General features: G+C 45.5%; 3 protein-coding genes and 1 non-coding gene across 20 annotated transcripts; 1 reads left to right on the top strand and 3 right to left on the bottom strand.

Annotated features, from left to right (window-relative positions):
• Nucleotides 1–3329: 3329 nt before the first annotated feature.
• LOC148090995 (U6 spliceosomal RNA) lies at nucleotides 3330–3431 on the top strand. The gene has a single exon (XR_015716060.1). It is a non-coding gene; the product is annotated as a U6 spliceosomal RNA (small nuclear RNA).
• Nucleotides 3432–15852: 12421 nt separating this feature from the next.
• On the bottom strand, nucleotides 15853–29243 carry LOC148090994 (uncharacterized). Of its 5 annotated transcripts, none has more exons than XM_087827147.1 (5): nucleotides 29228–29243; nucleotides 28746–28790; nucleotides 22492–22615; nucleotides 22098–22193; nucleotides 15853–17976 (listed from the first exon to the last, which is right to left on the bottom strand). In XM_087827147.1, exons 2-5 carry the CDS (start codon nucleotides 28752–28754, stop codon nucleotides 16532–16534), a joined length of 1674 nt encoding a protein of 557 aa, XP_087683273.1. In that variant the 5' UTR covers nucleotides 28755–28790; nucleotides 29228–29243; the 3' UTR covers nucleotides 15853–16531. The 5 variants fall into 5 exon arrangements, with proteins under 5 accessions (XP_087683273.1, XP_087683274.1, XP_087683275.1 ...); XM_087827148.1 differs by lacking the exon at nucleotides 29228–29243 and adding an exon at nucleotides 23649–24051 and having other exon boundaries at nucleotides 22492–23566; nucleotides 28746–28960; XM_087827149.1 differs by lacking the exon at nucleotides 29228–29243 and adding an exon at nucleotides 23649–24051 and having other exon boundaries at nucleotides 28746–28960.
• A 10528-nt stretch (nucleotides 29244–39771) lies between these two features.
• Nucleotides 39772–56914, bottom strand: LOC107543486 (uncharacterized). 3 transcript variants are annotated; one of them, XM_016221035.2, is made up of 6 exons: nucleotides 56203–56914; nucleotides 55537–55605; nucleotides 50647–50702; nucleotides 48786–48912; nucleotides 48425–48520; nucleotides 39772–43019 (listed from the first exon to the last, which is right to left on the bottom strand). In XM_016221035.2, the coding sequence occupies exons 3-6, from the start codon at nucleotides 50659–50661 to the stop codon at nucleotides 41461–41463; spliced, it is 1797 nt and encodes a 598-aa protein (XP_016076521.2). In that variant the 5' UTR covers nucleotides 50662–50702; nucleotides 55537–55605; nucleotides 56203–56914; the 3' UTR covers nucleotides 39772–41460. The 3 variants fall into 3 exon arrangements, with proteins under 3 accessions (XP_016076521.2, XP_087683271.1, XP_087683270.1); XM_087827145.1 differs by lacking the exon at nucleotides 48425–48520; XM_087827144.1 differs by lacking the exons at nucleotides 50647–50702; nucleotides 55537–55605.
• A 10031-nt stretch (nucleotides 56915–66945) lies between these two features.
• Nucleotides 66946–117616, bottom strand: NLRC5 (NLR family CARD domain containing 5). 11 transcript variants are annotated; one of them, XM_087827310.1, is made up of 47 exons: nucleotides 117322–117616; nucleotides 116531–116590; nucleotides 113011–113079; nucleotides 109976–111653; nucleotides 108817–108900; nucleotides 108588–108671; nucleotides 107196–107279; nucleotides 106989–107078; nucleotides 106289–106348; nucleotides 104797–104862; nucleotides 104232–104315; nucleotides 102397–102480; nucleotides 101328–101417; nucleotides 100040–100108; nucleotides 99170–99238; nucleotides 98246–98329; nucleotides 97780–97863; nucleotides 96232–96321; nucleotides 95393–95437; nucleotides 94394–94483; nucleotides 93437–93520; nucleotides 91815–91898; nucleotides 90254–90343; nucleotides 90005–90067; nucleotides 87901–87987; nucleotides 86164–86247; nucleotides 85291–85380; nucleotides 84861–84926; nucleotides 83057–83140; nucleotides 82890–82973; nucleotides 80473–80559; nucleotides 80311–80388; nucleotides 79531–79614; nucleotides 79121–79204; nucleotides 77281–77364; nucleotides 76566–76649; nucleotides 74068–74151; nucleotides 72078–72161; nucleotides 71608–71691; nucleotides 71222–71305; nucleotides 71003–71080; nucleotides 70178–70261; nucleotides 70021–70092; nucleotides 69677–69760; nucleotides 68367–68450; nucleotides 67955–68038; nucleotides 66946–67172 (listed from the first exon to the last, which is right to left on the bottom strand). In XM_087827310.1, exons 1-47 carry the CDS (start codon nucleotides 117614–117616, stop codon nucleotides 67061–67063), a joined length of 5610 nt encoding a protein of 1869 aa, XP_087683436.1. In that variant the 3' UTR covers nucleotides 66946–67060. The 11 variants fall into 11 exon arrangements, with proteins under 11 accessions (XP_087683436.1, XP_016076565.2, XP_087683427.1 ...); XM_016221079.2 differs by having other exon boundaries at nucleotides 109976–111650; XM_087827301.1 differs by having other exon boundaries at nucleotides 87901–87984; nucleotides 109976–111650.
• Between the last annotated feature and the right edge of the window lie 7879 nt (nucleotides 117617–125495).

Genomic DNA, 125495 nt, shown 5'->3' with positions numbered 1-125495 from the left:
AAAAATAGAAATTAAGATACTAGACAATATTAGACTTAATTGAATGTTTTTAAAAGTTTTCTCAATTACAGTTTACATTCAGTATTATATTAGTTTCAGGTGTACAGCGTAGTGGTTAGACATTTATATTAACTTAAGAAGTGATCCCTTGGTAAGTCTTAGCACTCACCTGACACCATACATAAGTGTTACAATATTACTTACTATATTCCCTATGCTGTACTTTAGAGCCCTGTGACTTTTTTTTAAAAAAATTTGTCTTTATCGATTTCAGAGAGAGGAATGGAGAGAGAGAGAGAAACATCAATGATGAGACAGTCATTGATCAGCTGCCTCCTGCACATACTCTACAGGGTATTGAACCTGAAACCCAGGCATGTGCTCTGATTGGGAATTGAACCATGATCTCCTGGATCATAGGTCGATGCTCAACTGCTGAGCTGGCTAGGCACATTGGACTTTTCAGCAGAAAATCTACAAGCCAGAAGACAGTGGAACCATATGTTCAAATTACTGAAAAAGAGAAATTACCAGCCAAGAATAATATGTCCAGCAAAGTTATTCCATAGATATGGAGGAGAAATGATGACTTTTCCAGAGATACAGAAGGTGATCACCAGAAGACCTCCATCGTAGGAAAAATTCAAGGGGGTTATTCTACCTTTACAAAGAACAAAAGGTCACAACACTATGAGTAAGAGCACCAACAAACTTACAGGATAATTTCTAACAACAAAAACATAAAAGGACAGAGGGTACATGTCTGAATTTGAAAAGGAGGATGAAGATAAGTTGCATTTAAAAGAAAAAACTACTATATATATTAAACTTTCTTTTTCATAGACCTAATGGCAACCACACACAAAATCCCCCAAACTGAGACATGTAAGTTTCAAAAAAAAAAGAGAAAACAGAAGAAATATAGAATACCACCAAACAAAAACACAAAAAAGTGCACACATGCGTGCGTGCACACACACAATCAATGGAAGTACAGAGCTACCAGAAAACAAAAGGTAAAATGGCTATAGGAAATCCTCATACATCAATAATTACCCTAAATGTAAATGGACTGAAATCACCAATAAAGAGGCACAGAGTAGCAGATTGGATCAAAAAACCAACCCAACCATACCCTGCCTTCAGAAGATACATCTAAGCCCGGCCAGGCGTGGCTCAGCAGTTGAGCCTTGACCCTAGGATCCAGGCGATCGGGGTTCGATTCCTGGTCAGGGCACATGCCCGGGTTGCGGGCTAGGCAGCCAATCAATGACTCTCTCATCATTGATGTTTCTATCTCTCTCTCTCCCCCTCCTTTCCCCTCTCTGAAATCAATAAAGATATGTTTAAAAACACACACACACACACAAACCATCTAAGCTGCAAAGACAAAGGTAGATTCAAAGTGAAGGGTGAAAATGATTCTCCAAGCAAATGACATCAACAGAAAAGCAGATGTAGCCATATTTATTTCTGACAAAATAGATTTCAAGATAACAAAGGTGACAAGAAACAAAGATGGACATTTTATAATGATAAAGGGGACACTACATCAAGAAGACATAACACTTTCTAATATATATGCAACCAATCAGAGCACCAAAATATGTAAAGAACTCACAGAACTAAAGGGAGGAACAGACCAAAACATAATCATACTTGGGAACTTAATACTCCACTGAGGCCCAAGATAGTGGCAAATTAGGTGGAAGCTACACTTACTTTTCTCCCAGCACCAAACTGGAATTACAACTAAAATATAGAAAAGTCATCCTGAATAACCAACTGAAGACTAACCAAGGACTTAAAGAGGAGGCTACATTGAGACTGATAGGAAGTGTGGAGGCACAAGAAGGCTGGTAGGGCCCCCACAGGCAGTGAAGTCCCAAAGCTGAAGTTCTGGAGGGATAGCTTAGCTGTGAGGGAGTTCCCCTGAGAAGTCTTGGTTCTAAACCCCAAACCTGGCTGCCCAGCCTGGTGCGCCAGAACTGGAAAAGTTGTCCACATAACATCTGGCTGTGAAAATAAGTGGGGCATCTGTATGTCTGGGACAATGCACAAAATTTCATTAGCAGCCACTCACCTTGGGCTCGAGCAGAGGAAGGGCAGAGTGGACTAGAGCTGTGGGAGGTGAGTCCGGGGTTAGTGGCCCAGGGGAGAGAGCTGAGAGGACAGCAGCCTAGATCCCTGTGCTGAATCATTCCCCCATACTGCAGAAGCCATCTTTCTCAGGTAGACCTTTCCCATCCATGCAGCATTAGCCTGGGGGGAAGTAATAGCACCACTCTTTGGATTACCTTTTGCCCCACCCTGTGGAGTTTATGCCCTGACTACAGCCGGAGGCTCATTAAGTGACTGAGACTAACAGAGCCTGCAGGCAGGGGCAGATCTCTGGGTTCTTTGAGTCTTTGCCAGACCTGTTCCTGGGCCCTGGGCTAGGGAAAGCAGATCTTGGTGTGCAGCTTGGACGTTTCCACACACAGCCTGGCCCAGCAGAGGGAGCAACAAGCTGTGGATTGCTGATAGCTACATACAGGTTGCTCAGGGCCAAACACAGTGCCTCACATTGGCCTGCAACAGAGTCCCTCTGAAGAGGCCCAGACCCAGTAGGGAGCTTCAGACAACAACAGAGCAGGATCCAATAAGCTTCACAAGCAGCATATCCACAGGGAGATACTGGTAGGCACAAAACCCTACTGAGGCAAATTACAATTCATGTGATCAGCACATGCACAGCAGCCTACACACTGTGTTGGGGGTTGAGCCTTACTGTCAGCCAGATTGAGGGTCAAGCCCGTGCATGAATGGGCCAATAGCAATCAAGACTCAATTACAGCCGCGCTGGGCTTGGCTCAGCGGTTGAGCATCGACCTAGGATCCAGGAGATTGAGGTTCGATTCCCAGTCAGGGCACATGCCTGGGTTGCGGGCTCAATCCCCAGTCAGGGGCGTGCAGGAGGCAGCTGATCAATGACTCTCTCATCACTAATATTTCTCTCTCTCTCTCTCTCCTTTCCTTTCTCTGAAATCAATAAAGATTTAAAAAAAAAAAGTACATCATGATCAAGTGGGGTTCATTCCAGTGGCACAAACATGGCCCAGCATACCCAGATCAGTGTAATACACCACATTAACAAAACAAAAAATAAAAATCATATGAACTTATCAGTAGATGCAGAAAAAACATTTGATAAGATACAACATCAATTTATGATTAAAACTCTCAATAAAATAGGTATATAAGAAAAGTATCTCAACATAATAAAGGCCATATTGACAAACCCACAGCAAATACTATACTTAATGGTGAAAAATTAAAATATTATTCTCATGCTCGCTTTGGCAGCACATATACTAAAATTGGAATGATACAGAGATTAGTACAGCCCCTGCACATGGATGACACGCAAATTCATAGTGTTCCATATTTTTTTACCTCACACCTGCCAAAATGGCTACTATCAACAAATCAGCAAATAACAAATGCTGGCAAGGACATGGAGAAAGGGGAACCCTAGTACACTGTTGGTGGGAATGCAAACTGGTGCAGCCACTATGGAAAACAGTATGGAGTTTCCTCAAAAAATTAAAAATGAAACTGCCATTTGACCCAGTGATCCCACTTCTATGAATATATCCTAAGAACTCTGAAGCACCAATCACAAAGAATATATGCACCCCTATGTTCATAGCAGTGCTATTTACAATAGCTAAGATCTGGAAACAGCCCAAGTGCCCATCAGTAGATGAGTGGATTAAAAAAATGTGGTACATTTATACCGTGGAATACTATGCAGCTATAAATAAGAAGGATCTCTTACCCTTTGAGACAGCATGGAGGGACCTGGAGATTATTATGCTAAGTGAATTAAGCCAGTCAGAAAAAGACAAGTGTCGCATGATCTCACTTATATGTGGTATATAATGAACAAAATAGACTGATGAACAATATAGATCCAGAGACATGGAAGCATGCAACAGACTGACGAATCTCAGAAGTGGTCAGGTGGGAAGAGATTAACCAAAGAACTTACATGCATATATGTATAACCCATGGACACAGACAATAGTGTGGTGAAGGCCTGGGGAGGGGGCAGGAGCTGGGTGGAGGGGGTCAATGGGAGAAATAAGGGGGACATCTGTAATATTTTCAATAATAAAGATACATTTAAAAAATCTTGTTCTCTAGAATCAGGAACAACACAAGGATGCCCATTCACACCACATTTATTCAACATATTTCTGGAAGTCCTAGCCAGAGCAATCAGACAAGAGAAAAAATTAAAAGGCATGTAAATTCGGAAGGAAGAAGTAAATGTCACATTTTGCAGATGGCATAATTCTATATATAGAAAACCCTAAAGACTCCACCAAAAAGCTATCAGAAACAATAAACAAATATAGTAAAGCTGCAGGATACAAAATCAATGTAAAAAATCCACTGCTTTCTTATATACTAACAATGAAACTTCAGAAAAAGAAATGGAAAAAAAAAAAAAAATTCCTTTTGCATTTGCAACAAAATAATAAAATGCCTAGGAATAAACTTAACAAAGAATGTAAAGGGCCTATATTCTGAAAACTACAAAATATTAAAAGAGATTGAAAATGACAAAACAAAATGGTAAGATATTCCGTGGATTGAAGGAATGAACATAGTTTAAATGGCCATGTTACCCAATGCAACATACAGATTTAATGCAATCCCCATCGAAATCCCAATGTCATTTTTTTAAAGAAACAAAACAAAAAATCAGATTTGTATGGAACCACAAAAGATCTCAAATAGCCAAAGCAACCCTGAGAAAAAAGAATGAAGCTGGAGGTATCACACTACTTGACTTCAAATTGTACTACAGAGCTGCGATAAAACAGCATGGTATTGGCAGAAAAACAGACACACAGATCAATGGAACAGTATTGAGAGCCCAGAAATAAAACCACATGTATATGGACAGATAGTTTCAACAAAGGAGCCAAAAACACACCATGGAGAATAGAAATCCTCTTCAATAAATGGTGCTGGGGAAATTGAAAAGCCACATGCTGAAAATTGAAAGTCAATTGATTACATTTGTCCCCATGTACAGAAATTAATTCAAAATGAATCAAGGAACTAAATGTAAGATCTGAAACAATAAATTGCATAGAAGAAAACATAGATACCTAAACTTACGGACTTGAGTTGTAGAGAACATTTTATGAATTTGACCCCAAAGGCTAGGGAAGTAAAGGCAGAAATAAATGAATGGGACTATCAAACCAAAGAGCTTCTGCACAGCAAAAGAAACCAACATCAAAACAAAATGGCAACCTACTGAATGTGAGATATTTGCAAACAGCCCTGACAAAGGGTTAATATCCAAAATATATAAATAACTCATAAAACTCAACACCAAGCAAACAAACAAATTAAAAAATGGGCAGAGGACCTGAACAGACACCTCTCCAAAGAAGACATACAAATGGCCAACAGATATGTGAAAATATGTTCAATTTCATTGGCTATTAGGGACATGCAAATCAAAACTTCAATGAGATACCACCTCACACCTGTTAGATTATTACCAACAAGATAAGTAATAGCAAGTGTTGGGGAGGTTTTGGAGAAAAGAGAACCTTCATTCACTGCTGGTGGGAATGTAAACTGCTACAGCCACTGTGGGAAACAGTCTGGCTCTTCTTCAAATAATTAAGAATAGAGTTGCCATATGACTGAGCAATTTCTCTCCTAGGTATCTACCTGGAAAACTCAAAAGCATTATATTTGAACAGATACACGCATCCCTGTGCAGCATTTTTCACGGTGGCCAAGACATGGAGACAACCAAAGTGTTTTTTGACAGAGGACTGGATAAAGAAGATATGGTACATATATACAATAGAATAGTACTCAACCATAAGAAAAAATGAAATACTACCATTTAAGACAACATGTATGGACCTTGAGAATATTATGCTAAGTGAAATAAGGCAGAAAAGGCTAAAAAGCATTTGATTTCACTATTATGTGGGATAAAAAACTGAAACTCATGAACACAGACAACAGTGTGGTGGTTACCAGAGGGAAGGGGTTGGCAGAGGTGGAAGGGGCCTAATATATGGTGACCGGAGATGGTTTGAATTTGAGTGATATTGAAATGTATACTTGAAATTTATGTGATTCTATTAACCAATGTCACCCCAATACATTTATTAAAAAATGGGTAGAGGACCTGAATTGACACTTCTCCAAAGAAGACATACAGGTGGCCAATAGACATATGAAAATTCTCAATTAGAAATGCCAATTAAACTACAATGAGATATTACCTTACAGTCGTCAATATGGTCATTATTCTTAAGTCAGCAAACACATTTCGGTGAGGAAAGAAAAGAAATCCTCAGTGCACTGTTGTTGTGAATGATGATTGGTGCAGCCACTATGGAAAACAGTATGAATGTTTCTCAAAATATTAAAAAAGGAACTGCCTTATTACCTAGCACTGTCACTTCTGGGTGTATATCCAAAGAAACGCAAAACACTAATTCTAAAGATATATGCACCCCTATGTTCATTACAGTGTTATTTACGATAGCCAAGATCTGGAAGCGACTGAAGTTTCCCTTAAATGATGAGTAGTTAAAAAAGAAGTGGTACATCAATACAATGGAATCTCACTCAGCCATAAAAAAGAATAAAACCTAGGGCGAGACAAGATGGCGGCGTAGCGACCAGGTCCTGCCGCCTCCCGCAACCACATCAAAATTACAACTAAAATCCAGAACCACCCTCACTCAGAACCTCCTGAAATCTGGCTGAACAGAAGCCCCACAACCAGGGAGCTGAAGAAGCCCCGAGAGGGTAGGAGGGGCGGAGACGCGGGCGGATCGGGGCTGAATTGGGGAGATGGGCTGCGGGCCCACACCCGGTGCCGCGACCCTGGAGGGACATCTCCACAGTGGGGGTTTCCCGGAGGAGGGAGGGGTCCCAGCCCCACAGCAGGCCCCCAGCCCAGGGCTCCAGGGCCGGGAAGAGATGTCCCCACAACCTCGGGCGGTGAAACCAGCGGGGACTGTCGCTGAGGGTCGCAGAGGCCGCAGGAGCCCCAGCAGCTCCTCTAAAGGGCCCGGCACGGACTCACTCGGACGCTCCCTCTGAGCCCAGCGCCGGGCAGCAGCCTGAAAGGACCCGGGACACTCGGGGAGGAACTAACCTGCCTGAAGTCGGGGCGAGAGCTGGAGGGCGGCTTCCTCCCAGGCAGAAGGGCTGGCGGAGGCCCTGGCTCCTGTGGCGAGTCCTCCCCGCACACAGCCAGCAGGTAGGCGCCATGTTTGAATCGCCAGCACCTGACTCACGCCTCTGGCCCCGCCCCAAGACTCCCCCGTGATTTCCGGAGGCCCCGCCCCTCCCCACCTGCAGCTCATCCAGGCCATTTCCAGGGGCTTCTCTGTGCAAGTGGCCTCTGGAGCCTCATACTTAGGACTTTTCTAAAATCTCTCAAACAAGCAGCAGCGGGCCCCATACAGCTTGATAAGCGGCCCCAGGCCTGGCACTAGTGGCAGCTGCATTGGCTCATAGCTTGGCCTCTCCTGGGCACCTCTAAGCCCAGCACAAGTAGCAGCCAACTACAGTTTGCTGTGTAGCTCATGCTGGGTGGCCCTGGGCAAGGCACTGGCACAGGCTGACTTTGCACCTCCAGGGGGCCCCCAGGGAGAGCACACCTGGTGGCAAACTTTGACCACACTGGATTACAACTCTTCCACATCCACGAGTGGCACACTCAAGAGGTGCGATTGGTGAACACAAAGCTCCACTGAAGTAAATCCAGCTCCATAGGGGTGTCTCCAGCACAGCAGCTCTTTGGCTGTAGCTACACCTGGTCTCACAGCCAATTGGCTGGGGGGTTAATTCCTCCCAGGGATGCCAACAGCAACCAAGGCTCAACTACAACAGGACAGTGCACACAGCCCACACAGGGAGCACCTAGAAGGCCCAGCTCAGGTGACTGGGGAGGCTGAGCCACTGGACCCTACAGGACACCTACTACACAAAGCCACTCTACAAATTCCAGGAGATATAGCAGCTCCACCTAATACATAGAAACAAACACCTAGAAGCAGCCAAAATGTGGAGGCAAAGAAACATATCACAAAGGAAAGAATAGAAGAAATCTCTAGAAGAGGAACTAAATGAAATAGATCCAAGCAAGCTAACAGATACAGAGTCCAGAATTATGGTTATATGGATGCTCAAGGATATTAGTAAGACTATTAAGGAAACTAGTGAGATCATCAATGACATAATAAAGAACCAATCAGAAATGAAGGCTACAGGAACTAAAATGAAGAATAATTTACATGGAATCAACAGTAGAGTAGAAGATGCTGAGAATCAAATCAGCAATTTGGAACATGAGGAAACAAAAAACACCCAACCAGAAGAGCAAAAAGAAAAAAGAATTCAGAAATATAAATATAGTGTAAGGAGCCTCTGGGACAACTTCAGGTGGCCCAACATTTGCATTATGGGTGTAACCAGAAGGACAAGAAAGAGACCAAGAAATTGAAAACCTATTTGAAAAAATAATGACAGAAAACTTCCCCTACCTGGGGAAAGAAATAGACTTACAAGTCCAGGAAGCGCTGAGGGTCCCAAACAAGAGGAACCCAAAGAGGCCCACACCAAGACATATCAGAATTAAAATGCCAAAGGTTAAAGACAAAGAGAGAATCTTAAAAGCAGCAAGAGAAAAGCAGTTAGTTACCTACAAGGGAGCACCCATACGACTGTCAGCTGATTTCTCAACAGAAACCTTGCAGGCCAGACAGAGTGGCAAGAAATATTCAAAGTGATGAAAAACATGGAACTACAACCAAGATTGCTCTACCCAGCAAAGCTATCATTTAGAATTGAAGGTCAGATAAAGGGCTTCACAGATAAGAAAAAGCTAAAGGAGTTCATCACCACCAGACCAGCACTATAGGAAATTTTGAAGGGTCTTCTTTAAGAAGAAGCTAATGAACAAAAGAATCTGACAAAAAAATAGACCCAGAGACATTGAAGCTTGCAACAGATGGTCACATCTCAGAGGGAAGAGGGAAGGGGGGGATAGGGAGTGGGAAGAGGTTAACCAAAGAAGTTATATGCATGTATGCATAACCCATGGACACAGACAATAATGGGGTGAAGGTCTGGGGGGTGGGGTGGAAGGGAGGTGGAGGGGGTCAATGGGGGGAAAAATGGGACACTTGTAATACTTTCAACAATAAAGATTTAAAAAATAAAATTTTACCATTTGTGACAGCATACGTGGACCTAGAGAGTATTATGCTAAGTGAAATAAGTCAGTCAGAAAATGACAAATACCATATGATTAACTTATGTGTTGAATCTAAAGAACAAAATAAACAAACAATAAAGCTTAAAACAGATCATAGATACAGAGAACAGACTGATGGTTGCCAGAGGGGATAGAGACTGGGGAACTGAGTAAAAAAGCTGAAGGAATTAAGAATTACAGATTGGTAGTTATAAAATAATCATGCAGATATAAAGTACTGCATAGGGAATATAGCCAATAATGCTGTAATAATTATGTATGGTGGCAGGTGGGTACTGGAAATATTGGGGTGAATACTTTGTAAGTCTATTGTCTAACCACTATGCTGTACACCTGAAATTAATATAACATTGAATGTAAACTGTAATTAAAAATAACAATTGTGGAACTTTGGGACAAAATATATATGTATATATCGTAAAATACTATTCATGAATTTAACAGATCTTGCTAAAGAATACTGTAATGGAGAAAATGTTTGCAATATACTTTCAGGTGAAAAATTATTAAAAACATACAATACCTTTATTCATATGTATATAAAAATGATAGAGAAATACTACACTCTGAAGATAGGTTTCTCAGGTTTGCTATTATTAGAAAAATTTATTTTGGAGCAAGGATTTTTTTATATAAGGTGTCCCCATAAAATGTATACACCCACTTTGAATAACTATAAAGGCAGTGTTTATTAAAATACATTTCATTTTCAAAATTGAGCTATTGCCCGGCCGGGCGTGGCTCAGCGGTTGAGCGCCGACCTAGGATCCAGGCAATCGGGGTTCGGTTCCCGGTCAGGGCACATGCTCAAGTTGTGGGCTCGATCAATGGCTCTCTCATCATTGATGTTTCTCTCTCTCTCTCTCTCCCTCTCCTTTCCTCTCTCTGAAATCAATAAAGATATATTTAAAAAAAAAAAAATTGAGCTATCAGCTGTTAAAGTGTGTATACATTTTTGGGGGACACCTTGTATTTTCCAAAAATATATTGACAGTTATAAAATATATGAAACAATTTGATAAAATAAAAATGTAAATTATTAGAAATAGAAATGGTTATTAAACTTTACATTAGGAAAGACATTTACCCTAATTTTAAAGGCAAGAGATTTTTTGTGTGTAAATGTTAAAAATTACTTTTATAAAGAAGAAAAATCTAAGGACATTATTAAGAAAAAAACCTTGCCCTCAGATAAACTGTTATGCTGTTCTGAATTCATTTAAAACAGTGATAGAAGATTCCAAAATGTTGCTTCATACAAAAACTACTATACAAAATATACATAAAAACATTAAGGCAACTGAAGAATTACACTTTGGGAATGACAAAAGTTTAAACAAACATTCAAAATTACAGATGTTATAATTTGGACATTTAGACAGAACCAACTGTCAATATTCTAGGTCATTCTGACACAAGCTTCCCAGAATCAGTTTATAAAGATAGTCTGTCCTATTTTTCCATCTATACGTGAGCTGAATATCAAATCACATGAAAAATTCTGTGACAACATCCAGAAGACCTTACTTAGTAAATGAAATCAATGTCACCTCTTTGGAGGAAAAGACTCAATACTGTAAAGATGCCACTTCTTTCCAAATTAATACATAAATTTAATGAAAACCTGTACAAAACCTTTGTTTTATTTTTTTGTAGTTGTTTTATAGCTTGACATACTGACTCTGAATTTCATCTCAGAAATTAACTCTGTGAAGTACACGATGAGGAAAAAAGAATGGAAAGTATCCTGCACCGTGAGCCTTTAGTAATGAAAGTGTAGCCGCGCTGGAGGAATAGCAATGGCAAGTGTATCAGTGAAAGCGTATGAACTTGTGGATATGAGAATTTACTGTGTAACAAACGGGACACTTAAAATCAGTGAGGAAAGGTTTGATTACTTACGAAATGACTACCGGTTTGGAAACAAAGAGAAATCGTGTCTCTTGTATTACTTGACACAAAAAATAATTTTCAGTAACATTATATATGGAAAGAAGCTACAAAATACTAAAAGAGTAAAATGGTGAGAGAGATGAAATAATCAAGTTTTCTATTAAGTTATCATAGAACTACCATTTTCTCCCTTACTCCCAGCAACCAGGTGGATAATCATAATTTTACCTCTCAGTTCAGTGGAATAATCGGCGTGCCTCCTGGTGAAAGCAGACCCCTGAGTAAGGTTACAGGGACAGAAAACAAAACATTGCTAGTGGGCCAATGAGGGAAACAGTAAGTGGGGCCACTGCGATTTTCACTCCACTGCAGCTGGGAATTGGCCTGCAGTCTCGGTGAGAGAAGCGATTGTAAGCGGGCAGTGGCTGCCCATGGAGGAATAGGATCTACAGTGTTCGGAGTGATTCTTTTGAGGCAGCTATTGAAGTTTCTAGCATCCAGTCCCCAGGACGCTAAGTGGTAGTAACAGGTTTCCTTAAACGGTACTGTGTTCAAGTCCTGTTCAGGAACAGTTTGTCTGAGCCTTTATCAGCATCCCTGTGGCATATCTGGGCCTTTGTTCTTGCTGCTTTCTTCTGGGTTATGCAGCCTGTAAGCCTGATTCTCTTGAAAATTCTTCAAATTACAAAATATCCTTTATTAAACCCCTTGCTGCTATAATATATAGAATGGATTTTATCTGCATTTTTTTTCTATTTTCCCAAAAAACAGACATAAAAAATAAATTGTATAAAAATACAACGCAGTGGAAGAATGGGCTTCACATATTGTGTGGAAGCACAGTCCCATGTAAACTACCCCACACAAATACATGTATCACCAAAACCGTAACAAGCCTCCTAGTCATGGATATGCTCCTTTAGTATTAAGAAAAGTCTGGAAGGCTTTTGATACTGGCACTTCAGATGAGTGTGGACTTTTTCTTTTCTTTTAAAACCTTTACAGTATACTCCTGGTTTTTGGTAAAATACATTATATAAATTTGGAAGAAAGCTTTCAAGACTTGCAAAGAGGAATATGAATACATGGGCAAAAAATGAAAAAGAATCATGTCTTAACATTTATTATAACTCAAAAAATATTATAAGTTGCAATGAAACCAGTACTGTGATCATAACTGGTTTTTTAAATTTTATTTTTCAATTACAGTTTACATTCAATATTATTTTGTATTGGTTTCAGGTGTATAGCATAGTGGTTAGACAATCATATACTTTACAAAGTGTTCCCCCCGATATTTCCAGTACCCACCTGGCATCATACAGTTATTACACTATTATTGACTATATTTCTTGTGATGTACTTCACATTTCCATGACTGTTTTGTAACTACCAATTGTACTTCTTAATCCCTTCACCTTTTTCAGCCATTCTCCAAACCCCCTCCCCTCTGGCAACCATCAATCTGTTCTGTGTCCGAGTTTGTTTCAATTTTGTTTATGTTTATTTTGTTCTTTAGATTCCACATGTAAGTGAAATCATATTCTCTGACTGACTTACTTTACTTAGCATAATACCTGCTAGGTCCATCCATGCTGTCACAAATGGTAAGATTTTTCATGGCCCAGTAATATTCCATTGTATGTATATGTTACAGCTTTTTTAATCCACTCATTTATTGATGGCACTTGGGTTCTTCTGTATCTTAGCTATTGTAAATAATATGACAGAATTTAGTAATCATTTCTCCCTTTTAAAAAAAGATTGAGCCCAGCTAGGCGTGGCTCAGCAGTTGAGCATCCACCTAGGATCCAGGAGATCGCAGTTTGATTCCTGGTCAGGGCACATGCCCGGGTGGCGGGCTCCATCCCCAGTGTGGGGTGTCAGGAGGCAGCGGGTCAATGACTCTCATCATTGATGTTTCTCCCTCTCTCTCTCCCTCTCTCTGAAATCAATAAAGACATATTTTTTAAAAAGATTGAAATTTTGTTATAAATTGTTCACTAATGAGCCTGATATTTAACTATGACTCACTTAATACATGTTTACATTAAACTTAATTAAAATACGTATTATTTTCTGAGGTGTAGTGCAAAAGTGGAATCTGCTAGATGTTTATTCCATATGTTGAGGATGTCTAATGATCATGGGGTATAAGTGGGCAACTGCAGTGATTTCACAGTAGTTGAGTATGTATATGCTGTAAGTTTCTTGTTTACTACTTTTAGTGGTAAGTTATTTTAGTGTCAAGTTTTCAGTGTGTAAACACCATATTCACATATTACATTTTCAAATAATCGGAAAAGTCAAGTCACTTTATTCTGGATTTTAAAAATCCTATAATTTTTCTAAGAGGCTGCTAGATTTGCTTGGTATTTTAATTGGACTGGTCATATACCAGGAGTACAACAGGTTATTTTTTATAGCTGATTTGGATGCTGTCCATATCCACATTTGGTCACAGGGTTATGCTAGCCTCATAACTGTGACTCTTTATATATTGAAGACTTAGAAGATTTTGTCTGTAAGATACTCTGGTACAAGAGGAATAAAATAGCAATGGTGTAGTTCTTTAATCGGTTTTTTCTTGGTTCTTTATTCAGGAAAATAATACTTTTCTAGGATTTCACACAACTGTAAAAAGCTGAATATAAACAGACACACTGCAAAAAACTGAAATAAAATATACTCTATAAACACACATTTCCTACATCTTAACAAATCACAGTTGAATATGTATATATAGAGAGAGGCATATTGTGGTTTGCTTTATTGCACGTCACAGATGTTGCGTTTTTTACAAATTGAAGGCAAGACTCTCCAAAAGCAAAAAGATTATGACTCACTTTAATGCCATTCTCACTATATTGTGGTGGTCTGAAACCAAACCTGTAATGTGTCTGAGGTATGCATTTATATGTTTAAAAAATATTTAAGAAAATAGTGCTTTTCCACAATTTGTTATACTATAAAAAGATGAATATAAACAGTTTCATCTTACTAAATAAAGTTGAATAAATACATGTGTGTATATATTTATAAAAATATTTTTCCCAGGACTCAGGTATATTATAAAAAGTTGAGTATAAACTTATAACAGATAAGCACAGTGTTTCTTATTTCACACAAGTCCAGGAACAAGGCAGTTCTGAATTGTTTCAAGGACACAGGTAATTCCGATGTATCCCCTGTGCCAGTCTCAGTCTTTCGCCCCTCTGGTTGCAAAATGGCCACCATTCCAGGTAACACAGAGACATATAGACATGCATCCTATATACAAGACGACCATTTCCTCCTCTTTTGTTAGGAAAGAAAATTTAACTGAAACTCACTCACAGATTTTGCTCAGCTCTTCTATGGCCAGGGGTGTTCCCTACATGCCTAGATGCAAAGCAAGTTGGTGAGCAAGCGTCTGGCACCTAGACCTAAGTGGTGGCAGGTAATCTTGGCAAAGGGGGTAGTTAATGCCAATGAGCAGGCAACCAACGTCAGCCACAGTAATACTGCCTTATTTCTTTCCATCTCTACTTTTGTGGTTACATATCCTCTCTCATTCATGAGTTTTTTTCTTTTTAGGGTACAATGTTTTTCATTTCAAAAAATGTTTTCAAGGATTTTTCTTTTTTTAGGCTCTACATTTATTTTGTTAGGACTTTTCAACATACTAGAGTCAAATGCTTATTCATTCTCTCTCGCATTCCTTTGGCCAACAATGGTTACTGGGAACCTCCTAGGAGCAGGGAGTTCACCAAAGTACAGTTAAGTGAGAATGAATCCTGGCCTTAATTTCCCGTTTTCTACACATATTGAAAGTTAATTTTCCTCAAATATAGCTTTGGTATATCCTACAAATTTCAGCATGTAATCTTCTCTTGGTCATTCAATACTAATGATAATTTGCCTTGATTTTCTTCTTAATATAAACATTTATACAGGTATCTTTTCAATTTCCTTATAGAAAAAATGGATTTTGACTAAGGCTTTGTTATTTTCTAATTCACCAGAACAGAAGTCAGAGGGTATACCCTATGTCATTTTTTTTGAAAGGTTTTAATACATCATCCAGGTCTTCACCCTGACCTCGCAGCTACCCACCTTTATTCTATTAAGGCTCTTTACATTAGGAATCCCCTGATAGGACAAAAAGGCAGGCTATGATAAAAGTTTCCATTTTAAATTTTCCTACAGAAGGAATTATCTAACATTCAATAAAGACATGATGTGCCCGGACAGCACGGCTCAGTGGTTGAGCGTCAACCTTTGATCCAGGAGATCGAGGTTCGATTCCCAGTCAGGGCACATGCCCAGGTTTCGGGCTCGATCCCCAGCAGGAGGTGTACAGGAGGCAGCCGATCAATGACTTATCATTGATGTTTCTCTCTCTCTCTCTCCCTCTCCCTTCCTTTCTGAAATCAATAAAAATATATATTTTTTAAAAAAAGACAGACATGACATAAGATGTTCATATAGTCACTGAACCCAAGAGTTCCTCTAGTATAATCTCTAATAATACATAATTATGAAAATTTTAAAAATTAATAATAAAGGCAGCTCTTATCTAACAGACTTTCAAAACAATCCAGACACTATTCTATAGGATATAACATTTAATCTTCACAATGCTACTAAGAACTGCTGTGCTAATATTACTAATTTATAAATGAGAAAATTTAGACAAAATAACTTGCCCTATAGGAAACGAGTTATGGTGGTGAAGGCAAATAAAGGCTAAATATTGGCTAACTCTTCCATTCCTGTTCAGTTCAAGTTACCTTTGGAGAATGACTTTGCAAATATGAACAAGATTTGGGCAGGATAAACTAACTTGCTATAATTTTAATATTAATATAGCCTTCCTTAAGTATGACTTATCAGATGAATAACTTGTTAGCCAAAGCAAATTGGTGTCCCATATATATGCCATTTCCCCTAAGGGCTAATGAAGCCGATGTTGAGAAAGGTTTGAATGACTAATAATGTCTCTAACACATTTGCCGCCATTCTAAGCCTTCCCACTTTCCTTATATTCATGGAGTTTTTCACTTTTTCACCAACTGAACTCTGATATCAAATGAATTTTGAAACACAAATAAACCCTCCCAATTCCTAACATTAATAAGGTCTCTCATCACTAACAAATGCTCAATAAATTCCGGCCTTTAAATAAAGACTTTACATCCACAGTATAAACTCTGATATCAAGTTATTATCCTCAAATGCTTTCCCACATTCCTTATAACCACAGGGGTTTTGTTTGTTTCTGTTACTAGTATGAACTGCAGATGTCAATTAAATTCTGAACCTTCCCATGTGTCTTCATTCATTCCTCTGTCGTGTATGAATTTTTTGATGTTTACTAAGGTGTGAGCCACGAATAAAGGCCTTCCCACATTGCTTACATTCATAAGGTTTCTCACCAGTGTGAATTTTCTGGTGTCGACTGAGTTCTGAGCCACGACCAAAGGCCTTCCCACACTCCTTACACTCATAGGGCTTTTCACCATTATGACTTCTCTCGTGGTAAGTTAGTTCTGACCTTCGAATAAAAGCCTTCCCACATTCCTTACATTTATGGGGTCTCTCACCAGTGTGAATTTTTTGATGTCGAATAAGTTCTGTGCTACAAGTAAAGGCCATTCCACAGTCCCTACATTTATAGGGCTTCTCACCAGCGTGAGCTCTCTGGTGTCGAGTAAGCTCTGCGCCACGCCGAAAGGCCTTCCCACATTCCTTACATTTATAGGGCTTCTCACCAGTGTGAACACTCTGATGTCGAATAAGATGTGAGTCAGAGATAAAACCTTTCCCACACTCCTTACACTTATGAGGTTTCTCACCAGTATGAATCCTCTGATGAAGACTCAGTTGTGAGGCACAACTATATGCCTTTCCACATTCCTTACACTCATAGCGCCTTTCACCAGTATGAATTAATTGATGAAGACTAAGTTGTGTGTCATAACGAAAAGCTTTCCCACATTCCTTACATTTATGGGGTTTCTCACCAGTATGGATTCTCTGATGTCGTAAAAGGTGTGAGGGACGGGTGAAGGCTTTTCCACATTCCTTACATTCATAGTATTTCTCATCTGTATGAATTCTCTGATGTAAATTAAGTTGTGCGGTAGATGGAAAGGCCTTCTCACACTCCTTACATTTATAGGGTTTCTCACCAATATGAATCCTTTGATGTTTCATAAGCTGTGAGCTAGAATGAAAGGCTTTCCCACATTCCTTACATTTATGAGCTTTCTCACCAGCATTAGTGCTCTGAGGTTTAGTACTTTCAGAGCCATGAGTGAAGGCACATTTCTCATTTTCATTACTTTTCTTTCTTTCATGAATTCTCTGATGCTTAATCAAGTCTGATTTACTATTACAGGCTTTCTCACATTCTCCACATGTAGAGCTTTTTTCCTTATTATGGCTACTTTCATGTTGAAGGTGGTATGATTGGTACCTGTAAGGTTCCTTACATTCCTTGTACTCACATGATTTCACTCCACTATGAATATTCTGAGGTACTCTGTTAACTGTGCACTGAATAGAAGCAGATATTTCTTCAGAGGTTATTATCACTGGTCTGAAATGTCCATCCTGTTGTTTCTCCACGTAGCATTTGATTTCACTATTATCTCCAACCCTAGTGCACTCAAGGTTAGAGTTCATAAGTCTTTTTGTTATCTCTGGTTGCAATGATTTAATTTCATAACTGCTTTCCTTTGGAGATAAATTCCTGGTTTCTCTTCTGGACTCCCAATCTGTAAGATTACAAGAAAGAAAACAGAGGTGTTTTATTTCATGTTGCAGGAAAAAGGAAAGTTCTAAGGTAGAAATGACAAATTAAAAATAGCAAATAAATAGCTATTAACATTGCATTGCAATTTTAAAAAAACGGTGGGGGAAAGGAGTTATGCTTTGGAGAAGTATCAATTTAGGTCCTTTGCCCATTTTTTAATTGGGTTGTCTTTCGTTACGTTGTATGAGTTCTTTATATATTTTAGAAATTAACCCCTTATCAGATGTATCATTGGCAAATATGTTCTCCCACAAAGTGAGATCCCTTTTCATTTTATTGATGGTTTTTTTGCTATCCAGAAGCTTTTTATTTTGATGTAGTCCCATTTAACTTTTCCTTTATTTCTCTTGCCTTAGGAGATGTATCAGCAAACATATTGCTACAAGAGATGTCTGAGATTTTGCTGCCTATGGTTTCTTCTAGGATTTTTATGGTTTCATGACTCACATTTAAGTCTTTTTTGATGTTGAGTTTATTCTTTTGTATGGTGTAAGCTTGTGATCTAGTTTCATTTTTTTTGCATGTCCAATTATCCCAATACCATTTACCGAAGAGACTATCTTTACTCCATTGTACGCTTGTGCCTCCTTTGTCAAAAATGAAGATAGGCAAATAGAGAGACTATCTAGTCAGTGGTACAGAAAGGAACATAAAACAAAAAATAAAACAAAAACAGAGCCTCTGAGACCTGAGGAATACTGTCGTGTAGAAATATATGTGCAAAGAGAGTACTTGAATGAGAACAGGAAAGGGGTAAAAATACATTTGAAGAAATAATTTCCAACAATTTCCCAAATCTTGATTAAAAAAACATTAATATACATATCTAAGAGGTTGAACAAACTCCAAGTTGAATAAACTTTGCTGTAAACTTGGAATAAACTTGATCAAGACCTACACACATCATAGTCAACTGATGAAAGTCAAAGACAAAATCTTGAAAGCATCAAGAGAGAAGTAACTTATCCTACATACAGGACCCTCAGTAAGACTGGCAGCTGCTTTATCAACAGAAACCATGAGAACATAAAGCAGTTAAGTGACATGTCTGGTATTAGGAAAAAGGGCTGTCAGTCAAGAATTTTATATCCAGCAAACTATCCTTTATAAATAAAAGAGAAATTAAGATATTCTCAGAATATTTTTAAAACAAAGCAATTTTATCACTAGCAGATCTGCCCTACAAGAAATACTAAAGGGAGTTGTTTAGACTGAAATAAAAAGACAAAAGAAAATTTGAATCCACAGAGAAATAAAGAGCACTATTACAAGTAACTATGTAGGAAAATATAAGACTATATAAAAGTATTTTTTGTTTGTAACTCTGCTTCTTCTATTTGATTTAAGAGATAACTACATAAAACAATAATTATAAAAATGTGTTGATGGTATACTAGTTTCCTATTTCTGATATAACATATTACCATAAACATAGTGGCTTAAAATAACCCAAATTTATTATCTTACAGCTCTGAAGGTCAGAAGTCTGAAGGTTTAATAGGTTAAAATAAATGTGTTTGCAGCAAGACTGTGTTCCCTTCTGTAGGCTCTAAGGAAGAATCTATTTTCTTGCCTTTTCCAACTCCTAAACACTGCTCATTCCTTAGCACATCATGGCCCTGCCTTCCACCAACTTCAAAGTCAGCATATTGCATCTCTCTATGCATTTCTTATCATACCTCTGATTCTTTCAAGGACTCTTGTGATTGCCTTGAGCCCACATGAATAATCTAAGATAATCTCCCTAATTTAAGGCCAGCTGATTCACAACCTTAATTCCTCTTTGCCTTATAAGGGCAACATATTCACAGGTTCCAGGGATTAGGATGTGGGTATCTTTAGGGGAGTCATTATTCTGCTTACCAATATTTACTTATAATGTATTAAAGTGTAATTTGTATGATGACAATCGTACAAAGAAGAAAAGGAGGGAACAGGAGTATATTAGAACATAGTTTTTTAAATAAGATTAAAGTTAAATTAGTATTAATCCAAACTAAATTGTTTTAAGATAAGATATAATTGAAATTTTCAGGGCAACTACTAAGAAAATAACTCTAAAAACAGTAGTAAAAGAAACAATCTTAAAACTAAAATGGGACTCTAGAAAATGTCTATTTGACATAAGTTATAGTAATGGAAGAATAAAGTGTAAAACAAAAATAACATATGTAGAAAACAAATACCATGTCAGACACAAATCCCACTCTATCAATAATTACATTAGCCCGGCTGGGCGTGGCTCAGCGGTTGAGCGTCGACCTAGGATCCAGGCGATCGGGGTTTGATTCCCGGTCAGGGCACATGCCCGGGTTGTGGGCTCGATCAATGATTCTCATCATTGATGTTTCTATCTCTCTCTCTCCCACTCCTTTCCTCTCTCTGTAATCAATAAAGATATATTAAAAAAATAAATAAATAAATAAAATAATTACATTAAATGTAAAAATATTAAATATTCAAACAGATGGCAGATATAGACAGGATGTATTAAAAAGCATGATCCAAGTACATGCTATCTACAAGAGACATACTAAATTCAGGATACAAAAAGATTAAAAGAAAAGAATGGAAAAAGATATACCATGCAAAGACTAACCAAAAGTGAGCTTCAATAGCTATACTATTATCAGACAAAAATTGTAATAGAGACAAAAAAGGACATTTTATAATAAGAGGGGCAATCTCAGGAAATTATAAGTCACAAGCATACATGCACCTAATTACAGAGCCCCAAAATCCATGAAGCAAACACTAACAGAAATGAAGAGAAAAACAGGCAATTCGACAATTCAATGCTCTACTTTCAATGACGTATAGATCAACTAGCCAGAACATCAACAAGGAAAGAGAAAACAGCATACTCTTAAATAACTAAAGGGTCAAAGGAGAAATCACAAAAGAAATTGGAAAATACTTTTGAGTTGGACGAAAGGAAAACTCAACATACCAAAACATGGAATACAGTTAAAGCAGGTCTTAAAGGGAAATTAACAGCTTAAAATGTCTATATTTAAAAACGAAACAAAACAAGAAAGATCTCAAATCAATAAACTAATTTCACCCTTTAAGGAACTAGATAAAAGAGAGAAAACTAAAACCAAAGATACCAGAAGGAAATAATAAAGAATAGAGGAGAAATGATCAAAATAGATAAAGAAAAACAGAAAAAAATCAATGTAACTGTAAGTTGATTCTTTGAAAAAATCAACAAAACCAACAAACCTTTAGCTAGCTTGACCAAGAAAAAAAGAGAGAAGACCCATACTAAAACCAGGAAAGAAAGGGGAGATATCACTACCAACCTTACTGAAATAAAGAGGATTATAAGTAGATTGGTGGTTACCTAGGTCTGGGTGTGGGGAGTGACTACTAACAGGTATGAGGTTTCATTTGGGTGACAGAAATGTTCTACAGTTATATTGTGCCAGTTTCAGAACTCTGTGAATAAACTAAAAATCAATGAACTGTACTTTAAATAAATGAATTTTACAGTAAGTGAATTATATCTCAATAGAGCTGCTTTAAAATGTCAGGTTAACCTTGGCCAGTGTGGCTTAGTGGATTGCCGTGTGGTGCACGGCACTGGAGGGTCGAGGGTTTGATTCCCGGTCAGGGCGCATACCCAGGTTGCAGGTTCGATCCCCAGTCTGGGTGCGTAGGGGAGGCAACCAATCAATGTTGCTCTCTCACACTGATGTTTCTGTCTCTCTCCCTTTCCCTTTCTCTCTCTCTCAAATCAACAATAAAAAGAATCCTTGGGTGGGGATTAAAAAAATAATAAAATAAAATTTAATAAGTAAAGACAAAACTGGTCCCAAAGCATAGGGAAAATGATTGTCTCCTGGGAAGGAGGAAGGCACCTCCCTCTTGAAATCAGAGGGAAATATGAGGAAAGACAGCAAGAGAGTATGAAGTGAAGTAAAACCCTGAGGCCTCATGCTGAAACATCCTTACTTTCTTTTCCAGACCTCAGGCCTTTCATGGAGCTTTCCTCCCAACATCTCAGAATGCTGCCTTCTCATAGCCCAGCTGGATGTCCCAGCTGCCATGGCCTTCGCCACACGAGTCACCATCACTCACCTGGGCACCACTCTTTTGTCTCCTCACTTTCAACAATCCAGGGCTCCTTCCCCTGCTCCAATAAGGAGATCACATCTGGCTTAGAATCAGAAAGTCCTGCGCGGGTTAAAAAAAAAAGGGCCGAAGTTATGTTGTGGGTGTCCCAGAATTAAAGTCAACTCATGACTATCGAGAAAGAGTAAGTCGTTTAAGGGTGAAGATCAGAGGAATGAAAAAGATAAAATTGCAAAAAGGGGTGGCCAATTTTTAACTTCACAAGAAACAACTGTTCTTTGGTAGACAAGAATCATTAATTCAGCCAGGCACTTGAAAAAGCATTCACAAGAAATTGATAACAAAGAACATACAAATTCCAGAAGGCCTCTTCTGGATTTTGAGGGGCAGGTAAACTCACCCAGTGAGATCAGGTTGTTATAATTCTCCAACATTGTATCTCGGTACAAATCCTTCTGAGCAGGGTGCAAGCATTCCCACTCGTTTTGACAGAAGAAAATGGCCACATCTTTGAACGTCAAGTCCTGAAACCGCAAGTAAATATAATATTTGTGAAATTAATGGACAAAATCTTTATAGCAGAATAAAAGAAAATGCAGAAAGCAGTTCAGAAAGGGAAGACTGTTGGGAAAACGGGCTATGCTGGACCCTTCAACATGGATGGGTTGGTGTGGGAGCAAAAGTGACCAGAGCACATATAACTCTCGGTACAAACATCATTTTTGAACATGCCTGCATGTTTAATATGTCTTGGCATGATCCTCTCCCATTATCCACGCAGGTCTGGGGATGAACAAAGGCCATATAATTGGTGTTGCCCAATTTAAAAAAAACTCTACACTGAAGTACACAGCACGCTCTCTGTTCAGCACATAACACTTGTGATCATCTCCTTCCCTTTCTCCCAACGAAGTTTTTAAAGTCTGAATCATTCAAAAATATCTTATGAAATTTCTACTTCTGAAAATAGAATTTAAATATAACTTAGTGACTTAATAATATCTTAAACACTTGGGCTCATAAATATCCCAGAATATTAAATCCTAATCATTTTTCCACGTCACCAAAAATTCTAAAACAGACATCAGTTTTACCGGCGGTATGCCACCCCATCTTGTGTATTCTGTGTTATTACTTCGGGGAACTAGGCTGGACAAGTTCTCTAAGGTTCTTCTGCAGTTATGAGAGTCATTACTCCTCAACAATTTACATATCTGGCTATATTGTTCCTATTACCATAAATGATCCCTAACTATACTCCCCTTGTTTCTGAGCTACCAGAACTGATGGAGGGAGATCCAGACTCACATTGATGTGACCCAAGAAGAACAGACACTACGTAAGTTCAAAATGGACTCACTTATTGGTGTCTCCGGGCATCAATTCCTTGGAATATAACTCCATACACTCAATCTGACATATGTCCCCGAGTCCTAAAAAGCTCGGAGAGCTTGAGATATGGACAAATACCGAGACTGCAACAAATCAACATCAATTACCTTCTTGTCTAATTGGAAAACTCAAGTCTGCAACATGGGACCCCACTTGACCGCTCACCTCCACTTCAGTAAATCAGAGCTCTAACAAACGAGGTACATAGTCTCCAGCAGGGGTTGGTTTTCCCACTCCATCAGTACTCCTGGTGGAAGGATATGCACTTAGGGAATGCTAAGTAGTTTGCAAAATGAATATCTTAACACTTGTCAAAGAACAGAGGGATGCTATAAGACAGCGGCCTTTGGTAGCATCATTCACTGGAATGGGAAGAACTGGGGAGCAAGTTCCTTGTGGGGCTCAGGGAAGCAGGAGTTTTCAGGAAAAAGAAACCCACTGTCCAAATCTTCCAAAACAAAGCATGCGTTCAATGAAGGGCAGAAGAGATATTAATTCACATACATAATGGCTTGTAGGGTTGAAAAGCAGATCACTTATGTCCTGGGTTCATCCGAGAGATGCAGAACTTGAGAAGACAAAGGAGAGAGAAGCGAAAGTAGCCCTGAGTCACCAGACTGACCTCAGAGTCCCCAGAGGACTGAGAATGATTTTTCCCTCCCCTGTTCCAACCTTTCTCTCTCTTTACACCCCCACACACACTCACAGACACAGACACACACACACAGTCTCTTTCTTTCCCAATTCGAGGGAGAATAACAAACCTTTGCCTTCCCGCACACCAGGGAATACATAATGTATTTAGAAGGAGCAACTTCCTCGCCACCAGGAGCTCACCCGAGCCCAGAGGGCCTGTGCCAACCTGCCCTGGGCGGACCCTGGTTCTCCGATCCCTTAGACGCTGCCCTCCTCAGCCATCAGAGGCTCCCCAAAGACATGGTGCATGTACAGCAACATAACTGACAAAGGATGACAAGCCCCAATATTTAAGAAGTGCCTTGAAAGCATTAAAGGGAATGAAAAACTGGAAATATAAAACTCAACAGAAGAATTAGAAAATGACATGAAATAATATTTCAGAGAAGAGAAAGTGAGACGGGCTGAGCCTCTCTTAAATGGATGGGAATACTCTACATCTTAATTTTAATCCTCTCCTAAGTAAGTTTAAAGTTTCTCTTCAGGCACTGCCCCGAAAGCTCCGCTCTATGCCTGTGGATGCCAGCCCACGGCAGGAGCCCGGAAAGCAAAGAGCCCCCTCTGGGCCTTCGCGTGAAAGAGCGCTCGACCTCATTTAGTACTGAAATATGCAAATTTAAAACCAGAATAATGTATCAATTCATACCCACCAAATGGGTGAAAATGTAAAAGCCTGACAACACCAAGTGTTAACAAGGAGACGAAGTAAAAGGATTTCTAAATGGGTATAAACACTGCAGAACAACTGGGCAGGACCGGAAAGACTGACGATGCATATGGCCTATGACCCAACAACTCCATTTCTAGTTATAGACCTAGAGAAATCCTTGCAGATGATACCAAAAGACCAGTTCAAGAACGTCCACATGAATATATAAGAAAGAAGATATATTTACACCATAAATGGCTATACAGTAGGATAAATTCACGATGTAAATGAATCTCAATATACATTGAGAGACAAGTAATAAAGTAGCAGAGGATTTCAAACAGTATGATTTTATTCACATCAAATTTTAAAATAAAAATAAACGCATATAGTTAAGACTGTAAACAAAAGCAAGGGAATGAAAACATGAAACTCAGAACAGTCACCTCTGAGGGATGAAGAAGGGGGTTGTTTGGACAGGGAGAACTCCTGGTACATGTTTTAGTTTGTTTATTTGTTTTTTAACAATAATTAATGTTCTACCTCTTAAATATGAGTGCTCAGTCATTCATCAGACCTTACACATTTTCTAATAGTCAATATTTAATAAAAGTAGTTTTAAAAACACAGTTACAATACAGTGTGTGAGAACTGTGACAGATGCAGAACACAGGAATGTAGTTGGAGTCACTGAGGATAATTAGGAGACTGATGCAGGCTTCACAGAACCCAGAGCAAACGGTGCTGTGGCATAAGTACCCCTCTCGTATTTCTTGTGCAACAAAGGCAAGAGAGAGCACTGTGTATTCTAGAAACTACCAGCGAGTGAGAGGGAGCAGAGAGAGATGAGGTTGAAAAGAAGGCTCAGATCCTGAGACGTTTAGACTTGTTTTCACAAGGGAAGGGTTTTAAGCAGGATAAATTAGTTCCTATTACAAATAGAAGAATCTTGCCATGGGAACTGAGTGACTTACTTGGGTTAAGGGGCATGTAAAAGCTTCATGTCACACGCAGAAGATTAGCTGGGGTCCAGAAAAGGATTCCTATAAACAAAAACATCTCAACAGCATTCCCAAGTCCAGTGAACGGAGTAAGCTGGAGGCAGAGACTGACTGCATCCTGCATGTCTGAGAAGCAGGCAGTTAACTGGGGTAACTGGTGAGGGGTTCTGGGAGAGGAATCTGTCTAGAAGTGATGCTAGAGAAGCCCAAAGGGGCCAGACAGGAGGGTCTTAAATGACAGGTCATCCTGGCAGGAATAAAAATATTCTCACTCACCGCTTTACTCCAATACTAACTAGGATCGGTGCTTTAGTAAATACACTGTGCTTTTTAGTATATATACGCGATGGATACAAATACATATGCAGAGAAATATATAATGAATGGGAAACAGCACATTACCCTGAAAGTCACGGGTTCACTGAGTAAAAGAAGTCACACGACTAGACTATTTTATTGGTGAGAAGTAAAAGCAGAGCCAGTACAAGGTCAATGTGTTATCCACTCCCAGGAAGGTCTGATCTGGCACAACAGACAACGAGGGAGGCCGTAGGGCGCAAAGGAGGCAGAAACAATGACATCTGGCACCTCACTGACTGCTGGGAAGATCGGGAGGTAGGAGTTGGGGGACCTCCAGGTTGCCAATTGAAAGTTCACACTGAGGTGAGTTTCCGTTTCCATCCTGGTCCACAAACCTTGTAGGACACATTATGCAGAGGATGTTACAAGGAAGCCCATGGTCACAGAACTAATAAGCTGTAAAAATGGGGTAAGACTCTACCCTTTCCTAACAGTATATAGCCTCACATTTATACAGAGAAAGAACATAACCAACTGAGGGGAGGAGGAGGGGGGCGGAATGGACAGTCAAGGAATGGGAACAGGAATTCAACAAGTTCTCACGGAATTCAGAAGACAAGTCAAGGAGAAAGGAAGAAACAGACAAATCCAGAATACAAAGACTATTGCTTAGTCTTTAGAGAGAGGGGAATTCTTGAAAACTGACTGGCCAGCATTAATGAAGAGCCACACTCAGACACGTCTAAGAAAAAAAAACCCGAGCACACTATGAATAGTATGTCATTCTTTAAAATAGTTTATGCGAAAGTCACAGGAAAAAGCCTAAATAAACACCCCAAGTTAGGAATTTGACAGCGCTCATTCTTTGATCATATCTCACACCAGATACCTTAAAGATTAAATTGTATGGACAAAAGAAAACAGTACTTTAGGAAAATATGGATGACTTTCCTATTGTTATAGTAGGGAAGACCTTTTGCAACGGCATAAAGGGAAGAGAACATTTTTTGAAAACTCTGAATCTAAAAACATGCACAAAATAGATTGTGAAAAAATATTCCTAAAACAACTTATAAATGACAAAGAGGAAAATATGCTTGACGTGTAAACTTGTTCAAAATAAACCAAGAAAGATAGTGCTCTTTGACAACCGGGGAAAGGAAATCAGTAAGCAATTCAGAAATCCCAGTTGTATCATTAATTTATAATTTTGGGACAAGTGACTTAACAGAATCTATTTCCTCATCTGTCAACTTCAAATATTAGCATATTTCATCAATTCTGAGATGCCATTGATTGTAAAGCCACCATTACTTTATAAACCAGGAAAGAAAGAAAAAATGCCATCAATGAAAGTGTAACTTGCCAGACCTTGTAAAACCTATCATGATGTCAAAAAGTACATCATAGAATTAATGAAATATAGTCAGACCTGTCTCATGGTTATTATATGGATTCAATAAGATAACACATATAAAGAATGTCAATCTACAAGTGGCTTAAAGCAAACACAAAAGTTAGTTGCTTCTATGAGTAATCCCATTCTGAAAACAAAATGACATACTTGAACATATGTGCAGACAAAACAATTTGAAAATATCCCTGGCCAGTGTGGCTCAGTGGTTAGAGTATTGGCCTGTGCACTGAAGGGTTGCAAGTTCAATTCCCAATTAGAGCGCCCTGGGGGAGTCAACCGGGATGTATGTATATATGTATGTATGTATGTATGTATGTATGTATGTATGTATGTATCTATCTATCTATCTATCATCTATCATCATCTCCCTCCCTCCCACTCTTAAAAAAAAAAAAAAATCAATGGAAAAAAATACCCCCTGCCTGGCCTCCTATGATCCAGTAGATCTCAGTTCAATTCCCGGTCAGGGCACATGCCTGGGTTGCGGACTCAGTCCCCGGTGGCAGCGTGCGGGAGACAGCCAGCCAATTGATGGCTCTCTCATCATTGATGTTTCCATCTCTCTCTCTCTCCCTTCCTCTCTCTGAAATCAACAGAAAAGTATATATATATATTTTAAAAATATATATCCTCTGGTGAGGATTAAAATAATAATAATTTGAAAATATTAATAGTGGCTATCTGTAGATGACTGGACCATGAATGACAAACTTTCTTAATAAGCTTCTCAAGTTTTGAAATGTTTCCGAGAATCCTATATTACCATAATCATTAGTTAGAGAACAATTAGGTTATTTCCATCTTGCAGAACAAAATATCTAGAATTGAAGAGGGCAGGCAGGCATCCCAGGCTATTAAAAATTTGGAAGATAGGTTGACCCTGGAGGGGACAACAAAGAGTGAGATGGAAGTAAGTAAGGTTATCCTGCTGGTCAGCTTCCCTGCCCAATCCCTGAGGCACATTCTGTCAAGGCCGTTTATGGGAATGAACAAAATCCAGGGAAGTGAAAAGTCTAGATCAGAGTCCTGGTTTAGGCTCCTGCCTGGTTTAGGAAAACTCTCCATAAATGTGGTTTCCTCCTCTCTTCTCTTTTTTCCAAATCACTACAGTAAATCTTTTCGATAGACTCCTGAAATAGGATAGTGTTCTGAAAACCAAGAAGCCCTTTCCAAGAAGAAAAGTGCCACATACAACTTACCTCCGCCATGACTTCTGACGCACCGCTGCTCTTCGGTCCTGGATTCTTAAGAGCAGGAAAAAATGTGGAAAGAGATTAAGAAACTAGGAGACGACAGTGCCTCCTGGTTCCCGTCAGAACAAATCCTGCCCCTCCCCAGGCACTAAGAGGGAGCCCAACCCAAGGGAGCCCGCAGCTCCACCACCCCCTCCCATCGCCGCAAGGCAGCAGCTGGCCGGGGGTCCAGGCGGGGTCCTGGGGGGGGCCTGGGGGGCAGTCCCCGCCGGCGGCTGCCCCCCCCCCCCCCCCAGCAGCCTGACTCGGGGTTCTTCCGAGCCAGATCCGGGGCTCCAAGGCAGCCTAAGCGGGTCGGTCTGCCGGGGCGCCCACCACACCCTGTCTCCCAGGCTGGGGGCCCCTCTGTGGGACTGGATCCCCCGCGACCAGGGGGAAGGAACAGGAAGCCTAAGTAGGAGGAGCCCCGAGGCCCAAGCTCCACGAACCCTCAGAGCGGCGGACAGCCCCGCTCGCGGCGCCCAGAGCGAATGGCGGCGGCTCGGCAGCCTCCGCGGCGCTCCCCGCAGTGTAACCGGAGCTGCCGCCCGAAAGGCAGCGGGGGTCGCAGGGCGGCGCCCAGACCCCACCCACCGCCCGCGCTCCCGGCGCCTCCCGGCTCGGCCCGAAGGCGGGGACGGCGCCGCGGCCGCCGCGGGGGTCCTCACGCCCCGGCCGCAGGGTCCCGCGGGGAGAGCGCGCCCACCGCCTTCCCGCGGGCGCCGGGCTCGCGGTCCACGTGGGGGGGCGGGGGGAGTGTCGCTCGGGCTTTCCGCCCAGCGGGGCACCAGACGGCCGCGACAGCCCTGACCCCACGCCCCCCTCCGGGTTCCTTGCACTCCCGTCTGATCGAACCCGCCCCAACCCTGCGACCCTCCGCGCCCCGAGCCACCCACTCGGGCTGTGAGCGGCACCGCCGCGGAGCCGTCGGGGAAATGTAGTCCGGAGAAGCAGACACCCAGCCCGCGGGCTTCTCCTCTAGTCGCCTCCCGCCTTCGGTGAAGCTCAGTGCGGGGGACCCAGTGCCCGGGCATCCTGCGGGGACCTGGGGGAGCCGACGGGGCCGGGAAGCAATGGGAGGCTGCTGCGGACTAAGAACGGGCTGCGGGCCGTGGAGGCTCCTGAGGTCTGTAGCCCACAGCTTGGGAAAGCGCGGGGCGGTCCTCCCCCGGATGTCCCGAGACCCCGAAGCTGACCCGCGGGCAACAGTCCTCGCCCCAAACTGGGAGATGCCCAGAGCCCGCTAAGCACCGCAGTTCAAAGCCGGGGAGCCGCGCTCCGAGCGCGGGGCTAGCAGAGCCCCCCCCCCCCCCCCACGCGGCCAAGCAGGGCTCCTCCGGGACCCCGGCGGTTCCGCCCTCGCGACCACAATCCTGGCGGTTCTCAAATTTCAGCCGAGCGGTCGGCCCCGGTCCCGGGCCGCCGGGAAGTGTAGTCCCGGGCGGAGGGTCCTGCGCCGCAGCCCGGGTGTGCAGCAGGGTTGGGGCCGCGGGGCGGCGGCGGGGGCCACCCTGGGGGCGTCCGGGAAGGAGCCCGGGCCTCGCCAGTCGGGCCGTGCGGGGCACTGAAGGCGCGCAGCCTCGAGCTCCGGGCGCTGAAATCCCAGCAGGGACTTGGGGGGGGGGGGGGGAGGACGGCCCCGGGTCCCGACTGGGGATCGCGGAGTTGCAGTGCGAGTCTGCGTATGCCACGGAATACCATTTGCAAACGTGTTATCAGTGCGTGAATTCAGATAGACGGGCCCTTGATAAGCTCTCTGGAGAGCTACGCTAACGTTTCCTTAACAGCTTATTTCTAGGACGTGTCACTGTGATATTTATTCTTTTTACTTTTAGAGTATCCTCTTATATTTTGGCCATTATCATGCCCTTCTTATGAAACATTATTTATTGAATTTAGTTAAATATAAAAGGAGTAAGTAGAGACCCTGCGACTGATGAACTAGAAGACAAAAAGTGGACCAGCCCCGCCGGCAGGGCTCAGCGGTTGAGCGTCGACCTGGGATCCAGGCGATCGGGGTTCGGTTCCCGGTCGGGGCACATGCCCGGGTTGCGGGCTCCATGGGTGACTCTCTCATCATTGATGTTTCTCTCTCTCTCTCTCCCTCTCCTTTCCTCTCTCTGAAATCAATGAGGATATATTAAAAAAAAAAAAAAAGTGGACCAGGTTTTAAAAATTCACAATTTGATTCCAAGATATCAATTAAACACGATACTGATAAACAATAGCAAAACAAAAAAGTTAAATCAAAACAGAAACATTAGAAATAAGAATGGTTAAACCACATAGAATTTAAAAGAATTGTGAGGCTGTTAGCTGTTATGTGAAACTCTTTAACCACAGTAGAGGGAATTGTAGGTTTTCTAGTAAATTTTCAATTATTAATTCTGGGAAGAAGTAGAAAACCTAAACAGAACAATAGCCATAATAAAATTTAAATGTCTTAAAATATGTACTATTGAAAAGGTTCCAGATGATTATAGCTGAGTTTTAGCTAATTTTTGAACTCAATGACTATGCAATTTATTCAGATTCTAGGAAAAGATGGAATGCTCTCTAATTAATTTTGTCTAACTAATATAAAACCTTATAAGGACAGGCCAAAAGAGAAGTATTATCCATTTTGTATTAAAAGATAAACTGAGGCATGTTACAATTTTCAAGAGTTTATCTGAGCATACATAGATTTGAATCAAGCAGTGTCAAACCAAAGTGGTTAGGAGTGCTCCTCCAGGGGCTAGTGGACAGGTTTTTATAGAGAAGAGCTGGAAGCAAAGCGAGGAAATTATTTGGTTGGTATACCTTTAAGCACTCGCCTTATCTGGGAAAGCTAAATTGGATGTTTGTGATTGGTTGTTTTTAAATTTTATTTTCTCCAAATTGAGTCATTGACTCTGGATTAGTTTTTGGTTTGCTTATGTAGGGAACAAAGGCATTATAGCCACCTCAACCTAATGGCTTCCTTTCTAATACCTTTAATATTTATGATTGATTATTGATGCAAAAATTCCAAATAAGCGCTGATTTCAACAATGTATAAAATTTGTACAGGGAATTTCGTCAAAATATTTCCTAACGTTGGAAGAACATTAAGAAATCCAGTGGCAAAATGCATTGTATGAACAAATTAAAGGGGAAAAAAAGAAACACATATATTAAGTGATGCCAATAAGATAATGTGGCAGATAGAACAATCTACCCCACTTCAAGATATCCAAGTCCTAGCCCCCAGAGCCTGTGAATGACTATGTTATTTTACATGGCAGAAAGAGATTTTGCAGATGTACTTAATTAAATTAGGGAGCTTTAGAGATGAGAAGATTACCCTGGACTATCTGAATGGCCCAATGTAATCACAAAGGTCATTATAAGAGGAAGGCAGGAGCATCAGAGTCAGAGAGGAGATGTGAAGACCCGAGAGGTTGGAATGATGGGCTCTGAAGATGGTGTAAGATGCCATGAGCCAAGGAATACAGGTAGCTTCTAGAAGCTGGAAAAGGCAGGGAAACCGATTCTACCCTAGAACCCACAGAAGGAACGCAGCTCTGCCAACGCCTGATTTTTGCCCATAAGAACCATTTCGGACTTCTGGCCCCAGTCTCTGGAGGAGGAAATCTTCCCTCAGAGCAGGAATAGAATGGAATGACCTGTCATTCAGCAGAAAGCCCTGTTCCTAATAAGTTAGTTTTTCTGCCTTATTTCCTGAGATAGTTTTCCCCCGCCCCAACCAGGATATTCTGCATTCCTTCTGAAATTTTTTCTCCTACAGAAACGAATTGAGGAGCTATTTCTAGTTTCTAGTTCCCTAGTTCTTCTGTTCCAGTGGGGTCTTTCCGTACATCCCCAAGCAGCCCAGTGCCCTCCCATACTTATTTCTTCCATATGATTGAGTAGAGCTCCTAATAGGCAAATGTTCTTCAATCATTTATTTGAAATTTTTTAAATCTTCAGAGGCATTAAAAGAATCGAACAAAGAACTTTTCTACATTCCCACTGACTATTCTGCTGCCTAAAGAACAAATTGTAAAGTGAACCTCCAACAACTTGCATATGAAGTAAAAATGAGGAGAGAGAAGGGAAAGGTGGTTTATATATACAGATAAACACATATAACAATCAAGGAGAAAATATGCAAACTATTCGGGGCCTCGTGTCTATAAGAGGATATGAGGCCATAGTTTCCCCTTCAATGACCCATTCCATTTATTTCCATTGCCCGCAGTGACAGCCTCATATGCCTTAGGTTCTTTACCTGATAGAAGGACCTAAAACCCTCATTCCTGAAGATTCTAAGTCCTTCATCATTTTGCACTTTTTTTTCCTTTTTTTGCTGTCATTTTCCCATTAACCTTTACTACTGAACATAGATGTAGTAAAAGAAACGCCAGAGACTTCCCTGGGTTTCAGATCTAGCCCTCCTTACCGCCATCGTTTAGCAGTAACCCGATTCCTCCTTGGTAATTGGGATCAGTCATTCCAGCCAGTAGATTAACTTTTTTTCTGCTCAGTGGTGTAGGGAGCACAATGCGTTCAAGAGGTAAGTCTCATCTTTCAATTCAATAGAACCATTGACATCGGTGTGTCCCCAGGTGGAAGCATCGCCTAGTTGGGGACTAATACATCCACATCAGCAAAGCTCAAATTCTGTGAGCAGCTGTTAGGTGTTACGGTGAAAGAAGCCACTCTCACTTTACTCCTTCATTCCTGGAGCATGCGTTTTGGGCATGGGAGAGGCCGTAACAGTCTCTGATTCCAAAAACATTCAGCATCCTGTAAAAGAGGACACCAGCCTTTCGGGGTGAGGCCTCCAATTGGCGCTGAAACTGAATCTTCAGTAACCAATTCTGCCTTTCAGCTGGGCCAGCTGATTCCAGGCGATGGGATATGTGGTAAGACCGGCTAATCCCATGGGCAGGAATGCACTGCTGCGCTCCCTCTGCTGTGAAATCAGTTTCTGGTTCTGACAAAATTCTGTGTGGGATGCCATGATGGTGGATAAAGCATTCTGGGAATCTCTTGTTGGTGATGCTGGCAGAAACATCATAGGCAGGGAAAGAAAACCTCATATAATGTGTGCTACGCTTGTGAGGATGAATCTCTGTCCCAACCACGATGAGAGAGGTCCAGTGTAGTTGACCATCTACCACGTGGCTAAATGGTACTCACAGGGGATATGCCGTATCAGGGACTCCAGGTTGGTCTCTGCTATTAGCAAAAATTAAAAAAAGAACTGTGCTGGCTGATTGTGTCCCTTCTATTAAGAAAGTATATGCTTGCAAACACCCCTCATCCCTAAATATTTCGGTATATATCTGATGGCCAGATTCATGACACATTGTTGCCCTTAGGCACAAGGTAGGCTGGGAAATAAAATATTGAATTCTTCCAACATCTATAATGGAAATTCAGCTAAGAAAAGGTGGGCTGAGGCTGTCTGTTGTGTCTGTCAAACATCAGTGTCTACCACAAGCACATATCAACTGGAAAGTGGTGTCTTGAAAGAAGGGTATAAACTTGGGCCCCAGAGGGAAGAGTCCAGGGAAAGAGACAATGTTTTTGCGCTTAAGACCTGAGCAAAAATTCCAGTTAGAACTAAAAACTTCTGCAAATCAGATTCTTTGGAGGGAAATAAGAGGACAAGACCTCAGAATAGGAATCACTGTTGGGAGGAACCACTGGCAAAACCTGTGAGGAAGGGCCAAGGCGAGATTCTCCAGGAAGTGGCAGAAACCAGCGATGCTTTAAACGGTGCTGTTACGACCAGGGTAGAAGAGAGAGCATAGGTTCTGGTAGGTGGGGGCCGGGTAGCACAGGAGAGAGAAGTTCCTACTCCACAACTTCAATAGCTCATTTGTCAGAGAAAATATGAAAAAAATATATACATGGTGTTAACTCAAAGTGTTAACACAGTATGGAGAGTTGCTGTTTCCTTAATATTTTGTGTGGTTGTGATAATGGAACTACAAAAAGTTATGAATGTAATCACTCACCCCATGCACATGTTAATGAACAATGTGAACAAATTTTATATTATTTTTCTCTTTATGTTTGTTCAGGTTATATTTATGAAAATGTAATTTTATGTTTGTTAAAGCTAAAAACTAAAACAATTGGGGCTGGAGTTTTGTATGTCTTATTTTTCAAGCAATTTGTTATATTTTTCAAAAATGTCAGTTCACAACACACTGAAATTTTTAAATAGCAAAAATAATAATCTTGTCTCTCACCACAGATAATTTGAGAAGCACTACTTTAAAAAACAAATTATGGGATGGGATATTTAAGGACTTCCAGTCAAGATGGCAGAGTAGGCAGACCCTGTGCTTGCCTCCTCCCATAGCCACAGCAATGCTACAGCTAAGTTGTAGAACAACCATCATTGAGAAACACCTGAAAACTGGCTGAACAGAATTCCTATAACCAAAGACATAAAGAAGAAGCCACTATTAGACTGGTAGGAGAGGCAGAGATGCAGAAAGAACAGGTCCTACACCATGGTGTTGAGGCAGGATAGTAAGAAGCTAGGAAAATTCCTTGGTGAGTGAAAAGGGGGAGCTGAGAAAAGATAATTAAACACGGCCAAACAATTGGACCAATTTATAGCCAGCTAGTAAACTGCAAGACTTTATCTTCCCTAACCAAAACCACTTGAGAGCAAACAGTTTATATCTCTCTTCCCTAATCAGAGAACACACAGCTTAAATCACCCTGGTCAGGGAGCTGGGAAACAGAGACCCAGTCAGTGCCACTTGTGCCAGTCAAACCCAAGGACTTATCAGGGGGATCACTTCATAAGTTATATAAGTGTCTAATCTTTATGTTGTACATCTGAAACTAATATAGTATTGTATGTCAGCTGTATTTGAAAAAAAAGTAAAGAACAATAAAATTTTAAGGGCTCCTCTAATCTCCCTCCTGTAGTACTTTTATGTTTCCAAATGACTAACAACCAGTGTCTTAATTAAGAGGGTGTAAAAGATAAATTCTTTTACTCAGAGGTGCCTCTTTTTCATCTCTAACATTGGGGGCATGCGTCATCCCATGGGTCATGTCTTATTGCCTTCTGTTGCAAACTGAACCAACTTTTTGTATCTACTTTTACTTACCATTTTGATTTAAAGATTAGAACAGATCAGGTGTCTCATATTTTAGATAATACTTATGACTTATTCTCTATTTACAGTATTTGTCCTTTTAAGCAACTCCCAAACATAGCAGAAGCCACACTTACATGTTAGACACTAGAAAATCAGAGAGTTGTTGTGTAACACGCAATAAGAAAGTAAAATTTCACAAAGGTTGAGTTAACATAACAAATTCACATGTGACCTAGGGCCTCTCTAATAAATGCACATATATCATGAAGGGTAAGAAACAACTTTGGGATGGTGCACACTCAAAGTACAACCCTCTGCCAACAGTATTTAACAGAGACTATATTGGGAACATTACATTAAATGGCTGCTCTGCTGTCAGTTGTTAAATTTAGTTGGAGGAGAAATGGCAACTGATTATGTGGGAACACTAAAATAGTCATTAATTACGCCCCAGAAATAGCTGCTGTAGCTTTGCCTTGGCTTTTACACTGGAGCTCTGCATAAAGCCTGGTGCAGCTGGTGTCCAACTATATTTATTGGCATGCAAAGTTAGTATAAGTTGTTACTGTGGCTAATATTCCATGGCTTACTAAGAAAAATGATACTACTGAGACTAATTAACAGCATCAAAAATTAAGAACTTTTGTAAGCATAAACCTTCTATAGGACCCAGCCAGTCCACTCCTAGGTATTTATCCTAGAAAAATAAAACCACAGATCTATAAAAAGACTTGTATCCAACTGTTCACGGTAGATTTATTTGTAAGGGTTTCAAGCTGAAAACATTCCAACTATTCATCAACAGGTGGCTGGATAAACAAATTGTGGTATACTTACTCAGTAGTAAAAAGAAACAAACTACTGCTGCACATAACAACATGGATAAATCTCTCAATATCTGAGCAAATAAAGCCAGATACGAAAGACATTGTATGATTCCACTTACATAAATTTCTAAAACAAGCAAAACAAACCTATGGAGATTAAAGTCAGAAAAGTGATTACCTCAGAAGAGGATGGTAGTCCAACCTGTTTATTTATTCTTTGGTTTCCCTTGCCCAAGGAGACAAATAAAAGAATATCACTAAGAGTAATGTCAAAGAGTATACTGTTTATATTTTGTTCTAGAAATTTTATGGTTTTGAATCCTACATTTAAGTCTTTAATCCATATTGAGTTTATTTTTCTGTATGGTGTAAAAAAGTGGTCCAGTCTCTCAACACCATTTACTGAATAGTCTGTCTTTAACACATTGTATATTCTTGTAATCTTTGTCATAGATTAATTGAACATGTAGGCGCGGGTTGATTTCAAAGCTCTCTATTCTGTTCCACTGATCTTTGTGTCTGTTTTATGCTAGTACCATGCTGTTTTGATTACTATGGCCTTGGAGTATAGTTTGATATCAGGCAGCATGATATTTCCGTGTGTTTTTTCCCCCCCTCAAGATTTCTTTGAGTATTTGGGGTCTTTTCTGGCTGCATATAAAATTTAAAATTATTTGTTCTAGTTCTGTGAATAATACCTTTGGTGTTTTGATCAGGATTGCCCTGAATCTATGGATTGCTTTGGGTAGTATGGCCATTTTAACAATGTTAGTTTTTGCTATCCATGAGTTTGGTATATGCTTCCATTTATTGGGTCTTCTTCAATTACTCCCTTCAATGTTTTATAGTTTTCCCACTACAGATATTTTACCATCTTAATTAAATTTATTTCTAGGTATTTTATACGTTCTGATGCAATTACAAACGGGACTGTTTTCTTAATTTCTCTTTCTAAAAGTTCATTATTGGTGTGTAAGAATGCAACTGATTTCTGAATATTAATTTTGTATTCTACTGAATTCATTTATTACTTCTAATATTTTTTGTTGGGATATTTAGGGTTCTCTTTGTATAGTATCATGTTCCCTGCACATAGAGAGACTTTAATTCCTCCTTTTCGACTTGGATACCTTTTCTTTCTTTTACTTGTCTGATTGCTCTGGCTAGAACTTACAGTTCTTTGTTAAGTAAAAGTGGTCATTCTCGTCTCACTATCAGTATAATGTTAGCTGTGAGTTTGTCATATATGGCCTTTATTATGTTGTGGTACGTTCACTCTATCCATTTATAGGAGTGTTTATCATAAATGGATGTTAGATTTTGTCAATTGCTTTTTCTGCATCTATTGACATAATCATACAATTTCATCCTTCATTTTATTGATGTATTGTGTTAATTGATTTGTGAATATTGCACCGACCTTACACCCCCCAAATAAGTCCCACCTGATCATGGTATATGATCGTTCTGATGTACCTCTGAATTTGGTTTTCTAATATTTTGTTGGAGATTTCTGCATCTGTGTTTATCAGGGATATTGGCCTATAATTTTCTTTTTTGTAATGTCTTTGTCTTATTGTGGTATCAGGATAATGTTGATTTTATAAAATGGGTTTGAGAGTCTTGTCACCATTTCAGGTTTTTTGGAATATTTTGAGGATAGGTAGAAATTGTTCTTTGAATGCTTGGTAAAATTCACCTGGGAAGCCACTGGTCCAGGACTTTTGTTTGTTGAGAGATTTTTCTTAAAAGTCACTGATTCAATTTTCTAAGTGATATTGCTCTACTCAGTATTTCTGTTTCTTCTTTATTTAGTCTTGAAAGATTGTATGTTTCTAGGAATTTACTCATTTCTTCAGTTTGTCCAATTTTTTTTTTTTTTGCATATAATTGTTTATACTATATTCTCATAAAAATCCTTTGTATTTTTGTGATGTCATTTGTCACTTCTTTTATTTCCCATTTTATTTATTGGATTACTCTCTCTCTTTTTTGGATTAGTCTGACTAAATGTTATCAATTTTGTTTATCTTTTCAAAGAACCAGCTCTTGGTTTCATTTATCTTTTCTGTTTTTAAAATTCTATTTCATTACTTTTTCACTCTGATCTTGTACTTCACAACTTTAGTTTGAGATTTAGTTTTGTGCAATCAGCTTCAAACAAATACAGTTGATATTCAAGCATTCGACGTTAAAGTTCCCCTTTGATCAATATCCTTGATCCTAATCTCACTTTTAAAATGGCACTAATAATTTTGTGTGTGTCAAGTAATATTATAGAGATGGCATAATAAAAAATTACCTTAAGTAAGGGCTGGTTCATGTAGTGTTACAGAGAATGAGGTCCTTTTAGAGGAACTCTGTTACTACTGCTCAGGGTTTGAGATCACCACTGCTTCCAACCAAGTCAAGGGTTGTGGAAGGAATACAACGATCTGTATGTTAAGAGTGGAGCAATTTAAGCCAGTGAGAGAAAGACAAATACCCTATCATCACATTTATATGTGTAATCTAATAAAAAATAAACGGATGAATAAAATAGAAACAGAGGCATGGATACATGGAACAGACTGACAGCTGTCAGAGGGGAGGGGGTAGCAGGGGGCTAGATGAAAGAAGGTGAAGGGATTAGCCAAAGAACATATATAACCTACAGACACAGACAACAGAGGGAAGGGAGGCGCAGCCAGGTGGAGGTGGGCACGGGAGGAAATGGGGACATCTGTAAGAGTGTCCACAATAAAAATAACATTAAAATAAGAATGAAGCAATTTTATACGATTGCATATGGCTACCTCAAGAAAATAAAAGGCTTTCTCATTTCAAAATATTGTAATAATTAATAATTATATTAATGCCTATGTTGCTTGTATAGAAACTTGTAGGGCAGGAAAAGTATTATTGCCAAGTCAATTTCTCAGGTAAACCTTACTCTCTCCACAATGACTCAAATTGTATTACTAATTACTACGAATCCCACAAATTTGTTGTGAAATAATGCAAGATACAATGAGAGAGTAGAAATCATTAGTTGACCAGAATGCTGTAAAATAGTACAAAAAAATCACATTTGATATCAAATTTTTAATAAATAATTACATATTTATTTGCACCTAGGATACAACTGATTGAAAGATGAGTCCCAACTTCAGAAATGTTGTAATGTAAAAAAGCATCATAAAATTGATACAAATAGTAATTTCATATTATACAGTAAATAGAACTATCACTTTTCTTTCTGTTTAAAATTTTATTTTTATTTACATTCAATATTTTTTGTTGGTTTCAGTTGTATAGCATAGTGGTTAGACAATCATATACTTTACAAAGTGGTCCCTCCAACTATCACTTCTAATTACTAGTTTTCTGGAACATTTTTTATATAAAATAGTTCAGCATCTAATAAGGGCATATGAATCCATTATGCTATTTTTTCCCCTATGGGTGTAGGCTTCCCCTTGTCCATAAACTGAGAAATAACTACAAAAACACTATTAAGACAATATATTGGTATTACCATTGAGTATCATTAACTTTTAAGAATTATTTTATATGCTATCAATCTTTTCTTAAGACATAAAGATTACAGATAAAGCTAAAAGCTCCCTTTAATCAATACCCTTAATCCTAACCTCCTGCCAGAGACAGCAGTAACAATTTGGTAGGCATCCTTCTAGTTCATTTTAAATAGTTGAACATAACATTTTAATAAAAGCATAATTCTGTTCTTTATGAATTATTTCATTCCAATTTACATGAATGTCATTATATAATATGGATCTTACTTTTTTCCAATCAACACTGTTTTAGATAACTACCCATGTTACAAAATACAGACATAGTCCATTGCTTTTAACTGCTGTTTACTATTCCACTATTTGAATATGCCACATTTTACTCATCTGTTACCCCACCAATATTTAGGTTGTTTTCAATTCAGATATCTATATCTATATAGTCGTATATTCCTTATACATATTTGTGAGTTTCTTTAGAATGTGTATCCAGAAGTAGAACTGCAGGGTCCTTTTGTCTTTTAAAAAACCCTTTCCCTGCCTCAAAGTAATAGACAATATCCTGTATTTACTTCCAATAATTTCAGAATTTGGCTTTTCTCATTCCAGTGTTCAAATTCTTTGGAATTCTGTTTCTTTATATGTTGTAGGGTTGTATGTAATTTTATTTCCCTCAATATAGAGTCAAACACTCCAATAATTTCTACTAAGGAGGCCATCATTTCCCAATTGACTCATGATGTCATATCTAATACATACTAATTTCATATATATTCGTTGGTTTATTCCTAGGTACTCTATTCTGTAAAATCTGTTTACTTACCTACTCATGCATTAATACCACACACTACTTAATGACGATAACTTTATAATATGTGTAGTATATGGTAGGAGGTATGTTCTCTGTTCTTTTTCAAAATTGTATCAGCAATCCATAGACTTCTATTTCACATGAATTTTAGAATAATTTTGTAAAGATCCTAGAAAATTCTTGTTAGATACTTGGAACTATATTAAGTCTATACATTAATTTTAGGAGAACTGATATTTTTATGATATTGGGTTTTGTAGATACATGGTATTTCTATTTTATTCAAGCCTTATGTCCCCCAGTAAAGCTTTTTACAGTTCTTCCATAGAGATCTTAATGATTTTTTGTTTATGCCAAGATATTTTAAATGTTAAGTATAGGTTGAATTTAAGAAAAAGCCTTCTCTCATTTGGTAAACTCATAACTTCTCACCTATATATGACCTCTCTTATGTATAGAAAGGGATGCTCTTTGAGAGAAAGCTTTCCCACATTCATTACATTCAAAGGGCTTCTCACCAGTATGACTTCTCATATGTATAATAAGTAATGAGCACTGAGAGAAAGCTTTTCCACATTTATTACATTCATAGGGTTTCTCCCCTGTATGATTTCTCACATGAAGAGTAAGCGATGAAATTCGAGAGAAGGCTTTATCACACTCATTACATTTAAATGGTTTTTCTCCGGTATGAATCTTTTCATGCTCAAGGAGATTTTGTCTCTGACTGAAAGCTTTTCCACACTGATTACAATGATAGGGCTTCTCTCCAGTATGAATTTTCTCATGTTCAGTGAGATTTGACTTCTGGCTAAAGGCCTTCCCACACACAGTACACGCATAGGGTTTCTCACCGGTGTGAATTCTCTGGTGTCGAATGAGGTTTGACATCTGAATAAAAGCTTTCCCACATTCATTACATTCATATGGTTTCTCTCCAGTATGAATTTTCTGATGTGTAATGAGATTTTCTTTCCGGCTGAAGGCTTTTCCACATTCATTACATTCATACGGTTTCTCAGCTGTATGATTTCTCCTATGTACAGTAAGGGAAGAACTTTGAGAGAATTCTTTCCCACATTCACTACATACATAGGGTTTCTCACCTGTATGACTTCTCATATGTATAATAAATACTGAGCATTGAGAGAAAGCTTTCCCACATTTATTACATTTATAGGGCTTCTCCCCTGTGTGACTTCTCATGTGTAAAGTAAGGGATGACATTCGAGAAAAAGCTCTGCCACATTCATTACATGCATAAGGTTTCTCCCCAGTATGAATTTTCTCATGCTCAATGAGATTTTGTTTCTGGCTGAAGGATTTTCCACATTCCTTACATTCATAGGGTTTTTCTCCAGTATGAATTCTCCCATGTTCAATGAGGTTTGACTTCTGACTGAAGGCTTTCCAACAATCCTTACATGCATACGGTTTCTCCCCAGTATGAATTCTCTGGTGTCTAATGAGGTTTGACATCTGAATAAAAGCTTTTCCACATTCATTACACTTATATGGTTTTTCTCCAGTATGAATTTTTTGATGTGTAATAAGATTTTCCTTCCTGCTGAAGGCTTTTCCACATTCCCCGCATCCATATGGTTTCTCTCCAGCATGTATTCTCTCATGTCTGAGGAGGTCAAATTTATGACTGAAGTGTTGTCCACATTGATTACATTTAAAGGAGGTTACAACATTGGATGAGCAATGAGTAAGTTTCCCATACTTATTACATTCATATTTTTTTTCTCTTATACAGCCTTTCTCATAACTAAGTAAGTCTAAATTATGTTCCAAACCCTTACCAAGTGAGTCACATTCACAGAAGCTTTGTTGTGAAGTAACAATGTCTGAACTCAGAGGAAATAGTTTTGTAACTTTTTTACATTCAATGGCATTTTCCATAATCAGAGTTTTCTTGGAGATGAATGTGACTTTCCTCAAAAGTGTTTCCTGTTGCTTCTTGATATGTTCATCAACTCCTGAAACTTCTACAATGGAGGACCAAAGATTACTACTTTTGAATTTTTCTACTACTGCACTAATAACATTTCAGAAATCTGCATGTGGGGTTATCTTCATTTTAGCTTTAGTCCCCCAATATGAAAGAAACACAAAGTGCTAATGTCCCTAGTTCATTAGGTTTGAGAAGTTAACTCCTATGGAAAATATTATGGAAGGAAAACTAACATTTATAAACACAAGTAGCTTTGATTAATTTCAAAAGTATACTTAAACAATGCAGAAATCAGTAAAATGAATATAAGAGTTAAGATAAAAGGGTAAAGACATAAATGATGGACAGGAATACAAAAAACTAGGGGATAAAATAAACAATTGTGGATCATCAAAGTGGACTGAATGTATGTTTATTTTCTCCTACTTCCTAAAATACCATTAAAACAAAACTAAAAGAACAGAGGATCAGGCAGAGGATCCAAGATGGTGGCAGATTAGGTGGAAGGTACACTCACCTCCTCCCAGGACCAAACTGATATTACAACTAAAATATAGAAAAATCAACCTAAATAACTAACTGAACACTAGCTGAACAGAAGTCTTATAACCAAGGATTTACAGAAGAAGCCACATCAAGATTAGTAGAAAGGGCAGGGATGAGAAAAGAGCTAGCCCCACTCCCATGGTTGGCAGCTAAAATTCTGAAGGGATACCTTAGCGGAAAAGGTTCCCTCTGAGCCCAGCCCACATGGCTCAGTGGTTGAGTATCGACCCATAAACCAGAAGGTCACAGTTCGATTTCCAGTCAGAGCACATGTCTGGGTTGCAAGTTTGATGCCCAGTAAGGGGCGTGTAGGAAGCAGTCAATCAATGACTCTCTCATCATTGGTGTCTCTCTCTCTCCCTCTTCCTTCCTATCTCTGAAATCAATAAAAACATTTTTTTTGGTTTTTTTAAAAAAAGGTTCCCCCTGAGGAACATGGAGTCTCAACATCAAGCCAGGCTGCCTAGCGTAGAACACTGGAGCCAAGAAGAGGTGCCTACATACCATCTGGCTGTCAAAATTAGCAGGGATTCTGTCCACCAGGGAAAGACAGTAGAATGCTAGAGACACAGGCACCCTCTTAAAGGGCCAATGCACAAATTCTCATTTGCAGCCACTCACCCTGGGCTCTGTGGAGAGAGGGCAGAGAAGACTAGAGTCATGTGAGAAGAGACTAGGGTTTGTGACTCTGGGGAAAGAGCTGAAGAGACAGCTGCCAGGATTCCTGAGCTGAGTTCTTCTACCACACTGCAGATGCCATCTTTCTTGGGTGAAGTACTCCTATCCTTACAGAATCATCCTGGGGTAATTAGCCCCACTCTCTGTACTCCCTGTTGCCCCACCCTATAGAGCTCATGACCTGCTGAGGAGTAAGCTACCTGGGCCATGGTGTAGAGGTCTGGGCAAACTCAAGAGGTGTCAGTGACTGAGTTGTGTGGCTCTGAGCAGGAGACACTCCTCCCACTTTCCCCACACCTGGCCAGCACCTCACCCTCACAGTAAATCCGCTAGCCCCATTCCCGTGTCCCAGCACACCACTCTGCTGAGATTGGGCCCTGGGGAGGATCTGGGATAGACTTGAGTTGTGTGGCTCTAAAATGTAGGATATTTTTTCCCTCGCATGCCTGACTGGTGGAAAGCCCTCACTTTACAAGGCCAAATCCTGATCTGTTTGGGCCTGATAAACTCCACTGTCCTTACCCTCACAACTATACGTCAACAAAATGAACAACTTGGCAAAATAGACAAATTCCTAGAAACATACAGTCTTCTAAAACTGAATCAGGAAAAATCAGAAAACCTGAATAAGCCAATAACAACTGATGAAACTGAAGCAGTAATAATAATAATAAAAAAACTCCAAGCAAACGAAAGCCCTGGTCTAGACAGCTTCACAGGGGAGTTTTACCAAACATTCAAGGAAGAACTAACACCTATTCTCCTCAAACTATTCCAAAAAATCCCAGAGGAAGGAACACTTCCAAACTCTTTTTATGAGGCCAGCATTATCCTAATTCCAAAACCAGATAAAGACACTACAAAGAAAGATAATTATAGGTCAATATCCCTGATGAACATAGATGCTAACTTCCTCAACAAAATATTAGCAAATTGGATCTAGCAATATATTAAAAAGATCATACACCATGACAAAGTGGGATTTATTCCAAGGATACAAGGCTGGTACAATATTTGCAAATCAATAAATGTGATACATCACATAAACAAATTGAAAGACAAAAATCACATGATCATATCAACAGACACAGAAAAAACATTCAACAAAATCCAACACCCATTTTTGATAAAAACTCTCAGGAAAGTGGGAATAGAGGGATCTTACCTCAACATAATAAAGAGCATATATGACAAACCTACAGCCAACATCATACTCAATGGGCAAAAACTAAAACCATTTTCTCTAAGAACAGGAACAAGACAGGGATGTCTACTTTCACCACTCTTATTCAACATAGTATTGGAAGTCCTAGCCACAGTGATGAGACAAGAAGAAATGAAAGGCATCCTGTTTGGAAAGGAGGAAGTAAAATTATCATTATTTGCAGATGACATGATATTGTACATAGAAAACCCTAAAGACTCCACCAAAAAACTACTAGATTCAATAAATGAATTTTGCTATAGTAGCAGGATACAAAATTAATATCCAGAAATCAGTGGCAATTTTATACACTGATAACAAATTCTCAGACATAGAAACTAAGGAAACAATCCCATCTAATATTGCAACAAAAAAATAAGAAATCTAGGGATAAACTTAACTGAAGAGGTAAAAGTCTTGTACTCAGAAAATTATATGACACTGGAGAAAGAAAGAGAGAAAGATGCAAACAAGAGGAAGCATATACATGTCCATAGACTGGAAGAATTAACATCATTAAAATGTCCATACTACCCAAAGCAATATATAGATTCAAAAAATACCTATTAAAACACCAATGGTATATTTCACAGATCTAAAACAAATACTCCAAAAGTGTATATGGAGGCAAAAAAGAACCCAAATAGTCTTAGCAATCTTGAGAAAGAAGCAAAGATGGAGGGGTCACAATACCAGATATCAAACCATACTACAAAGCCACTGTAATCAAAATAGCCTGGTACTCCCATAAGAATGGGCATATAGATCAATGAAACAGAACAGAGAACCCAGAAATAAACCCATGCCTTTATGGTCAATTAATATTTGACAAAGGAGGCAAGAGCATCCAATGGAGTAAAGACAGTCTCTTCACTAAAGAGTGTTGGGAAAATTGGACAGGTACATGCAAAAAAATGCAACTGGACCACTAACTTACACCACACAGAAGAATAAACTCAAAATGGATAAAAGACTTAAATGTAAGTCACAAAGTCATAAAATTTCTAGAAGACATAGGCACTAAAATTTCAGATATCTCTTGGAGCAATACTTTTGCCAATATGTCTCTGAGGGCAAGGAAAATACAGAAAAAATAAAATGGGACTACATCAAACTAAACAGCTTCTGCACAGCAAAAGAAACAATCAACAAAATGAAAAGTGAACCCACTGAATGGGAGAGCATATTTGCCAATGATTCATCTGATAAAGGGTTAATCTTCAAAATATATAAAGAACTTACACAACTCAACACCAGGAAGACAAAGACTCCAATTAAGAAATGGGCAAAGGACCTAAATAGACACTTCTCCAAGAGGTCATATAGATGGCCAATAAACATATGAAAAAGTCCTCAAGGTCACTAATAATCAGGGAGATACAAGTCAAAACTACAATGAGGTATCACCTCACACCTGTTAGAATGGCTACTATCAATTAAACAACAAACAACAAGTGCTGGCGAGGGTGTGGAGAAAAGGGAACCTTAGTGCATTGTTGGTGGGAATGCAGACTGGTGCAGCCACTATGGAAAAGAGTATAGAATTTCCTCAAAAAATTAAAAATGAAACTGCCTTTTGACCTAGCAATCCCATTTCTTGGTATATATCCTAAGAATCCAGATACACTAATCAGAAAGAATATATAAGGATTGTAGGGAGTGGCATCAGAGCAATCACAGAGTGATAGATACCCTTGGCCTCTTCCCCTGAAATTTCAACATATTAACCAACTATAATTCAAAAATGAATTCCCTACTCAATATAGAGGCACACCTGAGAGATCCGCATACTGAAACATCTAAAGGTGGGCAACTGGGAATAAGTGGGGAGATGAGAAGGGAAGAAAGCCCAGATGGTCCACAGACACAGCCCTGCAGCAGGAAGCTCAGGGTGCAGTCAGGAGAGAGGAGGAAGCTGGCCATAGCAGGCGCTTTCTTCAGCTGGCCAGGAGGAACAGAGAGCTGGGGGGGCCAGCCCAGCCAGGAGAGCAGAGTGAACAGTGACTGAGCCAGCAGATGCCTGACAGAGCATGGGGTTGTGCTGCGTGGCTACCTACTGTAGCGCCGGGGTGTTTCTGAAAAAGAAATGGAAACGCAGAGCCATGCTGCTCCTTGGACTCCCAAAACTTGCCTCTTGTTGCTCTCAGTGTTGGGTTGAGGAACAGTTTATCTGTAAACCAAGAGCTATTGCACTGAAACAGCTGTTTCCCTCTGTGATGGATCCCCAGGTTTGGTGGTTGAGGTGGGATGCCACAGAGGGAGGTCGGGGTTACCATTACCAGGAGGGCAAAACAAACCCCACCACCAAACAGTGCAGCTGTACTGTCTCACAGAATCCCATAGAGGTCAAGTCTGGGAGATCACAGAGGTTAAAAAAAAAAATCTTGCAATTCAGCGCATCTACCAGAAAATAGCGGAAATAGAAAGACCTCTTTGGAGAACTCTGCTGAAGGGACATTTATGCCTAGATAAAGGAGAGGAGCAAATACCATGAACAACCATGCTAACAAGGATGATCAGAAATAAAATAAAAAATCCCCAGAAAGCAAGCTGGAACGCATGGAAATATGTGATATAAATGACAGAGATTTCAAGATTCCAGTTCTGAAAATACTCAACGAGATGTGAGAAAATATAGACAGGCAATTCAGTGCACTCAGAAAACAAATCAATGAACTGACTGCCTAAGAAAATGAAGACAAAAGAAGGAGAGAATTTAAGGGTCATGAGGCAAGACAATATCCTAAAAGTAAGGCTGTAAGTAAATTAGGGAAGGTTGGCATCCTAAAATCAGATGGGGCTACAGACCCTCTAAATTTAAAAAAGGCAGATGGCTGCAATATAGGAAGAAAATAGTATCTGGAAATGTCACAGGTATCCAATCCACTCATACCATTTGTCACGCTAGAAGACTATAGCCTTTAAGAAAAGCTTGGAAAATGTGAAATACCAGCTCCCTGAACAACTGTCACGTGGCTTTCTCATTTAGAGCTGCCTTTTCACTTATTCACCTGGACAGCGCCTCCCACACATTTCTTTCTCCATCACCCATGGCTCCTCTTCCTGTTCCAACTTGAAGATCACATCTGGTTTGGTGACTTGATAGCCTATTATGGGAAACAGCAAAGGATTTGGATGCCAATCTGGAGACGGCCATGCAGATCTTGGGCTAAAACCTGTGGGCTTGAGGGCATGTGAAGGATGAAGACCCAGGAGCTTCCACAATGAGACAAGGTAACTAGCCTTTCCCGTCAAGACCAGTATGTACAGTATGTGAAGAAAGGGAAGGCTACGTTCATCCTCCAAGTTAAAATCATCACGCATTTTAAAAATGGGAAGGAATTCCATGTGAAATTGCAAAGCTACCCTTACCCACTGTGATTAGGTTGCTATAGTTTTCCAGCATCACATCCCGGTACAGGTTCCTCTGGGCAGGTTTCATTTGCTGCCATTCCTCCTGGGTGAGGTCCACAGCCACATCCTTAAACGTCACTGTTTCCTGTAAAAGCACACCCCTAATTAATATGAAGTCATCAAAATTAAACACAATGGTCAAAACATGTAAGAAATCATTTAGCTAATATTCAAGAGAGTTCATTAAAAAGTGTATATTAGCCCGGCCAGGCGTGGCTCAGCCGTTGAGCGTCGACCTAGGATCCAGGCGATCGGGGTTCGATTCCCGGTCAGGGCACATGCCCGGGTTGCAGGCTCGACCAATGCCTCTCTCATCATTGATGTTTCTATCTCTCTCTCTCTCCCTCTCCTTTCCTCTCTCTGAAATCAATAAAAGTATATTAAAAAAAAAAAAAAGTGTATATTAAAGTCTTCACACTTACCTAATCTGTATTAAACTCTGGGAGAAAACAAACCATGGTAGAAATATACAATAAGATTATGTTAATTATTGAGTTAGTAAATTTATGAATTCATCAGTTATTATGCAGGAAACTGGAAGTAGTAGTCACTAATTTGTAGTGGTCTGTGACTGAGATGGGAGAATTAGACATGATTCTCATGTAAGTGGCTCAGAGTCTGTCCAAGTGATCATGTGATCTAGTGAAAAAGGGAACATGAAAAGTGTGGGAGAAAAAAGAAATAAGGCAGAAGGAAAGAGGAGAGGTGTGGAAATTTGAATGTGTAAATTTGACATTTCTATAGGACTTCGAGACGGAAATGGCCACTATGCAATTAGAGATATGAAGAAAGAAGATGAGAATTTGTTGGCCATCATCCTAAAATGGGGAGCTGAATCCATGGCTGTGTGGTTGTAGAGAACATACATCGTGGGTAAAGGGCCAAGGACAGAGTCAACAGCTAAGCATCAAAGAAAGGGACTCGGGTTTTTGTTTCTTGTTTGTTTTATTTACAATTATAGCATTAGAATTAAAATCATGAAGGTGGTGTAACAGAAGCCAAGAAACAAATGACAGATTTTTATAAAAGAATGTTACTTGATCATATACTCTTCCTCCCGACTTAAAAACGTCAATATCCACATAAGGAAAAAGCTCTATGTGCAAAGGCTCTAAGAAAGAAAAGCACCCACATACCCCACATCTGAGAGAATTAGTACAAGAAAGAATACAAAAGAGATTGGCAACATGGGAAATAAAAATGAAAGTCACTGAAGGCTGAGTCACAGTGTTTCTGAGACTCTCTCTCTGGCCTGTGATCATTACTACCATCTATATTATCATCAATGTCATCTACTGAGTACTTATACGTACCAGGCACTGTTGTAATTTCTTCACCTATAATAACTTTTTAAATGAAAGGTAATTTCTTCAGTTATGATGACTATTTATTTATTTATTTGTTTATTTATTCTGTTAATCCTCACCTGAGGATACTTTTTCCATTGAGTTTTAGAGTGAGTGGAAGGGAGGGAGGAGAGAGAAAGAGACATTTAAAAAACTGGCCTTGAAATTATAAGAATTATGGAATTATTTTGGAATATCTTTTTTACTTAGGTGGCAATGAGAAGCTTTTTCTTTCCTTACCTCATACACAGTGCAAACTATAAAATGGACTTTGTGTTCCCTGTTTGCTTTTGTTTCTCCAGATCATACTCAAATCTGAGCTCGACTTTGATAATTGTATAAACCTGTTTCTGATATCTATCTGTATTTTCCTTACTTCGATTTTCACCAATTTAGTTCTTCCCAAGTTACTGGTAGGTTTAGGTACTGCACTGCAAAATAGTTCAGGAAATAAATAAATACTTAAAACATACAAGAGACTTGGTCATATCTTCTTCCTCAGAAAGGACTGAGTCCTGAGAACGCCAAGCTGAGGGAAGAGAAATAAAACAGATTTAGTTCAGACTCCAGAAGGAGGAGTACAGAAATCCTCAGCACCAGGGGGCTCTGGGGCCAGAGCACAGAGAAACGTTAATCACCAGCAGACTATAAAGACACTGAAATGTACATTTAACTAAAAATGACTAATTTAATCATGTAGGGTCTGATGGGAATTTCAGGAGGGCTAAGTTTACGGTGCCCAATGAATCCACTGCCAATATAGTATTTCCCTAGAATCCTGCTATTTTATTCCTAATGGGAAATTTATCCTACATATATAATAATGAAGATTTAAGGATTAAATCATTATGCAGCACTGTAAAGAATTTGGAAAAAAACCTTTGATTAGAGACAAGTTATAGGCATTATGGAACATTCAAATGATGAAATGAAATTCAGTCATGATTCTAATGACATTTTAAAGTAACTTAACTGATTTGTTACCCTAAAAAATTCAGGGCCTTTAGGTTAAAAATGTAAGACTGAATGCTTGCTTTTGTTTCTGCTGTGTCCCAAATCCAACCAAAATGAAAATAAAGGAACAAAGGAAGCCAAATTGTATAAGGACTTAAGCAGATAAGAGATGTCAATAAAATTTTGGAAGCTGGAGAGCAGATGACTGGTATCTAACTTAACTTGGGAAAACCATGGCGGAACCCTTACAAGGCTTAGAAATGGAGGCACCAGGTATTTCTGCAGGCAAATATTTGGGGTGGGGCTGAAATAGGCAACTGCATGTAAAGTGGGATTGAAATATAAAGAAAATAAAGGAATTAAGTAAAAATTGTCATATTGAAAGATGAGGTACTCCCCTCAGCTTTATTCCTTTATTTGCCTCCCTAAAGCAGAAGTTCTGGCTTAAATGCCTCAAGAAAATCTAGGCCTTCTTGCTGGATAAACTGACTAGCCCAAAAGAAACTGCATACAGATGCTGATATTTAGTCAACCTTCAATCTCCAATAAAATACCATATTAGAAAGATGGGCAAGTGATAGAAGACGATTTGATTGTGGGTGGTAGACACACAATACAATATACAGATCATGTATCATAGGAATGTACACTTAAAAAACCTACAAGTGTTTGAGAAAAATAGAAATTGCATTTAAAATAATTAAGAACTCGCTCAGCCAGTGTGGCTAAGCAGTTGAGCATCAATTTATAATCCAGGAGATCTCAGTTCAATTCCTGGTCAAGGCACATGCCCGGGTTTTGGGCAATCTAACTTTACACTTAAAGAATTTGAAAAAGGACACAAATGAAGCCCAAAGTGAGAAGGAAAGAAATGATAAAGATCAGAGCAGAAATAAACAAAATAGAATCTAAAGAAAATACAAATGATCAATGAAACCAAGATCTAGTTATTTGAAAAGTTAAACAAAGTTGACAAACCTTTAACCAGACTCATCAAGAAAAAAGACAGAGGACCCAAATAAATAAAATCAGAAATGAAAGACAAGTAAAAACTGACACAAAAGAAATACAAAGAATTGTAAGAAAATAATACAACTAATGCCAAAAAATTAGACAATCTGAAAGAAATGTATAAATTCCTGGACACATACAGTTTTCCCCAACTGAATCAAGATGAAACAGAAATCTGAACAGGATGATTACAACTAATGAAATCTAAGCAGTAATAAAAAAAACCTTCCAACAAACAAAAGTCCTGGACCAAATGGCTTCACAGGGGAATTTTACCAAACAATCAAAGAAAAACTAACACCGATCCTTCTCAAACTATTCCAAAAAATTTAAGAGGAGAAAAGACTCCCAAACTCATTTTACAAGGGCAGCATTATTCTAATTCAAAAACCAGATAAATACCCTACAAAGAAAGAAAATTATAGGCAGTTGTCCCTGACAAACATAGATGCAAAAATCCTCAACAAAATATTAGCAAATCTAACTCAGCAATACATTAAAAAGATTATACACCCTGATCAAGTGGGATTTATTCCTGGGATGCAAGTTTGGTACAACATCTGCTAATCAATTAACATGATAGACCACATAAACAAAATAAATAAAATCATATTATCTTACCAATAGATGCAGAAAAAGCATTGGACAAAATCCTGCACCCATTTATGATTTTAAAAAACACACCTCTCAGTAAAGTGGGACTAGAGGGAACAGATCTCAATATAATAAAGACCATATATGACAAACTGACAGCAAACATCATAATCAATGGGTAAACCAAAAGTGTTTCCCTTAAGATCAGGAACAAGACAGGGAGGTCTGCTTTCACCACTCTTATGCATCATATACTAGAAGTCCCAGCCACACCAATCACACAAGAAGAAATAAAAGGCATCCAAATTGGAAAGGAACAAGTAAAACTGTCATTTGCAGGTGACATAATACTGTATATAGAGAACCCTAAAGATTCCACCAAAATACTAGAACTGATAAATAAATTCAGAAAAGTAGCAGGATACGAAATAACTATCCAGAAATCAGTTGCATTTTTATACACTAATAATGAGCTATCAGAAAGGGAAACTAAGAAAACAATCCGATTACAGTTGCATAGAAAAATACCTAGGAATAAACTGAATTAAGGAGGTAAATGACCCATACTAATAAAATTATAAGACACTGAAGAGAGCCATAGCCGGTTTGGTTCAGTGGTTAGAATGTCAGCCCTCGGACTGAAGGGTTGGATTCCAGCCAAGGGCACATACTTCAGTTGCAGGCTCTATCCCCTGCCCCAGTTGGGGTGCATGCAGGAGGCAACCAATTGATGTGTCTCTCTCACATCGATGTTTCTCTCCCACTCTCTGAAAAGCAATGAAAATAATAACTAAGAAAATAACACCCTTTCCTATCTATCTTGGCAATTGAGGTAAAACAGAGCTACAATTTAGAATTGCCGTACCTTTCATCTGAAATGGGAATTATACTCCTGTCACAATGACACTGGATGAATAAGTAACATGGCTATTAAGAAATTTTAATTTATCACCTGCTATGAGCCTTTGCTACATAAAGGGTAAAAAAATGATACACAATTAAGTAGACTAATCCTTGCCCTGAACAACATAACAGAAATAATAAAACAAAAAAAACATCGAATTATAATAAATTTTGAAAAGTGCCATGTTTGGAATATATTCCCAATATTCTTTACATGGTTTCTATTTTTCCTCTATGGCAATTATCACTAACAAACTATTTATCACACATATTGTATGTCCATCCCCTCATATAAACTCTGTGATAACAGGGAATTATTTTTGTCTGTTTTGCCATTGATAGTAGGTGCTCAAAAAATATGTTGATAAATAGGTATAGCTACTATGCAAAACAGTATGGTGGTCAAAAATGAAAAATAGAATTACCATATGATTCAGAAATTCCACTTCTGGTTATAGAACCCAAAGAACTGAAAACAAGGACTTGAACAGATATTGAACACCCATTTTTATAGTAGCATTAATAAGTCAAAAGGTAGAAGAATTTAAGTGTCCACTGTCTGATGAATGGATAACCAAAATGTGGCATATACATACAATGAAATATTATTGAGACTTAAACAGGAAGGAAATTTCACACATGCTTTAACATGGATGAAACTTGAGGACATTATGCTAAGTTAAACAAACCAGTCACAAAAGAACAAATATTGTCTAATCTGGTTTATATGAGGTAAGAGAGTAGTCAAATTCATAGAGACAGAAAGTTGAATGGTAGTTGCCTGGGACTGGGAGATCAAAGGAATGGAGAGTTATTATTCAATGGGTACAGAGTTTCTGTTTCGCAAGATGAAAAGAGTTCCATGGATAGATGGTAGTGACGTAGGCATAGCAATGTAAATGTAATACCACTGAACTGTAGACTTAAAAATGGTTAAGGTAGTAAAATGTCTTGTGTGTGTTTTTAGCTTTATTGAAGTATAATTGATGTTTTAAGAAACTGCATGTATTTAATGTCTATATCTTGATGAATTTGGACATATGCATACCTCTGTGATACTACAACCAAGGTACTAAACGTATCTACCACCTCCCAATATTTTCTTGTGTTCTTTTGTATTTTGTGGACTTTTTCTTTTTTTTTGGTAAGAACACTTAACATGAGATCTGTTCTCTTAACATGTATTAGAGTGCATAATATTGTCCTGTTAATATAGGTACTATGCTGTACAGATCTCTAGAACTTATTCATCTTGCATAATGGAAACTTTGTAACCATTGAAAAACAATTCCCCATATTCCTCTTCCCCTAACCTGTGGAAACCACCATTCTATTCTCTGCTTCTGTTTTACAAACCTCATATAAATGGAATCATGTGGTATTGTCCCATGACTGGCTTATTTCACTCAGCATACTGTCCTCAAGGTCCATCCATGTAGTCACAAAAGGCAGGATTTCCTTCTTTCTTCAGGCTGAATAATAATCCATTTTATGTACATAACACATTTTCTTTACCCATTTATCTGTTGATGGATATGTTTCCATATCTTGGCTATTATGAATAAAGCTGCAATGAACAGATATTAAAATGGTAAATCTTATGTGTTTTATATATATATGTATGTGTGACACACACACACTATTACTACTAATTTTGAGTATTTAAAATTAGAAGAAATATATCAGACAAGAATAACATAGAAATGGGTGAGTCATTTGGAGTGAAAGGGTTCTAAAATCTGACTTAAGTTTGGCGTTTTTAAAGGATAAGAAAAGAAACTAAAGCAATGGGAAGGGAAAAGGAGATAAGGTTAACCTGCACACAAAAAAAGGCATAGTAAATAGAAAATAAAACAAATTTATATTGGCAATTGCAATAAATGTAAATGAATTAAACTCACCTATTAAAATAACAGTCAAACAGGGTAAAAGGGAAAAGTCCAGCAATATACTCTTTATAGGAAACAGACCTGAAGCATAAAGACATAATGGAAAGGAGTTGGAAATGAAATTCCTAAAAAACACTCACGATAACAGAACCTGAAAAGTAGTATTATAAGACAAAAAAGAACTTGGACTACAGGGCATTCACCAGGATAAAGAGGCTTCCTTCCTTCCTTCCTTCCTTCCTTCCTTCCTTCCTTCCTTCCTTCCTTCCTTCCTTCCTTCCTTCCTTCCTTCCTTCCTTCCTTTCCTTCCTTCCTTCCCTTTCCCTTTCCCTTTGCCCCCCCTCTCTCTTTCTTTCCTTTCTCTCCCTCTCTCTCTCTCTTTATTGATTTCAGAGAGAGGAAGGGAGAGAGATAGAAACATCAATGATGAGAGAGAATCATTGCTCGGCTGGCTCCTGAGGCTCCTCCCCTACTGGGGATGGGTTGAAACCCAGGCACTTGCCCTGACAGAATCCAATCTTGATCTCCTGGTTCATGGGTCCACGTGGGCTCAACCACTGAGCCACTCCAGCAGGCCAAAAGGCTTGTTTCTTAATGTGGAATCTTGGCACCAATTCTTTACCCCCTCCCCCCATAGGATTATACATTCACACCCTTTGCCATGTAATTTTGTCTTGCCTTCTGACTGTGGTTGGACACGGAGGTTTTAAGGGTGTTTTGTACACTCCATCTTGTGCTCTAGTGATCCACGATGAGAAAAACATGTCCTAGTAACCACTATCCTTTTAGCTTGAGCTGCAGAAAGAACACACGTGGGGCAGATCAGAATTCCTCCCGCAGTCCAGCCATTCAGCCAAGCCCAAGCCATATAAGCTGAATACAGAGAGCCTGCAAACCAGTTAACATGAGAATGAATGTTTGCTGTTGTACGCCACTGACTTTAGGAGTGGCTCGTCAGGCAGCGTTATTATCACGGTAATAACTAACGAACACATCTAATAGAAGCCATAAGATGATGAGATAGTCAATCTGGAAAAGCTCACCTAGGAAAACTGGAGAGAACAGGGCCAAAAACTTGGGGGGGGGGGGCAGCAAAGTAGACTAAGGAGTGGCCAGTGGGGAGGGGACCCCTTGAAACCAAATACAACAGAAAATCGTTTTCAAGAGTTATCAACTATGACAAACCCTAACAGAAGTCAACACAAATTGAGATAAGACCCACCACATACCACAAACACCTCACTACAGGCCTTTCATGACAACCACACAGACAGCACCACACACGTCATCATAATCACACACAGCTACAAACGTCACCGTGACGCTCACCCCCGTCCCAGTTACTGTCACACTCACATCACCCTCACTCTCACGCACAGCACCCTAATCACACACACACTAATTCCTGCCGGTCTCCTGTTCCAACAAGCACAACCACTCTCCAGGAGCGCAGTCCCGCCGCGAGCCCCCCGCACGGCCCTCACTCTGGACACGCCGGGCTTCCCTAGAGGCTCCGTCGGTCTGCAGCGCGCGAGGTGCGGCCCGGCCCCCTCCCCGCCCTCCTGCGGGGCCGCGGCGGCGTCACCCCGGGAAACGCCCGAACGCACACCCGGCGCGCAGCTCCCAGGAGGCCGGGCGAGGCGCCTGGAAGGCGGGCGCCGGCCGGAACGGAGCACCGGCCCTCCGCCCCTGCTTCCCCACGGAGGCGCCGCGGCACAATGCCTCCCAGAAGGCCTCGCGGCGCCGCTCAGTTCCGGCCCGCCGGCGTCCGGCGTTTCCTGGGAGAGGGAGACTGAGCCAGGGCGGCTCCGGGGGCTCGGCCCGCGGCGCCCAGCTGCTGCGAGTCGCGACTCCTGCGACGCGGCCAGCCGCAGAGAGTTGCAGGAGCAGGTCTTTCGGGGAGGCGGAGGCGGGGCGCTGAGAGAAACCGGCCGCGGGTCTCGCTCGGGACCACATTTCCCAGAGGGCCCGGCGCCCTTTCCGAGGGAACCCGAACGTCGCGTCCGGCCTGGCGGGACCGTTGAAACTGTGAGGTGGGGAGACCGTGGGCCCCGGGGAACCGGCTCGGCTGTCAGGTCGCAGCTCCGGCTAGATCCCCGGCCCTGGTCGGGGTGTGTGTGGGAAGCGACCAATTGATGTGTCTCTTTCACATCAATCTTTCTCTTCCTTCTACTCTCTCTAAAAAGCAATGGAAAAAATATCCTTGGGTGAGGATTAAAAAAAAAAAATTATCCAACTAGAGTTTTGATTGGATTACTTTGAATACATAGACTAAGTTGGAGAAAATTGACAACTTTATAATATTAAATTGTCTCTTCCAGAAGCATGGAATGTTTCTTGATTTATTCATTATTTTAATATTTTTATTATTAAAGATTATTCTCCATAGCACATATTTTTATTATTTATTGAGTTACTTTCTAGATTTTTAAATAGATTTTTGTTGCTTTTGTGATCATCTGTAATTGTCTAGCAGAGAAATACTGGTGCAGAGAAATACTAATAACTTCTTTTTAATATGTGAAAAGGAGTTTAATCTTATTAGTTATTGGGGAAATGCAAATTAAAACTGCAATGGGATAGGTTTTTGGTGGAGTCTTTAGGGTTTTCTATATGAAGAATCGTGTCATCTGCAAAAAACATGACAGTTTTACTCATTCTTTTCCAATAGGGATATCTTTATTTCTTTCTCTTGCCTGATCACTCTGGCTAAGCCTTCCAGTACTTTGCTAAACAACAGTGTCCAGATTGGGCATCCTTGTCTTGTTCCTGACCTCAGAGGAAAAGCTTCCAGTTTTTCACCATTGAGTATGATACTACCTGAGAATTTGTTATATATGGCCTTGATTATGCTTAGGTACTTTCCTTTTATACCTATTTTATTGAGTGTTTTAATCATAACTGGATGTTGTATCTTGTCAAATGCTTTTTCTGCATCTGATATTTTCATATGATTTTTATCCTTTAACTGGTTAATGTGGTGTGTCACATTGATCAATTTGCATATGTTGAACCATCCTTGAGCCCCTGGAGTGAGCCCCACTTGATTGTGATGTATTATCTTTAATGTATTGTTGTATTCAGTTTGCTAGTATTTTGTTTAGGATTCTTGCATCTGAATTCATCAGAGATATTGGTCTATAATTTGTGTGCATGTGCATGTGTGTGCATTATCCTTGCCAGGTTTTGGTGTAAGGGTAATGTTGACCTCATAAAATGAATTAGGAAGTATTGCCTCTTCAGTTTTTTGAAAGATTTTGAGAAGATACATATTAAATCTTCTTTGAACGGTTAGGAGAATTCACTAGTAAAGCCATGTTATCCTGGACTTTTACTTTTTTGAGAGGTTTTTGATGATTGTTTCAGTTTCCTTACTGTTGATCAGTCTGTTTAGATTTTCCAGTTCTTCGTGACTCAGTCTAGGAAAGTTTATACATTTCTAAGAACTTGTCCACTCTAGCTAGTTTATTGAATTTGGCGGTGTATAGTTTTTCATAGTATTCTTATATAGTCCTTTGTATATATGTGGTGTCCTTTGTAACTTCTCTTTTATTTGATTTGTTTGAGTCTTTCCTCTTTTTTTCTTAGTGACTCCAGCCAGAGGTTTGTCAATTTAATTAATCTTTTCAAAGAACCAGCTCTTTGTTGCATTAATTTTTTTCTATTGTCTTTTTGTTTTCTATTTTAATTCTGTTCTAATTTTTATTATTTCCTTCCATCTGTTGACTTTGGTTTCATTTATTCTTCTTTTTTAGTTCTTTAAGGTGAATTTTTTGGGTTTTTAAACTCTATTTTTATTGTTGACACTATTACAGATGTCACCATTCCCCCCCCCCCCTTTGCTCATCTCCACCCCCCTTCCCTCTGGCCATCACCACACTATTGTCTCTGTCTATGGGTTAGGTATATGTGTTCTTTGGCTAATCTCTTCACCTTTCATCCAGTCCCCCCAACCCCCTCTCCTCTGACAGCTGTTAGTTTGTCAGTCTGTCAGTGTTTCATATATCCATGCTTCTGGTTCTATTTTGTTTGTCATTTTATTTTTTTCATTAGATTCCACATATAAGTGAGATCATATGGTATCTGACTGGCTTATTTCACTTAACATAATAATCTCCAGGTCCATCCATGTGGTCACAAAAGGTAAGAGTTCCTTCTTTTTATGGCTGTATAGTATTTCATTGTTTAAATGTATCACAGCTTTTTTATCCACTCATCTACCAAGAAATGTTAAGTTTTTCACTTGAGATTTTTCCTGTTTCTTGAGATAGGTCTGTAATGATGTAAGCTTTTATTACTACTTTTGTTGTATCCCCCAAATTTTATGTTGTATTGTCATTCTTATTTTTTCTAGTTACCTCTTGATCTCTTTGTTTCTTCTTTAACTCAGTTACTGTTTAGTAGCATACTCTTTTTTTTAAAAAAATATTATTTTATTGGTTTCAGAGAGAGAAAGGGAGAGATAGAAACATCAATGATGAGAGAGAGTCATTGGTTGATTGCCTCCTGCACGCCCCCCACTGGGGATCCAGCCTGAAACCTGGCATGTGCCCTGACCAGGAATCAGACTGTGACCTCCTGGTTCATGGGTTGATGCTCAACCACTGAGCAACATTAGCCAGGCAAGGACCAGTTTTTCACATGGTGCTTCAGAGAGAAGAGAAGGAGAGGCAAGAGTCTTATGGGGTCCCTGCTGCTCCATATCATTTCTAGCCTGACCTGGAGGTACCTCTAAGGTACCACCCCCCAGCCTCTAGTTACAGCCACTTCCTCTGACCCTCCCCTGACTTCCTCTGAGCTTCCAGGGGCCTGAAGTCTTTCTTTCACAGATTTCACAAACTTATCAGCTCTCGTTTCCTGGCTAGTCTTTAAAAGAAAACTTCAGCCCTGGCCAGTGTGGCTTAGTTGGTTGAGTGTTGTCCCGTGCACCTAAAGGTTGCTGGTTCGATTCCCAGTCAGGGCACATACCTAGATTGCAGGTTTGATCCCCACTTGGGGTGCATATGGGAGGCAACCAATTGATGTTTTTTTCCTCCTCTCTCTCCCCCTCTAAAAGTCAATTAAAAGTGACTTTATTTAAAAAAAAAAAAAAAAAAAAAAGCCTGGCCAGTGTGGCTCAGTGGTGGAACATCAGCCTATGATCAAGGAGATCATGGTTCGATTCTTGGTCAGGGCACATGCCTAGGTTTCAGGCACTATCCCCAGTATGGGGCATACAGGAGGCAACCAATCAATGACTCTCATCATTGATGTTTCTATCTCTCCTTCTCCCTTCCTCTCTCTGAAATGAATAAAAATATATTTAAAAAAATAAAAAGACGGAAAACTTCAGTTCTGTTATCTTTCTGGTTTGGGCCTCAGGCTGAAACCCTCCCTCTGCCCACTGGTGGCATCCCTAACCTCACCTTGCAAACCAATTGTTGTGTATATATTTTTCTGATTACAAAAGTCATACTTCACCCCTGTGGAGAACTTAGAAAATATAGTAAAAAGAAAATGAAGAAAAAAATCACCCAGCATCTCTTCCACATATCAATGACCACTGATAACATTTTGGAGAGGGTCCTTCAAGTCTTTTGTTTTTAATGCAGTAAATGTTCTTTCTTTTCTTTTTTTCTTAAAAAGTGGGACTAAAATGACAAATTCTCTTCTAAAAAATAGGTTTTCAAGGGACAGGTGCAGCAAGAGCAGTAAAATGTTGATAATTATTGGTGGGAGCTGGGTGTTTGTTGTACCATTCTCCCTACCTTTGAGTATGCTTGAAAAGCTTTATTAAAAAAATGATGAATTAAAATGTTTATGTTTACTTTATATACCACTCCATACGAAAGCTGCAGCCATATCAGAACTTTATTAAGTTCTGCTCTCTGGAGGCAACCAGGACTGAAATGATGGGAGAACCCAGGAGCTCTGAGCTGGAGGAGGGAGTGGGTGACAGGTGTCCACTGTAAGCTCTCACCTGATATGCAGGTCTGCCAGGTTGCGGCACATGCTCACTGCCCTCAGCATGCAGTGCACCCCTTCCACCGAGAGCCTGTTGTCACTGAGGCTATGGAGAGGAAGAGGAAGGCAGCCATCAGCAGGGGCTGAAGTCCCCAGCTCCAGACAGCTCCAGGCCCCTCCTCCTGGCTCAGCAGCTGGCTGGCTATCACTCCTGGGATGTCCTGGATCCTTAACCAGAGGGATTCCTGCTCATCTCCTGCTCATGTGGATGAGCCAAGAGACACAAGACCCTGCCCCACTCAGAGAATAAAGTTCTCCAGCTGGAGCCATCAGAACCAACTCACTGCTTTCACCTCTCTGAGCCTCAGTTTCCTGGCATGTAAAATGACCATCATTCTAAGCACATTTAACAAATGGGGAAACAGCCTCAGAGGTGTTGAATTACTTTCCCAGGGTCACAAAGCTCTACAAGCTACTAAATGACAGAGCCAGGATTTCAGTACAAACCAAGGCTCCAGATCAGTTCCCCAACCTCAGCACTTCCCACCCCAGCCCACACTTGATGCTGAGACCCCAGTGCACGCACCCAAACAGCACCCCCACCTCACCATGCAACACTGAGCAAACCCAACAGCTCAATACCCGTCTTTCTGTCCCACCACCCAGCAACCTGTCCCTTCACCCAACGCTCTACCCTCACCTTAACACACCACATACCACCCCAACAACCCAACTCAACACCCCAGTGCCCACCCATCCAATACGCCAGGTTGGCTCCATGCAATACTCCACCTCACCGCATCCTGCTCCACCCCAGGGCTGTTGTAAGGACAAACTGGAACACAAGCCACTGAGGTAGAAGGGACACATTCTACAAGGGGTTTTAATAGTTGGAATTAAGTGGCTCATGTCAGAGGCAAAAGCAAGGCAGGCATGGTTGAGCCACTTTGACTTCACTGGAGTTGGGAGAAGGGGGTGGGGAGCAGCTCCCTAAGTGACTATGGACATGGGGGTCGGGGGGGTCGGGACCAGCTGGGACTCTCCAGGGCCCCCCCTGTTACCCAGCAGTGGGGTGGGTAACTCCAGTTTCCCAGTGATGTGCAGCTGGGAGGCAGCCTCTGCCATCAGTCGACAGCCTTCGTTCTCCAGCTGGTTCCCTGAGAGGCTGAGACAGAGGGGCCTGATGCCCTGGGCTGCTAGGGTGGGGTCCCCCCTCAACACACACGCTGACCCTCATTGGCTATCCCAACATCCTCCTTTCCTTCTTGCTCCAGGGCTGGAATCTGAGCTCCACTAAATACTGGCTGTGTGACCTTGGGCAACTCTTGTTGCTCTGTGGGCCTTTATTGTCTCATTTGTGAATGGTGAAGGTTGTTGCTGAGGTTGTGACTGTGGGTCTAGAGGAAATCACAGGTGGAGAAGCCCTCCAGAACGACAACCAGGAAAGGCAGGCAACAGGATTCAGAGCCCTCCCTGAGGGAGTAACAGAGATGAACTAGAAAGTCATCTTTGAACTGGAGAAAGTAGGCCCTTGTGCCTTGTTTTATTTTGCTCATCCCCTCACTGTATAGATGAGGAAACTGGGGCCGCACCGGTGGGTTTAAGAGCTTCAAAATTTGAAAGTTAAGAGAATAGATCCTAAGATTTTTCATCTCCAGGAAAAAACCATCTTTTCCTTTTTGTGTGTGTCTGTATGAGATGATGGATGTTAACTTATTGTGATAATCACTTCATGATACATGTACATCAGATCATGCTGTACACTTTAAATTTGTACTTTGTGTATGTCAGTTATTTCTCAGTAAAACAGGAGTGGGGAGAAAAAAGTCACAAAGACCCAGATTTGATTCCTGGCCTACCACTTACTAGCTGTGTGGCTCTGGGAAAGTTAGGAACAATCTCTGGGTTGATGTACTCATCTGGGAAGGGAGGGTCACCAGGAACCTCAGGACAAAATAAGGGATTTGGGTGTAAAGGCTGCCTTGCCTCTTCGAGGAGCAGCACACCCCCTGGAGGTGGTGGGTCTCCATCCATGGCTGCACTTAGCATTGCCCAGAGTGCCTTCTAAATACTATTTAAAAAAAGTCCCCATGTGATTCTAATGTGCAGTTAGGGTTGAGATCCACTCAATGGTCTTCAGTTTCACTAAATTAAGTATAGTCTAGCAGCATAGACATCACTTGGGAGCTTCTTAGAAATGCTGAATCCCAGGCTCTGCCCCAGCCCTGCTGAGCCCAAATCTGTATGGTAACAAGATCCCCAGATGATTGAATGCACATTGCAGTTTCTGTAAGTGCAATTTGATAGTTTGAGAAGTGCAGCTGGACAGTGATTTCAGATGTGTGTGTTTGAGGGAGCAATGAGAGCGCAGTTGGGGAGGACTAGGAGCCTGTGTGGATAGGAAGGGAGATTCTGTGACTCCCATCAGAAAAGTAGTCATTCAGTCTGTAAAACCATAGGACGGAGGCCAAGTGACAAAATAGCAAAGTGAGCTTATCCCAGCCTTTCATATAGACCTGGCGACTTACCAGCGAGATCCCATTCTTAGTGAGAAGACTCAAGCTGAAACCTGGAGCACTGTTTTGATTACACTGCTTACTGGCCCATAGTCTTACTTTTCTTTAAATTTTGTTTTCATGTATGTATTTAAACAACCTACTTTTGGGAGGAAGGGAGCAGGGAGAGTGGACCCCATCGGCGTTGGATAGAAAAATAGTCCAGGCATCCAAGCAGGCAGGTGGCAGGAGAGGCAGGCTCTTAATAAAATGAACAAGGGGATTGCACACCAACCGGAGGCAGCACAGCCAGCTCTGCAGTGCTGATGATATTGTGGATTTTTGTGCTGCAAGTTTCTTGGAGCTTAGAACTTGGGCAGAGATGAATGGGAAAGAAGGAGAAGGGGAAAGAAAGTAAAACAAGCAGCAAATGAAAAGAATGTCCCTGAGCTCTGGCTGCTGCCGGCTGTGTATTTCATCTGGCTTGGAGCTTCTGGTTGGCGCTGTTCCTTCCTCAGTCGGGACCTCCCTGGTCAAGGCCTCATCAGGCTTTGAGGGACTCCTAATCCAGTCTTGGGTAAGGGGAGGGGGCAGCACAACCCCCCTTGGCATAAAGGTGCACACTGAGGGCTCAAGGTCACCTTGGCATCATTTCCCAGGAAGGGGAGACATAATTTGGGGCTCAAGGTTTCCAAGTAAACTTTTTGGATCTTCTATCTGCCCATCCCTTTTCCCATGACTAGGCTGATGGCTTCACTTGGTGCCAGGTGTGCCCTGGCCCTATAAGGGCACTCACTGTACAGGGCTTGGTGTATTTGGCACTTGGCCAGAGGACTTTATCCTCATGCTTGGCAGGGGATTGAGGAAAATGTGGAGTTTGCAAAGGTCAGGGCTGAGCCTTCCAGGTGAGCCACTAGCAGGCTGAGACATCCCAGGCTCCTAGGCCAGGTAGGAACAACCCCTAACTTCCTTCTGGGTCCAATGGCGAAAGAGGTTTTCTCAGAAATCTGGGCCAGCCTGCCCTCCAGTGGTGCTCGGCTGTAACTGCACTTTCCCTGCCTGCTTTTCACAGTGCACTTGAAGCTTTTGAGGAAGGCTCTTCTGAGATCCACAGGCAGGTGACCAGGAGGAGGTGTTCTCCTGTCATTTCAAGCATCTCGCCCTCTCACATGATATTGAACCCTAAAAGGGGGAAGGAACTGGGGACCAGGGACTATTACTAACTTATGTAAAGGATAGCCCCTGGCTTCAGGGTCACGTTATTGTCCACTCTATGCCCATCTGACTTTCAAAGCCATGTTTCTAATGTGCCACCTGCCCATGGAGACCCTCTAAGCCAGAAGTTTCCAGGCTCTCACAAGAACCAGGCAAGCAGCAAATGGGAGGGGGACATTGGGGAGTGGGACATTGGACATTGCGGAAAACAGGGATATGTGCCACATCTAAAGGACACAGTAATATGGTTCCAGCACATTACTCTTTTTGTTGTTGTTAATCCTCACCTGAGGATGTTTTTACCATTGATTGTTAGAGAGAGTGGAAGGGAGGGAGGGGAAGAGAGAAAGAGAAAGAGAGAGAGAGTGAGAAACATCGGTTGCCTCCTGGACCTGCCCTGACCTGGGCAGGGGTCGAGTTTGCAACCCAGGTACGTGCCCTTGACCAGGAATTGAACCTGCGACCCATCGGTACATAGGCCAGTGCTCTAACCACTGGGAAATACCTGCCAGGGCTCCAGCAGGTTACTCTTGAGAATGCTGTCTAGCCCCTAAGAGAAGTTGAAAATATGGAGTTTTATATAAAAGTTCCTGATTTTAAATGTTGACAATTCAGAAAAGAGTTTAAATTTAATGCAGGTCAAACACAGAAGGTCTCTAACATGTTGAGCTTCTATAACACCCTCATGGGGCAGGTGAGGTCTGGTGAGAAGAGGTGGCTTGCCTGTGATCATATGACCATATAGAGGCAGAGCACAGACCTGACCTCATGTCTCCTGATTCCCAGGCTAGTGCTGCTCTCAGCACACCTCTCTGTGGTCTGCTCTGCTCTCCAGGCCCCAGGGCAGGGGGTGAACCACTTCTGACTTCAGTGAGGTAGTGGGACATGTCAGACTCAGACTAGAGGCTGGGAAGCTATCCACATTTATTGGCCACACTTAGCTTAGAGTATAACAGGGCCATCCTTGCACCCTCTTGGTAGCATGTAGCCCCTGGGAGCTCACCTGGATCCCGCTGAAGTAGTGGCTGGGCTCCATGGCCTTGCCTGGTTATCTTGGAAGTGCCCACTCCTTGCACCCTTAGACCTGGCTTTGTCCCTTACACAGGACAGGCTGGGCCCCTTCCATTTCACAGGTCAAGCTGGCTCACCCTAGACCTGGGCCCATAGTTCTCGTAGGTCAGCATTTAAATGGAGGAGTCACTAGTTTACTAATGGGCAAACCAAGGCTTGAGGCTGGATGAGGGGACTCATCCGGAAGACTCATGACTGAGTCCCTGGCTTGGTCCAGGGCCCTGGCCCTCGGGCCACTGGGTGGGTCATTGTTGAGACACTCCCCATCCCAGTTCTGAGCAGAAGACATTTTCTGGCTTAGTTGCTCTAGAAATGCAGTTTATAAATACATACTTGTTTTTTTTAAAGAAGTAATAAATTAGATCTTGGACCAGCCTGAGGACATTTGGCAGCCATGTATCATGTAACATGGACATTTGTCATGTGTCTTACATGAACCACCAATCATATGTTCTTCTATGCATGGTGCTAGGACCCTTGACACTGACCTGCAGGCAACACTGCAAGTTCCATGTAATGTCACATGGAACTGTCACATGTGACCCGTGTCATGCATCACATCATGACACCCTCGTTGTGCTACATGCTCCTACTGGTCACGCATATCACATGTGATACAGGGTAGTCTACTGGCCACACCAGGCTCCTGGTTCCCAAAAAAATCCCTCTCCAAAGACTGTAACAGGACAAACATGTCCCTCCCTCCTGGGGCAGGTGCAGGGGCACCCTGCTGCGGCTCTTCCTGAGCCCTCCATCCTGGCGAGTGGAAGTTGGCTTCACTTGGCTGGATTCAAAGGGTCTTGAGCTGGCCATCAAGTACCCCAAGAGGCCTGTGGCTCGTTGGGGAAGAAAGCAAAGTCCAGCCGGGGCTCCTGGCTCTGTAGACGCTGGGCCAGGTCGGGGGGGATGTGGTTTTTCCAGAGGCTGCGGGACACAGAGACAGACACTCAGCATCCATCCCCTTGTCTCTGCCCTCCATCCTATCTACAGATGGGGAGACTGAGGCCCCAAGGAGAAGAGTTGTGCCCAAAGTTACCTGGCAGAGGCAGGTGTTAGACCAGCACGGCTACCCTAGTCATGGTGTTCCCCACCCCGACTCCCACTCAGTCTTCCTCCATGAGAGCTAGTGATCCCAGCCACGTCCCCATTCATATGACGCACTGTCAAATAAGAACAAGCTCCCCTTCTTCAAGACACTTTACTGCCATTGTCTGAAATTGTCATATTGATTTTTATAGAACAAAACACTTCAATTATCCATGAGAAGTCTTAACATGCTACGATGTGAATGGTGTCCCATAGATGCAATGCCGTTGCGCAGTGCACAGCCTATACAACTGTATGTGGTGCCTCTGATTAAAGCTACCAGAGTAAGTGCTTACTGTGTGCCAGGAATTGTGCTCTGTGCTTCATACAATCATTTAGTCCTCACAGCAACTCTCTGAGGTGAATACTATCATCCCCATTGTATAGATGAGGAAGCTGAGGTTCAGAGAGGTTGAATTACTGATGCAAAGTTACACAATCGGTGGTGGCAGATCTGGGATGTGACCCAGGTCTGCTTGCTGCCAAATTCTTGGTCAAGTGGTCCAAGTCTTGATAATCCCCAGCCCGGGTCCTGCCTCCTTCTACAGGGCATCCCCTTACACTGTAGGGGTTGGTGAGGTCTCCCACCCACCATCCCCGCCCTTGCAAGCCCCTGTTACCGGATGACTTGGATGCCAGACCCCTGTGCCAGTCCTTCAGCCAGGAGCCAGGCTCCGTAAGCTGTGATCCGATTCTTCTCCAGGCTTCCCAATGCACAGCAGAGGAAGGGGAAAGACAGAGACTGCCATGAGATGGGGCAGGCTTCCCTATGTCCCTTCCCCAGGGGACACGGGCTCCCCACACATCTGCTCAGAGAATCCAAGAGACACAGTGCAACAGGAGGACTGCGGGCTGGGGCCCAGGGAGAGCTAAGCTTGGCAGCAGCTTGGAGAAAACAGCAGTGCGCAGGTCAAGGAGAGCTCCCTGGGAGGCAGGGGCCTGATCCAGTGCCCTCTTGGCTTTCCCCTGGACGTAGGTTCCCCTTTGGCCCTCCCCGCCCCCTTCTGGCTTCCCAGGATAGGCCCCTCATACTCCACTCTCTTCAGCCGGTACATCCGTGGCAGAACCCTGGCCAGTTCAGCAGCAGCCTCGTCCCCAAGCAGGTTCCAGGACAACCTGAAGGGCAGCGGCCCAAGGTCAGCATCAGGACAGCAGGGAGGTGGAGAGGTGAAGACAAGGTGGCAGGTGGCAGGTGGCAGGTGGGGAGGGCTGGGGCCAACAGGGGTGTGTATGTGCCATGCAGGTACAGAATTACCTGATGGGGTGCTTGTGCGCCCTCCCCTGAAAACTTTTCAGGGCATAGGTGGCTCCTCCCCGCCAAAACCCATTCCCAAGCTGGTCATCCCTTAGAACCCAGATAGCTTAGGATCTAGCTGTCCCGAGAGTTTAGAAGACTGTTTGCAGAAACAGTGTCATGATCCAAACTTCCACCATGCATGTGCCTCCATGATGACTTTTGTCACATCCATGCACCTCTTATGTTATTTGTTTCATATTTTTCCTTAAATAGGTTCTACCTCCTTTTGTTTAACTTTAAGAAATTAATCTTAGGAAGCATTTATAATTACTATCAATGGAAAACATATGTTGAGGACTTTAAATAGAAGGTAGTTACAAGGATACACACAGGGCAAACTACAGTATTGCTAAGCCAGAACCTATGTCCTTCCTAAGGTGCTGAGCCTGTGGCCTGCCCCCTGCTGGCTAAAAAGGGAGACTCACCAGCATTGGGTGTAAAAGTGAGTGAGCACTGACCTGAGATTTCCAATTTGGTGTCAAGTAATGAGAAGCATTAAAATCTTTAGGATGCAAACCTGAAATTTTATAATCATGTGCCCTGTACTTTAGGAAACAGCATTTTCTTCTATACTGTAGTCAGGGCCCCAGGCTAGTCCTGGAAGCCCAGTTCCTGGCAGTGAGGCAAGGCCCCAAGGTTAGGTTTGAGTGCCTCTGATTGCCCCGAGGGGGGGGGGGGCAAGGCCAGTGGGTGGGTCCGGGCCTGCTGGCTTCAACTACTCTTTGCTACCCACAGATGGTTCGGAAATCAGGGTTCCATAAACCAGGTGAGGTGGTCTGTCCAGCCACCCCCCAAAGGGAAGGTCACGGCAAAGAGCCTTTAGGGACCATGTGGTCCACTTCCCTCCTACCACTCCACAGGTGAGGAAGGGCAGGAGAGGCTGAATGACCTGGCCCAACCTCCCTTGCAGCTCATGTGTTAAAGCTTCCTTGAGAGGGGATCTGAGCAAGAATGACCTTCCCCATTAGAAATGGGAGGAAAGAACCAGTTCCAGGCCCTACAGCGGGTCAAGGCCACACCCCAGATGCTTGCTTTTCCCACTCACAGGATTTCTTCCAGGGCTGGGCAGAGCACGAAGCTGGCAGCGAGGGGCTTGGCAGCCTGGTTGTCAATCTCACAGGAAACCAGGCTAGGGCAGGAAAAGGGATTGGGTGGAGGTGTCTGAGTCAGGGGCACCTCCCCAGTCCCCCTCTCCCCATGCTGTAATCTGAGCTGGAGGGAGTGGAGTGACCAGGGTCCGGGGCATGTGGGAGTCTTAGAAAAGTGCCCCATTTGGCGCCAGGCTCTCCCTGGACCTGAGTCACTTCCAAGGCCTTCCAGGCTTCAGAGAGGGCTACCTTCCCCACTCCCCCACCCCAGCTCCCCAGGTAGTCAGGGGAAGCTACTTACTCAATCTGCCTAAGTAGTGGGAGCCCCTGACAGAAATGTGGGACCTGTCTGGCCAGGTTGTTCTCTGCCAAGCTGCAGGGCAGAGAGACATCTGTGAGAGGAACTCCAGAACCTCCCTGGCCTGTCCCCCTGCCCAGGCTCCATGGCTTCTACTCACCTGATCTCTTCCAAATGTGGGCATCCATCCAGGGCCTGGCTGAGGCTCAGCACTCCCTCTGGGCCCAGACGGCTGGACTGCAGGCTGGGGAAAGGGGAGGGAGTGAGGGGAGTCTTAGGGAAGCAGATGTGGGGGCTGGGGGGTCAGGACACCCCACTCACACACAACCTTGTCTCAGGTTATACCGCTAGATCTTGGATGGTCTCTGGGTAACAGCCACCCAAGCCTCCACCCCACCCACATAGGACCTGGGTGGGTATCAGGGCCCTGGCTTGGAGTCTGAGATCCCAAGTTCAAGGCCTGGCTCCTTCATTATTAGTAAGGTAAGCTCTCCACACCTCTCCTGCCTTTAGTTCTGTTGCCTGGAAATGTAGCAAATAGAAATCCCGGCCCCGCAGGTCTGCTGTGAGGTTCCAACAAGATCATGGACATAAACTGTAGAGTGCTGGGGCCATGCTGCTTGGCGCTTTTCTCCTGCATAGCCCATTGCTGACACTTCCTTACTCACCCTGAGATGGGCTCAGGTTCATGCTGAGCTGGGATCCTTGTAAGTCTTTTCCAGATGAGGAAACAGACTCAGAGGGGCAGGGCCTTGGCTATGGGCACACAGGCTGGTGGCGGAGCCAGGACAAGGCTATGGCTCCTGATCTCCCTGCCCCAGACTCCAGAGGCAGGGGAGGAACAGGGAGAGAGGGCAGCCAGCCACAGTACACACCAGTTTGCCTGAAGGCAGGGCAGCTCAACCCATGGGGACCTTGATCCCTGAGCTCTCCTAGAGGAACCCTGCCCACCAGCCCTGCACACACCACAGATGGAGACACTCACTGCAGGACTCTCAGGTGCGGGGGCAGCCCCTGGGCCAGCCCCAGGGCTGTGGGGTCCCCCAGGACATTGCAGCCAAGCCTGGAGGAAGACAAGGGATGAAGTTGAGCACCGGGGTAGCCTGCTCGGGACCCTTGCCCTGTGCCTACTGGTGGAGATAAGGGCCAGGTGGGTTGTGGGGACACAAAAAGCAGAGGGCAGTCCACCTGGGCGCACACTCACATCAGCTCCTCCAGGTGCTTGCAAAGGGCGAGGGACTCTGCCAACTGCACTCCTCCAGCTGGACTGATGCCATTTGCTGAGAGGCTGGGGGGGGGGGGCAGATATCAGAGATATCAGGCCCCTAGGCCCCCCAACTTCCACCTGCCTACATCTGCTGGGGCCCTAAAAGACAGCAACCCCACCACACACCCTCCCAGCCTGATGGGGCAGAAAGGCCCAGAGAGGGGCAGGGGCTGGGCTGGTTCATGGTCCCAAAGCAAGGGAGGCCAGGAGATAATCCAGCCCCACTGGTTGGGCACTGGAGTTGAGGGAGGAATGCCGGCCTGAGGCAGAAGCCACACCCTGGGGTGGCCACTGAGGGACTGTCAGGAGGGCTGGCCACTCACTCTATCTTCCGGAGCTCAGGCAGCTGGGGCAGGACAGCAGCTAAGTGCTGGGCACCCGTGTCTCCGATCTGGTTGTGGCTCAAGCTTGGAGAGAGAACAGTACAACTGGAAGCATCAGCCTGCCACCCAGCTCCTCTGGTTGACGTCACCATCCCAGACCAGGAGGAGGCTGCAGTCTAGAGAAAGGCCTCGGCTCACATTGATAAAGTCCTTCACACTATGTTGGGTGTTGGCTCCAAACTGTTATCTTGTGTTTATGCTGTTCTGCCTGATGTCTGCCCTAAATCCCTCTTGCTGCAACAACACTCTTATATCCTATCTTTGAGCCTCCCAAGGTTCTACATCTGGGGTTACACTGTGTAGGAGGGAGTCGGTTAAGGGTGTGATGAGTGTCCTCAAGGAGCCCCTTGCTTTTGTTATCTTCCCCTGCCAAAGTTCTCTTGGGTCTGGGAGAGGGAAAGGCAACTCACCCCAGCTCCTTCAAGCTGGTGGCAGTTTTGAGAGTCTTGGAAAGGTGGTAGCAGCCAATGTCACTAATGTCATTCCTACTCAGGCTGGAGAAGCAGGGAACAGGCCAAGAGGCCTTTGTCAGGAGTAAAGCCCTTTGCAGGTGCTGTGCCAAGAACTCTATAGTTTGCAAAGCCTTTACACATCTAGGAACTCATAAACCAGTCATAAAACTTCAGGAGGAAGGACGGGAAAGGTGGGCATGGCTGTACCCAGTGTCCAGGTTAGAAAACAGAGGCCCAGGGAGGAGCCGTGACTGGCTTAAAGACTCCCAGTGACTTCCAGGCAAGGTGGAAATGCAAGTCCAGGGCTGCTGGCCTGGGAGCAGAGCCACATGTCCTGGTCTGGCCAGGCGTGGCCTCAGCCGCCACGTCAGGGATCTCCAGCCAGCCTGGCTGAGTGCCAGCTTCATGTGGGTTCCGCAGCTCAGGCCAACAGTTTCTCCAGGCATCTTTTGCTAACCTGTGCAAATGTTTGGCTTTTCCTTAAACCCAGTCTATGTCTTTTCTGAACCCTGACTGAGCCCTGCTTCTGTGAGTGGGGGGAAAAGAAAAAACAGCTGATGCAAACTTAGCCCCCCATTAAATATTTGTCTGAGGGTTCTTTTCATTGTTTTGCAAAGAAAATTTTAACCAACCGCCTTTGTTAAATTAAATTATGGGTGAAATGACCTGCTCCCACATCATATGCTTTCCAAACTCTCCAATCTCATTTCCCACGCACCCTACACTGCTGCAGGGGAGGGGTGGGGCCTGGATAAAAACAAAGCAATGCTTTGTGTCATGCTTGGGTTTGTTTTTAGTCATCTTGTTTTGTATTTCTGAAAAATTATGTAAAAAGAATGCATGATATTTGTTTCTCAAAGTGGCCAGGGACACAGGGGAGACTATCAAGGTCACCAGATCTGTTTCTAGACCAGTGATTTTCAACCAGTGTGTGCAGCAAGAATTCTTAAAATGTGCAACGCCTGCCCTGGCCGGGTAGCTCAGTTGGTTAGAGCATGGTCCCCATATGCAAAGGTGTGGGTTCAATCCCCAGTCAGGGCACATACAAGAATCAACCCATGAATGAATGCATAAATGAGTGGAACAGCAAGTCGATGTTTCTCTCTCTCAAATCAATAAATAAACATTTTTAAAAAAATAAAACATGCAATACCTAACTATTTAGTCAGGGTCACTCTTTTCCCTTACATTGTCAAATAAATTTTAAAAAAGACAACAGCTGCCCAGCCGGGCATGGCTCAGCGGTTGAGGGTCGACCTAGGATCCAGGCGATCAGGGTTCGATTCCCGGTCAGGGCACATGCCCGGGTTTCGGGCTCGATCAATGACTCTCTCATCATTGATGTTTCTGTCTCTCTCTCCCCCTCTCCTTTCCTCTCTCTGAAATCAATAAAGATATATTAAAAAAAAAAAAAAAAAGACAACAGCCAACACAATAGTCATCTGGTAAGAATGAATCAAAATTACACCTTTTTTTGGTCAGATTGGCAAAAAATAGAATATATGTTTTGGTGTGTGTGCCACAGAATTTTAGTAGTTTATGTGTGCCATGAGATGAGAACGGTTGAAAATCACTGGTCTAGACTTCACTAGTCAAAGTGTGGTCTGCAGCCCCAGCATAGGGAGCTGGTCAGAAATGCAGAACCTAGCAACCCAGACCCAGGGAATCAGAAATGTGAACCAGAGCACAGGGTGAATTTGTGCACACGAAGGGTCATTCTAGAACTTGGCCCCAACCCCGCAGGTCACTGTTGTAGCCAAGAGGAAGCTGGTGGCATTGAAAGGCAAGAGCTGGGGTACCCCCCTGGCAGGATACAGGAACATCTCGAGGACAGGAGCATGGAGGGTCCTCAGGTTGGGGCCCCCAGTAATTCCTCCAGTGGGTGGTCCCAATAGCACTAGGGATCGAGTCCTCCCTCTCACTCCCATGGGGTCACTCGGTCACTCACCAGAGGCTCTGCAGGAGGGTCATGTGGCTCAGTTCTTGAGTGAGCACAGACAGGGTGGAGTTGCCCAGGGGGAAGTGGCTGAGGCTGGAGGAGAGAAAGTCAGAAGAGGACTTGGCATTTCTGGGGTTGGGTCCCAGGCACAGACTAAGGCCCATCCAGTACAGTTGCTTAAAGCCTCAGTGCTTGGCAATGCCCAGGGACTGCTGAGACAGCCACTTATATCCACACAGTGTAAAAAAACCATACAAAACAAAACTACCTTGGGAAATCCAAACACTGTTTCTCTGCACGAATTATTAAGGACACCCAAGCAGCAGCTCTGTATCTGAATTGCACTGGACCCAGACTACTGATCAGTAGCCAGAGCGATCACATATTCAGGCTCAGGGCCATCCTGAGAGGTGGCTCTGATATCATCTGGTATCATTTTCCAGGTGAGGAATACTGAGGCCCAAAGAGTTACAAAATTTGTTCAACGTCACACACAAAGAGTGGCAGCATCAGGGACAGAGCCCATGGCTGCTGGAGGACTCCCATTCCTAGGCCCCAACCACGTGTTACTCACTGGGTCGTCCTCGTCATGTCGTCCCGTCCCCCCCCCCCCCCCCCCCCCCCCCCCCCCCGCACGCCAGACTGGGCAGGAGGGAGGAGTCATAACAGTAGTAGCCAATGCTTGTCGAGTGTGAACTCGGTGCCAGGCTCTGTTTTATGGACTTAACATGTATTTATCTTATTGAATCCTCACAACCACCCTAGGAGGCAGGTACCACTATTATCCCCAAAGTTAAAATAAGAAAAAAAGCAGAGTGGTTAAGGAACTTGCCTAAGCTCACACATTGAGAAGTGGAACTGAGAGGCAACTGCTGTCCTGGTTTGCCTAGAATTGAAGGGCTTTCTAGAATGTGGGATTTCAGCCCCGGGCAAACTGGGACAATTGGTCACCCTACCAAGTACTGAATCCAGGTGGTGTGGCCCCTAACCATTTCGCTACAGAGGGACAGTTGGAAGACATTGGCTGGATTGGAGGGGAGCTGCTTGTGAGGGAGGAGACACTCAGAAATGACAGGTCTGAACTGGAAGAGGCCCCTGGGCAGTGAGGAGTCATGCCCTCCTTGAGACGGGGAAGGAATCACGATGCCCACGTTAGAGACGGGTGACTGAGGCGGTGAGAGGGGAGGAGCAGCACCAGGTGCCCGGGAGTCACAGAAAGGGCAGCAGGCCTGCCATGTTCTCCACAGCACCTCTAGCTCCAGGCCCTGGCCCAGGTGAATACGTATTTGCCAAACACATGAATGAGCCAGTGAATGACCATTGGGCTCATTGGTCATTGGGCCTGAAGAAGTCTATTGGGCCTCCAACCCTCCAAATAAAAGCTGCTCAGAAGGCAGGGACGCTGAGCAGAGGGGCAGGCACATAGGGAGAAGCCAAAGGGATAGTTCATTGGGAAGAGGGGTGAGCCTGGGACAAAGGTCTCCCTAATACCACCCCCATCCCTGGGACAAAGAAGGCCAAAGTGGGAGAGTTTCATTGTTAAGAGGCAACAAATGAAAAGGCTACTTTTAAACTGTATTCAAAACACATGTCCAAAAAAATCTGGAGGAAAGTTCACCAACAGCTCTTTCACGGCCATTTTCCCAGGGGTGTTGCCCTCAGGGGATTTCATGTCCTTTGTTACATATTTCTACCCTGATGGAACTTTTTATAACTTGTGTGTATTTTTGGTCATCGGAAAAACTGAGAGATTAAGAGCAGAAGATGCCCTGTTAAATGTTCCATCTGGATGCTGTCAGGTCTGTGCATGATGGGACCTGTCCTTTAGACTGAGGCTGTTTCTGGTATTTCTAAGAATTAAGTTACTCCAAATTATAAAAGTTGCCAGTATCTAAAAAAAGACAGTAGGCAAATGTCAGCAGACATCTGTGGACTTTTTTTCCTGCCCAGATTTTGCTTCCATTTGTTCTGCCAATAGCACCCTGAAATACCACTCCCTAAGAAGTCCAGATAATTGTGTGGGCACATGACCCAGATCTGGCCAATCAGAATACTGTGTGTTGAGCGCCAGGGTGATTGGTTTAGGAATGGGCATGTGGCCCCAGGGCCTTTGATGGCCTTTGTTGTAGGTACTGGGAAAAAGGTGCAGCCTCTCCTCTAAGCCTGTAGCAGCAGGACAGCCTGTAGCTGCAGGACAGCCTGCCAGAGAATGAAGTCAGAATGGAGGTGGGGGGGATCAAATATAGAACCTGGATCCAGCCAAGCCTGAAGTCAGCTGCCATGTAATTTTCTGTGACATGAACCAATACGTTTCTGGCTTGGGTGGGTTGGAGTGACTTTCCTGTGATCAAGCATTTTGATAGCACTCAGCCAGGTAAGGAAGTACAAAGGAGGGCTTTCAGCTCACTGGGGGCATTCAGGGATTGGACAGTTTGTGTTCACAGAAGATGCAAAGGTTCCAGGCATGCTCCCAGCAGCCTTCCCCCGGCATTAATCACACCACTTACTCCAGCCTCTTCAGCCAGCTCTTGCCTTCAAGGGCCCCCATCAGCACCTTGGAGCCCTCCTCGCCAAGTTGATTGTTAGACAACCTGTTGGGGACCAGGCATGAAGTGAGGGTTAGACAAGACTGCCCAGCCTTAGAGCCCCCCTTACTCCCTTAGTCCCCCCAGGAGCTGATCCTAGACCACCCCTCCTGTCCAAGCTCCATGGGGGCATTCCTGGATCCAACAGTCAGGCTCTGGGGTCCTTGAGGAGGGGCGCATGGCAGTAACAACTGACCTGGCTAAGAAATGATGCCCTGAGTGAGGGCTGCAAAAGAGGGGGCCAGGGACAAGGGGCATGCATGCGCGCACGCACACACACACACACACACACACACACACACAATGATCTTTTCTGTTCCTTAGTTCTATCTGCACCCCGACACCCATAGCCACTCTGGACAGAGAAAGATTATGATCATGTTACAGATGAGGCAGTCCAAGTCTAGAGAGGCAGTTTCTTGCTCAGGGTCACTCTGAGTGAGTAATAAAGTTGGGACCAAGAACACAGAGCTCAGCCTTCCCCAGGCCACACCCAGAGTTGCTGGGTTTCATCAGGGAGATAAGTGATTGGTTGAAGTCTACTACCCACCTTCCCAAAGCCCCCTCCCCAAGTCCTCTCCACCCCTGGCCCTCAGCTGGCCCATCTCTTCCCAGACCCCTCCACCCTAAGACTCACTCCAGCTCCTCCAGGTTGTGACAGTGGCTCAGGCCAGATGCCAGGTGGGCCAGGCTCTCAGAGTTCACACAGCTGGAGACCAGCCTGGTGGGGGTCAAAGGGCAGCAGGTCAGGCAGGAGCTCTGGGCCTTGGGAGCTCTGAATGCTGATGGCAGAGGGCAAGGAAGTAGGTGGGGAGCAGTTCCTGGGGGATCAAGGGGCGGGGGCCCTCCTTTCCTTCATAAATCTGTCCCACTGTGGAATCAGTAAGTCAAGATATAGCTTGGAGACATTAGCATGGACTAGCTGAGTATTTGCCCAAACTATGATCATCCAGATGACAACTTCACAATTTATGCCATAATCGGGCATCACTGTAAAATCTAGCTAGTGACTGCCATTTTCCATGAGCTCTACACCTTTATTTAAACAACAACAATAAAAGTAGCAAGTATTGGCGAGGTGTTAAAGACATATTGGCAGCCCTGGCCGGTGTGGCTCGGGTTAGAGCATCGGCCCGCACACCCAAGGGTCTCGGGTTCTATTCCCCATCAAGGGCATGTACCTGGGTTGCAGGTTAGATCCCCAGCCCTGGTTGGGGCACATGTGGGAGGCAACCAGTGGATGTGTCTCTCTCACATCCATGTTTCTCTCTCTCTTCCCCTCCCTCCCTCCCTTCCACTCTCTCTAAAAATCAACAGAAAAAATATCCTTGGGTGAGGGTTAACAAGATATATTGGCAGAAGGAGACCTTCTCCTTGATGCAATCGGTTGGATTAACACAGAACTGCCAAGTTAGAAATGCTCCATCTTGCAACCATCATACTAGTATTTGATCGGGCAAGAATTACCAAAGAATGCCAAAATTCCGTGGGTGAAAGTTTGGGGCAGAACAGGATATTTACATAGTCTTAAAGTGGCTCTGTAAGAAATTACTTGTTAATTAGAAAGGGAAAAAAATAATAGCTTTGCAAGTGATGAAACCTGGCAGATGCCACCTTAATCAGGTGCTCACAGTTAACATCACCAGCAAAGGGACAAATAGACATCATGTACCTCCAGATGCAACGAGCCGAGAACACAACAGAACCTCTGTGATATTCCTGCCCAACGTGCAGAGCCTAAATCTAAGCATGAGGAAGCATCAGACACACCCAAGCTGAAGGACAGTCTACAAGTTACCTGGCATGTAAAGGTCATGACAATATCATGAGAGACAAAGAAGGGCTGGGGACCTGTTCCAAACTGGAGAGAGATGAAAGCTAAAGGCAGTGGGTGGTCCTGGATGGCATCCAGGACTGGGGGAAAACTGTAATAACATTATTGGAACAATGGGCAAAGCTGGAATATAAACTGCACTTTAGATAATAGAAGTGTTTCAGTGTTAAATTTCCTTAAATTTCATGTTTTTACTGGATTATGGGAGAGAATGTCCTTGGTCTTAAGAAATTCACTGAAATACTGGATAAAAGGGCATAAATATGCAACATGCTCTCATATGGTTGGAAGGAAGAGGAGGGGTGAGCGGGGTAAGGGTGGAGGGAGGGAGGGAAGGAAAGAGCAATTGTGGGAAAAGGAGAATTTGGGAAAATGGGATATGGAAGTTCTCAGTCTTCTTGCAACTTCCCTATTAGGTTGCAGTTACTTCCAAATAATAGAGAAAAAGAATAAGGTGTATGGAAAAGGGAATCCCTTCCTTGTCTTGTGGCCATGTCTATGACCATACACCCTGATGTCATCTTCGGGGCCGAGCTGTGGTCCCAGTCCCCAGGATATGGACACGGAGCTCCTCTGAGCTCAGGGAAGTGTTGGGACAAGGCAGGGCTGCAGAGGGGCCCGAGTGACAGTCTTGTCTCCATACCGGAATTTCTTCAGCTCCGAGAGGGACGGCAGGAAGCTTTGCAGCAGCAGGGAGCTGGCGTGGCAGAGGTTCACCTGGGACAAGCTGAAAAGGGCCAAGCATATTCTAGAGAATTTCAGGCTGGACAACCTCAGAGATCATCAAGCACATGGAGATGGGGAGGCCAAGAAAGGGGAAAGGACCACCCAAGAGCTCCCAGCGAGGCAGGGCCCCCCTAGGCCACCCAGGGGCCGTCCCCCACTGGCCAAGTGTAATTCTCTCCTGCACAAGGAAGCAGGAACGCCAGGGTCTCGCACTGCCGCAGGCTCTGCTCATCCCCATTCTGGCCTGGCTAGTCTTCACATGTGGCCTGGAGTGGGCACCGGCGTGGACCAGAGAACTCAGGGCACAGTCAGTTTTGGGGTGCTGACCTGAGGTGCTGCAGCCAGGCACATGTCTCCATCAGCTGCCTGACACGAAGGCTGTGGTGGGTCTCAAGGTCACAGTGAGCCAACCTGGAGGTAGACAGGCAGCAGTTTCTGTACACCTGGATCAGTATTAGGGACTCAGCCCCTACCTGCAAGGACCTTCACTTGAGGGGTGTATGAATGCTAATCAAATAAAATTACAATATACTATTCAATTATGGGAAGTACTAGGAAGGAGAGGTCCGGATGAGGAGCTAGTACGACGTTGTTCACTGCACAAGGGGACCCAGCCTAGGAGGCGAGTCAGGGTTGAGGTCCAGCTGTGGTCTGTTTCCCAGAATGTATACACTAGGGCTGCATTCATCCATAAGGGTGGCACCTAATTTCCAAAGGAAAGGAAAATGGGAGGACCTGACCATGTCTGGGGGCTCAGAGGAGCCTTCCTGAGGTAGTGGCATTTAACCTAAGACCTGAGGGATGAGAGGGAGTTAGCCAAGTGAGGAAAGAGCAAGAGGGGAAGAGAGGAGAAAACATTCTAAGCAGGGAACCTCCTGTGCAAAGGCCCTGAGGTCAAAGGGAGCGAGGTGGTCTTCAAGGACCTGAAAGCTGGTAGGGAGAACTGGAGCTCAGTCTGGGGTATGCGGTGGGGATGGACACCATGGGCCACATAGAGACTTTGGACATCAAAGAACTCTGAGCAGGGGCATGAGAATATTGGTCAGAAGCAGCAGTCCCCAGCCCATCACCAGCCACTCCCTGGGGGCCCCAGGTACTAGGTCCCACCTGAGGGCCATCGCCTCTGGGTTCTCCTGACGGGGAAATTTCAGCTGGATACAGAGCTGCTGCTGGGTCTCGGAGATGCTGAGAAGGGAAGAGGTACCAGCGTGAGACCCAATGGTCATGAGACGATGGAGAATTCAGAGGGGGCCTCCTCCCTGGACTCACCTTATTTCGGTGATGTTGCCTGAGGCCCAGGTGCAGACTTGTAGCAGGTTGAACACCCCATCTCTGCCCACCCATGGCTCCTCCACCCTGTCACAGAAGTGAACACAAACAAAGGTGGCCTGGGTGAGGTGGGGAACAGAGGAGTGCGCCGAGGGAGTCCTAGAGGCTTTTTGGGATTTTGCTTATTTTAAAACTATAAAATTATACCGCTAGGCATAACACAGGAAATTAACAATCTCATTCCAACAGTTATTGCAACAATGCAAACAGAAAATGTTAACTTTTAAATAACATTTTTAGATTAAACAAAAGGTCCACGTATTGTTACATCACAAAGAGGAAATAAAACTGTGTCTAAAACACGATTCAAAGTTTCTATTTGAAAAAAGGAAAAATATATATGGAGAGAAGGAGAGGGAGAGAGAGAGATGAGGAAGATATATTAAATGTTAATGGTAGTTGTTTAGATGGTGGGATTCCCATGATGGTTTTTATTTTATTCCTTCTTTAGTTTTCAGTATTTCATGCATTAACTTAGATGCAGGAAAAAGAGAGCTGTTTAAAATATTTCTCCTTTTAAAGTTATATTGTGGTTTTTTTTTCAATCCTTACCCGAGGATATGTTTTTATTGATATTAGACAGGAACGGAGATCCAGAGAGAGAGAGCAACACTGATCGGCAGCTTCCCGAATGCCCTGACTGGGGATCGAACCCGAAACCATTCGTTGTACGGGATGGTGCGCCAGCCAACCGAGCCACCGGCCAGGGCTATATTGTATTTTGTTTCAAAGTACTAGCTTCTTCATATGCTTTTGGACTTTTCCACAAATTTCTACAATTAATATATACTATTTTTAGAGTAAGAAAAGTATTATTTTAAAATGTTATTTTGGATGATCCAGCAATTCTGGGTACATACCCAAAAGAATTGAAAGAAGAGATACAAAGAGATATTTGTACATCAATGTCCGTAGCAGCACTACTCACAGCAAGCAAAAAGTGGAAGCCACCCCAGTGTCCATCAGTGGGTGACGGGTAAGCAAAATGTGGCCTGTCCCTAGAGTGAAATAGCCTCAAACAGAAAGAAAACCCTGACACGCTGCGACATGAATGAACCTCTACAACACTACGGTAAGTGAAATAAATAAGCCAGTCACAAAGAGACAAATACTGTACGATCGCACTTCTGTGAGTTCCCAGGCTCATCAGATCCACAGAGACGGAAAGTAGAGCGGTGGTTGCCAGGGCTGGGGGAGGGGAGTGGGGAGTTAGTGTTTCATGGGAACAGAGTTTCAGTTTTGCAAGAACAAAAGAAGTATGGAGATGGACGGTGCTGACAGTTGCACAGCAATGTGAGTGCACGTAACAAGAAGGTCAATTTTATGTTATGTGTATTTTACCACAATTTAAAAAATGTTATTTGGGGGAACACGCAGACTTTGTGCGCCTCATCTCATCACAGGCAGCAATGAGAAGTGACCAGCCCTGGACATGAAGTAGGTGTTTTTGATACAAATATGTAAGTGAAACACAGCCAGCCTTTGATCTAGCTTCCAGTTCCAGGAAAGTCAGGGGTTAGCGGAACAAACTCAGTGATGTGATGAGGAAGCAGCGAGACAGGGCTGGAAAGTGGGCTGGACCACAGCACGGCAGGCCAGTTTTGTCAACAGGCTCTGTCGTGAAAGAAGACAGTGGGGGGATGACAGGGATTAGGAGACCTAAGAGTCATCGCCACCCCCCCACCCCTCATGCAAATGTGGACCTTGACTGCATCCTGGATCCAACAGGCCAGCAGTCCCATGTAGGGACAGTGGGACGTGCTAGGTGGGACTGGGTAATGCGCGACCCTGAGGGATTGCTACTGAGTTGCGTAGGTGTCCTAGTTCAACTGTGATTATGTAGAAAATGTCCTTATTTTTTAAAGATTCATGGTGAAATAGTTGAGTGATATTTTATGAGCTCTATAACTCTAAAAGATTTTGGCCAAAATAAAAAAGGAAAGCAAATTTGGAAAAACAGGAACCATCGTCAAACCTAGGTGATGGGAACATGAGTTTTCAAAGTGATTCTACTTTTTGGTATCTTCTGCCTTTTTCAGGTTTTCAAATGACCCTAGTGAACATATAAACATGCTACTTGCTGTATGTTATTTTTGACCTTAGCTGGGTGTCCTCTGGAGGTTTTTTCCCCTTAAGTCCCCAAGCATAGGCCCCGCCCTGGAGAAGGTGGCTTCTCTGTGTGCCTGAGGGGTTCTCTGGGACAAATGCGCAGGTCAGCTCTGTGTCCAGGTGGCAGGGTTCTGGGTGCAGGAAATGGTCAGAGCCATGATCCTGGGGGGACCCATACTCCAATGCCCACCCCTGCCCTTCATTCACACCATCGCCCCCACCCCCAGGAGCACAGTGGAAGACACTACCTGAGCCTGAGCAGTCCCACTGGCCACCTCACCAGACTCAGGAGAACGGTCAGGTCTTTCAGGCCCAAGCAGCACTGGCTCAGCCTGGGACAGAGGTAGGTTACAACAGAGGCTCTAGTAGGGAGCCCCAGCCCCTCAGCTGCCCCCGTGGGCTGGGTCCAACTCACGTGAGCTCTGTCAGTTGCCAGGCCTGGCTCAGGCCATCGGCCAGTCTGGTCACGTGCTCTGGTCTGAAGCCGCACTCTCTCAGCCTGAGGGCAGAGGCCAGAAGGCACAGCCTGGGTGAGGCCTGTCCACGCTCCCACCAGGGCCTGGGGGGGCCCCTACTGAGTGCAGAGGCCTGGACCAGGGCCTGAGAAGAGGCCAAAGGTGCAGCTCCTGCCCTGGGAGCTTCCAGCCCCTTTGGAGAGACCACCCCCCAAGAAAGTGGTAGAAGTGAGTCACTTATTGAGCCCTGAGTACAGGTCAGGCCCTGTGCCAGCCTCTGAGTGAGCCAGCAGAAGTGCCTGGCTTACATGCAGTATCTCATTGAATCCCAGCAGTGCCATTTACTGGCGGAGAAACTGACTAACCCAAGGACACAGAGCAGGTCAGAAGTAAGGGCAGAGTTGGGTTTCAGTCCTGCTCAGCCTGACTCCAGACCCCAAACCAATACCCTCCCCTGCTCTCACTTTATTCCAGGCTCCCTGGGAGGGAGGAGGGCCTGGGATTCTCTCTAGGGCCCTGCCCTCCAGGTGGGCCCAGCACAACACCATGGGCAGTTCATTCGGACAGAGAGGGGCCACTGCATTTCTCCAGGAGGGGCTGACATTTGAGCTGGGTCTTAAAGGATTGGGAGCATTTCATCTCAGAAAAGGCAGGAGAGAGCATGTCAGGCTGAGTGCCCAGGGTGGGGAAGCTTTACCAGGAGTGAGTGTCCAGTGTACAAGGAGCCATGGTCCCTTGTAGATGAATATGTGCTCTGTGTGTGGTGTGTGTGTGTGGTGGGGTGGGGTATGTGAGTATGTGTGTGTTGTGTGTATAGTTTGTGTGTTTGGTGTGTGTGTGTGTGTGGTGTGTGAATATGTATGGTGTGGAGGGTGAGAAAGAACATGGCAAGAGTGGACTGTCAAATCAGACTGTGAGGGAAAAGACCAGGCTAAGGAATTTGAACTAGATTTGGGGGCAATGGGGAGCCACTGAAGGGCTTAGAGCAGTGGAGTGGCACAGTCAGATATGTGTGTTGGGAAGATCCCTCCAGGTACTGTGGGGGTGAATGGATTGGAGGAGGCCTGGCCAGGGCCAGTGGATCGGTTTGGAGGCCATGATCACAGCTGAAGTAAGACATGTAGAGGAACTGACCCAAGGCAGTGGTGGAGAGAGACAGAGCCCAAGGCTCCTGAGGGGTAATAATAACAATAACAGTAATAGCAATAGCTGATAGAGCACTCAAATGAGTCAGGCCCTTTCCAAGAACTTTATTAACTCATTTAGTCCTCACAATAACCCTAAGGGGGATGGTCCAACTATTATCCCCATTTTACAGATGAGGAACTGAGACACAGAGAGGTTAAGTCACTTGTCCAAAGTCACGCAGCTGGTAAGTGGCAGAGGTAGGATTTACCGCTGGGCCTACCTGGAGGGCAGGGCCCTAGAGAGAATCCCAGGCCCTCCTCCTTCCAAGGGAGCTTGGAATAAAGTGAGAGTAGGGGAGGGTGGCTCCAGAGTCCAAGCTCTTAACCATGCTACTACTCAGAAGCCTCCAGACCTATAGTTAGGACATGGCTAAGAAGCATAAATACAACGTGAAGGCCTGGTCCAGGGGCTGGAAGTATGGGGGTACCGGGGGCAGACGAGGGGCAGTGAGCAGGAAGCAGGGTTCATGAGGAGGAGAGGAGCCGGCAAAGAAGGAGGCATGGAGCCTCCACAGGGTCAACCTTTCCCCCTCCCCCACTCCCTCCACTTTCCCTCTCACCCCAAGCCAGCAGTTACCTCAGTGTCTTCCCAGTCTCCTCCTGTTGGGAGAAGTGAATCCAGAAGCTCTGCTCAGAGCCCAGGCTGCAGAGAGAGGGGTATGAGGGAGCCAGAGGCTTGCCAGCATCCTCAGAATCCAGGCACCAGGGGGCAGTGCAGAGAAAGGGGCTGGGGCCAAGGGGCAAGGGAGAGGGGAAGCCATGGAAGGAGAGGCCCTTCCCAACCAGAGGAGACCCCAACCCATCCTGTGAGGCCACTAAAACCCAGTCTTTCCCACCCGTGACCTCCCTGGTCCCCACGGCAAGCGGGGCTCAGAGTATGGAAACTGTGACCCCACATTCAGTGAACTGTGAGGCTCTGAGGTTGTCCCCAGTCGCACAGACAAAAGCCTCTCAGCGTGGGGGTCTTGCTTCCCCCACCATCAGCAAGTGGCACCGCATCTCCTTACTTCACAGAGGCTTCCCGGACACGTGGGCAGGAAGGGAGAGTCTCCATCAGGCACAGGACACTTTCTTGAGAGATGCTGTTGTTACTCAGACTGGAAGAGAAGGAAGGTTCGGGATGGGGGGTGGGGGCAACCCCTCAATGGAGCCCTTCCCAGCCCCCTTGCCTCCCCTCCAGCTGTCGTCTTCAGGAGGAGATGTCATCTCAACGTCCAAGTGTCCATTCTCCCGGTGGAGACGCTAAGGTCCAGAGAGAAGCCAGAGGGGCCCTGTCTCCATATGGGCAGGATAGGCACCTGAGTCCTCGAGAGCTGCACCCTCTGTGCCTACTGTCCTTTCGATCTGGGGCAGGGCAGTGATGAGACCAGGACGGCAGCTCCAGCCCCACCTAGAGCACAAAGCTCAGCTGCCCTGCAGTGGGTTGTATCATGGCTCTGGCTGCCTGTCTCCCAGGTCACTGGGGAGATCAGGTGAGAGTGTGAGTGACTCCCTGGGGACTCTCCCTGTTGTGAGGACATCTCCAAATCCGTGTCCCGTGGATTTGGTCAGAGGAGCTTCAGGGACCAGAAGCCGGAACAGCTAAGATCCTGCATCAACTAAGGATGAATTGCCGTTCCCTGTCCGGAGTCAGCTGGAGTCACCAAGCTTTAGTCACAGCCTCTCCTGGTTGTCTAGTGGGGGCTCTTCCCATGGTGGGGAACGAGAGAAGGTGGAAAAGACCCAAGGTGGGGGTGTCAAGGTAAAAATCACCCCTTTCCTCTCCTCGGTCCTTGTCTTCTGGAGTTCTCTAGGGGTCCCTCAAAAGATACCTCAAAAGCCATGCTCTTGGCCCAGGGGAGCCTTCCACCTTGCTGTCCTTGCGACTGCTCACCACTTACTCAAGAGAACCCGAGATGGGCAACTGAGGCAGATACTTCAGGAGGCACCCGAGTCCATCATCCCCCAGCTGGTTGCCCGAGAAGCTGTAGGAGGTGAGAGGAGGTGGTTGAGGGTCAGACATGCCTCCTCCACAGGCGCCTTCTCTTCAGCGTCGTCACTGCCACCCCACCCGCACAGCACTCTCTGCTGTTACCCCCTTCACATGGCCCCCACCAGGCAACCTGCTCCCGTCCCACCGTCAGCATCATCACCATCATCAGCACCAGCCTCATCCCATTGCTGCTACTTGAATCACCATGTGCCCCACCCCCTCCACCATCATCTCCATCACCACTAGAATCATCACCAACTATCGGTACCACCATCACCATCACACGAGCTCCTGTGTACCCACCACCATCCCCCTCACCAGCACGGCAGTTAACCGGTCCCCATCTTCCCTTCCATATCTGCCGACCACCCCCAGGATGCCGGCGGGCTCTCAGGAGTTAGAGAAAAACCAATTATCTCTTCCTACGCCCTTGGCCCACATCAGTCGGGAGCTGCCATTTTGGAACAAGAGCAAATTCAGGAGAAAGATATTTGGGGGATGTGTTTACCCAACAGAGTTCCTCTTTTAATTTGGGAAGGCAATATCGGACATTGCGTTTGAATACTTTCTTACTTCCCTTCATGGCAGTGTGCTGTGGCTTTCGCTACAGTGCAGACACAGTATAACCAGCGTGCCCTGGAATATCTGATTCTGTCCTGCGTCTTGAAACTCATTTTGTCCCTGATTTTGACACTTCTGAGGCTTGTCTATTTCATCTTTTCCTGAGAAACCATAAAAATTAGTTTGTCTCATGAAGCCCCCTGATAATCTTTAAAATAAGAAAACGTGCCCTCTACAATGAAAAAAACAAGACACACACACAAGAAAAAAACCACAACAGAAAAACTCAAAGACCTATTGCTTATTCCTTTCTTTAAAATACATGATTTTCATCGGTCACATTTTTTTCTTCTTGGCCACACCATGACAGGAATTTTTAATTTTTTTATCTGGCTCTCTCTAACTCCTACAGGTCCCAGGCTGAGCTCCCTAACAGCTGTGAAAAGACTCTGCGCTGTACTAGCTGTGTGACCTTGGACAAGTCCTTGAGCTCCCTGAGCCTCAGCTCTCCCATGTATGAAATGAGGATAACAGTACCTGGGTTTGTTGGAAGGATGAGACGACTACCTAAAGCACGCAGATCCGTGGAGAAGTGCTCAAGAGGTGTTAGCTACCAATGCGGGGGCTGCACTATTTGGGCACCCAAGACAGGTCACATGGATACCACTTCTCAACAGTACGAGAGCTCATGAGCCCCCACCCAACTGGCTCCGGAACCCTCCTCAGACTGAGCCGTTTGGCACTTTTAACCCCCTACCAGGCAAACCAATGGATCCTTCAGGCTAGTGCCCACCAGCCAGCAGAGCTCCGGTGCCTTGATCTACAAGAGGCCAAAGGGCTCCTGTGGCCCTTTTTGAAGGACTCCCCAAATTAGATGAAGGGCACATTTTGAACTAGCTCCACCGTGGCAGGAGTGGGGTGGGAGGGATAAAATGGATACAGGGACACCTTAAAGGTGTCACCCAGAGTCCTGGGCATCCCAATAGCTGGTCCTGAGAGGTGTTGAGTGCACAACACACACACCCCCAGTGCGGCCCAGGTGCGTGCTCCCAGACCTCCCCTTGTTCCTCTTCCCCCCACTTACTCCAGCTGACCAAGGCCTTCACACTTCTTCAGCAACTCGCACAGTGGCTCCACGTGCTTCGGCCTGAGGCTGCAGTCTGTGAACCTGCTGGAGGAGGGGGTATGAGCCAGGGTTGGGGCGTCCAGCCGCTCAGACCCACTCCACCCTGGCATGTCCCAGGTGTGGCCTCACCCGAGCTTGGACTCTCTGGAACTATCTAGCATCCACCACTTCCACCTCCCCACAGCAGATCCCACCTGGTACCCCCCCCCGTGCTCCCTCCTGGGGAGGTGGTTCTCAAAGGGGAACTTGCTGAGATGCAAAGTCTGGGAACTCAGCCCAGACCCAGTGAATCAGCAACTCTAGGGCCAAAGCTCTCCAGGGGTCTCTGACTCAAGCTCCAGTTGGAGAACCACAGCTCTTCCGGTTATTTAAAAAATAATAATAAAAAGATCTTAGAGGGAAGGGGGAGAGAGAGAGAGAGAGAGAGAGAGAGAGAGAGAAACATAGATATGAGAGGGAAACATTGATCTGCTGCCTCCTGCACGTCCCCTACCAGAGATCGAGCCACAACTCAGGCATGTGCCCTGACCGGGAATCAAACTGTGACCTCCTGGATCATTGTGGATGCTCAACCGCTGGACAGATGGCTCTCTTGTACTTAAAAGGGGAGCTTAGGGTTGGAGAGGCGTTAAAGACCCGCTAACACCCAGCTGAGACCTCCTCCTGGTCTTAGACAGAGGGAGTAATGACCTCAGGAAGGATTTAACTACTCTATCTATCTCCCCAACATCCTAAAAATCACCCCACCCTGGACTCTGTCCTACATTTTGGAAACTTCTGACCTAGAAACCATAAAGGTCTTCTAGAGGTCTGGGTAGCGTCGGGCTAGGACAGGAGTAAAAAAAATAACTATAGCTAAGGCCACCTGGTTTTGTATGGCTTGCAAGCTAGGGGCAATGTTTCAAACGACTAAGAAAAAAAAATCAAAAGAACAGTAGTTCATGACACAAACACAGTTTGGCACACAGCCACACCCGTTGTTTACGACTTGTCAGTGCTGCTTTTAAGCTACAACAGTAGCTGCGCTAGAGACCATATGGCCTGCAAACCGCCAAATATTTATCATCTAACCCTTCACAGAGAAAGCCTGTCTGCCCCTGGGCTAGGAGCACTGCAGGACGCCTGGGTTCAAGTCCCAGCTGCACTCCTCACCACGTGTGCGATGCACAGGGACCACAGCTGTGAGGCTTATACAAGGTGACGTGTATAAGGCTCTCAGGATGGTGCCTTGCAGCCCTGGCCAGGTAGCTCAGTTGGTTAGAGTGTCATCTGATACACACCAAGGCTGTGGGTTTGATCCCCGGTCAGGCAAAATATAAGAATCAACCAATTTGTGCATAAATAAATAAGTGGAACAGCAAAGCAATGTTTCTCTCTCTCTTTCCCTTCTCTAAAATCAACTTTAAAAAAAAAGAATGATGCCTTGAGGGGCTCAACAAATTTTTGCTCTTCTGTTTATTATTTCACAGCTGAGACTGTGAAGGAGCAGCCAGACGGTCTGGTCCAAGGCCTCTCGGGGAGCAAGTGGTAGAAATATTATCTCTGTATCCAGAGGTCACTCTTCTGCTCCATTATTCTACCTCCTGCCTCCCGTGCAACACCCGCCCCCCTCTCAGCTGGGCAACTGCAGAGCACTGGTCTAGGAGTCAGCAGGGGATGGACACTCATGCCTTACAGGTTGTCTCATTTAATCCTTGCAAACGCCCTGCAGCATGGGGTCCCCCTTCTCCAGCTGCACAAGCTGAGGACCAGAGAGGTTAAGGAACTTGCCCAAAGCCCCAGGGCCTCGTGGAGCTGGGATTAAAGCCTGGGGGCAGGTTGTGAAGTCCTTTTTCTCGAGTTCTCAGTTCTGGGCCAGTCTGATGTGCACTCCTTTGCCCTTGACAAAGCCGAGCGCTCCTGGGAGCCCTGCTTCTTCATGTTGGAGGAAACAAGTCCCCTTGCAGGTCCTTCTGTGGGAGCGCTCTGCACATCCTCTGCTGTCTATCCTCTGGCCATCACGAGGCAGGTCTGCTGGTCCCCAATACCCACTGGCTGCCAGGGCTTGGCCCAGGGGACTTACCCACAGCATCTGCCTTTCTGCTCCTCGCTAGACCTGAAGTGCAGGGTTGCATCATCCAAGGACCTGGAGCACACAGTAGCTCAGTGAGCCACCCTTGACCGCAGCCTCAGGATGCCCCAGGAGGCACCCCTCCTCCAGGAGCTGAGCCTCTGACCTGGGTCCTATTGCCTCCATCCTACCCCTCACGCCCACCAGACTTCAACCACAACCCTCCTAGACTGGCCCCAGCAGTCCCCGGGCAATGCCCACCTGAGATCCACCTTCTGAACTCGTGGGCACAGGCTGAAGAGGTGAGCCAGCAGGAAGGGGCTCCCCGGGGGCAGTGGTGTCTGGCTCAGCCTGAGAAGGAAAGGGGCAGGACCCCAAGTGAGCAAGTTAGAGCCAAGCAAGATCAGTGGGCAAGGAGCAGAGATAGGCTGGAGGGGAAGGAAGGGGGTGGGGAGGGCTGGCAGGTCCGCTCAACAACAGGAAGAAGGCAGGGGGACTCAAGAGGGACAAATAGGGGCTTAGGGTCAAGCAGACTTGGGTGTGAGCCCCAGTTCTGTTTACTGGATGTGTGTCCTTGCATGAGTCATTCAAGCTCTCCGAGCCTCAGTTTCCCCACCTGGACAACAGGACTCTACTCATGGTATACCTTCCTCTGCAGGTGTCGTGAGGATTTGATCACATCAAGTGCGCACACTGCCTCGCCAGCTCCCATGCTTGTTATTAGTATATTGTTTCTCCCTCAAGCACAGACTTAGCAGGAGAATCTTGTTGACAGGGAGTAAGATGCTGTGTCTCCAGCACCCCAAACAGTGCCCCCCACTGTCTCCAGCACCCCAAACAGTGCCCCCCACTGTCTCCAGCACCCCAAACAGTGCCTAGCACACAAGCACTACAGACTGAGCAATACAAAGCGTAAGTCCTGGTGACAGACTGGCCACCTTGTTCCAAAGACAGATGCTGTGCGACTTGGGCATAGAGAAGTCCCTCTCTGGCCTGAGGATTTGCACCTGTTCATTTTAACCCACTATCTTGTGTGTCCAAAGGAGCCCTGCCTGACAGGGTAGACCAGAGTGGGTACCGTGGAGGCTGAAGAGAGCTCTGTCACATTTGCCCACCTCTGGAAAGCCACTGTGCTTCCCTCCCTCCCACCCTCCCTTCCCACAGGATCAGGCTGATGGAGATCCTGGATGTGACATGAGCAGTCTCAGGTGTCTCAGAGATCCTTAGCATCAGAATTTATGTTGCTGCTATTAATGATATGATTTAATTTCCTGTTGTATTTTTCCATCTCAGCTGCAGCCTTTCCCCCTGCTAGAAAAAGGTTTAAAGTAAACCATTTTTAAATTCTAACCAGTCTGAGCTGAAATTAGAAAACAGAATTTTAAATACTTTGGGAGATGCTGCTAAATTTCCTTTTTAGGAACTTGCACAGTGACCTTTAAGAAATGGTGTGTGGCTTATGCATGACCTACATCTGGAGAGTCCCTTTCCAGAAGCTGGTGACTTTTCCATGGGTGGGGAGAAGTCTCATAGCCCACCTGTCACAGGCCTTTTAAGCTTCAAGGTGCTTTTAAAGCAACTGTCCCTGGGGGAGGGGGTGGGGAGTATTAATCCCATTTATCAGATGAGAAAACGGAGACCAGAGGGGTCAAATAACTCCCCCGAAGGCTCATAAAGTGTAAGGAAAGAGCTGGAAGCAGACTCGAGCTCCCAGTTGTGACAGATAAAATGATAACATTGCTGAAGAGAAGGAGGGGGGGAGGGGATGGCTTCATAATGCAAGAGCCTCGGGCTGCACAGAAAAATGAGGAAACGGTCTTACTGCAGGCGGCTCAGCTGGGGGAGCCGGGGTAGGTGTCTCAGCAGGGTGTCCAGGCTCTGGTCACTCAGCACCACGCAGGACAATCTGTGAAACAGAACATCTGAATGAAGTGGGGAAGCCTTGGGGACAGCTAGGAGCGTGGCCGAGCAGCCAGAGCCTTCTGGGGATGGGTCCTAGGCCAGGGCTGTGCCCTAAACATTCCCTCTGAACACAGGTCCCTCACTTATCACCGAGGCTGGAGGAAGAGGAAGGTCATATACATTTGGGAAATGCTAGGTTTCCTTTGACTTCTCAGAGGAGTGTTTTTTGCAACTATGGCTGCAGTGCTAAAAAACAGAAAACCTGAACCAAAACCAAAACCAAAACTACTGGAAGCACCTGGATGTCTATCTAGACTCTAGGGGGTGGGGAGTGGGGGTGGCTGAATAATTTGTGGTACATGCAAACTGTGAAGGGTTAGTATTAAAAGGCACAAATATAAAACATGGTGTAAAAACATGTAAACGGACAACTAAACATTGTTGGGATATTTGATGATTTTAATATGTCATAAAATAATTATATTATTTTATATTAAATACTTTGACTAAATTTAGTTTTAAATCCTAGCTCTGGAAACCATTTTCTCTCTCTCCCTCTCTGTCTCTCTCTCCTCTAAGAGACCTAACCTTTCCCTCAGATAATCAGCAACCTCCGGGGCGGCAGAAGACAGTTGCCCAGACCTTTGTCAGGCTACATTTCACCTCCTGGGCCCTAAGGTGGAATGAATCCTCTGGCTATTTTCCCATGAGATCGGACAGGAGGACACTGGAAAAGACCTCAGAGCTGTCCTCAAGGCCCAAAGAAATGATTCATTACCCTTACCTCATCTCTGCCAACCAATCAGCTCCCAGCACAACCGAAACCCCTAACCCTCCGCATCTTGTGACTTTGTCCCATAGAATCTGTAACCTATGTGCCATGGGGAGTTCTGCTTTTGAGCTTTAGCTTTGCGTTCTCCTGGGTAACGCCATTCACACCAAAATAGCTAATTGTTCCCCCCTGCAGTTCTCCGTGTCTAGTATTTGATTCTACTAGCACCGGATGGACGAGCTCTATCTGTGCTGTAACAATATTGATTTTGTTAAAAAAATATAGAGTACTTATCTTTTAGCTATGCATACTGAAATATCTACGGATGAAATGATCAGGTGCCTGGGAACTTCTTGACGTGTGTGTGAGTGCATGTGTGTGTGCACATGTGTGTGTGAATATGGGTGTGTGCGTGCACACACATGCATTTGTGTGTGTTGAGGCCATGGAGTGATAAAGTACTGAGGTAGGTGGAGGGGGAACTAAAGCTCCATTACACTGTTCTCTCTGATTTTATATATGCTTGATAATCTCCATAATAAAAGTGTTTTCATTACTAAGGCTTCTATCTATCAATGGGTCAGGGAACTCCCATGGGGTTGGGCTGTGGGGTCTGGTGGGAAGGAACCAAGAAGGAGTCACCTGGGCTCTAATGAGGACACCCTGCACCCCCCACCTCCATCCCCACCCCCACCCCCACCCCTGCACACCCCAGGTCACTTCGTAGATTCCCGAATTGTGCCCTCTGGGACTGTGGCCTCCTTTCTTACTTGATTTCCAGGGGCCCTGGACACTTCTCCAGGGTCTCACAGAGGTGGGTGAGGCTCAGGGGCTCCAGCTGACACTCCCTGAGGCTGAAAAGGGTCAGTGGGCAGGGCAGGGGGTCAGAGAGGGCTCAGGGCCCCTGTCCAGCCCCCAGGGGCTCTCCCCTTCTCCCAAGAGCCCTCCTCCCCAGGCTGCAGGCTGCAGGCTGCAGGCTCCTCTCTCACAGGGCATACTCTCCACCCCCAAGTCCCCCAGAGCCCCCATTCCCACCACTCTGACCCTGTGAGTGCCCAGCTGCCCTCCTCCAGCCCCCACGTGCTCCCCACTGAGTTCTGCCTGAGTCCGAGCCACCACCACTCACCTGGGCAACTTTAACACCCTCCCGCCTTCCCCACCAGTCTCCCTCCAGTCCTTTTACACCCTGCCAGTGTCTTATCTTTTAACAGGGCAAGTCTGACCAAGCCTCTCCTGTGCTGGAAACCCCTTAGGCTTAAAAGCAAAAGCCTTTTCCATGGCCTCACTCGCCTCCACACTCCCTGTATATGCTACAGCGACGTTGAAATGCTGCCCAAGAGCCCAGCTTCCACTCCTCCGGGCCTCTGTATAGCCGACCTGCCTGGACACCCTCCCCCTCTTCACAACAACCCTGTTCAGCCCCAGCTTGGGCATCTCTCCTCTTATGTGAAGAAATCAAGGCCTGAAGAGGAGAGGGGCCCAGCCAGGGTCTTGAAGCCCCCCCCCCCGCCCCCGTGGAGCTGGAAGCCTTCAGAGAAATCAACGTGGAGTTGGAATGAGGGGCCCACAGCCCTGTCACCAGTCCCCATACTCACTCTCTCTCTTTCCCCTTCTCTCAAATGCTCTTTCTCCTCTCTCCCAGTCCCCAGCCCCCCCAGGTGCTCCTCACTTCCTGAGCCCTTACCCCATTGTGGTTACCCCCAAATAAGAAGTGGGTAAAATGGTACCAGAAGCTCCTGGGGACGCAGCGCTGACCGAACCCCGAGAACTGGGCTCCAGCGGGGACCCCTGGCAGAGAGCCACCTGCTGACAGATGCCTTGGGGTGGGGAAACATTTTGTGAGGAAAGTTTAAATCATCCACATTGGAAGACGAGATTCATCAGTCAGGGCTGGGAGGGGCCCTCAGGACAATCAAAACCCCTCACTGTACAGACGGGGAAACTGAGGCAGGGAAGGGAAGCCACAGTGAGAAAGACAGCAGCTTACACCTGTCCGGGGGGGCGGCACCTGACAGGTTAGGGGGGCAGGACAGAGCCCCTCCTCGCTCTGATCACTGATGTGGCCCTCACATGACTTCTGTCTCCCTGTGCCTCCATTCTTTTGGCCTCAAAACCCCAGAGGGTCCACAGAAATAGAGACCCTAGACCAGGAAGCAAGATCACCCCAGCCTTGAGCCAGCCCTGGTTCAGACAGCCACCTGGCATGGTGACGCTGTTGCCTGCCACGTCAGCCCGGATGCCCCACATTAGATGGCTCTTGTGCTTGCCAACCTCCCCGGTGAGGCCGAGGTGCCCCACCAGGGGGCAGCAGGAAATACCCGCGGAGAACTAGCAAAGATATGGAAACTTTTTCAGAGCACCAACGGTTCTTGGCTTCTCAAATGTGACCCTCAGAGTGTGAAAGAGCAGTGACTCATATGATTCTGAGTGTGCAAAGGTCTGAAAAAGTCCCCAAGACAGAGATACAGTTTCCCTCTCTCTTCCCCCACAGCAGCAACGTGCTAGCACCTGCTCTGCTGTGGTATCACCCTTCCTTCCCGCCCTCCTTCTGCACCAGCTTCTTCCAAGAGAGATTTAAGGCAGCTGATTATGGCACATGTATATGGAGGGGGGTTTACTCTAGAGCTGACAGTGGTCAGCATGGGTCTGGGGTGGGGGCTCCTCCAGGAAATGGGGACCAGCGGGAGAGGGGAGCCCACCTCACTCTCGGAGCTCTCTGTCCTCACCTGGCTCTCCTGTCACCTCTCAGGATGATATGCTGGCTCTTGAAGCTGCAGGTAGACAGGAGGCAGAAATCAGAGAACAGGTGAAGGGCCTACAGCCCAGGCAGGGGCAAGAGAGCGGACTGACCAGGTCATGCGGGGCCTGGAGGCAGCCCGTGTTCTCAGCAAATACTGCAATAACTATACCGACAACCACTGGATGTATTAAGGCACATACAAGGCACACCAGCAACATGATCTCCTTTGATTCTCACGCTACAACTGTGTGGGAAAGAAGTGTTCTTACCCTGCTTTACAGGTGAGGAAACAGGTTGGAGAGGCTCAGTGACCTGCTCAAAGCTGCACAGCAGGTAAGTGGTGAGCCTGGATCTGAACTTGGTCTGTCTGCTCTCACACCACCCACTCTTGGGAGGGGCAGAGGAGGAACGGGAAGGCTTCTTCTGAAAGTGTGGCTGATCTACACTGCATGCCGGAGCTGCATGCCTGGGTGCCCTTTCCCTTCTACAGTCTCATCAGCTCGGGACCCCACAATTAAAGTGAGTCCCTAAGCATTCACTGGTCACAAGAAAGCTCCCAGTTTTCTTAAAAGTCTCCCAGAACAATCCAGAGAGTGAGGGAGAGAGTCGTGGATTGTGCCCCACAGAGAAATCTGAGTGTCCCTGGGGCTATATTCATTTGTTCGTTCATTCATTCATTCACTCGTTCGTTCGTTCATTCATTCATTCATTCATTCAGCAGACATCCATCACACACACTGACCCGGTATCCTGAAGGCCCTGAGGATGCTACGTGATGAATGTGGCAATTGAGGGGGCAGGGCGGGGGGCCAGAGGCTCACTCACTTGATGTCCAGGTGGAGGATCCACTGCACAGTAGAGAAATACTGGGCCAAACCAAACACAGCGTCCAGGGACAAGCCATTCTCACTGAGGCTGGAGAATCACAGGAGTGGTGTTGACAGGGGTCTCAAGTCTTGTTTTAAGTTACAGGACTTAAAAACACCCTCTTTGTGGTCAGAGCACAGGGGAGGGGAGGGCTGTCCCCAAGTCTGGACAATGAAACTCACTGAACTCTGAATGGTCAGAGCGCCTCCTTTTACTCCCCACTGTACAGATGGAGAAACTGAGGCCCATAAAGCAGCAAGGTCTTGCCCAAAGTTATAAGACATATTGGTGACAGGGCCAAGATTAGAACCCCGTGGTTCCCTCTGTCAGTGATGAATGTGGGGAGTGACAAATGAATGTGACAAATGAAAATGGAGGGCCTCTTGCTCAAAGAGCAGGACAAAGGTTCTCCTTTCCTTCGTAGTCTGTTAACCTGTCATAGTGGTTTTTATTTGCCATTTAATGACACCCTCCTAGGGACGGGATCCTGGTAGGTGACTGCAAATTCTTGCAGGCCCTGGGTCAAATCAGACACCCACAGTATCTAGAAGGTCACGTGGGCTTTGCCCAGAAAGCTCCAATCAGCATATAATTTGCATGCAGTGGTGAGGCCTTCCTCCTACCCAGGTGCAGCCCTGAACAGCAACTGAGGTGACCTCCTCTCCTTCCCAGTATGCCAGTGAGACTGTCTGAGCAGGAAGGGCCCTCTAGCCACAGCGTTCATTCTAAGGTTGTAGGCAAAATGCATCCCTCTATAGTTTATGTGTTAACTAACTGGGAACCAGGGGCTCAGAGAGGTGATGTAACTTGCTCAAAGTCACACCGGTTACCTGGGACCTGGGACCTCTCTCCAGGTCTCCTCTTACTTTGTCCCAGAAGAGTTGGGGGGGGGGAGGGGCAGAACCTAGAACACAGGAGCCTTTTAGGGCCTGGGAAGCTTGGTCTGCTGCAGGCAAAGTCTGGGGGTTCCTAGCCTCCTACCAGAGCCTCCCTCTCACACTGAAAAATCTCCCCCTTCTCTGCCAGGTGCTCAGGGCCCTCCAGATGCCCTGAGCACCCTGCTGGGTGTCCTGTGGGGGTAAAAACCCTTCCTGCCTACCAGCTTGCACCCCATCAAACAGCCCCTCTCTGCACCGCAGGGCCAGAATGGCTGCCAGTCATTTCATTATCAGGTATGACTGCCCACCATGCCTGCCTTGCCCCAGGTGACCTGGACTCCCAGAGACGGGTTGGAGAAGTGAAACCTTAAATCAGAAACTGGATACCTTGAGTCACAGAGGCCAGACTCTATTTTAATGAGAATCATAGCCTATACTGAGCACTTACCACATGTCAGGGACTGCGCCAGACCACTGAGGTGCATTTTCCCATTTAATCTTTCTGATAACCCCAGGAGGGAGTGAGATGGGACATAAGAAGAACCTCCACCCCCACTCCTCCCCTCTCCCACATCCCCTCATTCGGATGAGAACAAGCCTCAGAGGCTTCCCCCAGCCAGCTACTCACTTCAAGGACTGCAGAGTGCCCAGCTCTGGGAGCCACCGAGCCAGCTGGGCCACACCTTTGTCCCCCAAAGCATTGCCTGATAAGCTGGGAGAGGCACAGGCGGGGGAAACAGGTTAGTGGAGGGAAGGGGTGGGGATGGGCAGGAGCTTTGTCTCTCCATCCCACTGGCTCAATCATTCAGCTTCTCCTGAACCTGAACAGGGCCCTGGGCTGTCAGGCCAGATCACAGTGGTGGCACTGGGTCAGCTGGGGTCTCCCCCAGGTTCTTATCCTGAGGTTGGTGACCCTGAGGGGGTCAGGGATGGGGGGCGCTGTATTCTAGGGGGAAGAGGCACAACTTTCACCAGATTCTCTAAGGGGTTCTGGATTCAGCAGGAAAAGAACTGCTGATCTAAAAAGCAAAACAAAACCCAACACTCACTAACTGATCAGCCCCACCCATCCGCCTTCTAGTAGTGCCACTCACTCAAGGCAGCCCAGGCGGCAGCTTCCTCCCAGCGCTGTGCAGAGCTGCTCTAGGTGCTCAGCTCGCAAACCACAGTGTGTCAGCCTGCGGAGGTAAAACCACAGCCCTGCAGCCCCGCCCTGCCCAACAGAGGCCAGAGCAGCCAGCCACCCCACACAAGCAGAGAACAGGGCTTGCAGGGGAGGGACTGGGGCACAACTGGCACTCAGACAGACAGACAAAGGGGGACCAGCACACAACACACAGATGGTCACCCACAGGCAGGGAAGGATGAGAATCAGAACCACACAGAGAGAGGGGCACCAAGATGGACAGACACAGGGTGGGAGGCGGAGAGAGGGTGGGGAGAGGCGCACACTCGTGTCGTGTGCACACACATGCACATACACCTGCTGTCCAGGTGGAGAACCCACTGCACACACGTGCATGGACAGCTCCAGAGGGGGACAAACAGACAATGAGAAAAGGGCCCCAGAAAATAATACAGACATGAACTGAGAGGCAGACACAGAGGGAGGGAGAGTCAGATGGACAGAGAAGAAGAGAGGGCTGGAGGAGTATGGATGGGCGCCCTGAGGGGCTGAGCTGAGTCCCCAGGCCCAGGCCCCAGGATATGAAAAGAAGGGACTGCAAGCTCCCCATCCTCTCTGTCCAGAGTTCCCACAACCCTCAGCCAATGGAAGTTGGGGGCACTAAGGGGAGGGGGCTTGTGGGCGGGAAGGTGACTGAGGGGCTGCCTTGTGAGCTCCACCTGCAGTGGACTGGGCAGGAGAGGTGGGAGGCAGGGAAGCCAGGCCTCAACTCCTGGACAGAGCAGGTCTAGTCATCCAGGGAGCACCTGGGGTGGGGGACAGGGGACAGACTTTGCGCAGAGGAAGGGTGGAGGCTGGAACCATACCCAGCACCTGCAGGTCATCACTGTACCTGATCCTCAGGGAGCACCAGGATGGCTCAGAGGACATCTGGAACATAAGGCTGTCAAGAGATGCAGCCCTGGAGAGACATATACCAAAGCCAAGCTGAGCAAATGCCTCATCCACTGTCTCCAAAGTCCATCTTCAGCCTCACTTCCCACCATCCAATCTCTATACAGGCCTGTACACAGTCAGACCTTGGTTCCAGTAGGGCTTCTCTGCGTCCTGGCTGTGTAACCTGGGACAATTCACTTAGCCTCTTACTAGGAGAATGTATGTGAATTGCCTTAGTTTGGTGCTTGGTGCTCAATTAACCTTGGCTGTTAGTATCATTAATATCATCATCATCATCAGTGACTTCAGAGATGCCAGCCTCAGCTTCAAGCAAGGCTTCAAAAGTTCAGACCCCACAGGAGACATTGTAGGTGGACACTGAGGAGCACAGAGCTGAGTCTCTGCCCATGTGCTGGGCTGGGGCAATCCAGGAAGGCATGTTGGAGGGGGCAAACACTCTGTAAAAGGTCATTGTGCCAAAGGGAGCCAGAAAGTTCTGACCAAAATCAGGGCTATAGGCCAGGCAATCCTCTGGGTTTAGGCTGAAGGGCCTCGGTCTTGCTGGCTATCCCACCCCTGCCCGGCATGGTGCCATCTCCATCCTGAATCCCAGGGCTCTCTTTAGATACCGCTAGGAAAATGGGATAGCAGTCTCTCCTTTGACCCTCCCTTTTAGGTCTGCACCCCCCTCTAAGCCAGCTGGCTTGCTGAGGCTTCCTGAATTTGTCAAGTTCCCCTGGCAGTTGAGTGGCATTGACCAACTGTGGGAGTCAGGGAACGGGTGGCCCTGGCCCAGGGTGGGGCTGGGATGGTGTTGGGACCCTACCTCTCCTGGGTCTCCTCCTGCTCCTTCAGCTCCGGGGCAAACGTGAGGACCACAGTTTTGTGCATGAGGCTACGGACAGAAGAGAGGTAGAGGCAAGAGGCTGATGGGGTCCCTGCTGCTCCAGATCATTTTTAGCCTGACCTTGAGGGACCTCTAAGGTGCCATCCCCCAGCCTCTAGCTGCAGCCACTTCCTCTACCTTCCCCTGACTTCCTCTGAGCTTCCAAGGCCTGAAATCTTTCTCTACAGATTTCACAAACTTTTCAGCCCTCCCTCGTTTCCTGGCGAGTCCTTGAAAGAAAACTTCAGTTCTGTGGTCTCTCTGGTTTGGGGCTCAGGCTGAAATCCTCCCTCTGCCCACCAGTGGCACCTTGGCTAGCTGAGGGTGCTCACCCTGCAGGGTGAGGTCACTGCCAGATCCAGGGCAGACAATGAGAATGCACAAGAGGCTGAAACTTACAGCCTGGCATCCCTAACCTCGCCTTGCAAACCAATTGTTATGCATATATTTCTCTCATTACAAAAGTCATACTTCACCCTTGTGGGGAACTTAGAAAATATAGTAAAGTAAAAAGAAAATGAAGAAAAAATCACCCAGCATCTTTTCCACATATCAATGACCATTGATAACATTTGTGGAGGATCTTTTGAGTCTTGTTTTTTAATGCAGTGAATGTTCTTTCTTTTTTTTTCCCCTTAAAAATGGGATTAAGCCCTAGTCAGTGTGGCTTAGTGGTTAGAGCCTCGGCCTGGCAACTAAAGGGTCCTGGGTTAGATTCCAGCCAAGGGGAGGTACCTCGGTTGCAGGCTTGATCCCTGGCCCATTCAGGGCGTGTGTGGGAGGCAACCAATCAATGTGTCTCTCTCACATTGATGTTTCTCTCTCCCTCTTCCCCCTTCCACTCTCTGAAAAGCAATGGGGAAAAAATATCCTTGCTTGAGGATTTTTTAGAAATGGGATTAAAATGACAAATTCTCTTCTAAAAAATAGGTTTTCAAGGGACAGGTGCAGCAAGAGCAGTAAAATGTTGATAATTATTGGTGGGAGCTGGGTGTTTGTTGTACCATTCTCCCTACCTTTGAGTATGCTTGAAAAGCTTTATTAAAAAAATGATGAATTAAAATGTTTATGTTTACTTTATATACCACTCCATACGAAAGCTGCAGCCATATCAGAGCTTTATTAAGTTCTGCTCTCTGGAGGCAACCAGGACTGAAATGATGGGAGAACCCAGGAGCTCTGAGCTGGAGGAGGGAGTGGGTGACAGGTGTCCACTGTAAGCTCTCACCTGATATGCAGGTCTGCCAGGTTGCGGCACATGCTCACTGCCCTCAGCATGCAGTGCACCCCTTCCACCGAGAGCCTGTTGTCACTGAGGCTATGGAGAGGAAGAGGAAGGCAGCCATCAGCAGGGGCTGAAGTCCCCAGCTCCAGACAGCTCCAGGCCCCTCCTCCTGGCTCAGCAGCTGGCTGGCTATCACTCCTGGGATGTCCTGGATCCTTAACCAGAGGGATTCCTGCTCATCTCCTGCTCATGTGGATGAGCCAAGAGACACAAGACCCTGCCCCACTCAGAGAATAAAGTTCTCCAGCTGGAGCCATCAGAACCAACTCACTGCTTTCACCTCTCTGAGCCTCAGTTTCCTGGCATGTAAAATGACCATCATTCTAAGCACACTTAACAAATGGGGAAACGGCCTCAGAGGTGTTGAATTACTTTCCCAGGGTCACAAAGCTCTAAAAGCTACTGAATGACAGAGCCAGGATTTCAGTACAAACCAAGGCTCCAGATCAGTTCCCCAACCTCAGCACTTCCCACCCCAGCCCACACTTGATGCTGAGACCCCAGTGCACGCACCCAAACAGCACCCCCACCTCACCATGCAACACTGAGCAAACCCAACAGCTCAATACCCGTCTTTCCGTCCCACCACCCAGCAACCTGCCCCTTCACCCAACGCTCTACCCTCACCTTAACACACCACATACCACCCCAACAACCCAATTCAACACCCCAGTGCCCACCCATCCAATACGCCAGGTTGGCTCCATGCAATACTCCACCTCACCGCATCCTGCTCCACCCCAGGGCTGTTGTAAGGACAAACTGGAACACAAGCCACTGAGGTAGAAGGGACACATTCTACAAGGGGTTTTAATAGTTGGAATTAAGTGGCTCATGTCAGAGGCAAAGGCAAGGCAGGCATGGTTGAGCCACTCTGACTTCACTGGAGTTGGGAGAAGGGGGTGGGGAGCAGCTCCCTAAGTGACTATGGACATGGGGGTCGGGGTGGTTGGGACCAGCTGGGACTCTCCAGGGCCCCCCCTGTTACCCAGCAGCAGGGTGGACAACTCACTCCAGTTTCCCAGTGATGTGCAGCTGGGAGGCAGCCTCTGCCATCAGTCGACAGCCTTCGTTCTCCAGCTGGTTCCCTGAGAGGCTGAGACAGAGGGGCCTGATGCCCTGGGCTGCTAGGGTGGGGTCCCCCCTCAACACACACGCTGACCCTCATGGACTTTAGTCAAAGCATCATTCCAATAAGTGAACCTTCATAATAATGAATGTTGAAAGGCTGCCTACTACTTGCTGTCTACTATTTGCCCGGAACTGTCCTAGGTGCTTTTACAATGATTGAATTTACTCCTCAGAACAACCCTATGAATTAGGCACTATTATTATGCTCATCTTACTGATGAGTAAACTGAGGTAGAGACTGGTTGGGGCACTTATTCAAAGGTGGACCTGGGATTTGAACCCAGTCATTTGACTTCAAGTCTCCCTGTGAAGTCCCCCATTTATTTATGCTGCAACTGACATCATTGTTTCTTGTGATCAACTCCATGACGATAGAGGTATATGACCTAGTCTGGGGTCAAGGAAGGCTTCCCTGATGTTTGAGCTGCTTGCTAGTGAAACTAGGAGTTCAATAGGTAAGGGGTGGGAGAGAGACAGGGCTGTCGGAGCAGCACATTCAAAGGCACATTTGAGGACCAGAAAGGGAGCCAGTACTCTGGGTGGAAGACTGAGGGGAGGGCAGGGTCAGAGGGGGTTTGGGGTTGGGAGCAGGGTTCTGGATCACATGGGACTTTAGGATTTGGGCTTTATCCTGAGTGTTGGGAAGGAGTGAAAGGGACAGGCAGGAGTGAAATGAAATGCAGTTCACACTGTGCCAGGTGGAGGTGGCCAGGGTGGAAGCAGGGAACCCAGTGAGGAGGCTGATGGAGCCACCCAGATGACAGATGAGAGTGGTCTGGGCTAGGGAGAGTGGATGAAAAGATGGTTTGGAGAGCTATGTAGGGCGTAGGTTTACTCCGGATGGCCTGGCTATGGGAGGAGGGCAAGGAGCTGAGAGGTGTCTGGTTTGTGTAACCAGGTGGGTGGTGGGGCCCTTACTATAGGTGACAGAACAGGGGGATGGGCAGACTGGTGCTGGCAAGATTGGTGGAAGTATGTCAGTTTGGAAAACCCCACCTTTTCTAATCATGTCTTGTTTCTCCCAAAGGGAGAGGTCAAGGCTTAATTAAGTTTTAGTCACCAAAGCAGCCTTCACCCCATCCACCTCACCTTGGAATGACATTCTGGCATTCCATCACTCTACCTTCCCACCCAGTTGATTTCCTGGGATGGTCCCATGACAGGACCTCCACCAACCCCAAGCCCTACTCTCAAAGGCTCCACCCAAGAGCTGAACATCATGGGAATTTCTCCCACGAGAAAAGAGGTCATCTCACTCTAGTCTGGGAGGAAGACAAGGTGAGGGGACCCTGAGGGCTATGGTTTGAAAGACAGACCTAGGTGTGGCAAGGTTTCTGCTTTGCAGATCTCAATGATGGTGGCTACTAGGGCGAGGCCTGGAGTAAGACAGTCTGAACTTGAACCCTGGCCTGGACTCTTCTTTGCTGTGAGACCTTGAGCACACTGAACTTCCTGCAACTTCATTTCCTCCTCTGTAAAATGTGCACCATAACAGTACTTACGCCATAGGGGTGTGAGGAGTAAATGAGAGGAAGTATATAAATGCACCTGGCACAAGGCAAGTGCTAAATTGTGGTAGCTGTTCCGATAATGACTCCCCCAGATTCTCAACGAGGCATCTTCCTCATACTATCATCCACCCAAAAGTGAGGCCCTTCCTGCACTGCCCTGCCCTGCCCTCCTGTCTCCTGCCCCAGAGTGTCCCATGATACTCACTCTATTTCGTCCAGGTGGGGGCCTTCCCGGAGCTGGCCTATGAGCCTCTCCACATCACTGATGGTTAGCCGACACTCCTGCAGCCTGGGGTGGGGTAGGGAGCAGAGGGGCTCAGGGCACGATGCCTCCTCTAGCTCCTGGCCCCACTGCGAGGCATGGGAGCTGGGGGAGCCAGGGGGCTGCGGACCTGGCGTTGAATCCTGGTCCTGCTTCTCAGTAACTGGGCAATCTTAGACAAGGCACCTAACCTACCTGAGACTCAATTTCCCCCTCTATCAAGTGGGAACAATAATGTGGACTTTGCAGGATTTTCAAAAGAATCACAATGAGGTAATGGATATAAAATACCACCGTGCCCAGCACACAATAAGGGCCCATTAAATTACAGTTGTTGTTGTTGTGCCAGGTGCCCCTTGTTCAGGCCAAGATGGGTTATTCATGGCCTTTCCCTGCCCCATGGTGCTTTTCCCTTTACCCTCCCTGCCCCTGCTATGCCTCCCCTGGGAAGGAACTCTCCACCCATATCCTATCCCTCCCCTTAAGGCAATGGATCCCACTGAGGTACCTGAGTGTCAGGCTTCTGCTCTGAGCCTCTTTCCGCTGGCTGGCATTTCCCTGGAGGTCTGGGGCTCTGGCAAGAACAAATCCAACATTGGCCTGGGCCCGGGACTCCAGGCTCTGCTCTTGGCCTCTAGAAACTGAAGGCTCTTTAGCATGACCCACAGTGTGTAACAAAGACAGCTGCTTGAAGGTGCTGAAGGCTCTATTCAGCAAAGCACCAGGGGCAAATGCTTTGAGGTCAAATGGAACCTTTATTCAAACTCTGACTGTGTGGCCTTGGGCAGGTCACTTCACCCCTCTGAGCCTCCATTCCTCTTTTCTAAAGTGAAATGATAATATCTAACATCTAGAGTGACTGAAGGATTGACTGAGGTGATGTGTGATCAAGTGCCCACCATAGGCACAAAACTGAAGCTTAGTCAAAAGCAGCTGCTGTGGTTTAAGATGCAACGGTCTCCATTTGTAGATGCACCATCTGTGGTTCAGGCCAGGAGCATGACCTGTATGTGAGTCAGGCTGTGAAAAGCCACAGCACCTCCAGGATCTCTTCCACTGGGCCAGTGAGGGGCTGGGGACTGTAGAGAAGCTGGGACAGTGTGAGCCAGTTTTGCACAGACTTCGAGATTAGTGCCACCCAACAGAACTTTCTGTGACAATAAAAAGGTTTTGTATCTGTGCCACCCATTATGGGAGCCACTAGCCTTCAATGGCCACTGAGCACCCGAAATCTGGCTGATGTGACTGATGAAACTATACGTCCATTTGACTTAACTTTAATTAATATATATTTAAATAGCCACATGTGGCTAATGGCTACTGTATTGGGTACCACATGTCTGGAAAGTCAGAGGGGGGAAAGACAGTGCTTCTACTGAATCACTGCATGGATGAGAAAAGTGAGGCTCAGAGTAGGGAAAGGACTTCCTTGAGGATATACATCTTTGTCTGTCTCTGAGTCTCAGCTGGGGGTGGTGTGGGGAAGCACAGTTGGGATGTTCTCTCACGGAAAGGCAGATTCCTATTCTTTGCCCATCCAGGACTGGCTGAGCTGGGATCCATGCACAGCTGGCATACCAGCATTTGAGTGCCAACTGGATGCCAGCAGTGTTCTAAGCACTTTAAATATATTAATTCATTTAATTCTCAGAACAACTGCAAGATGTAGGTACCATAACTGCCTTCTTTTTCCAGTTAGAAGACATTTCCCCATATAGCAATGCCAATCTAACAGTACCTTCATGCTTCCTGCCATCCCTCCCCAAGGGTCTGGCTCACTCTGAGACTTCTGGGGATGCTCCCTCACCACAGGAGCCAGATGTGGTCCAGAGAGGCTAGAGGAAGCTAAAGCCCTTTGCCAACTCTGAGAAGTCACTTCTCAGGGTAGCAGTAGCAAGAAGACTCCCCACACCCCAGCTCTTCCTAAGATCCTTTGGCCACCTTTCCCCACAACTGCATCTCAGGATGAATCCAGACCCACCCCCTCCCTAACTTCTTACCCAGGTAGCTCTGCAGCAGTCTCCGCAGGCGGGGAGAGAAGGAAGATGACATCCGCCTTCCTGCATGGTCAGACACCGAGCCATGAAACCCACGGACTGGAAACCGGCACTTCACCCCCTACCTGCGCACCCCTTACTGTCCCAAACAGCCAGAGAAAGCTGACTTTGTGATCGACAGAGGAACACCAGAACTTGCAGGAGTGCTCCAAGTCAGACATGTAAAATTGTGGCTATGTCAATGCTGATGAATCCTGAGTGTTTCAAAAAGTCAGGAAAACAACTTTTACAAGATAATAAAATTAAGAACTCTGAAAAGTTTTATAGGAGTTACTGTGTTTTAGGATTAAAAGGCATAGCTCTTAACCCACCCCGTGATCAAAACAGGCAAAGCCAGTTCAGCACCACGGAGAGCGACACGTGGCTAATTATTCCACCTTAAGCCTATGCTTCCTGGACTTGTTGATTCATTACTTCATCCATCCGTCTGTCGGTCAGTCCATCCATCTTCCCATTCATTCACTACTTATATAGAGTACCAGGTGCCAGGCCTGACTCAGGTGCTAGGTGCTAGGCTCAGGATATGCTGATGTGAGTAAAACAGGCTCAAGCATGTACATCTTGCAGACTAGGGGCTTCCTCTTTTTCCCAGCCCCTCCTATTTTCTCAAGACCCTGAAGGCCAGGCTCCCACTCCTGCTCACCTGACTTGCAGCATCCTGATAGTCGGACACGTGACTGCCACCTTGGTAAAGCAGAGGAGGATCGACATGGAGAAATTGTTGTGGCTCAGGCTGCAAGATTGTGGCAAAGGTGTCAGGTGTGAATCCCCTATCCCATGGGCCCCAGATCTTTGCTCTCTAAGGTTGGAGGGTGACTCAGGCAGGGGCTCAGGTGGAAAGTCTGCTTACTCAAGCTTCTGGAGCCGTGGCAGGCAAGGGAGGACCTCCATGATGTTCAGCATCTCCCGGTCCTTGAGCTGGTTGTCCTGAAAGCTGAAGGGAGACCAAGTCCCTCAGTCCTGGGGTAGGGGAACTTAGGAGCTCCAGTTGGTGGGTGACAGGCATGGTCACTCTCATGGGGGAGATACAGGACAGGGGTCCAAAATGAGTTGGTGACCTGCTCCATGGTATCCAACAGGTCCAGCTAGGAGGAAAAGCCCTCTGCTGGCCTCATTTCTGTCCTTATTAAGTCCCTCTGGGGGAGATCCTGCCTGGTGGCCCAAAGGATCCAGATGGTGGACTATGAAGGCCTCATAGGGTGGGATGAGAAGACCCAGCACCTTGTTCTCAGGGATGTGCCTGAAGCCCAAGTTCATCAGGGCCTCTTGGCTCTCAGGTGATGAGCAGCCTACACTGGGATGCAGGAGATGCCACTTCCAGCCCAGCTCTGGTCCTGACTCACCCAGAGCCCTAGGCCAAGTGCCTTCCTTTGTGACCTCATATTCATCACCTATCAAATGGGGTGCACAGCCCATCCCTGCATGGGTCCCTAGCTGGAGGGACAGAAGAGCTGAAGGGTTCAAGGGGGCCTTTGTGCGTGACCACTCTGGTCAGGAAACGTTTGGAAATACCGAACTTGTTGATATTTACTTCTCTAGAGAATTATTGATCCTGACCTTAATCTTTTCTTCCATCACACAGGGTAATCATGCACAAAGACACCCAGCAGAGGGGACAGAGCAGAGCTGTGGTCCAGTTGATGCTCCACTAAGCACGAGGTGCACCCTAGTGTTGGGCTGCACCTGCCAGGATGAAGGGGTGCTTTTTCTAAATCTCACAAAGGTGACAGCTAGCAATGGTTCTGCCAGTGAGCTGCTGAGGAGGCCATCATCACAGACACAAGCAGGAGTATATTTGAGCATATGCACTTAGATGTGTATGTGGATCTAAGTCTGCATGCGTGTGCATGCGTGTGCTGCACACCAATGACAGTGCATGCATGTGGGGCACATACGTAAGTGAGCCAGACAAGTGCAAGTATGTGAATGTGCATAGATGTGAAGGTATGTGTATGTTTCATGCATTTATGTGTACTCACAGTGCCCAACACCAGCCTATACACTGCCATCCGTCCTCTCAGGATCACAGAAAGAGGGAAGGGGCCTCAAAGCTCAAGCTCCTTCAAAATAGCCCAAAATACTGGACAAGAGAAGCCCTTTTCTGGGGTCTTTGGGAGCCTTGTGCTTGGATCCAGCCCCACCCAGCTGCACTGAAAAACTATTGGCCAGACACCATGGAATATGCAAGACCTGGGTAGTGACCTCTTCTCTCAGCCAGTGAGCCCTCCTGGAGATTACTCACCTGATCTCTTCCAGGTGTGGACAGAGGGGCAAAGCCTGCACCAGGTGGTGGATGCCTCGGGCAGTGATCTTGCTTCCTGCTAACCTACAGGGTAAGCAAAGGCAGAGGGGAGAAGTAGGGATGGAAAAGGGGGTAGGCCCAGAATCTGCCCTGTGTAGGGTTGAGGGAAGAAAAGAGAGTTTCAGCATCCCCAGCTGAAGATCCCTCTCGGTTCCAAGTCCTGGCTCACCCCAGCTTCTTCAGGCTCCCCATTGTCGGCAAGCTCCTGGAGAGGGCTTCTGCAAAGGCGTCCCCACACTTCCTGCTCTTAAAGCTGCCACAGGAAGAGGCAAGGTGGCAGAGGATCAATGCTGGGCAGGGCTAGAGGTCATGAGCCACCCCTCCTCCAACAGATAGAACTGAATGAATACAGTTATGTTAATAGTAGTAATTGCTGTTGCTGTTGTAATGGTTGTAGTAGTAACAAATACATATTAAGGCAGAGACTGCTAATTGTCCACCAAAACTCATTCTCCACGCAGGGAGCTGTAACTGGGAACATGGTTTCCCAGACAGAGATGGCATTTCCCAGCCTGCCTTGCAGCTCAGTGTGGCCATATGACTATGTTCTCACCACTGGAATATAAGCGGAGAGATGTGCCTTATTTCTAGGACTGAGCTTTAACACATTGGGTATGTCTAATCCATGCTCTCTCTTTTCCTTCCCCCAAGTCAGAGCACAGATATGCCCGTGACTCAGCTTTGGCCATGCAGATCAGCATGCCCAAGGCGATGATGGGGCAACAATGGAAGGAACCAGGTTCCTGTGTGACCACTTGGAGCTGAGCTATCCCACTGACCTGGACTCTGAGTCTTCCATGGGAGTGAAAGAAAATGCTACATTATTTAATCTGCTGTATTTTGGGAAGGGGATGGGGTTCTTCGTTGCTGCAGCTTAGCCTTTTCTCTAGCTATGACACACATTGAGTCTTTACTGTGTGCCAGGAGCTTGGCTTAGAAGTGTTTTTCATGCATTATCTCATCTCACAACAACCCTATGAGGTAGGTATTATTACTGATTCATTTGAGGGATGAAGAAACTCAGGCTGAGAGGTTAAATAGCCGGCTCCAAGTCAAAGAGTTTCTAGCAGCACAGCCTGGATCACAGCCTCCAGCTCATGACTGAGACAGGGAGACTGACAGTCCAGATACCGCAACAAGAAGAGATCCAACTGGACCCCAGAGGTACTGGTAAGGCCCGGTGCTTCCTCACTGTGTCACAGGCTAAGAGACGGGAAGGGCCTCTCTGTTCTGATACTAGGATTCTTACCCAGTCTCAATTGGCAGGGGCCTCCACTCACCCCAAAGTCCAGTTCCCTCCCCAGGTCCTGCCCTGCCCTTCCTCTCACCTGAGATTCTCCACCTGCCCACAGCCTGCCAGGGCCTCAGGGCAGCAGGGCTCCAGGGGGCAGCCCTCAAAATCCAGGTGGATGGGGGCATCCCTGTGCCCCAGGACATTGGTGAGGGCAGCCAGGTCTATGTAGGTCAGCGGGAAATTGTGGAAGGGCAGTTGACAGGGGAGGCTTTGGGCCATGAAGCTGGCCAGCTCAGGCTCCTGGGTCTCACCCACACAGTGACACAACTCAACAACCTTTGGCCCGGTGAGCCTACGGGTAGCCAACTTCTTCAATGCCTGTATGACTTCGGCCTGCTTGGCACCCACCCATGCCTCACCCTGCTGTGTCAGGTGGCTGAGGAAGGGACGGCAGGCACTGGATGCCAGACCTGCCAGGAATGTGGGGAGGTGGTCCAATAGACCTAGTCTAGCTTTGGTCCTCAGCACCCAGCGAGAATTGAGGGTGACATGGCGGGACAGTGCATCTTTGTCCACGTTGGGGCTGGCCATCAGATGCAGGGCAGCCAAAAACTCCTGCAGGCTGAGGGGGGTGAAGGCGTAGCCTGTCTCCTGCTGTCCACGGCCTGTGCAGACGCAGAAGGAATTCAGCAGGCCGAGGGAAGCCCCAAAGGCCATCACAGGGGGAGGAATGTCTCCTGCAGAGAAGATCACCTTCCCAGTCTCCAGGCCCCTCAGGGCCACCTCACCGAGGCCCCTCAGGGACTCAGCAGCCAAGTGCCCCTGGGGACTGAGAGCGAGCACCATCTGCACGTAGTTCTGAGTCACGGTAGGTAGGAGGGCTGCAGACTGGCCTGGAGAGATGCCTGGAAGCAGATGCTGGAGGCAGAGGCAGGCGACTCGGCACAGGGCAGGCACTGCACACATGCTCCGGAGATGTCTGTTTGCCCGCAGCTCTGCTAGGGCTGCCTCCTGAGATGGGTGGTTGCAGAAGAAGCGGCCCACGTAATCCTCCACCCGTGGCCCATCAAAGCCCCACATGTGGATCGTGGCTGCCTCTGTGGGCAGGCAGTCTGGTAGCTTCCCTGGACGGGAGGTGGCCATGACCCTGCAGCCCGGCAGGAGGGTCCCACAGCACAGGTCAGAGAAGAGGGCGAGGGCTGGACCTGGTGCCTCAGAACCCGCAGCCTCCTTGCCAGGACAGGGATGGAGGGCCTCCTCCAGCCCATCAAAAATGAGCAGGACCCTGTTAGCATTCTCCTCCAGGTACTGGAAAACGGCCTCAGGGGCTGCCTCGGGGCTCAAGTACAGATCAAAAAGGAGCTGGGGTAGCGTCAGGACACCTGTAATCAGGTTGAGCTGGCGGAATTCAAAAAGGAACAGGGCCTGAAAGCGGTCTAGCTGGCCATCTGCCCACTTCTGGCAGAGCCAGCGGGTCAGTGTGGTCTTGCCCATGCCGGCCTTCCCCAGGACCAACGTTATCCTCGGGCCCTTGTCAGCTTTGGAGTTGAAGAGGTCCTGGATGCTCACGTCCGTGCCATCGTCTGCTCTGGGGCTCCCCATAACGGCCCCCTCCTGAGTGTTGAAGGGTGCTGTGGCCCGGCTCCACTGCAGGATTGTGGGGACGTAGGCCTGGTGGAAGGTGAGGGGCTGCCCTGGCCCCGGGAGCTTGCCGCCATAGCGTTGCTGGGCAGAAGTCTTCAGCAGCTGTAGGTACCTCTTGGCTAACTCTGCTGGGGACAGGGAGATGACATGAAGGCAGAAGGCTTCCCTACCCACCCCCAACCTCCGCATCCCAGTATTGGCTGTGTATATTTGGCGGAGACTCTGGCGGCCGTTTAAACAGGGATGTCTACTGGGGAGGTGGGAATCGTGGCTCTCTGTTTTGTATTAACATAAGTGGTGTAAAGTTTTCAATAAGATGGGGAAAGGGGAAAGGGACACTTCCTTTGCAACATCTTATCAGAACAACTTCTTCCTGTGATATCTGAGTAATCTGTGCCCCTCCTCAGTATTTTAGTTCTGCAGTGCCCAGGGGGGAGCGCTAATGACCTGTAGGTCCAGACACTGACCAATCAGAAAAACTGCGGGAACTGGGCCCCTGCTGTGCCAGGTACTGATTTTTGAATTGCTGAGTCATTGGGAGATCTTGGGTGGCCCAGGGAAAGGACTGGGGCCACTGTTGGGGGCCACTGGGAGCCCCTGCTGGGGGACCTGAGGTAGTAGTCTATTTTAAATCAATGTGGCCCAGCCGGGCATGGCTCAGCGGTTGAGCATCAACCTAGGATCCAGGCGATCAGCGTTCAATTCGCGATCGGGGTTCAATTCCCCGTCAGGGCACATGCCCGGGTTGCGGGCTCAATCCCCAGTCGGGGGCATGCAGGAGGCAGCCGATCAATGACTCTCTCATCATTGATGTTTCTATCTCTCCCTCTCCTTTCCTCTCTCTGAAATCAATAAAGATATATTTTAAAAATAAATAAAATAAAATAATAAAATCAGTGTGAATCCTCTGGTTATTTCCATGGGGGTTGGGTTTCCCAGCTGGTGGGACAGCTGGTCTGGAACAAGGATTCTTCTGGACAAATGGTGGAAAATGAGAGAAGTTCTGGAAGTTCTGTCTCTTCTATTCCCCCTTGACAGCCCCCATGTCTCCCCCATGAACCCTTAAAGGCTTCTGCTTTGGGGAGTTCTCCCTGGTATTCTGTTCACCCCTAAACTGGCCAATAAGGGCCCAGGAGTGAGGTTATGATGGCCACTTCCCTGGGGCTCCCTCAACCCTGAGGACATGGGGTGTCCCTGGAGGAGGCTAAAGGATATCGCTGAGACCTACAGGGATGCTTCCAGCTCCTTCAGCTGAGCCTCTCTGGAGAAGCTCCATGTGGCCTGTTGGGGATGGCCCTCCTTTCCAGACTCTGCCCTCTCCTCTGCCCACCCAGGACCTTCAATACTTCTTTCATAGAAGCTTGGAAAACAGGAATCACTAGGCCCAAAAAGGCTTGTTAACAGAACACAGAGTTCAGAACCTGTGTCTTGGCCCCAATGCAATCCAATCCCTATGTTCAGGTCCCTCCCCACCTTGGTACCCACCTAGCTGCTGCTTCCTGAACTGCTTTGGGCGGGGTGAGGACCCACAGCTCTGATGAGGTCGCTTGAGGTCTGGAAAAAATTAAGGAAAAAGTAAGGGGTGAGGTTTGGGGGGGTGAGAAGGTACTCAGTACTTTGGGGAGCTCTGTTCCACAAACAGGCAGCAGGCAGACAAGTGTATCCACACTCAGGGACTGAGTGAAGGCAGCTCAGTGATAAGGGCCAGGAGGGACCAGGGACCAGGACAAACAGTTTTGATTTTTTGGGGAGCTGGTATTATGGGGTGAATGTTTTCTATTAAAGCCTGATGTTACTGCCATGCACACCTATAGGTGAAAGGTCCATTCATCTATAGAAATAAAGGTTCTGAACCCACTGTGAACATCATACTCAAAGGTGAAAGACTGAAAGTTTTTCCTCTAAGATCAGGAACAAGACAAGGATGCCCGCTTTCACCACTTCTATTCAACATAGTACTGGAAGTTCTAGCTAGAGCAAGTAGGCAAGAAAAAGAAAGAAAAGGCATCCAAATTGGAGAGGGAGAAGTAAAGTCTGTTTGCAGATGATAGGATCTTACATGTAGAAAACTCTAGAGACTCCACAAAAAAGTTTTTTAGAATAAATGAATTCAGCAAAAAAGCAGAATATAACATGCAAAAAACAGTTGCACTTCTATACACAAACAATGAATAATCTAAAAAAGAAATTACAAAAATAATTCCATTTACAATAGCATAAAAAACAATAAAATACCTAGGAATTAAACAAAAAGGTGAGAGATTTGAATAATAAAAACTACAAAACATTACTTAAAATAAATGTAAACCCATCCATGTTCATGATTGGAAGACTTAATATAGTTAAAATATCAATACCACCCAAAGTGATCTACAGATTCCCTGCAGGTACAATCCTTATCACAATTCCAGTGTCTTTTTCAAAAGTATGTTTTTATTGATTTCAGAGAGAGAAAGGGAAATGGAGAGAGAGAGAGACAGAAACATCGATGAGAGAGAAACATTGATTGGCTGCCTCCTGCATGCCCCCCTACTGGAGATGAGCCCACAAACCAAGCATGGACCCTGACCGAGAATCGAACCAGCGACCTTCTGGTACATGAGACGACTCTCAACCAACTGAGCCACACTGGCGGGTCTAATGACTTTTTTTCTTTTGTAGAAAAACCCATCCTAAAATTCATATGGAATCTCAGGGGACCCCAAATAGCCAAAAATGCTCTTGAAAAAGAAGAACAAGTCTGGAGGACTCATACTTCCTGATCTGAAAATACAAAGCTACAGTAATCAAAACAGTGTGTACTGGCATAAAGACAGTCATATAGACCAATGGAAGAGAGAGTCCAGAAACTAACCCTTGCATGTAAATGTTTTTTTGACAAGGGTGCCAAAACCATTCAATGGGAAAAGAACAGTCTTTTCAATAAGTGGTGCTGGGAAAACTGGATATCCACATACAAAAGAGTAAAATTGAACCCAAAATGAACCAATGACCTAAATGTAAGACCTAAAACAATAAAACTCTTAGAAGCAAACATAGGACAAAAACCTCACTATGTTGGATTTGGCAATAATTTCTTGGGTAGGACACTAAAGGCACAGGTAAGTAAAAAAAAAATAAGCAAATTGGATTTCATGAAAATTTAAGAGTTTCAATTTTAAAAATTTTAAATTAAAAAATTTTAAATTTGAAAAAGTTAAAAATTTAAAAGTTAAAAATCAAATCAACAGAGCAAAAAGGCAACACAAAGAATGGGAGAAAATATTTGCGAAACATCTATCTGATGAGGAATTGATTAATATCCAGAATATATAGAGAACTCAACAACAACAACAAAAACAAAACAAAACAAAATCACAACAAACAAGCTGATTAAAAAATGGGCAAAGGATTTGAACAGATGTTTCTCCTAAGAAGATATCCAAATGGTCCATAAGCAGATGAGAAGACACTCAACATCCCCAATGATTAAGGAAATGCAAATCCGAACTACAATGGGATGCCACCTCACACCCATTAGGATCTTTCCTATAAAACAACAACAGGGGAGGCTGGGTGGAGGGGGCAAAGGAGAGGGGAATGGGGCACACCTATAATACTGTCAACAATAAATTTAAAAAAAAACAAAATAAAAAGTGCTGGCAAGAAGGTGGAGAAATTGAAGCCTTTTGTGCACTGTTGTAGGAATGTAAAATAGTGCAGCAACGGATAGCAGTATGGAGGTGTTTCAGAAAATGAAAATGGAACTACCATAAGACCCTGGAATTCATATATATACACATATACATACACACACACACACACACACCAAATAATTGAAAGCAGGGTCTTGAAGAAATATTTGTTCACCTATATTTATAGTTAAAACATGGAAGCAAACCAAGTGTCCATCGATGGATAAATAAGTGAGTAAAATGTAGTATAGCCATACAATGGAATATCAGCTTTTAAAAGAAAATTCTGACATACATCGCCACATGGATAAACCTCAAGTACATTAGGTTGAGTGAAATAAGCCAGTCACAAAATGATTTCACTTATAGGAGGTACTGAGTAGTCAAAATAAAAAAGACAGAAAGAAAGTGGTGGTTACCAGGGGCCAGGGGAGGGAGAAATGGTGGGAGCTCTTGTTGAATGAGCAGAGAGTTTTGGTTTTACAAGATGAAAAGAGTTCTGGAGATGGATGGCGGTGATGGTTGCAGAACAGTGTGAGTGTATTTAATACTACTGAACAGTACACTTAAATAAAAGTGGTTAAGATGGCCCAGCCGGGCGTGGCTCAGCGGTTGAGCGCTGACCTAGGATCCAGGTGATCGGCGTTCGATTCCCGGTCAGGGCACATGCCCGGTTGCGAGCTCAGCCAATGACTCTCATCATTGATGTTTCTATCTCTCTCTCTCCCATTCCTTTCCTCTCTCTGTAATCAATAAAGATACATTTTTAAAAATTTTAGAAATAATAAAAAATAAAAGTGGTTAAGATGGAAATTTACTACATTAAAAAGAATGAAAATTTCTGAGAATGAGGTGTGGCCCACGAATCGGAGAGGTGGCCACCCTTTGATCGTTGACTCCTCTGTGCTCCAGCAGAAAATCAGTCAGAGGTTCCCTGGGTGTGGACAACAGTCCGTGGGTCTGTCAAGCCCGAGGTGTTGAATGGTGAGGGGCCTTAGCCGGTGGGGCTGGAGCATGATGCCTTGAGGCTTGGGGACAAGGGAGTGAGAACAGGCTTCCCCAAGTGAAACCAGACAGAGGATTCTGGCAGAGTCAAGGGCTGACAGTTCAGACTCTCCCAGGAGGCTCCCAAAGTCTTGAGGGGCACAGAGGGGGAGGAGGTGGGGCTGGGAGCCATAGCAAGGGGCAGGGACATGTGCAGATGGATCCGGGATGTGGGGGATGGTTTATGGGAAATGGCTGTGAACAGCCACCGTCAGCCTCCTCTGGGTTTGATGTGGGAACTGAGCATGCTCACCACCCCCGTCCTGCTCCCCAACCCCAGGCCTCACCATGGTGGAGCTCAGGTTCAGGTTGGCTTCCTTCACGAGTTTCCAAAGGACTGGGAAATCCTGACAGAGAGAGAGGAGAATATAATACACCAAGGGGATGTGCTGAAACCACCTCTGATCTCCGATGTTTAGCTCAGGGCTCATCCCAAAGGGTGGGTCCTCAGCGAGGGAGACATAAAGGTGACACTCAGTGATCTGTGAAGGGCACAACTGGTGGTGATCCGTGAAGGCAGCAAGGGGCAGAAATGTGTGTATACATGTAGGTTTCTGCATGAACAGGTATGTGTGTGCATGTGTTTGTGCACATGGGCGCCCATGTGTATACACATGTGTGCACATGGTGAACACCCTACACGCTGCCTGGTGGTAGAGTTGTGGAGCGAGTTCTCACTGTTTCCCCACAGTGCTGTGAAAACAGAAGGTGCCCAAGAAATGCCCACTGACCTGAACAGATTTGATCTGCCTGCCCATCACTACAGGTCAGAGGGCTCCCCCTGTGACTGCTTCTGACCACGTTGCAAGAAGAAACCTCTTGGGCATTATGGGCTATTTGGAATTTTCTGGCTGGAAGGCGTCACCCTATTCTTTCTCTCCTTGCATCCTGCCTCCCTGGGCCACTGGAGTTGCAGAAGGTGGGAGGTCCCCAGCTGATGTGGTAGCATTAGGGAATTTGCTCTGGGAAGTGTCCAGAAACATGGAATTTGTTCCTGGCTTGAGCATGTCATCTCTGTGTGAATCAAGTGGGTCCCCACCTTCCCGGGCCTCTCTGCACCTCTCACACACATCCTTACCGTCTCCGTGTCCCCAAGTGCTCAGCAGTGGCACCTCCAGCTCCAGGGGCACCTCCAGCTCCATGCACACACAGTGGATGAATGCCTGCCAGGTGGCAAGACCCTGGTTGTGCAGCGCCCTGAGTTGTAGGAGGACCCTCTCTGTGGGGTCTGGGGCCTCGATCCTGGAGCCCAGGTCCATGTTGGGGAGGAAGAACTTCACCTTGGCACTCAGCCATTCTGGGTGATTGCTGAGCAGCCTCACGAGCCAACCCCACTGGTTCTTGGTGCCCAGCTGGAAGCTAATGGGGTCCATCAAGAGCCAGCCCTGCAGGGACAGGGTAGGCAGGTGAACTGGGGGACAGATGAGCTTGGGGAACAGGTAAACTGAGAGAGACAGGTGAGCTGGGAGCAGGTGAGCTGTGGGGCAGGTGAGCTGGGGAACAGGTGAGCTGGGGGATAGGTAAGCAGGGGGATAACTCAGATGGGGGTAAGCCAAAGGGGGCAGTCAAGAATTCCCCACACACATCTGAAGGGCAGAGAATAGGCCGAAAAGTGGCCTCTCCGTGAGTCCCAATGCCTTTGCAGGGATCAGTCCCAGAGAGTAGCTTCCTTCTGCACATGCCTCCTCCCCCTGTGTCTGTGTACTGGTGTGAAATGGCCTAGTTCATTCTCTGCAGATGATGTCCTGAGAATGCTTTATTCAGTATGTTTCCATGGACCCTTCTGTGATGCTCTCTAAGCTACTTGTCTCCCAAAATTTGTTCTCACCATCTTCCTTAGAGATAGAACCCCTGAATATTCCTTGATCATCTGGAATAGGAAGTGTTGTGCATCCTACATTGCTTCTCCCTGTTGGCTGGGATGTCGATGTGATGACCGAACCTTGCGCAGCCATGTTGGATCATTAGGTGGAAGCCAGTGCTTAGGAAGGTGGAGGGGAAGCTTTCCCACTGCCCTAGGCTCTCTTCCTCGACCACAGGGGCCAGCAGCACTCCAGGTCGTGGCTACTGTTTCAGACTGGGTCAGGAATGAGGACAACGTGGAGCAGAGGTCCCAGCTGACTCACAATAGACAAGAAGTAGGAGCAGGAAATAAACTTTGTTCCCATAAAATACTTGGACTTTGGAGGTCGTTTGTTATGCAGCATAAACAAGCCTATCCTGGCCGACACACTCACACTACAACCTTCAGCACGTCTCTTCCCTATCTGGGCCTCAATCACATCATCTATGAAATGGGTAGATTAGATGCTGCCTCAGGCCCTTGCTGATTTTGTGTCCATTGATGTTAACTCTCATGCGGAATGGTGGCTAAGGGTAGGTTTGGTGTGTTGGGGACAGGCCAGTGGGGTCAGTCTGGGTAGGGAACAGTCTTGGCGGTGGGCAGCGGAGTGAAGGAGTAAATGGGAGGCACAGAGAGGAGGCAGAAGAAAGATCACCTACTTGGCTTCCTGGTTCATCATAGATGTTCTGGGGTATCTGTGGAGAGGATCTCATGGGTGCCCGGGCCAAGTCCTGTGCCTTGAGCTGGATTTGCAGGTTGTTCCCATAGGGCAGGCCCCTAAGGAGAGAGGAGACAGGGTGCTGTCCCCAATATTCCAAAATCCAAGAGGAATGCTCTAAAGGCAGTGGCCCTTACCCCTGCCTCTGAGACGCCTCTGAGGGATCCAACCCAGAAATAGTTGCCTTGCCTCCATGCACAGATCCTGTTCTTGTCCCTGGACTGTGGGCTGCTCACCCTCCCTGGGGTCACCTCCTGCCACACCTGGCCCAGAGGAGGTCCCTCTTCTTCATCCAACTCAGGCACTCACCTATAGTGACTTGCGGCGCCACAGTGAACCGTTCAAATACAGCCGACTTACTACAGCTCATTTACTGGGAGGAAAATGGCATAATCCTCACCACAGACGGTAAGTACCTTTCCCAACAAAAAGATTAGGATTTGCCATCTCTTTATTACATCAGGAAGCAGTTTTAAAGAATTGAGAGTAAACTTTTTTTTTAATGTTTCTATTGATTTCAAAGAGAGGAAGGGAGAGCGAGAAACATCAATGATAATAGTCATTGATTGGCTCCCCAGGCATGTGCCCTGACTGGGAATTGAACCGTGACCTCCTGGTTCATAGGTCGACACTCAACAGCTGAGCCGCGCCCACCAGGCACTAAAGGTTCTTTTTTGTGAGAAAGCCCAGAGGCATTGGTCACTCTCACCCAGAGCACAGTAAATCGAGGCCCTGGCACAAATCGCACTGAACACACCTTTAGGGATTTTGCCTGACAATTCGGAACGGACAAGAGAAAAGAAGACTAAACAGTACATGGAAGAAAAAGAAAGGCGAACCTGCAGTCTGTGCCCTGATCGTGTGTCTATGACGTATGAGGAGAGGGTAACTACAAAGTTCCAGAGCTTATATAAACCAGTATAAACAGGGCACATTTTAATGTAACAGAGATCAGCACTACAGTTACAAAGAAGAAAATGGGTTCTGTTGAAGAGGTACTGGAGGTACTAATGGCATTTCTTCAAACAAAACTGTCAAATTCTAACAGAAGAAATGGAGAGAGGCAGGAGCTGATCGAGACAGAGCCTTGCTTACATGTCCCTCTCGGGAGACCTGCTAGCCCCACAGTCCGGCTCCCTGCGGCCCCACCCTCTGGATTCTTGGAGGCTCTGCCCTGCTGAGGTTTGACCAGCGCCTCCCCCTCTCCTGACTCCCAGCGGCCCTACCCTGCTGGGATGGGGCTCCCGGCAGACTTTGGGACAGACTGAGTTGTGTGGCTCTAGGGCGAGGCCGTTTTCCCTCACATTCCCGACTAGTGCAGAGCCTTCTATTAGGGCCTGATAAATTCTGCTGGCCTCACCCTGAGACCCCGCACCACCACAAAGGTGTGCTAGCACCCAGTAGGTGGCAGCTAGATCTGGGACACCCAGGGACATTTGCTGAGTGTCTTAGACCCAGCACTGGCACCAAGTTTGAACCTGTATCAGTCTGGTGAACACCACTCGTCCCAACCTGGTGTCCCACTGAGAACCTGCCTCATGACACTTCAGTACAGCCAGGGGCTCTTTCAGTGACTGAGCCTAACAGGCAGCTGGCAGGTGGAGGCAGATCTCAGGGTTCCCTGGGACTTTTGTTGAGTTGCCCCAGGACAGGTGCTGGTAAAAGCCAGCCTTGGTGCATAGCTTGGTCCTTCCCACGAACACCCAGGAGCAGCAGAGGCTGCCACAAACTGGGGATCACTTTGTAGCTCCAAACAGGTTGTCCAGGGCCAGTCACAAGCAGTGTCACACATTGGCCGGCACCAGAGTCCCTCCCAAAAGGCATCAGAACCAACATACCCAGTGGCCAGCTTCAGACAACATCAGAGTAGCATCCAATTAGCTTTGCAAGTGGCACATCCAACAGGAGGCATGGCACCCTGCTGAGGTCTTTTCCAGCGTCCTTCGGGGGTCATTCCACCTTAGGGCTCAGAGGCTGAAACATAACTTAGGTCAGGATGTGGTATTTAGCCTGACCATTACTCAGGTCTGGGTAACTGTCTTCTGCTGCCTCGGAGGTTCCGATTATCTGGGGGGAAGGCTAGGCCTGTGAAGAGATAGAGAGAGAATGCTATTTCTACAGGTAGGATTTAAAACTAAATTTAATCACTGCCCTACCTGGTTTTGCTCAGTGGTTAGAGCATCAGCCCTTGGACCGAAGGGTCCTGGATTTGATTTTGGCCAAGGGCACGTACCTCGGTGGCAGGCCTAATCCCCAGCCATGGGCGGGGCTTGTGCGGGAGGCAACCAATGTCTCTCTCACATCGATGTCTCTCTCTCCCCCCCGACACTGAAAAGCAATGGGAAAAAATATCCTCAGGTGAGGAGTAAAAAATAAAATAAAATAATACTAAATTTAATCAAAGTCATAAGGACACTCAGTTTCAGTAGATCTATGCAATGGAATATTATTCAGCAAAAGGGGTGAACCACAAAAAACATTATGCACAGCGGAAAAAGCTCCAACGTATACTAGTAAGTAAACTGAAATTTTAAAAGCTGCGCACATGTATGTTTAAGTGTGTGTGTGTGTGTGTGCGTGCGCGCCCTTGCATACATAAAGACCAGCTCTTGGGCTACATGAGAAACTGGTGACAGGATTGTCTGGGCTGGGGACCTGTGGGACACAGGCGAAGAAGAGCCCTTTCCACCGTACTCTTGGACTACTTTGTACCATTCAAGCTTTCTAAAAGGCATGTTTTGATTTAAAATATATATATAAGAATGTTTACACTAAAAACTAGAGCAGACATTTCCCCAGTATGTGAGGAAGAGAAACACACCGATGAGTAAGCACAAGAAATTACCAGTGACACCTCACTGAAAGGGAAGTTCACTGTATAACTTGCGTATTCAAACTCAGACAGACGTGGGAAGGCAACTAACGAGCATGTGTATCTGCATCCAGTGTGACAGGCAGAGGCCGAACGTGCCCGTGAAAAAGTAATTCATTCATCTTGGGGATATATTTTATTCTACTTTTTAGTTTAGCTTTTCTATGTGCGTCATAAAGGCAAAACAACATGTTTGCTGGAACTGAGGTTTAAAACGTTGAACAGGCCCCGCTGGGCGTGGCTCAGTGGTTAAGCGTTGACCTAGGATCCAGGCGATCAGGGTTCGATTCCCGGTCAGGGCACATGCCCGGGTTGCGGGCTCAATCAATGACTCTCTCATCATTGATGTTTCTATCTCTCTCTCTCCCTCTCCTTTCCTCTCTGAAATCAATAAAGATATATTTAAAAAATAAAAAAATAAATTGTTAAAAAAAACAACAACATTGAACAGATAATGAAGTGAATATTTGCTAAATGCCAGGCACGTGCTTTTAGGCCTTATCTATTTTAATTCTCACAACTACCCCTCTTGGATGCCTTGGATGCGTTTTCTGAGTCCCACACTGAGTGCCTGGTCTCCCCTCCCAAACTGCCAGCTCTGCCACCACCCTCCCCGTTCCTGTGAAGGACGACTTCATGCTTCCTCAAGCTCAGGCCCCCTAGACCTGGCGGCATCGTTTTTCACCTAGATTCCTGCACCCAGAGACCTGGTCTCCCTTCTGCCCACACCCGACATCCTCCATGGAGGGTCCGGTCATCAAGTTAAAACGTGGCCCACATGACACACCTTTGCAGCTCAGAGCCTTCTCATCTCACCTTGTGTGAGAGCCAAAGTTTTTCTCAACCCTAGTAAGTTGTTTGAACAGTTTTTTTTTTAAATCAAGCTTGATAAGTTTCAAATTTCTCTCGTGGTTTTCCACTTATTTTTAAGTTAACTTTTGGCAATTGATGTTTTTCTGAGCAAGCTGTTCATTTTGTCAGGAATGTTCTGACTTAGCACAGCACACTACTTGTATATAGTATCTTCTTGTACTTCGAAGTCTCCTCAGGCCTTTACACTTAATTTAGTTTATTTTGCCCGGCCGGGCATGGCTCAGCGGTTGAGTGTCGACCTGGGATCCAGGCGATCGGGGTTCAATTCCCGGTCAGGGCACATGCCCGGGTTGCGGGCTCGATCAATGACTCTCTCATCATTGATGTTTCTATCTCTCTCTCTCCCTCTCCTTTCCTCTCTCTGAAATCAATAAAGACATATTTAAAAAAAAAAATTTAGTTTATTTTACTTCATTTCTTTCCTTCCTAGACTTGCGAGCGGTTGGTATCTCTTATGTTTAAAAGCAGACTTTTGTTTTTATTGCTCAATTCTGTAGAATTCTCCCTTTTCTAGTTTTGTAACTTTTTTTACCGTTATTTCTTTCCCCTAGTTTACTGAGACTTTGTTACTCTCTAAATTTGTGAACTTTATTGCTTAGGTTATGTCTAGTCTTTAAAAAATAATAACAATAATACAAGAAAACACTTTTGGCTAATTTCCACAAATGTATATCAAGTTTATATCAAATTTACATTAGATTACCAGTAGGTTATAATTATAGTTGAACCGAGTCATTGAATAGAGGGGTAAGTTAATTGTTAAACCTTTGTCATTATTTTTTTGTTTTACTGTACTGTACAAAGAATAAATTCTATATAATTTCTGCTTTGGGGAATATGTTGAGATTTTCCTTTGTTTGTTTGGTATATAATAAATTTTAAAATACTCCATGACGGAGAAAAACAAGATGGTGGCGTAGGTCACAGCTGCACCCGTCGCCTCCGCAACCACATCAAAAATCACAACTAAAATCCGGAACCACCCTCACTCAGAACCTCCTGAAATCTGGCTGAACAGAAGCCCCACAACCAGGGAGCTGAAGAAGCACCGAGAAGGTAGGAGGGGCGGAGGGGTGGAGACGCGGGCGGGTCGGGGCTGAATCTCGGAGATGTGGCTGCGGGCCCACACCCGGTGCCGCGGGGGAAACCTGGGAGGGAATCTCGGGGCGGAGGTTTCCCGGAGGAGGGAGGGGTCCCAGCCCCACAGCAGGCCCCCAGCCCAGGGCTCCAGGGTGGGGAAGAGGCATCCCCACAACTTCTGGCTGTGAAACCAGCGGGACTGTCCCTGAGGGTTGCGGAGGCTGCGGGAGCCCCAGCAGCTCCTCTAAAAGGCCCGGCACGGACTCACGCGGACGCTCCCTCTGAGCCCAGCGCCGGGCAGCGGCCTGAAAGGACCTGGGACACTCGGGGAGGAACTAACCTGCCTGAGATCCGGGCGAGAGCTGGAGGGGCGGCTTCCTCCCAGGCGGAGGAGCTGGCAGAGACCATGGCTCCTTTGGCGAGTCCTCCCCGCACACAGCCCACAGGCAGGCGCCATGTTTGAATCGCCAGCACCTGACTCACGCCTCTGGCCCCGCCCCGTGATTCCTGGAGGCCCCGCCCCTCCCCTCACCTGCAGGCTCATCCAGGCCATTTCCAGGGGCTTTTCTGTGCAAGTGGCCTCTCGAGCCTCATGCTTAGGACTTTCCTAAAATCTCTCAAACAAGCAGCAGCTGCCCCAAACAGCTTGATAAGCGGCCCCAGGCCTCGTACTAGTGGCAGCCTGCACTGGCTCATAGCTTGGCCTCTGCTGGACACTTCAAAGCCCAGCACAAGTAGCAGCCAACTGCGGTTTGCTGAGTAGCTCATGCTGGGTGGCCCTGGGCAAGGCACTGGCAGAGGCTGACTTTGCACCTCCCCAGAGGCCCCAGAGACAGTGCACCTGGTGGTCAGACCCGACCACTCTGGAGTACAACCCTTCCACATCCACGAGTGACACTCAAGGGGCGCACTTGGTGAACACCAAAGCTCCACTGAAGTAAATCCTGACCCATGGGGCATCTCCAGCACAGCAGCTCTTTGGCTGTAGTTGTAGCTGGTCCTCACAGCTGATTGGCCTGGGGGTCAATTCCTCCCAGGGACGCCAACAGCAACCAAGGCTCAACTACAACAGGACAGTGCACACAGCCCACACAGGGAGCACCTAGGAGGCCCAGCTCAGGTGACTGGGGAAGCTGAGCCACTGGACCCTACAGGACACCTACTACACAAAGCCACTCTGCCAATTCCAGGAGATATAGCAGCTCCACCTAATACATAGAAACAAACACCTGGAAGCAGCCAAAATGTGGAGGCAAAGAAACATGTCACAAAGGAAAGAACAGAAGAAATCTCTAGAAGAGGAACTAAATGAAATAGATCCAAGCAAGTGAATAGATACAGAGTTCAGAATTTTGTTTATAAGGATGCTTAAGTAGACTATTACAAAAATAACTGAGAAAATCAATAACATAATAAAGTAACAATTTGAAATGAAGGCTATAGGAATTGAAATGAAGAATAATTTACATAGAATCAACAGTAGAGTAGAGGACACTGAGAATCAAATCAGCAATTTGGAACATGAGGAAACAAAAAACACCCAACCAGAAGAGCAAAATGAAAAAAGAATCCAGAAATATGAAGATAGTATAAGGAGCCTTTGGGACAACTTCAAGAGGCCCAACATTCATATTATTGGGGTGCCAGAAGGGGAAGAAAGAGACCAAGAAATTGAAAACCTATTGGAAAAAATAATTACAGAAAACGTCCCCTACCTGGGGAAAGAAATAGACTTACAAGTCCAGGAAGCACAGAGAGTCCCAAACAAGAGGAACCCAAAGAGGCCCACAGCAAGACATATCATAATTAAAATGCCAAAGAGAAAAGCAAGAGAAAAGCAATTAGTTACCTACAAGAGCGCACCCA

Source organism: Miniopterus natalensis, chromosome 18, assembly GCF_054644295.1.
Source record: "Miniopterus natalensis isolate mMinNat1 chromosome 18, mMinNat1.hap1, whole genome shotgun sequence".
NCBI lineage: Eukaryota > Metazoa > Chordata > Mammalia > Chiroptera > Miniopteridae > Miniopterus > Miniopterus natalensis.
Note: the sequence above shows the minus strand (reverse complement) of the source record. Positions and strands in the feature narration are given on the sequence as shown.

Excerpts from the sequence above, each read along its gene's own strand:
- LOC148090994 (XM_087827147.1), bottom strand. Across the intron at positions 22,194-22,491 it reads TAACAACCTGATCTCACTGG|GACTTTCTGATTCTAAGCCA; the intron begins GTGAGTTTACCT and ends TAACCCGCGCAG. Across the intron at positions 17,977-22,097 it reads GACAAAAGAGTGGTGCCCAG|ATTGGGAGTCCAGAAGAGAA; the intron begins GTGAGTGATGGT and ends GTAATCTTACAG.
- LOC107543486 (XM_016221035.2), bottom strand. Across the intron at positions 48,521-48,785 it reads TAGCAACCTAATCACAGTGG|GCTATCAAGTCACCAAACCA; the intron begins GTAAGGGTAGCT and ends TTCCCATAATAG. Across the intron at positions 43,020-48,424 it reads GTGTGGGAGGCGCTGTCCAG|AAGTTTCAGGAGTTGATGAA; the intron begins GTGAATAAGTGA and ends CCTCCATTGTAG.
- NLRC5 (XM_087827310.1), bottom strand. The coding sequence starts at position 117,616 with ATGGACCCCATTAGCTTCCAGCTGGGCACCAAGAACCAGTGGGGTTGG. Across the intron at positions 111,654-113,010 it reads GTTCAGGAAGCAGCAGCTAG|CAGAGTTAGCCAAGAGGTAC; the intron begins GTGGGTACCAAG and ends CCCTGTCCCCAG. Across the intron at positions 68,039-68,366 it reads TACCGGCTGAAGAGAGTGGA|CCTGGAGAAGAATCGGATCA; the intron begins GTATGAGGGGCC and ends TGCATTGGGAAG.